Source organism: Neolamprologus brichardi, chromosome 8 (genome assembly GCF_056152115.1).
Source record: "Neolamprologus brichardi isolate AB-2024 chromosome 8, ASM5615211v1, whole genome shotgun sequence".
NCBI lineage: Eukaryota > Metazoa > Chordata > Actinopteri > Cichliformes > Cichlidae > Neolamprologus > Neolamprologus brichardi.
The window spans coordinates 10,607,438-10,715,353 of NC_142111.1; the positions used below are offsets into that span (position 1 = coordinate 10,607,438).

Consider the following 107,916-nt stretch of genomic DNA (forward strand, 5'->3'; position numbering starts at 1 on the left):
GAAATGTCAAGGTTACATTGTAATGAGGGAAAAGGAGAAGGAAGAAGTGGAGAGCAGCTAAAAAAAAAGTGGGGTCATGGTAGCCAAAGAGTACAAGAATCAATTTATAATAGAGCAAGCTAGTCCCACTCATATATTATAAGCACAGTATTGAAATAGATGCTATAGCACCAACCATCACAGAAATCACTCTTTTCACTGGTTGTGTCTCACTGAGGAACTCCTCCGCCATATTTGACACCAGCCCCACGGACAAGTCCAGGGCCAATCTCTTTTTTATCTGTCTATCTTCTCCATCCTGGTGCTCTGTGGTCTTCATGCTTGCGACACTTGTGTACATGTTCTGTGACTCTCTTCCATGACTGCCCACACCTCCCATCTTTATGCAGTGTGAGCAGGTGTGGAGATTTTCTTTGATTAAGGTGTGGGTAGGAAGCCAAAAAAAACCCCCAAAAAACAAATCTATGGAGCTTGAATGTCAATATTTGGTATGAACACCTTTACTTTTCTTTACAGCCTCAATTTGCTTCTTTTCTTGTAGTTCTACAGTCTTTTTGAAGGACATTTAAAACTCTTCTTAGGATGTTTGCTGCCTTTTGATCTGCTTTCTGTCAAGATGATCCCACACAGTTCTGGAATCTGGGGATGCCAATCCATGACTGATAGTGCTCCACTGTGTGTTTTTCTATCCATCACTGTCATGCTGAAAAATGAAGCCGTTACCAATCAAACACAAAATCTGACCGAACGTTTCTGCAATGATGTTTCTATCAGGACGTGACATGACTTTCAGACACTGTTCATCTGATGCAGATAGCTTTTCAGGCCTGTCTTTTCTACTTTAGTCCTTCATTTGTTAATAACTGTGTTATCTTTGGTGTTTTTCATCATTTCAGCTAAAGAAATGAGAATAAATGATGGCTGCTAGTAATAAAGTGCCTAAAGATTTGTTAAGTTGTCTGGCGTGTGTAGCCGCAACACATAACATGTGGGTTTGCTGCTTACACGGTATCTAAGCATTCATATTAGGAATACAGGCTGTACAATGAATGCACAAACATCTGTGATGCCTCTAATAATAAAAAATTCCCACATTTTGTTAAAATCCTTTAAAAAAAATGTTAAAACACTTTTTTTTTAAACAAATGATAACACATCTGTTATCTGAAATCAACCCTGCATCAGGACATACAGCAAAAGCATCTTTCTGAGCCACTGCAACAACTCAGTGAGAGGACTCATTATAGTGGCGTTTCCCCACCTCTCTCTGCAGGTGACGGGCTCCTGTTCTGGAGTCAGAGTCGAATTGCGGCCCGAGGCTGTGAGAAAAGCCGTCGCTCGGAGCTCGGAAAAAACTCGTGCTGATTTTTTTAACCGTCCGGGACCTCATGAGAACCGCATGTGAAAACTGACACCTGCTCTCTCATTGCACTTTCTCAGGGTCCTGATTGTGTGTGTGTTTGTTTGTATGACAGTAAATTTCTCATTGTGCCTCTCATGTTGGTTGCATAGTGTGTGTGCGTGCTTGTGTGTTAGTGTAAAGCCCAGTGGGGAACAGAATACAAGAGGGTCCTACACCACATAAACAAAGTCAGGCAGGGCTGATAGCAAACGCAGCTGGAAACGCACAGAGGCGCCCTGAGAACGCTCTCTAATGCTTCCCTAAACATGTAATAGATCACTTAGCTCCACTGTCACAATCCTCTCATACTCTGTGTGCTTTAACGTTCTCTGTTGGGATCTCACATAACGTTTACATTAAGATAAGTATTGATATCATTTAATACCGAAACACGTCATGATTCAGAAATATGATTTTCTCTCTCCGCAGAAAGCTCTCACCTAAGAACTCCTTTTGATTCCTTCTTTGTTTGTGAGCAACGCACCCGACCCCCGTGCTTTTATTTTAGCTTAAATACGCTTTAAAAAAAAATCAGATGTATCACTGTCATCCATGTTTGTGTCTCTTTGAGGCACTTTCTGCAAATTAATTTTTTTAAGTGCTTTTAAGATGTTTCCTTTTTTTCAGCAACCCCAAATATAACCTAATTATAGTGTCTGAGGTCAAAGGTCACAGCTGGGGCCCCTGGGGGACATTTCATTAGCAAAATGGAGGGAAGAAGCTGCTGCTGTCTAAAAGGGACGTCTCCCTCTATTGTGCCGAAATTTGAATTTTAGGTTTTGTTTCCTTTTTTTCAAATGAATATTTTTTTTCAGCAATGAGTAAACACTTACAAATAAATGCATTTAAATGGGTTCTTTGCTATAATTTTTATAGTACTTGAATTACATGTTACCATTTTTTGCTACTTAATCCTTCTAATCTCTTACATTTCTTGATGAAATATTCTTCTTTGTGCTACACCGGACATCTAAAGTTACTACTGTTGCGACCTGTGGGCTTTAAATTGTGTGAGATGGTCATTATGGGAATTTTTCCACCTCCACCTGTATTTCCATGTTCTTAAATGGATCCAGATACTGGTCTGGAGTGCTGATTAAAGCAGTAAAGGCCTCATAATGATACCAGTACCATCCTGCGTTATCTAATAATAACTTTGTTTTCCATAACCATCATAAATGTCTCCAGACATTCGGTTTCACTTTGCTATTAGATAGCCTTTGTGCACCGCTGGGACAAAACCACCAGCCTATCATTAATTTATTTTATTCATTTAAATGAAATGACACGTGTAGTGGCTCCATGGTGTAGTGGTTTACAGATTTGCCTGGTTTCATTTCAAGGGAATAGAAACAACATATGCCAGCTATAAATATGTGGACCTGCTGTGGTGAGCTATTGTGAATGAGGGAATAGCTGAAAGTGGTTTTTAGTGTCTTGTCCCTCCCAGCTCCTTCAAAGTGTTAACCTGTAAAAGTGTCAGCGTGATAAAGAGTGATTATCCTTAAAGCCTGATAAAGATTCCACCTCTATCCTTCCAAGCAGGTCAGATCCAGCTGCTTATCTTAGTGTAAATACATGATGTGTCATTGGACTGAGAGTGATTTAAACAGGCAGAGCGTCACTGCTGCGGCCAGCCTCGATGGCCTTTGTGTAGATTCTCACATTCTTTAGTGCTCAAATGAACACGAGGGAATAGCTGAGCTCGGGGGTAAACAGATTCCTCTTTAAAGTGGTTTTTAACACAACGTCGCCGCTGTTAACTCTTTTCTTCTCTTTCTTTTTACTCTTTTGATTGTAAGCAGCAGGGAGGAAAGAAAAGGGGCCAAATAAAAACACATCGTAGCCACCGAGGAATCCAACAGGAAGTTTCCTGTGGTACGTGAGGTTTGGTGGTAATTTTAGACTACAAAGCTTTTGGAGACAGCGCCACAGCTTTTGATTGTAGCCAGATTAAAGCAAACTCCTTTACAAATACTACATGCCTTCATTAGATCGCAGTGTGTGGGCGGGTGAGCTCATCTTGATTGTTTGGCATTTATTGGCCAAATCAGGTCTGCAAATGGTTTGCTTTGCCTGTTTTTTGGAGGGAAACCCACGTTAGTTGTTAGCTTTTAGAGCACAGCATCTTCAGCCTCTTTCACTTTACGTTTATGACTCTCATTAGCTGCAATTACCAGTGCATCTCCCAATCCCACTCTTTGTAGTCCAGATGAGAGTATTGTTATCAGCGGCCCAGTGGCGCTATAATAGCGCATCAGGCCAGGATGTGTTTGATGGGCAGTGTGTTTGCTGGAGCCCAGCTGGGGGTCAGACAGGGCAACCCCGCTGTCGGTGTTAGTGTGCCGATTCTCTACCCCCCACACTTCTTCTAATTGGCCGAATAAGTTTGGAGGGAAAACTTGGGAAGAAGCAGGATCCCTCCAAAATTCACAATAGGTGTAGTGTTTTACATATGTCCACGGGAAAGACAGATGTTGTCCCACTCGACCACATCCACATTTGAATACCTTTATTTGGATACAATGGGGGAATATACAAAGGGGCTATGTTTTGGCGGTCAAGGCAGATGCATAATTTTAGCAGTCGAGAAGAGTCCACGCTCCGAGTGGTGGGGATTGCTTTCACGGGAAATATGCACTTTTAGATTTTCAGATTTTTCACCACCAGATATTACATAGATACAACATTGTCAGTAGATCGCAGGACAAGTTCCTAATTTTGAAAATGGGCTATATTCCAACATAAGACATGTATTTTTGTGTCCTTACATTAAGGAAAGTCATGGAAATAATATATGTTTTAAGAGAATATACACTTTATAAACTACTTTAATATTAATATTATATTTAATATTAAGGAAATAATATGTTTTAAAGTTTCTATAAGTAGTTAGCTTAGTAGTTAAGTAGTTAGTTAGCTTAGCTTAGTTAGCCTAGCATAAATTCCAGAAAAAAAAGTAAAGTCTGCTCTTTTTAAAGACATGAAACTAACACTCAGTACCTCTGAATCTTTTTAAACCTACCATAATCTGTATAAAGATCAAAGTATAAAAAAATTATTAATTCAGCAGGAGTTTCTAGACTGAAGGCTAAGCTAAGCTAATTGGCTGCTGGCTCCAGTATAATTAGGGGAGGGTCATTCTTCTTTTCAAACTCTTGCCACTGAAGCAATTAAGCATAGTCGAACTGTTCCTTTAATGGAACCCACAGACTATATGTGCGTCACCAACAAAGAAATGGCAACAAATATTGTCTGTACACCCCAGAATATCTCACTCTGCTTCAGTTTTATGCGATATTACGCATCAAAAGTCCCCGCTGTATCACTCTCAGCTCACTTTTACACAATCACAAGGTCTCAGGATGTTTGAGCAGATCAGAAACACGTGTAAAAGGCTTAAAACTTCCAAACAAAAGAACTGAATGGTCAGGGTTTTTTTTCTTTCTGCTGCTTGGCTGTACTTCAGCACCTCCTCCTCCTCTTCCTCCTCCCCTGCACTCCGTCCACTTCTGAATTGAGTTCGGTCAGCCCGGGTCATCCTTGGCTGGGCAGATTATAATTAGTCTGCCTGCACGCATACAGAGACACATACAGACTTTAAACTTTAAACCCCCTCTTACAATGGCCCTCTCAGACAATAGACACATGCCAGTACCACGACCCCCTCGGCTATCTCTCCGTGCACAAAAACGCCACGGTTACCCTAAAAAACCCTCCACCATCAGTCCTCGGCAGAAAAAGGCAAAGAGATGTGACAAGATTACATTTTCGTCTATCACATTTGACCTTGTAGCACTAAAAATAATGAAGAATTTAACAGGTGCTAAATCTCAGCTGTGAAATGTTGCCGTCACCTCGATGTCTTAAGTTTCAAGTGATAAAGTTGATTAGGTGTCACGGTTTCAAAGCTGGGATGCTGTGAAGTTTGCACCCAAAGATGGTTTATTGAGCTTTACATTCAATCAGCACTGCTGTCTGCTTTTCCCCAGTGTTATTGAAATCCCGTGACATGCTGTGATTTTATTGTGCATTAAAATGTGATTATTCACGCTGAGAAAAACATCAGAGGATGGCAGGTGACAGTAAAAGTGACCGCATCAAGTAACAGTAATTTTAAAAGAATGAAATTAAGTGATTTACGGATCAGTCGTCCAGCCTTAGAAGTAACTTGAGAATCTTCGCATTTCAGCCCCCAGGTGACAATTAAAATCTCTGAAAAGAGCCTCAGTAAGGGCATAATTGTGCACCGAATCAGCATCCAGAGTTTCCTTTATCTCTCACCATCTTTCATCAACTCCATTCAGACTCCTTGGTGACCTGCAGCTCGTCCCCCGAGTCCCTTTTGATCTAATTTTTTAAAAATGGCATTGCACATGGCCCTGCCCTCCCCTTTGCTCTCTCAGCACCTGCGCTACAGTGTCCTCCAGCTCATCAATGAACCTGCCTTTCAACGATGTATACATCTGTTGCAAATGAGCTTGCCTTTGTTGAGGGGAGGAAGCCCTTGAGGGAACCGCCAAAAACAAAGTTTGGTGTCTCCCCGGCTCCAGTAAACCCCGACATCCCCCCTCCACGTCTCTCTCACATACACGTACACCTCTTACTTCAGGGGTATCATATCACCAGCCCCTCGGGGTATAGCTGTGCGCAGGCCTCGGATGTTCTTGTGGTAACAGGTGTATTTGAATGTATACAACAGGTGGCAGAAGGGTTCGGTTTTTTAGCTTTAACACAGTTTTTTCTTGGTTTTATTTTTAGAAAAAGTCTATTTTTATGTCAAATATTGGACATAATGAACAATATGTTTACACTTCGTACAAGAAGATGGGATCTTTGCAGGATATTAGGAATTCCACAAAGTATAGCTAAGGCGATAAATATTTATCTCACAGCTCCAAGTGGTTATTTGCCTGACCCGCCACTGATGAACAGTGGAAGCTGACGGAGGGGAGGGGAATGACCGGAGACAAAACTGAGTCTGTCCTCTCACTGAGTGACTCCTCAATAGACATGGTTTCTTTCTGCAGTCAACTGTGCAGGGCAGATAAATGAGAAAGCAAAGAAGGGATCGAGAAGAGGAAGCGGGAACTTGCTGAATAATTAGAAGCGTGAAGTATGGTCCTGAACTGCCTGACACATTCATGCGTGCACGCATATGCATGAGCTCACACACTCACTCATACTATTCCTCTTTATGCCACGAACGCACACACACACACAAACACGCACACTTATATACGCACTACAACACGCATTCATACTTGGTCCCAACTGAAGGATTTGGGCCCTATCTGCACATGTATGCGGGTTAATCAGGGCCTCTTAACAGACAGAAAGTAAAGGGTCACTCGGGGTGAGGTGTTTGTGATGGAAATTTGGACGGCAGGCGTAGGAAAACAAAGCTAGAGACAAGACGCCCCAGAGACGACATACTTTACACATGAGATAACACACAGTGAGAAGTTACAAAAAAACCCCCCAAATCTTCCCTTAAAATAGGATCACAAAGGCTTTTTCATTCATTCTACTGATAAGCATCGCTGCAGTGGCGCTTATCAGTCAATCATTGAATCGGGTGTGGAAAAGCATCTTATCAGGTTATAAATATCTTACATTGGAATCCACACGGACAATTTTGGTGTGGCCTCCACGGCTCAATATATGACTATGAAACCAGGTTAGTTGTTGCCCAGGTTGCCACGGTAATTGCCACAAACTTTGCTGACTCCAGGATCTGTGCCGAAGCTACGATGTTGGCCTGCTCATTCCTTCACATACAGGCCACGTCTCGCCTTCGCTGGGTATAGATGGTGCATTGATTGGGGACGACCAGTCCAAGGCTGAGAAATTTCACAAAGATGGGATTTAATGGCCCTTCGATTGAGCAGTTCTGAAAAGGTAACCTCTGACCCTACCCAGCCTTAACCCCCAGCATCTCCGCCCATCCTCCAGGGTCCAGTGCTTGTCATCGGTCATTTGTCAAACTCCTCGCACTGATCTGATTACCGTCCAATTTAGGATCTGCCGACTACACACTTCTAGGATCAAGACAAGCTGCTTTTCAGCAACTTTACATGACAACAAATAGCTGGATTGTTATGGGAAGACTAAAGAGACGAGTATTTGTTCTATTCACACAGAAAACTTTAGATAGAGGCCAAACTCGATGTCTGCTAATGGCCATGCATTCTTCATCTAATGAAGAACTGATAGGCAGTTTGTATTAACCTGGTTAAGAATGGAAAGTATTGTTACCACAGGTTAACAGAGAAAAGATGGATTATGTAAAAGATAGAGGGGGAAAAACAAATCAGTCACTTAAAGAATAATCCAGAGTTTCTCACACTGATTCCATCCAAATCTAATGATTAACAGCTGACACAGGAACATGTTGTGTGTTCATCATTCAGCTATGCTGGTGTTTATATTAGTCCACACCAGCACAGTTAATTTTACACTCGAGCAGTTCTGAAATGACTCCCAGCATTTCCTGAGTGTCTGAAATGTATTTATTTTATAGTGTCATCCAAACGTTCCACTATCACATCAACATTCCTTTCTTTGTGATATCCACTTTCGGCTAAAAGCTGGCTAATTATTGTTGAATTCTTTTTTACTCAATCTTTATTTAAGTATGTAACTCTCATGGTGGTTGGTTATTTTGCAAGGGAGACTTGGTACGACTGTGGTACGTTTTTGGGCAGGAAAACAAATCATCAGGTGCATGAAAAAAAACAATAATGAAAGCCTGGGGACAATGTGTAGTGGCTGAAAGAATACATCATTAAACGTGTGTTTTTAAGATGTGTCACTGAGGCTAAAGCCAATCACTGTAAACCATACTTTGGCTTCAAAATTTTTCTCTGTGACTCATTGTGGTTACAATCCTAAACTCTGAGCTTCCTCCCAAGTGTGTTGGTGTTCATTTTGGACATCATTTCTCTAACAATCAGATATGTTGGCTTGGGTTGCTGCATTGTCTGGCTTCTCAACCACTTTGTCTCAGATGTCCATTTAAAGAAACAGATTTTTTTTTCAGGCCTCTTATTCTAATGTGCAAGTCTCTCACAGGATACCAACACTAAATAGTTTCATTTTTGTACCCAGTAAGCATTATGTAGTTTGCCAGTAATAAGCTGATAGGCTTCAGTCTAAAGATGTGTTTTTTTCTGTAGTGGTGAAGATGCACAATGAAAAACACAGCATGATCATAAGCTGCATTTCTGAGGTTCAAATGGGCAGCAATGCAAACCAGTAAGTAATGCGAGTAATGCTCCGTTTTACCATTTTTAGTTATAGTGTGTGACTTCAGCGTGTTCATATGATTTAAATCAAAAACATTAAAATATACTTATATACTTTCCAATTTTTTTTCAACATGTATATATCAGTTTTCCATAGGAGAAACTAATTTATCCATCTTAATGCCTACAAGAGCATAAAAGCAATCGTGTATACTTTCAGGGTGAGCTAATGTTATGTTGCTAACAAGCTAATAACTAACATGCTAGCTAAAAAGAAATACTAGTCAGTCAAGCTTTTGTTCTTGGCTCTGGCTGTTTATGGCTGTTTATATCATTTAATTTCAGGAACAGTTTCATTACATGAGAAAGAAATATTCAGTCTAATTTTGTCCTTTCTTTATTTTATTTAATCTAGTAAAAGTTATTGAAGAGTAATCTTAGCTAACAACATTAGCTGTTAGCTCCTAACTATTCTCTCACATTCACTCACTGTAGTTTTGCAGAGGTCAGTGGGTTTAATCTAGTTTGTGAAATTTCTTAATCAAATCCACAGAAAAGAAAAAATGAAACTGGAGCTTTTTAACAGCTGCTTAAGAGCTATGTATAAATAAACAAATATGATTCTCTGTGCATGTACTTGTCTTTGTATATAGTTCTAGAATACACAAATGGAAAGCAATGGTTTCCATTTCCGTGTCTGAATTTCTGTGTCTGACTCCTCTGAAAGGCATCTCCATTTCTATCTTTATTGTCACTTTACGTATATACAATGCGTTTCCCAGCACCCTATCATAAGACTATCATAACTAAATCTATAACCCTGATTTTAACATAATTCTAACCCCAGTGAGTGCCTAGTTTGGGACCCCACTCATATACTAAAACAAGCCCAAACACACACATGCAGCACATGCATAGCCCCTGGCTCATTATGGCTGCTTTAGCTCCTTTGGATTGTTTTGGATAGGGCTGTGGGGGTGGGGACAGGGTGGAGACCAGTGACCCTGGAGTGCCTGACCTGAGGGGACATTTGAAAAGTTAAGGGAGAAGCTGCACAAAGGCAGACACAACCACCACACAGGGAGGGAAAGTCACTTTTTGGGTACCCCTGCTGGGTCCTTCTCTCCTGTGGAGATCCCCATTGGTTTTCAAAGTTAAAAAATACAGTGATTAGTCATCACTGGTAAACTGCACAAGCTTTACCAGAACAACTGCTTTTCAGTTGATAATGTAATGAATTAGCCTACAACTGAGAAAAGTTCATTATAATTAAAACAAAGTCAGTCTGTCCCTGTACAGCCTGTAATCAGAAAAGAGAAAATAAAATGTTATTCCTAATTAGATGCCAGCAATGCTGATAGTTAACGCGGTGCTAAATTAAGAGTGGATGAATTTCCCAGTGCATCCCCGCAGTAGTCTGAGACAGCAGGTTTGATTTCCCTCCAAAATCTCGGTCCTATTATACAGACCACTAAGCAGCTGCCTCCATCCCCAGCCATCACACATCAATCCACAGTAGTGTGTGTGTGTGTGTGTGTGTGTGTGTGTGTGTGTGTGTGTGTGTGTGTGTGTGTGTGTGTGTGTGTGTTTTTGTTGTTTTTTTAAGTGAGGGTATTTCAGCTAGTCAGCTGTTAACCCCCCAGGGTGTGAAAGATTGTTGGACTAACACTGCAGATTTCCAAAACAAACTCATTGATTTCAGCGTAGTTGAGTAAAATGATGAGAAAGATGTTGAATATATGGAGATAGTTGCAACTAGTCTGACAACATGAAAAACATGTACTATTTAGAGTTTTAGTATTTGGTTTATTAAGAGTTTAAAAGAGTTTTTTGGTTATTTTTTTTAAACTTTGCAATGATTGATCCAATGCTCGTTAATAACGCACATTCTGTTCCCTGTTTGTGTTTGTGCAGGACCCGGATCCAGACACAGGATCCATCTTTTTAGGAGGTAAAGTTGATGAGCTGTTTCACCCCCCCCTCCCTTTGTCAGAAAGTTTAATCAGGGCTGCAGAGGTGTGTGGATGACCTTTGACTCCTCTGGTATCTCTGGCTTTTCTCTTACTTGCCTGTGGGGCAGCAGTAGGATATCCCTCATTTAACTCTTAACCTGAGGAGGCAAATTTAGTAACTTTAGCACGTTTAGAGTTAAGATGCATTAAAGGCACGTTTACAAAGCCAGCAATGATTACAAAACTATTGACAAGGCCAGAGGAAAATACCAGAGGAAACCCAATGCAACCCACATTTAATCCTATTCACATAACATAAAAAATATGGTGCTTCACTGGTATCAAAAATAATTTTAGTGGCAAGCGCTAATGCAGTTCATTTTATTTTGTATTTTGTTATTAAGATCACACTTAACAATGACCCTATTTTATAAGTTATTGGCACATATAACAAATCTATATTTTTTAGTTGTTACAGTATCAATAACACTAAAGATACCGCCTAAATTACTTTTCACTAAAATACGTGTGGGACTATGCAAGAATTATGATGATCAGGATTAACTGAGCTGAAGGCCATAGACCATATGGGAGTATATGCACGCTGTATATCCAACACATGCAGGTGGAAGACCATTTAAGGCTTTAAACACAAACAGTGCACTTGGATTCTGTAATCCACAGGGAGCCGGTGCAAGCCTGCTAACAGTGGAGTAATGTGATCTCTCTTTTTTTTTGTCCCAGTCTAAGGAAGAATCTGATCTTAACCACTGCATTTATTTGTTTGTCAAATGAAGATACGTCCTGCACACAGACGGCCGCTCGTACCAAATTTGTGAAAAAAGGCAAAAAATAAAAATCATCTGTGTTATTGTGGGAATATAAACTTCTTACAAATTGATCAAATGTGTCTCAGGTCAGAAAGATCCAGCTGGGTGAAACAGGAAGTGACGTTAAATACCTGATGGATCTTCAAGTTTATGCATTTGACCAAAGGAGCAGGTTAATTCAATGGACATGAAGAGGAAAATTCTAACAGAGAGCTTGATGTGTGTTCATTTATGCATGAATAAGCAGTCAGATTGCAGTGTGTTTGCAAACATTTTTAGACATATATCTGAGAACATGAATAATTTACTCTTTTCCTGTGTTGATCTTTTTACAGAAAACAAAGTAGAACTACTTTTTGTGCATTTATTTCTCTACTGTTTTGTACACGTTGCATTCAGACCCACTTGAAGAAACTGCCATAAGTCTATAAAACGTTTGTCTGTTCAAAATGAGCAAATCCACCTAAGAGCCACCACTGTGGATAAATGCTGCTTTTGTGTCTCCCGTTTTGAACCTGGGGTTTCGCTCAGTCCTAAGGAGAGTGTGTTCACCCCCCTTTTTTTTCTTCTTTTTGTCTTTTCAGGCTTTTTGGCGCTAAATAGTGGAGACCACTGCCAAATGGGAAAACGACTACACACAGAGAAAGAAAGACCAGACTCAATCAGGAAGTGGCAGCTTTTCAGCTGTGCCAGAGGAGCCGGGCAACTTCCTGGTCTCGTTGCCAAGGTGACTGGAAGCGCGGCCAGCTGGTGCAGTGGGCAGCCGTTGGGTTTGATGGGGGGTTGACGACGGTTGGTATATTGGACGGGAGGAGTTGGTGAAAAGCTGTGATGGAGGGAGTTTAAATGTAAGCAATGAATGCTTTAAACACAGGACCATTTTAATTGATAAGCACCGAATCTATTCACTTTCTCCCACCTTTTTAGCATGCAACTTTGTTTACATAGATTTTTACACCTGGGAAATGCATAGAAAACTGATTGAGTACTTTCGTACGGCCAATCCCTTTCAAATTTGCTTAATAAAATTGTCTGAAGAGGGTGTGTTTATGTTTATTCTTGCAAAAACTCAACAATGACCAAAGCATTTGCAAATCAAATGCACTTACATTTCTGGGAATGCAGTCCCAGAAATGATTTATTTGCAGTGTAGGCCTAATTTTAATTGTTTTACCAAGTTAGTCTTATTAATAAATCAGTTAATTTAAATTATGGGCCTTCTAATGTTTATTTTTGCTTATTTGATATAATTAATAAAAAGACAACTGAACAATAAAACATCCATCATGCACATCAACACAATGAATATAAAAATAGAGATGCAAAAAGGGAACATTAATCCACTTCCTATATGGCCTGTGCCATATTGGGCTCTAATATGGGCCGTATTAGAAAGTGTTACTGTCCCTCATCATTGTGCTCCAGGGTAAAGTAACAGGCCATCCCTGCTGTAGAGACAAACACTACAAATATATTATAAGAGTATAATTATCATGTTTTCTGGACTGGGTGCAAATAAAGAAGGAATCTAAGTAAATAAGAAAATACATGTGAAAGAAGGTAATACTGATTCCTCACAAAACTTGTAACAGTGCATACAACAGATTTTCTTACATAAAATTATTGCTGACATGTAACACTTCATTTTATTGTGGAAAAATCACACAGTTAAGATGTAAGTGCAATTCATTAACATTTTAAATAGACTCTCACTTGTTAAAAAAACAAACAAACAAAAAAACTATTACGTTGAGTTTATTAAAGTTTTTTTCCCGCAGTAAACTGTGAAGGTTTTTCTGATATTGTGTCCATTCAATTAAAATCAGGAGGGAAGACTTTTGTGTTCTTGTGACCTACAGATTAGTTAGATAGGTGGGTGTTCTGGAGGATCGGGGGACCAGGCCGGTGGAGATAGGTAAACACAGCTGGGGGACACACAGGGCTCGGTGGTTCTGTGTTGTAGAGGCCCCCTTCGCACATTTATCAGCGTGTTTGCTCAGGAGATGTGGCTTAATCTTCACACACTGATCTCTGTGTGGAGTCTTTACAGAGGCCCAGCAGGCTGGGATGAAAGTGACCCTGTCCTCAATCCCATCTTGCTAATTCCTCCACTGCTAAACTTGAATGTTGTGCATATGATAAAGGCCCATAAAGGTCATCTATAGCCCTCTCTGTGGGTGGGATGTCAACTCGCATATATGCCGAATTTATTTCCCTAATCGGACCCCTCCTTGAGCATATTAAACTACAACTGTGATGAAAGGTTTTCAATATTTTTGCACATCACGTATTACTTTAATGTTAGTACAATTTTACTTCGTTCACTTTTATTTTAATTTTCTCCAGTACCAAAGAAACTTTTTTAACCATTAAAAAGAAAATATGTTTGGAAGAAGTTTTATCATCCAGCGCCTCCTGCTGGTGATTTGAGGTTGTGCTTCTCTTCTTCAGCCACATGATGCATGTAGGCTGTACAGTCGGCAGAGAAGAGTAGTGCAGTAAAGAGTGCAAAAATAATAGGGGGGGGGGGGGAAATAAGGGATCATTGAGGAATTAAATTATATATATTTTAATAATAACCAGAAAAAAATGAGTGGAAAGTACATCTGAGATTGAGATGATATTTTGATGCACTAATATCTCATTAGCCAATCACATGACAGCATCTCAATGCATTTAGGGATGTAGACGTGGTCAAGACGCCCTGCTGAAGTTCAAACTGAGCGTCTGAATGGGGAGGAAAAGTGACTGCTTTGAGTCTAATTTAACCAGTTGTTACAGCAGATGAATGCAGAAGAGCATCTCTGAATGTATAACATGTCAAACCTCTAAGCAGATGATCTACAGCAACAGAAGACCACACCAGGTCAACAGAAGATTGGAGAAATGTTGCCTGGTCTGATGAGTCTCAGGTTCTGTGGCAACATCCAGATGGTTGGGTCACAGTTTGGCATAAAGAAGATGGAAACATGGATCCAGATCTCAAACCCACACAGCACCTTTGGGATGTTGTGGAACAGGAGATTGCCATCATGGATGTGCAGTTGACAAATCTGCATGAAATGTGCGATGCGTTCATCTCAGTATGCACTAAAATATACCAGGAATGTTTCCAGCACCTTGTTGAATCTGTGCCATGAAGAATTAAGGCAGTTCTGAAGGCAAAATAGGTCTAATACAGTACTAGTAAGGTAAAGTAGTCCGTGAGTGTAGGTGCCTTCCTGAAGTTTATGGAAAAACATAATCTTAACAGTTCTCTGTTGAATTGATATGATATGCTTGCAGGATTTCTTCAGGATAATGATCTAACTCTTACAGAGGCTGGAGCAGCTGACTAGGAAATAATAGACTTCCTTCTTCTGTGTCTGTTTCTTGCTGGCTCACTGATTCACAACATGTTCAGTTTATATGAACCAAACAGGATGTACACTGTATCTGTATGTGCATCCCAGGGAGAACACACCTAAAGATGAGGAGAACTCAACTCCAAGTACAAACACTCACAGGTGGAGGTGCGGTGAGGAGTTTTTTTTGAGAGAGAGGTGAAGAAACAGCACAGGAATAACAGAAGAAAGAGTAGGGGGGTAAAAGCGTGAAAGAAGGAGGAAAGAGAAAGAAAGAGGAATAACATAATGTGAAAGAAGTGGGTAGGAAGATAGGGCAAGGGGGTGATAGAAAGAGAAAAGGTAGACCGGCAATAAAGACAGATAGAAAGTGACGAGGTAATGGAGCGAGAGTAGAGAGGAGGTGGAGGAAGGATCTGGAAAAGGCTGGACACAGAGGAAGCTGCTGATGTCCAGGCTGAGCCACACAGACAGCATCCTTCTCCACCCTCCAGTCCCCGGAGCACTTCTTATTCCTGTGCCAGCACCATAAGTCTTTCATTTTTTCTGTTTCTTTCATAAACACACACAGATCTTATGTATTTGCCTGCTGAGGTGCATGCACACAGTTTGACTCTATAGGGAGACAGAAACTGTGCAGCAGGTTGTATCTCCAGCTTTCAGGTCTGCAAAGCCTCTACACTGCAGATTTGAAAGAATATATATTTTATTGAGGATGGGTTAGTCTTCATCAGCCCTCCTCTCAGTGTCAGCTGACTCTGAGAAGCGCTTTTATTCTTGTATTTGAAGTTGAACTAAACCAATTTCTTTGGCATTTAAGTGCAAAATGTTTTATGGTTTTGTTTTCTGGAAAAGAACTTGTGACCTCATCACTGTGGCAGCGTTGATTTTTATGTATGAACTTTATGAAAAAGCAGCCATTCTTCTCTTCTCAGTTATTAGCTTTCTTTATTTTTCCCACAGTGGACGTTCAGAAGGCTGTAGCAGTCATTTAAGAGCACGCTGGAGACATAATAGGTGGATATATTACCTCTTTCATATCATCACAGATGCAATTTTGAGATGCTCAAAGGTTTAGTCCCTTTTTGTTAACTGTAGATTTTGATGATTAATTTTCACATATGATATTTTTTAAAAGGAAATGTATTCAAATGAATGTAGATTGTTAAAATTAAGCGTGTCTCCTCTGAAGTAGGCTAGTTAAGAAGTGAAAGAGACAGGAACCGACAATAGGAACTAGAATAGCACAAGAGGAGCTGAAGATGGTCAGATTTCCATTAGGAGCTTAAAGGGAGCAAGCGGAAGAAGAATGCACACCTTAGAAGACCGACTGCATGTATGCAGCTCGTAATTATGCTTATAGAAACTGTTTATACAGTTAGATGGTCGTATTTAATTGTCTATTTAATCGGAAGTTCATATTGATGCGGTGGGAACTGGGTGAACTTAAGGGTATGCGCTGTATAGACATGAAGCTGGACTGGTCATACTCCCGGCTTCCGTCGAGTTCGCGTCAAAGCGCTTGACGTCAGCATAACAACAACCTGTCATGACAGCTCGTATGGGGGAAAAATTAATCGATTAAAGATTTGATCTTGAGTTACATAAAACTGGTTTCTCTTGGATGTGGGATTCCTGCTGAAAGGTAAGAGTTGAAAACCGTATAACCGCGAAACAAACCCTGTACGGGACAGAAGCTAAACTAAACCTCAGTGAGCTGTGTGGAAAATAAGCTAACGTAGCGTTAGCTGGTTTTTCTTTTCTGTGGTTAACAAATGTCGAGGCGACTCTTTCAGTCCCACAATTGTTACAGAACTAACCTACAAACTAGCTGCTGGTTATATCGAGTGAGTGAGCTTTACTGTCTTCAAACTAGCCAGCCACCCGGCATTAAGCGACAACATCGCTTACTGAGCTAGCTTAGCCATGCTAGCATAGCAGCGATCTCTTGTCTGCTGGTGACCAGAGTTAGCAGCATTGTCCGTGTGTGTGCTTGTGTAACGGCTGTATTTAAGTTTTAGTGAGTAAAACAATAGCAATATAGTTTGTTAATACTGTTCGTCTACAGCTTTCAATGTAACACTGCGCTTAAATGCAATGCTAAGGACCGCGGCTGTGTGATGTTTGGTGATAGCCAGCTGTGCTGCTCATTGACTCGCCTCTGATGTCCGTCACATGAATAGTTAACTCGCCGGCGGTGCAGCCACCTCGCTGTAGTTTTCAGCTGTGAGCGCAGTCAGCAAATTAAACGGATGCCTTTTGGGTGGCATCAACCCACTGCACCTAATTCGCTCAAGACGCGCATTGCAGGTGCATTGCAGTGATTGTTCACTGAAACTGTGTCTCTGTTCTTGTTGTTGTGTGTGTGTGTGTGTGACCCCAGGACGGACGGGGCATTCTTAAACCTGTCGTTTAGCCAGCCGAAGAGACGGGGAACAGGATAGGGAAGCAGGGCGAGGCGGGCCCCGCGGAGCCGGTGGAGAAGATGGCCGGCAGCCCGGAGAAGAGTTCCACCGCGCAGGAGCTGAAGGAGCAGGGAAACCGGCTGTTCCTCTGCCGCAAGTACCAGGAGGCTGCTACGTGTTACAGTAAAGCTATTGTGAGTAATTTCTGACACAAATGCTGCAGTGATGTCGTTGTTTTCTTCTTCTTTTATTAAATCTAAGTGAAACGAAGTGGATGCAGATTCCCTCTGGATGAAAAATGAGGTTACAATGCCCTGAGGTTACAATGCACGTTTATTGTCCGCTGATTCTCTACAGAACCGTAATCCATCCGTGGCAGTATACTACACCAACCGAGCTCTCTGCTATGTGAAGCTGCAGCAGCATGACAAAGCCCTGGCAGATTGTAAGCATGCGCTGGAGCTGGACAGTCAATCAGTTAAGGCACACTTCTTCTTGGGTCAGTGTCACCTGGAGCTGGAGAACTATGATGAGGCCATCGGGAACCTACAGAAAGGTCAGAAAAAACTCCCTGGTGAAATTCATGGTGAAAATGCTGCTGGTGCATTGCACAAATTTACTCGTGCAGTTCCTCATTTATGTGAAAGTTAATTTGTTAAGATCAGTGAGGCCTCAGAGGGTTGGGAGCACTTCTCTGAGGCACAGCATATGTTTGCATGAGCTGTTGTCAGTGTAATGATATGTTAGAAGGAAAGAAAGCTGGAATTTTGTCTCCACTCAGTGTTATGGTTGCTTCTCTTGGATGAAGCTTCACTATATAAAATGATGTATGAATGTACGGTTATGAGACTTTACAGAAAGTAATTCAGTGATAATTTAAACGCCAATCTAATGCTAACCATGATTTGTGACTACTAGTTTCGCTTAGTTTATAAAAAACTGGAAGCCCACCTATTACTCAGTCGTGAAAAATGGACCAAAGTAATTCCACAACTGAATGAGAAATAAATCACTTTTCAAAAGTGGAATAACTCACAGTATAGGAGAGCCTTTCACCAGTTTAGCAAACTTGTTTTGGGATGTTCCTCCCTGCATAATGCATAAGTCATAAAAAAAAAAAAAAAAAGTGCACATAAACTTAAATATGCCAGCCTGTATCTTTGGCAAGTTTGGCTTGCAGATATTTCTGCAGGTCGAACTCTCTGCAGACTCCCTGAGCGCTTTATCGCAGTGCTTCGTGCAGCTGCTGACTTCCAAGTCAGCCCATGGCTTTGTTGTGGGCTGCAGCTGATCGATTAAGAAGAAAAGTACACAAAATATGTTAGATAAGTGCAGGTCATGGTTAGTCACTGTTAATGCAAACACTGATAGTGAATCTTAGGTGGCTACAGTTTAATCATGAACAGAAGAGAAACTCAGTTTGTTCTTTGGAGGAACTTTTTTTTTAATATCAGCTTTTAGCAAACTGGCATTCTTTAATGGTTACACATGGCTAATTACATTATTATTACACATGGCTATTGCCAGTGCTATTTCCCATATGTATTTACATACCTGCTCTTTACAATAACATGATACCTCTGGCCTGTCTATAACATCAGTACGCTGATTAGTAATAGAGCTGCAAATCAGAGGGTTAGTGGGAACACTGCTGGATGTTTGTATTGTGGATTCAGATCTGTCGCACTCCTAATGAACATCTTTGAACCTACCTTGTGCAGATATTTTGAAGGCAGCATTTTAACTGTAAAGCCACGTTGCTGTAGCGGTGTTTTTCTTTTACAGCTTATAACCTGGCAAAAGAACAAAGGCTGAATTTCGGAGATGACATCCCCAGTGCTTTGCGCATTGCCAAGAAAAAACGCTGGAACAGTATTGAGGAGAAGCGCATCAACCAGGAGAACGAGTTACACGCCTATCTGACCAAACTTATACTGGCTGAGAAGGAAAGGTGAGGCTTTGAAGCACCACATTCTAATGTTTATTTTGGTAATTTGGCAGGTAGGTGTCATTTTGTCTTGCATGGATAAATTTAAATTAGCTTCTTATTTTCGCAGAGAATTAGAAGAATACAAAGAAAAACAAGATGACAATCAAAATGGAGGCGACGCTGCCAAGATCTCCTCAAAACATGTATGTTTTTACATTTTGTTTACTCTTTGTAATTAGTGTCACCCTAATGAACAAATATTAAACTGGTGTGTTTTTTAAAATGAAATTGAATATTCATTCATATGTCCGGTTGTTCTGAAACCCTGACGTGGAAAGGACAAGTATCTAATGGATATGGATGAGCTCTTCTCTCAAGTGGACGAGAAAAGAAAAGTGAGTACGATGTTTAACTAATGCTTTGTACTCGTGCAACGCTGACAAATCCATGATTAGCCTACAGCTTGGCTAACACAGACAGATGCTAACAGTACACGCATACCTACATCACACTGTAAATACACACATTTGTTTCTGTCTGCAGTCAGGCTACATGCTAACATAAGGCTTGTGATCTCTTTAAAAATCCACTTAGACTTCAGATAAACAGCTACTTTTTGTTTTCGACTGCTGCTGTTCCTACGGTAACGGTCACTGCGTGTGTGCCAAGGCTCTTGCTATAGATAGTTGTCGGCTGTGGCAATTGTCATGTAATTGAAACGACACTGGCGTGTCTGCCGAGTGTTTCTCTCCCGTCTGGCTCTGCTTAGATAAAAGTTGATTCAAAAAAGAGTTTCAACTTCAGTAGCTTCGGGTTTGTGGCACTTCTGTCGACATAATATATAATTGGTATAGAAAAAAGAAAGAAAAGGGTGAGAAAGGAAAACAGATTGCTGTGGCTATAATTTGTTACCATTTTATAGCAAGAAAAAATGAACAGTTTTAAGCTGTGACTCTAGGCTCTGAGAGTTTACACCATGGGCCACATAAACCCACTTTCATGTTAAGTGGGCCCAACCATACGAACTCTCTCTCCATCAGTCTAAGAAGTTAAACTGAAAATTACAAAAAAAATCCCAGAAATTTCTATTGTAGAAAGTGAAAAAACTGGAACTTTTTTCTCATCTAATTGTTTATTTCTTACTCAGTTACTTTAGTGTAATATGAATGGCCATGTTGGAGGTCTTTTTCAGTAGGAAATGTTATAAAACTTGTGATAATACAGTTAAAAGTTCAATATTTACATTTTCTGATGCCATCCAGTGGGCCGGCTCAGAGTCTTTGCCGGGCCAATTCTGGCCCCCGGGGCTTGTGTTTGACACCCCTGATTTTAGGGGATCGAGCCATGAACAGGATCTCTCAGTGTTAGGTCAGAGTGACGCTTTGTATTTTGTTTGTTCCCGTCAGAAGCGAGAGATTCCTGATTATCTTTGTGGGAAGATCAGTTTTGAGCTGATGAGGGAGCCCTGCATCACACCCAGTGGGATCACCTATGATCGCAAGGACATTGAAGAGCACCTACAGGTGAAATGATTGTTGCTTACAGTGCTGTGCAAAAGTCTTGAGCCCCGCTTCTTGACTTTTTTTTTTTTAACGGTCTTAAGCAATAGTTCTTTAGGCTTCCTGAAGCTCTTTCAACTTCTTTCTATGGGCACCTGCTGCTTCTTCACTCAGTATTCATATGAATGCCTTTTTGTTTTGTTTTGTTTAAGCAACATAAAGCATAAAAAAGCACCTAACTCAAAGGACAAACCAGTGCTGTGTCTACACATAACAGACAACTGAGCAAAAACACTATTTAAATTGTATCTTTAAGCTCTTTTTCACTAGCAGCCTGTCTCATAAACGCATCATTTGTTCCAATTCTTGTGATTGAACCTATGAAACATGGTGAATGAATCCAAATCTTTCTGGTTCAGATTGTCATCAGTCGTCTTGACGACTACTTAAAGAAACGACAAAAGCTGAGACTGTGTTCAGTCTGTGCTGTAAAATAAAGATGGTCATGCCAAATATTGAAGTTCGAGCTCCCTAGAATTGTACAAACTCTCTTTTGCCTTCTGTCCTGTATTTCAACGTATGCTGCACATTTATAATTAATGTATAATTAAAATAAGGGTAAAGGAGGACCTGTAATGTCCAGCAGCACGTTTTCATTCTGCCAGAGTAGCATTTCATAGCGCAGGTGTGCTGCTTTTTTTTTCTTATTTTCATATAATCATCCATTGATGCTAACACTGTGTCTTAACGTGTTCCCTGTGCAGCGAGTTGGTCATTTTGACCCAGTCACCAGGAGTCCCCTGACCCAGGATCAGCTGATCCCCAACCTGGCTATGAAGGAAGTGATAGACGCCTTTATCCAGGAGAACGGCTGGGTGGAGGACTACTGAGGAGAGAGCTCCCATTTCTCCTTCATGCCCCCAAACCCAACTCAAAGCCTGGATAACACAAGACTATAGAGAACAGATCACCCCTTGCCTGGATATGTGCTTTACACAAGCAGGAAAAGCCACACTAAGGACTACCAAACGGGAGCCACGTATCTTGGTCTGCCTCCTCTCCCTCCCATTTGCTCCTCCCTTATCTTCACCGTCTGAGGCATCCATGGCCTGCCGCTCCCTTTAAAACCCCCTTTCATTCTGCTCCTTCTAGTCTTTCTCTCTGACTTCCTCTCTGTCACGATGTTTCTGGTCTTTTCAAACCCGACTCCTTTCTCTACTCAAATATGGGCCTCTCTCTCAGGTCCTCCCTCTTCTTCTCTCTTTCTCTGAGTGCCACAGTCGTCGGAAAGCATCACCATTGCACTCCAGTGTTTCACACAAACCATCAATTATTTTAAAAAAAGAAGAAAAAAAAAATCCACACTTTTGGTGGCAGAATTGATGAAAACATTGGCTTATTTGATGTTTACTCTAGTATTTTCTAGTCACCTTTTTTCATTAAGTAATTTAGCATTCATCCACTTCTTAATGTACATTTATCGAAGTGGTAACTAAAATGCCAAAAACCTGTCGCGAACGAGGGTTGTTTGTATGCAAGTTTTAAAATAATCGATAATCGGAAAGGGAAACGAGTCCCTTTCTCATACGGCCACCTCACCACAGTGTAAGTTTTTATTAGTTTGTTTAGTTTTATTCACATATCAATCACACCCCATTACAGACAATTGAGATGAACTGAATGTATTCATTATATATTCCTTAGGTTTGGACTTAACCTTCAGTAATTCAAGATGCTTTTTTTTAAGTATCAGGACAATGTTAAGGTTTTTATGGCGAGCCTTGAACTGAAAGGCCTTTAAACTGGAAGCAGAAAACAAAATGCTGTATTACAAAAAAACCCAATAAATAATGTGTTCTTTCTGCTGGATAATAATTTAAAACCTTTAAATGTTTGAATTGGACCGATTACATCAGCTGCTTTGAGGACTGGTCCGTGATGTCTGTGTCTCGTGCTGTTTACCTGGTATGACAGTGGACGCTCGCATCAAGCATGAAGTGAATTTTGTTCTCCTTTGTATCAAAATGCAAAGATAAGCTGTGTTTCTGGGGTTTTTTGTTTTTCCACCTTCTCGCTGTTGATTTTTATGCACCTTCTCCTCACAGTTTCGAAGAAATCGGCTGCAGAAGCTTGCGGAAACCAATCGCCTGTGTGAACCTAACTTTAAAGTTTAAGAAAGTTAAAGTTCCCCAGCATCGTGGCCCCCCCCAACCCGTTTCACAGAAATGCTGGAAGAGTTACAAAACCGTATCTCATCTGTACCTCAGTCTCTCTCTGTAAACCGCATTTTTAGTCGAGTGCTGTTAGTTTACAGGCTTTTTCAGCTGAATGTGTCTGTGTTGAATTAGGCCTGCTAGTGGATTGTATTGGGCTGCAGGTGGTGTACATAATTTGCTGGTGTATTTCAGGTTTTATTTCTTGACAAAATATTCATTTTTTTTTGTCATGTTCTTTTTTTTTTTTTTTTTTTTTTTCTTGAACTCTTAGAGCTTGAGAAACTGTATTAAATGTAGATATGTTGATAACATAAACACCTGATTCAGTTTTTGTTTGTCCCCATTAAACCGTGAACTACGAGGTCGTTTGTTCTGGTGTTTCTGTTTATTTAAACAAACAAAAATTCATTAAAGAACACCACACAAAATTCCAGCTTTACAGCTCGTGATTTTAATCCTGCAATAAATGCTGATTTGGTGAATCTTATATTTGGTTTTTATTCTTTAAGGCATCACTGTGCGTTTGCGTCTGTAGTAGGCTGTAGTTTGATTCGATAGTGGTGTTTTTTTGGTTTTTTTTTACATGAGAATGAAAGATGTTTAGATTTTCTTCCTGCTGCATTGCGCAATTTCCCTATTTTTGAATTTCAGATAGCAACTTTCAGTGTCTCTTTAAAATTGTGAAATCTGCATTAAAACCTACATAGTTTTAAAGCTGAGGCTGATAATTTATCCATTTTCTACTGCTTATCTTGGTCCAGGTCAGATGGGTAAAGTGTTTATTTAAAGTACTTTGTTGGTTACTTTTGGAAACTTGTGTGTGCTACTGAAAACTTTTTTAACTCAAGTCTACTCAGCCATTTACTTGTGGATTTTATGGTGCATAAAGGGACAAAGTGTCATACGCATTAACATCTATCTAGACCTGCTAATTATGTGCTGTTGACTTGTACTTCCAGCAGGTTTGTGCCACGCAAAGAGTATACTGCCAGGAGGCTGAGGGGCAGTAACTAACATCCACTGTTCTGTCACAGTTCTTGAAAAACCTGTTTATCCATATTTTTTCTTCCAGTCAAAGGGAAAACTATTCTAGCCGTCGTAAGAGGAGAGGTGGGGTGCATCCTGGAAGAAACTAAATTGCAGTGTTGCAACACACCGGCAACCTATCCAGGGGTGCCCAACTGCAACCCCGACCTGGTGAGGGAGGAAAGGAAGGAGTTACAAATTGTTATGAAAAATCAACAAATAACCAAGTATTTCACAGTCTAAAGCACGTGTAACGACGAATGGACCACCAGCTGAAAACCTTTAAGGTTTGTCTGATGCAAGAGCTGCTGTAATTTTCATGCGTTCATGCTAGAGACTCTGATGTAAACACTCCATGCTAGTTGATGGTGATGCAGACAGAAATAGATGAAACAATGTGAGCGTGGCTCAGTCACATGTACAGACGGTGTCACTCAGCCCTCACACACCAGGCCTATTGTCAGAGCATCTTTGAAAGAGCTGACGTCAGGGCCTGTGCAAGGAGGGAAGAGGACCAGGCACGGGTCACTGTTGAGTGGGAAAGAGTTGGCAGCAGAGAACATCAACAACACAACATTAAAATGGTAAGAAAAGCAGTTTTTCTCTGTAATTTTGCACATGCTTACATTTTTCTTTAATATAATTCAATAGTTCAGTAATTGATATCAGTCCGGAGCTGCTGTCAGATGCTTGTTCGTGTGTTGCAGAGCGTCAACGCTGTGAAGTTTGGTGAGGCTCTGCTGGGTGTTTTATTGCTTGTGACTTTCTCCTCATCCACACAAGGTATGGATTTAAAAACTACGTTTTATAGGCAAAAAAAAGTCTTTTTACCAAAGTTTGTGAACAAAACCCATCGCTAGAGATTGATCAAGCTATTTATTCCTTTTAATCATACCTAAATTTTCCATATACAAAGTCAGTTTTGAATAAAATAAATAAATAAAGGTTTTTGGTAGTTTCTCATAAGCTTCCCAGCTCGTTTCTTATACTTCAAACTGAAGGAATAAGAACAGGATTACTGATTTGCTGGAAAGCGTAGTGATGACCGAGCTTTGGTGTGCAGGCCTTAACATAAGAAATGCTGTGAGTCCAGACAGTCACAGACTGGTTTTGTCTTTCCATACAACTGACTGCCAGATGTCCACAGACATATCTCGTTTCACGTTGCATGTTTATATTAATGTCTGTGCTCTAAAATTAAAGTGAGTTTTTTCTTCCTTCAAATCTCCAATAGTCGAACATTTTGTTTCAGTCGTTTTCAGCCTTTAATGATCAAATTTGTTTGAATCTGGTACGCCTGCTATCTTTTAAAAACTATTGCTCATTTAGTCCAGGTTTTAAAAATTTTTTTTTGATGAACTCACTTGCCACTTTATTAGGTACATCCTGTTAGTTCCAGGTTGGACTCACTTTCATCCTTACTGCCTTAAGCTGAAAACGTTTTGGTCCTTACAGACATGACAGCATCATGTTGCAGATCCATGATGCTAATCTTCAGTTCCACCACATCCCAAAGGCACACTTTTGGACTGAGATCTGACTGTATTTAGTGAACTTGTGGTCATGTTCAAAAAACCAGTTGCAGATGATTTGCGCTTTGTGACATAGAGCGACATCTTGCTGGAAGCAGCCATCAGAAGACGCGTACACTGTGGACATAAAGGGATGGATTTAGTCAGGAACAGTACTTAGGTAGGCTGTGGCATTTAAATGATGCTTAGTCGATACTAAGAGGCCCAAAATGTGCCAAGAAAATACGCCGTCTGCTTTAAGATTCAACATGTTGGTCATTAAGATGCTCTTCTGCATACCTTAGCTATGACAAGTGGTTATTTGACTCTCTTCTTATCAGCTCTAAGCTGTTTGGACATTCTGATCTGATGCCTGACGACAACAAGGCATTGTCACCCAGAGAATCGCCGCTTGCTGCATATTTTCTCTCACTCTCACTCTCGGGCATAAAATCAGACCACTCTCTATAAACCCTGGAGATGGTTTTGTGGGAAAATCCCAGCAGCTCAGCAGTTTGTATAAACACTTAGACCAACAAACACGTTCAAAGTCACCTAAGTCACCTTTCTTATCCTTTCCGATGCTCAGTTTGAAATTCACCATGACCATGTGCACATGCCTAAATGAAATGAGTTGGTTGATGTATTTGCATTAAGTAGCAGGTAACAGGTGAACCTAATGAAGAGGCCGATGAGTGTATATGTTGCATTTATTTGAACTAATTCGCGGTTATTTTAAAGCTTGAGAATCTGGTAGCCTTGTGTACTGATAGGCAGTTTAAAAACAGCTTTAAAAAAATTACTTTTATTATCTCACCTTTATTGGAACGATTAGAAAAGCTTTGCATGATCGTACCTGTATGTCATAAACTCACAGATTTATCGTCTTGTTAACCGCAGTGGGTCTGAGCGACAAAGTCCTGGTCTTCCCCTATGAGACGGACTTCAGCTACGTGGCCTTGATCCCTCAGAAGGAGATGGGGCTGAAGGCCTTCACCCTCTGCATGCGTGTGGCCACCGAGCTGCCGGAGGAGCGACAGATCATCCTGTTCGCCTACCGCACAGCAGACTACGATGAACTCAACGTGTGGCGCGAGAAGGACGGGCGCATCTCCTTTTACCTGAGCGGCGATGGCGTCTTCTTTCACCTGCCCCCACTCACCACCTTCCGCACCAGCCTCTGCCTCACCTGGGAGTCGCGCACCGGCCTCGCCGCCTTTTGGGTGGACGGGAAGCGTAGCACCTACCAGGTCTACAAACCCGGCCACACCATCCGTCCGAAGGGCACCGTCCTCCTGGGGCAAGATCCAGACAAACACCTGGGAGGCTTGGAGGCCACGCAGAGCTTTGTGGGGGAAATGACGGATCTGAATATGTGGGACTACGTGCTCTCCAGGAGCATGATCCAGGGCTGGCACTACGGACACAAAGTCCCCAAAGGGAATATCTTCGACTGGGCCACCATGGAGTACGAGGTAACCGGGAATGTGATGGTGGTGGATGATGACTGACTCAATTTGAAGTCCAGAGCAGAGACGGATGAGGCTTTGGAGGCCGGTGTGGGACTTGCGTGTCTTCTTTTCTTTCTTAGATTCAGTGTTTTATTTTGTGACCATTTAACTGTTCTGACGTGAAGTTCTTCACATTAACGTTACATTAAAAACAAGGTAAATCTCAAACTCAAGAGTTGATGTTGCCAGATATGTCCATAAGGGGGCACTCTATGCCAGTTCACACCATTACAGCAAGCGGTCTAAAATTAAGCATCAGCTATATATCATCTTTTTTTTTTATTAATAAAATCCAGATTTATTTAAATGTGTCAATTTTAGTTTTGTTTGCATATTTCAAAGAGAAGTGGCAAATGACTAAGACAACGCCTTACACCATAATGCTTTCAGCAGCTGTTAATAATATAGAATTTAAACTCAAAGCTGCAATGCAACTTCAAGTTAAGACAATTATTTACAAATAAAGATATGTATCTGCAGAATTAAACACGCTGTAAGAAAAACACATTTGTCAGTCTGTAACGTTGAGGTAAAACCGTGGAGGAGATACTGGAACAGCGAGCAGAGGCAGGTATTATTTCTGCAGGAGACCAAATGATTTAAAGCACACCGAGAGACAAATAGCAATCACTGTGTTTGAAATCCATTGCCGTTACCTTGCCTTTGGTTAGCGCGCTCACTCATGAATTTTCCATGTTTCAGCTGATGTAAGAGCGCTTTTGGGTCTGAAATAAAAGCCGTGTGCATAACTAATAATGTTTGTTATTAAAGAGAGTGCTCCATCTTTGAACTCTGGCAGCTTCCTCTTCATAATCGTCTGCTTCTTTTTCCACACAAATTAAAGAGTTTTTGCTCAGCTCATATATGGCGATATGGTTCAGCTCCTGATAGTAGGGCAAAAAAAAATCACATTTTTATAGAAATGACATATGTGCCTCTCAAATCAGTGTGTTACCATTCTCCTGTACCCCAGGAGTAAAATCTCACTTTTAAGCTTAAGTGACAGCTTCTCATGTGGAGTTTAAAGTTGACATTTTTACCGATGGAAATTTACAGCACGGCGAACAAACCTAAGTGTTACTTGCAGAAATCGAGTCGTATGGAGTTGCTTCACTCACAAAGACGCCTCAGAATGAGCTCAGGGTCAGATCTCCTCCATCCAACTGTAACACAGTAACCCTGAGTTCCAGCGCGTGCTGGCCCTGCCTGCCTGCACCACCGCCGTGACCTCCTTGCAGAGACGGCGGAGAAGTTTCCAGCACTCAAGCCCATGCAGGCTTCCTTGAGGGTGGGAAAGTGCTGCGTTCTTGTGTGTGTGTGTGTGTGTGTGTGTGTGTTTATTCTGACCAAACCAGCCGTCGGCTCTCTCGCAGCAGCTAAATAAGGAGAAGGCAGGGCCAATGAGTTCTGACTGCGGGTCAGCAGCCAAATGTTCCACCTTCTTGGATGTTGCAATGCATCAATCGCAGTGCCCACTCACTGTGTGGTAACACCTTTGTAGACCATCTGCCCATGCCTGGCTTCTTAGCCCTCTGGTACACACACACACACACACACACATATAAAAAGAGCCTGATTTTTCCTTCTTTTTGCATCTCTCCCCAAGAGGGATACTTCTTCTTTTATAGATTCTTATAAATTTCTACCAATATAGTTTATATTGATAGAAATTCCAGTTTCAAAACTTATAAGATGTTACATAGTGACAGTGATATGACCCCTAACAAAGACAGACAAACACGTCTTCAGCTAGTAAGTGTTCATTTCTCCTAATTTATCTCCAATTCAGTACATTTGTTTGCTTTGCAGATGAGATGACACGTAGGGACCACACCCTCGCATTTCTGCAGCAAAGGAGGACTTGACATGAGGACAAAATCAGTGGCCTCCCCACAGAGAGGATAATTATTCCCTGTGTCCCCGTGCGTTGCATGTATAATCCAACTGTACAAACAGTTGAGGGGCCCCTCGTCCCGCTTGCGGACAGTGCTGCCAGCTCGGGCCCATGAGATCTGCATATTGGCCCACGGTGCTGGGGAAGCTGTCGGAGGCGAGGCGGTGCCACTGAGCGCATGTTTGTGCGCACGGAGCTGGTGAAGATGTTTTCCACGTGAGAGGAGATAGACGGCAAGAGGGAGCCCCGTGCGAGCCGGCGAGGGGGAGACAGAAGGAGGGCCGTTCTGGCTTCCTTCAAGCAACTCCAAATAGATTTCCAGGCAAAACATATCTGCATACGCAAGACAGTGCTACGAGCTATCCGAGTGAGCCGTGGCATGTGTGCACTGAACAGATGGGTAATTTTTTTAGAGCTTTCTTGCAGAAATTTCAGCCCATTAAATTGAGGATCTTGGGCATTATTCAGCCTGCTTTTTTTCCCTCTTCCTTTTCATAAGGCGCAGAAAGAATTATCCCGCTTTGTTTGACAGATTTAGTGCATGACGTATGAATCAAAAATATGAGATGAAATCTACAGATTCTCAACATAAGCTTGGGAATTCAATCACCGACAAAAGCATATGACATATATGAAAGTCTAGCAGAGGGCGGAGAAGACTGTCACTTCTGCAAAGACGTCTGTCACTACAAACTTTACAAAACTGAAAAAAAAGCTTGGGGAAAAAAGTGCACTTGGCCACAATAAACCAAATAAGCATGTGCACAACCGGGTTTTTATACAATCGTATGATTTTCAAATCTATGACCAAAATCCTGATGTGGGGGCTGAAGATGTGACCTGATTGTCAGGTCGCTCTTTCTTTCTCTCTCCCTCTCTCTCTTAGAGGTTGTGATCTGCCAGAATGGGCGTTAAGTCCTCACCCTCTGGGCTGTATGAAAAATTCACCAGGCCTTCCCATTAGAGTCAGTCTGAATCAGGGAGCAGGCGTTACAGCGGCCACTCGCATGACACTTTTATCACTCGGCATTTAGAGACGCAGATGTTACGTTTATAAAAACACAAAACCACAGCAGAGGTCGTTTCTTCAGTTGAGCCGAGCGTCTTCTGTGTGATCAGCGGTGGAGTGATGCATTAGAGTCCCGGTGCAGGATTTTCACACTGATGGTGCGAGACCTGACCTTTTCCAGGAGTGAGTGTGTGAGAGCAGTTGGCTGTGTCCGCTGTGATACCTCCAGGCGGGACACCTAACACCGTACTGTCTACCTCTGAGTGCACTTCGTGTCCTATGTCGCTGTGTTTAAGGTGGAGGTGGGGGCGAATAGGGGTGGGGGCGTACCTGACAATAGCCCTATAATAAATAATATGTTCCGGCACTGTTTCAGAGGGGTCGGTCCCCTGCAAAGGCCACAAGTATCAGTGTCACTGCGTTACATTTAGGGGTAAACCTTTTAGAATTAAAGGGAAATTGCACTAAATTTAAATGTAAAGTCTGTTTTACACACTAATGGGGACTAGAGTATGTGATATATTCTGGAGGGTTTTTTTTAAGTCTTTCTCCTATAAACAAAAATTAACTGTCAAATGCAGAAAAAGAAGAACATTCATGCTCATTATAGTTTGAATATATACACAGTTTTGATCTGAAAGAGGCTCAGATCAGCTGCTCCTCTGGGCTCAGCTTACCTCTGTATTATGTGACGCATTTGGGAATGTTTGGAGGGTCACTTATAGCCAGAGATGGGCAGTAACGCGTTACTTGTAACTGTAATCCGATTACTTTTTAAAGTAACGAGTAAAGTAAGGGATTACTATTGCAAAAAAGGTAATTAGATTACCGTTACTTTCTCATAGGAACACTGCGTTACTGCGTTACTAAAACCATGATTTTTTTGCGAGAACGTCTCATGACAGTGACGTAAGTGAGTGCGACGTTGGTGACAACAGCTGTGTGCAGATCAACAATGGATAATATATGGAGTGCGGGAGAGAGTATGAGCGTGCAGCGTTTAAAGCGTGGAAGTACTGACCTTACTTTAAGTTTGATTCCATAAAAAGTGACAAAAACATTAGCGTCCATTAGCATTGTGCATGGGAAGAAAACTTATTTTTACAGCGAAAAAACCCCCCCTAAACTTCCGAGCAAGAACGGAGTGCGCAACGACGTAATGGGAAATTCACAGAGAAACTCACGGATTCTTCCACTGACCGCTGCGGCACACCTGCACCAGGGTAAACCTCCGCCTACCCTACTCCTGCTTTACAGGTGAAAATAGAGCAAAAGGACCGCTGAGTCTTTGATTTTATTTATTTTCTGCTGTGTTTTACTTGCATCTATTTGAAAGAGTGAGTGTAAACACACAAAAAAAATATTTTATGTGCTGGAATGTGCAGAAAATAGGTTCAAATATTAAACAAATTTCTTCCAGTCAGAGAATGTTGCATATAATTTAATTTTTACTTGATGCATGAAGTTAAAAGATTAAAACTAATAAAACAAGTTTTAAAAAGAGACTTTTCCATTTGATTACATTTTGTATGATGGATTATGCAGAAAAAGTAGAATTGGGCTGAAAGATCTATCGCTTTATCACCTATTCAGGTTGTAAATCGTGTTTTTAAAAAGTAACTAAGTAATTAATTACTTTTGAAAATAAGTAATCAGTAAAGTAACAGGATTACTTTTTTGGGGAAGTAATCAGTAATTAGTTACTGATTACTTTTTTCAAGTAACTTGACCAACACTGCTCATAGCCACAGCTTATGTATTTGAACATTAGCCGGTTGTTAAATATGCTTTTATTAGAAGCCAATTCAGTGAAGTCCCCCTTAAATTTTGTTTAAAAAACTATTTATTGGATTTATTGCAAAAATAGCCAAATAGTCACTGATTTCAGTTTCTGAAATGTGAAAATTTGTCTACCTGTATTAAATTCATATGAGAGCAGCACAGTTATCAGTCATGTGACAGGGATATTACTGTTCTCAATGCCACTAAATAGCCCACTGTATCAATATATTTAACAAAACCAGCAATATTCGGCCAGACATTTAAAGCATTCCCCTGCATCCGTCCACCACAACATATTTAACTGTTCCTGTCTGCTCCACCCCAAAGGAAAGCAGCATCAGAGGAGGAGAGGAGCGCGAGAGGCTCTGCGGTTGAATGCGTTGCGGCTTTTAGCTGTGAATTCCCCTCCGTCGCCTCTGGGCTGGCCTCTGCTGTGAACATATGAGCCATGCCACAGCGTGTGGTGCTGGGAGATGGTCCAGAGCCTCCTGATTAAATATTACAGCCGTCTAAATGGATGGAGATTAGCCTCTGTGGGAATGTTAGGGCTTAATTTACCCCCGGGCCAGATGTGTGTGTGTGCCTTTGTAGATGTAAAAGGCAGAGAGCTGTTGTTCGTGTGCCCCAGTGTAACGAGTCGGTAGGTCACTAGAGGATGTTCTGTGGTTTCACAGTGAGCAGCTTAACAAGATAAACAAGTTTAATCAACTTTAAGGTTTTATGTAATTTGCAGTTCTGCTTTTTAAGCTATGAAAATATATATTTTTTCCTCCCTTCTAGTCATGAGAGAAACGTACCACCACACAGGATCTGGTTAAATGGGACAGTTCTCATATAGTGTTATACTCATCCACTTAAAGTGCCACATACAGAACGTCTCATTCACACAAGCACTTTTTTCTACAGCCAAGCCCTTGAAGAAACTTGGGGTTCAGTATCTTCCCTGAGACTTGAGCAGCCAGGGACCAAACCACCAAACTATTAGTGGACAACGTGCTCGACAACTTCCTGAGTCACAACCACACAGCAGCCAAAGGCAGAAATTATTGTTTGTTTGTTTTTTAAAATTAATTTTAAAAAAAACAACAAAAAACTAAATTTTGTCTCATGAGGCTGAGGCTGCACAACTATACAACAAGATAATAAACCTGGGCAAAAAACATTACATTAAGAAAAATATTGTGTTTGTTACTCTAATTTGTTTAGCTGATAATTTGAATAAGCTTCCAATAGCTTTATGTCCAAAATGTATGAAACTTGGTGAGAAACAGATTCATAGATAAAAGAAAGAAAAAAAACATCATATGTTTGTCTGATTCTTTCTGGTTTTCACAACAAATGCAGCCGATGCTAAAGATATGACACCCCTAATCTGGCCTTAGAGGGCCTTTTATGACGAGTCTTCTACCCTGCATGTTTTTACTTATTTATTCCATGTACTGACACATTTTACAGCCTGACTTCACATTAGGACATGTAGTGTAAAAAACACGCTTTCAGTACGATAGTCCATTTCTAACAGGATAGCCAACACGGGTTCAGGGTTTTGGCAGTCGTGTCCTCCCTCCACAGAAGAGTTCACACCCCGGCATCCACAGTCACTTTGTTTGAGTGCAGATATCAGTCAGAGCAATTTATTCACACGTATGGAATAAATTACTGTCATCTTAATTGCGGTCTGTTCTCTGTGATCTGTTATGCCATCTCAACATTTGCTGTGAATTATTGATCACTTGGTTTTGTAGTTCACTGTGTTCAAAGTGCTTTTAAGGATGTGAGTACATGTTTTGAGGTCTTTGCATGTAAACCCGGAATTTTATTATTTATAAACGCGCATGTATGCTTTATGGAAAAAGCCGTCCGCCCGGTCTTGTCACCTTTATTGTGCGTGCTCTCACAAACACTGTCAGATAAACATATGTTCTTCCCAGTTTTCTTCTGCAGAAGTGTGCATCAGATGTATCACTCCAAGGCCTTAATTCTCTCTTAATTTTCCTCTCGTATTGGGCAAACACATTCATCAGACTCCACATATGTGTACAGCATCCACAGACAATGACTGTTGGATGTAAACACTCCACATGTGCACACGCACACAGAAACACCATGTCACACGCGCACAAACCCACACACACATGCGCGAGCACCCTGCGCCACTGGGCAGGGACTAGCCTGAAAGATTGAAAGCAATTAAAACTATCATCTGCAGTGGCTCTGGGCAGGCCTGTGGCTGCGAGGGGGGAGCTGCCACTGTGCATCAGCCTCTCAGTCTCAGCAACGCACAGCGACATGAGAGGAAGAGTCGCAGCCCTCTTCCAAACACACTGCCACAGCTCCTCTGGTAACATACGTGCATGCATGCTCACACGGGGCTTTGTCAAACTGCCACAAACACCTGATCGAGCTGCTGATCTTCCGCCTGCTCCCTACTCTTGCTGTCCTCTTCTGAAGGCATCCTATATAACACAGTCAAGTTGGATATCCGAGATGGATACCTCCACGTTTAGTGGCTGGACTGAGTTGTTTTGTAACACTCTGACATTTTGAGGATTTAGTGCAGGTACACTGTGCCCGGCTTCGTAATGGCCTGGCCTGAAGCAGGAGGAATCGACGTGTCTCTAGAGGTGAAGTCACACACAGTGGAGAGACGAAAAAGTTTAAGCGATATGAAACGATGGTGCAACGTGCCTTTGGTACCCAGATAAATGCTAGGGTTTTTTTTTTCATGTGCATACCAGCAGGAAAAGTCAGCAGAGCCTTGGGTACACGAGTTAGCAAACAGAGGAAATATCTATTGTTGCAGTAAGTACTGTTGTGCTTTGGGATTGTTGCATACAAGCGCACACACCTGCGCACACCTGAACACGGGGCTCATCAGTCTGATCTCATTAAGTGGGAGTACTGTAACTCCCAGCTGTTTAGGTCAAACTTGGAGCGGTTTACCTGCGTTCACACAGGAGCGGTGGCTGTCTGGTTCAGTCTGGACTGGCCCTTAACAAGTCTCCTCAGGACAACCAAACCGCCATTATCAACTACCGCTACTGCTTCTCTCCCTCTTCTTCTCCCTCTCCATTCTTTCTCTCCGATCGGCTCGCAACCTGTCACTCTCACTTAGCGTCGACATTAGCACCGGTGCTTTCCTCATCCTTCACCCCTCCCCGCCACCATCTCCCCTTGGTGCGTTTGAATACATATCTCCGATACTCAGCCCCTACTTAATTTGACAGGCCCCTGTTTTGTCAGTCTGACAGGCCCATAGCAAGACACTAATAGGCCACAGAGACCACCAGCAAAGGCACCAGCCAGGGCGGCCCCTGCGGTGCCAGTCCCCATCACCCTCTATGTCTCTCGGGGCGATCCAGGCAGGAGGGAGGAAGGGGACGAGGGGGTCATGGCTGGGATGGTCAAGCAGCGGTGCTGTCACACAAGTCCACAGCAGACTGGTCTAGGCACGAGTACTGACACCCATCACTGCTCCTCTGTAGCCCCCACCACCGTGCACACACATAAGAGGGTAAAAAGAGCAGCCAGTGGGGGTATCCAGGGATCTAATGATTGCACCTGCCACTCACAGCCATGGCTGCAGTCGTCACAGAGATGGTTGCTCTGCTTGTTTTAGTGATGGACCCACTGAGGAGCAGCTGCGACAGAGATGTTTGTGTGTGTTTCCCTTTAGGCCACCTGTCTGACTGATTGTAACCCGCTGAACTCTGATCACAGTTAATTGGTGGCCAGTAGTGCTGAGAGGTAGTACCCTAAATTTGAGACCATGGCTATTGTTTGTCTTTTGTTCTCTTCCCATACAGGTGCCACTGAAGGTATGACTTGATACTGACCTAATTCTCTTTAGTCGTCAGATATGCTCAAAATGGATTTTTTTTTTAGCCAAACTAATCTCGAAGTGGAATTATCAGAATTCCATCACAGAGATTTTTGGCCTGTTTTTGTATCAGTCTGCTCTGTTTATGGAACAGCTGCGTATACAGCCATACGTTTGTATACAGCAGATATGTTTCCACAAAAAAGAGGAAGAATTTCTTGATGATGCTATCACTTGGTAATTCCCTGACTTTTCTCCTGTAAAAATTTTAGATGAACTCAATAATTAATGCCTTTTGGTTTGATAGTGACAGCTTCAAATGTTCACACCTAGTTTTATGGCTCAGTACTTGTTTTGTCCATAGACTGTATACAAAAGATGGACATGTTACCCACAATGCCCTCCACGACATTGTTTCGTTAAGACCCATTTTGCCGTCTCAGATTCTTAAAGCCAGAAATGATACGGACGAGGAGGTTGAGCGCTAAGTAATCAGCTAATTATCACCTCGATTGCTAAAGTGGAAACATGAACACGAATAGAAACTTTTTGACAGTCTATTAGTTCAGCCAACCAGCCGAGCATATTAATTACCAAGTAATATCAACAGAGAAATCCAGTTCTGTGAGCCTACGATTCAAACTGACCACGCTAATTTTAAACTCTTTTGGAGCCAGTGGCATTCAACATTAAAATAACTGCAGTGTTTTGCTTTTCCATGTTGGCTTCATATTTCAGTCCCTGAAGCTGATGCTTTGTTTAGCCCTCATTTGTAAATATCTCCATGCTAACTCTAAGACATGGATCATTTTCATCGTTGTGCTCGTTTAACATTAGTATGTGAGTGTTGTTATAGTAAATGTGACATCTAAGCACCTACAATTATAGTAAAAAAGAAGTTACAGTGGCTTACCAGGACATAATCAAAATAATTTAGTTCGTAGTAGGTCTTAAAATGAGGTAAGTACAAGTACCTCAATCAAATCAACAACAACGTATGACATATCACAGCATGTCACTATTTATCTAACCAAAATTAAGCCAAAATGCAGAAGCAGTGTGTGAAAAACTAAGTACATCCTTACTGCTTTCATAGGAATTAAAAGAGGAAGTATTAAGAAGGTGTGAGCATCTCTATAAAGGCAGAAGTTTTGGCAGGTCTGGAGCATTCAGGCGAGGAGGTAAGACATCAGTAATGATCTTACAGAAGCAATCGCTACTGCTCATCAATCTGGGAAGAGTTATTTCACATTTACGCGTTCGAGACAGTTGTCAGTCTTACCAAGAGTGGACATCCCAGCAAATTCACCCCAAGGTCAGACCTTACAACGCTCAGATAAACTGCAAAAAAACCCAAAAAACAGAAAACAAAACAAGAGCTACAGGCCTCAGTTAGCAGTGTGGCTCATTTGGAACGAATGCCAGGAAAACATTACAACACAGAAAGGGTGTAGCGTCTATTTCACACATCTGTATGCACCTCTGTATTCATCTACTTATGAGCAAATGGATTCTTTTAGTATGGCATGTTGATAATATAATCTTTACTTATATAACAGAATGATATGGTTGATCATGTGATTTCAGAATCACTTGTGTAGTGTTTAATATTTTAAAGGTTTGTCATTGGTGTCAACATTTTTAAAAAATAAATAAAATGATTTCTTCAGTCACTTCAGTCAGATCTCTTTGAATTCTCCTTGTCCTTGATTTTATCTGGTAACATCCTGTGATAGAGAGAGAGATCCAGAGGATGTCATGGCTGGGATGAGAGCCAGAGTCATGGGGTCGGTTGGGGGGGGACTCCTGGGGTCTTTCGTTTAGTGAATTATTAAGGTTTACTAATACTTCATAAATCCCCTCTTTGTCCTGTCCATTACCGGCCTGTCACATCCTCTCGCCGCTGCTAGACTGACTCACTTGCTTCATCTAAATGACAGAAGTTAAACTGTGTTCCAGAGGAGATGGGGGTGAGGGTGGTGATGGGGGGGGGGGGGGGGGGGGGGTTGGAGCTGGGGAAGCAAGGAGGGGGCAACAGTACTCTGCAAGGAAGCCCCAGGGCTGGATGGCTTGGTGAGGGTGCACGTGGGCTCGGATTGTGTGCTTGTGTGTGCTGCTGCTTGTATATTTAGTGTTGCTTTGTGCGTCTCTCCTCTTAAAATGTGGGTAAATGTGTGAAAGTGGACCTAAGGACAGCCGAGCGACCGGGTGGATCAATAGAACGAGTCGGTGTGTATCATTTCTCAGGACCACGCATCCTCATTAACTCTCCACGCATCTACACCACCAGTTCATTCCCTCCCCTCCTCCATCTCTTCCTCCTCCTCCTCCTCCTCCCAAAACAGCAAACCTTGCCTCAGTGCGTGCCTGGCGGACTCTCTCCGCAGTCTCGACAGCCGAGCTGGTCGTTGCCCCGAGCGCTGAGGAGCTGTCGCCTCTCGTTAGTGTCACTGTGCCGACCCAGAGTCCTGCCTGCCTGCTCCTTGATTAGAGAGTGAGGTGGATGGAGTGAGTTTGTGTGTGTGTGTATTCAGTGCTACTCGACCCCCTCCTTCCTACCCACAGAGCTGCTTTTAAAGATCAGTGATTTTGGTCAATTGGCCTGGCAACTCCAATCCCACGTAAGGTCAGTGATGACTCAATGGACCGGTCAGTGAAGCAGGCTGTCATGTCACTAACAGTGTATCCATATTTGTGTGTGTGTGTGTGTATACACATGTGTATTTGTGTGTTTACAAGGGTTGTCAAGGCCCTCGACAAAATCAATGGCCAAAAAGAAAAATGGAAATCTATAACGCCGTGATCACAGTGCTGAAAATCCCTCAGGGTTCTTCTAACACAAAATCACACACTTGAAATCCTGCATTAGATCAGGTGGGATCAGAGATTATGTGTAGCTTCACATAGAAAGATCACAGCGCTGTGACCAACATTAAACTGTACTCATTTTTTGCTGCTTTTATTTCTGGTCACTTTTTTCTCCCATCTGTCATCTTTCCCACTGCTGTACACTCGTCTGTTTTAATGTTTTATGACCCTGTAAAGCACTCTGAGCTACATTTGAATGAAATTTTGCTATACGTATATCTCATGTTGACCCGAGAGCCTCAAATCTCTTTTTAAAGCAAACTCTCCAAAAATAAAAATAAACAATTAACCTCAACTATTACAGGTATCAACATGAATTAACAGAAAATGAGAAAAGAGAAGTAAAGTTCGGACAAACTCATCCTTTAACCTCACTGAACTAACTGTGATGGATGGTGGCTGACCTTGTGAAAAACTTTGGACTGCCAACTGTCTGCCTGTCTGCTGCTGGATACCCAGGTCAGTGAGTCCCCAGACCCTGGGGGGGCCATAAATACTGTGTGTGATTTCACTTCCTGTATGCCCTGCCCTGGGCACAGCTGTCCATCTCTGGACAATTTCTCTGCCCAAAGGGGCAGTCGACTGGCTCAGTGGACCTTGTATACACATGCTGCCCGTCTGTTTGGGGCTTTCAGAGTCAGACAACTTTGGTTGATTTTGAATTATACATGCTGATTTAGTCTGTGAAGTTTTATTGAATGGAGAGAGTAATGATACACTTCTTAAATCAGCAGAATTTTTTTTAACTGGAAGTTTAAAAAAGGGGTAATGTAGTATAGCGGCATATGTACAGAGGTTACATTACATTAGTTATATTTATTAGTACATATATTCCAGTGCAGAGAGGATAAGTGCAAATTACTTTAATTAGTACGTTAAAGGCGGTGGAGACGAGAACTCGTAGGCATTCACGTGCTGCACCTTCAGACTCAAAATAAAGAAGAACTGTATCAAAGATTTAAAGAGAAAACATGACCAGTATCTGTATAAAACCTCCCCCTTTCTGTCTCACCTCAACTCTCATATCCTGAACTCAAGTCTAGGACACAAAAAGAACACGAAATGCTTCCTTTTCCCTCATATTGTCATTGTTACCTTTTGTCAACAGATGCCTCTCCAGACAGCTGACAACAGCTGGTTATGAGCTAATGTTATGCTAGCTAATGTTGGGCTCAAGTGTCCTAAAGATCACAATCCTGATAACTTTTTCGATAAACATTGAATGAGAGTTTATTTGCTGATTGTCCAAATCCAACAATGTTAGATCCACTTTAAAGAAGGTTTCACTAACTCTGGCTAACAACAGCTAACAGAAGCTAGCAGCAGCTAACAGCAGCAAAACTTACTGACAGAAACGTTCAGAACATCCTCAACAAGTCACCTCAGTATTGCGGTCATCAGAAAGAAGTGAGCTTCACTGACTCATCGACATGTATCCTAATCTTTTCACAGAGTTTTACAGCCTCTTCCAGAGCAAACAGACGTGGATGTTTCTCACCTAGCATCGACAGCTGAGATAAACAACAGGGTGGATCTGGTCTAAAGTCACAGAAGGAAATGGCTGCACAGAAACTAACACCATGGTACCTGAGTTTGACAAAAAGCCATACATCGTATAGCAGGTATACCATTGCCTCTACATCAGCCCTTCTTGTGTTGTGTTTGTGCCGCATACAAATGATGTGCCGTGTTGCTCTAATAACCCCATGCACTTTAGGTGGTCCTCAATTATAATGGAAAATGAGCAAAACGAAACTGCGCTGAGTCGAGCTGAGATTGGTACTAGTCGAAAAGAGCTAATACTGTCATGATTATTATATTGAACTCAAACTACTGTAAGTGTTGCTTGACTGAATTTTACAGACCAACCTTTGGATGATTTTGCACAATTTCAAATGAAGTTCATGGCAATGTTTAGTTTGAATCTGCAGTAAATGAACATGCACTTAAGGTGTGAGAAAGATAAGTTAGTTAAAAGTCAGTGTTACTGTTAATAACTCAAAATAAACTCAAAACTCAGAACCTCCACCCTCTCCTCAGCACCTTCTTGTTAAATAAAGGGGGTGCTAATTCATCTATCGGCAACAGATGTAAACCCTGAGATGCAGACGTGTGCTGACTACATTAGTGCTTTTATTTTTATACCAAACTCACTCGCATTTTACTTAGGCAAGCATTCAAAAATGAAAAGAAAATAAGAGACTTCATGTATAAAACACTTCATAAAAACACGAGAAGAGTCTATCGTCCATGCACCGTGCATCGCAACTCTGACACCATTGGATGTGAGAGGACTGAGCCTGGAAGCTGCAGTGAGACTATGCAGGAACCAAAGCCAGTGAGAGGGAAACAAGACTTCCCTCTAGCTATGGCTTCCTGACTTGTTTATTTGCTAACTGGGTGGGTGGGTGGGGGTTTGGGGGAGAGGGTGAACATATGGTTTGCTAAAACATGGACTTGTAGTCGGGAGGCCAAGGCACCCTAAGGGATGGAGCTGACGGGCTTTGGTCCTTGTCTCCCTCAATTTCTCCCGCTTGGACAGCCAGAGCTGAACAGCCGTCCTCCAGGAGTCAGCAGCACTCTCTCTCTCTCTGCTGCCGCTGCTGCTCACACCCCTACACCCACCCTCAGTCAAACCCAGTCAAAGATGGTGAAGTGGGGGAAGTGAGGGGCCACTGGCTTTGGGGCCCTGGTTACAGCTGAGAAACTGCCTGACACCATCCTCTTGTCTCTGGTCCCCGAGTGTGGTGCTGATCTGAGGCCTGTTGCTGAGGGACTACAAGCGCTGGTCCTTGCATGAGGACACACTGGTGGTTTTGGGGTCCTCAGCATATAATGATGTTCACTGTGCATCAGGTAACGGACGCCCTGGGAATTTGTCTGAAGTCGAAGGAGAGCGAGCCGACTGAGCGTGCTCAGGAGCTTCGGTATTGGGAGTCAAGGGTTGTCAGTGACCTACCAGCTACTGCAGCTTCTTATACAGATCACTGCACTGATATAGACAGTCACACACACTCATACACACACCCTCGAGGTCTATGTGTTTACAGACACACTCACTTGCCGGGATAAAGGCGCTAATATACACACATGGTCTCACACACCCTGCATTGATGATCGAGCATATGCACACACATACACTCCCTGTGGGTCAGTGACTTAATATGCACATTCTTGCACACACTCGAACCCACTGCTGTTTGATAGACACGCACGCACACTCGCGCACACACCCCCGGAGGTCGGCGCAGTGATGGACAGCAGTCCTGATGTGCTCTGACAGAATCGGCTGCTTCCTTTCATTTCCACTTGCTTTTCCCCCGTCAGGTGACACCCACAGGTGCCTTGGCGAGAGAGACCCGGCCTCCTGCGGGCGTGTTCGCTGGGGTGGGGGGGATGACAGAGACGACGAGTGAGGAGTGAGGCACCAGCTGCTTCCCGGCAGTGTGAACTCCACCTCTCGTCACACTCAGAGATATATGAATGATAAACAGAGAATATCAGGCGTCAGCTGCATCTCGTTCCAAATGAATGCCCCCCAACACGCCCGTCGCGCTCGCTGATTCCGAGATGTCTCCGTCTGACGTTAAGGCTCAGAGAAGGGCACAGATATCTGCAGAGGAAAAAATCCAGAGAGTCATGACTGAACCTTGACATCTGCACTTTTCAGATATTAACCCAGCTCACATTCAAGGCTCCGTTTGTAATTTGGAAAGTGGCCAGCGTTCGTCTAGCGCCCCTCTGTATAATCAAGCTGAAAATGTCTCATTGTGTGCTCCCAGCACCGATCCCTGACCTACTGCGGGGGCGATTCACCTCTGAAAAGGACACTTGTCTGTCATGTTGTCAACACTTTGGATCTGGACTGTGGTTAATAAACAGCAGCCATCTAAAGGAGAATTAAAAAAAATGATACTGCAATACTTCTATCAGCAGTCGCATCATCATTAAACACAAGGCTCTGGTGTTAGCCATACATGCCCACACACAGATGATGTGATATCCTTTGGATCATGAGCTGTCTTCCCATTATTCTGGTTCAAGTTCGTCATCCAAAACACTGTTTTCAGAGCTGTGCAGGCTCTTTTAGATGTTTTCTGCCCTTCGTGTTCTTCAGTAGTTTCCAATGTTTTGCAACCGCCTCCCCATCCATGAAAGCATCTGATGATACAGCTACCACCCAGTAAATGTTTTTGACTTGGTTAGATGTGGAAACTGCTTTTGAGCCTATGAAAATTGGGGACTCTATAACTTAATGGCTGAAATTGCTAAATAGTTATTGTAATGCTTTTGTTAAACCACTGGACTAAAGCTGAAAAATGTCATGGCTTTAATCACATCTTCACTGTTTGACTTTAAATCCGCTGGGATTGTGTAGAGACAAATGGAGCTTTGCCTCTCTGTTGTTTTGTTCATGTACTTTTTATTTATAGGTTGCTAAGAAACACTCGTCTTATTAGGCACACTACAAGTGAGCCACATGCTCAGGTTGGCACGTTTTAGTTTTAGATTGACCTTGAAATATTTTAAGGGTTTAATTCATTTGTTACATTTCTCAAAATCTGTCAAAAACACGTTTAGACCAAAAACTGATATTGCTTTGTATTTGGCAAATAGTAAACTGAGTTCACATACTCGATTTTAAAGCCGGCACACTGAACTTCTCTGACAAGTCAGGAACGAATCAAGCGTAACATTCGACCACTAATATTTTCAGCTTTTTTGTAAAACAGTAAATTTGAAATTTCATGCTTAGAGACATTAGTTTTATTTTAGCATTAAAAATATGATTTGGATTAAACAGAGTGAGCTTAACATTAATTATTAACAATTACAAAAACATAAAAAATTACAAATACTGTTAATTTACAGCAGTTGTGGCACAAACCTTGCATGGATGGTGGTCTAATAAATTTGTTAAGTGTTGTATATGGAATAATAATTTTGTCTAATTTTTCTACAGACTGTAGAGATCATTTTAATTTGAGGTTTTTAATGAAAAAGTCCTTCTATGATTGGTAATATAACCAGCTGAATGGGTGTGGTCTTTCTCAGTTTGCCAGGTTTCTGGTTTGGTGATGGTGCACATCATCCCACAGTCAGGCTGCAATTCAAATATCCCGATATTTACAACTTCTCCAACTTCTCCCTTTGATAGCTTAAGCTCAGTTTTAAAGAAGTATATTATTGCAACAATGATGTAAGATCATTATTAGCATGTTAAAGAAAATCATAATGAGGATTTTAAAATCAAAACATCCAAGATAAAGTAAGGCACCAAAGGCAGGGGGTTGTTTTGTCACTGTGGCTGTGTGTCAGTGCAGCTGGAAGTGGCTCTTGGAGTGTTTCTCCTTTGAAAATGAGGGGAAAGAGGGGAGGGGTTGGTGAATAATTGATAGTGGCTGAGAGCGATATGAGTTTAGTTAATGTGCCCAGCAGCGCAGGCTAAGAGAGGAGCTGTTAGCGATTTCACCTCAGGCCTAAAAACCCAGGCAGTGGAAAAAGCTTCAGCTTTATCCTGGGTAAGCGGTCGCTTTTTCATCTTTCATCTTTCCATCTTTATATATTTCTTTTTAGAGCACACAGTCCATCATGTGGGACGGCGGGCGTATGTGCGTTCTGTATGTTTCTCTTAATTTGCATGGGTCTAAGTGTGCGTACGTTTGGAGGCATCTGCACAGCTGGATCTGGCTGGTAGCGGTGTTGTTGCAGCCCTCTGGTTCCTTTCTCTGAGTGGTAATAGAGTGCTGCTGTCAGCCTCCCCAGATGCTGCTCCATAAGGACCCTCAACTCGCCAGGAGAGTTTTGTGTTCACACTGCGAGTATTGGCTTCTGCACGTTTCTATTTTCTCTGAAGATAAAACGCTGCAGTTTACAGTCAGACTTGAAGGAAGTTTGTAAATGAGCTGTACATATGTCGACTTTTCTGGTAATTTAGGAGCACGTGCAGCAAGTTTAATTAAAAAAACAGAGTCTACAATATAAATACTTACACTTAAAAAAACAAAAAGCAAGAACAAAACGACTAAAAGAATTAATTTCAGACGTTACAGCCTCTGAATCATTTGCGATCTTCAGATTAACAATCAAATGCAGTGCCATACTCAGTACTATATTACTGAGCAGCACAAGACAAGGCCACGAGCCATTTTAAATTCATATCAAACTGTGGCTCAGTAAGTTCAAAATGCAGTAATTTATTATTGTAAGTCTAATACTTGGAAATAACAGACGACAGAGTGCAGTGACAAAATGTCCCCATTGATTGGTGATTCTGCTGCTGCAAGTTTAGATTGCTAACTGAGTTATCCACAGCTTTACGTGGGAACATTTATACTTGTAACATCTCTTCAGATGAGTGATACTTCTCTGTGAACTGTTAACCTGCAACCAATCTAACACTTTGAAACATGATCTTCTGGGAAAACATGTAAACTCAACCCTGGTGCACTTACTGTGGTGCCAAACAGGATAACGGTGGTTTTGTTTTTGATATTTGGTCTCGTGTTAACTGCAGTTTTGTCACTGTAGTCCAAAAAAAGTTGTTGTTTCCATCTGTTATGATTTATATTTAGCTGTGTGGTTCTGTAATGGGGCCTTCACTCTCTTCCACAAGCATGCATGGGCATCACAAGAGGGCAGAGCAGCAGTGATGACACAGACACTACACTCCCAAAAGTGCTCACCTGTCTGCTTTTACACACATATAAACTTGAGTGACATCTGATTCTTAATCCACAAGGTTTAATATGATGTCCAATAACTGCTTCAACTCTTCTAGGAAGGATTTTCACAAGTTTAGGAGTGTTTATGGGAAATTCTGACCACTCTACTGCACAAGTATTGATGAATTTATTAACAATAGAGTATTACAATCGCCTCAATTCAAGAATAAAACATATATTCTTCGATTATTCTTACTCTTATATCACACTAGTAAAACACTGACAGCCAAAAATAAAGTTTAGACCCTTTGGTAAATAAAAAAAAACAACCTTTTCTGTCCTGTTACCTTTATTCTGAGTAATTTTGCATGCAACATTTATTATACGCTCATGCAAAGGTGAAGCATTTAAACCTCTTTTTTAAAAAAGAAAGTCAGTGAGACGCTAATAAGACACTGAATGAAATGAAGAGGAAGGAGACAATTCTCGTTCTGCACATTTGAACTTAACAGGAGAAACTGACACTTTATCCGAAGTGTTCCTGCAGTTGGAGTGAAATGCTTCCTTACTCTCTGGGAAAAAACAAGAAAAAACCCTGACATCTGCTCCCACGTGGCCACACTAAGAAGTGAGGGATCTTTGTTTCTCCAGCTTCTCTTCCTTCTCTAGTTCCTCCTCGTGTCACAGTGCACTCCTGTCGTTCCTCCTGATTTACCAGACATCCTCTTTCCCCTGCTGTCACATTTGGTACAGATGGTTAGGCTCTATGGAGTGGCCTGTCAGTCTCCATTTGGCCGCCTCTGTGTGACAGCAGGCCCGATGGCTCGTGAAGGGCCCCCGACTTTCCCGGCACACGGACACTGACATTTCTCAAAGGGGCTCGCGTGCGTGCTTCCCACCCAGCCCGAAGAGAGAAACGAAGAACCTGAAGTCGACCCAAAGCCCGCCACAGGCTACGAGAATCAGGGATGGATGGAGGAGGGAGAATGAAAAAGGGGTGAAGAGAGGAGAATGAGAAGCTGGGATTAGATTTAGGAGAGGAGTGAGAATGTCCGCGTTTACATGCACAGACATGAATTCGAAGCTGTAAAAGCTCTTGAAAAGGTTTGAGCCGGCAGTATTTTTGCATATCCAAAAACCTGTTGATAACCAGCTCCTGTAGAAGTGGAGACTTTTGAGATGAGAATGCAAACTGGTGGACAAACCTGACCCAAAACAGCCAAATCTAAATGTACTGTATACATGCCCAGAGGCTGCTCTGAAAACCCAAATCATGTCAGCATATCTCTCACCTGGAAAATACTGCAAACATCCTACTCTGGAATACATAAAAGGAGTACACTGCTTACACGGCTTTTATTAAACTGGGAATATGTGCACGCAAGCGTCATGTCTAAGTCACTGTTTGTGGATGAGATGCTGTAGCTCACACCACCCGTTCCCCGACACGCTGCACTGATCATCCTCAGCACAGGTTCCTTAAACGAAGCTGGTGATGGAGGTAAAGACGGGTGATGCGGAAACAGCCACTAACCACTCCACAATACACACCTCTACCTCCACTGTGGACTTTAACGCTTAGTATACACAAGATAAGATGAAAAGAAGGAATATTTTCTGGTGGCTTTTGATTTTTAAAAATTAAAGGCTTATAATTAAAACCACAGATATTAGAATCAAGGAAGTTTAAACAATGTTTAAGTTAAAAGCCTAAAAATATTTCATTCATAAGAGCTTTTTCTCATAATCCAATATAATAAAATACTGAATATCCAGAGTCAGCCTTAGAAGTCAGTTCTTAGTATTACGTATCAGTTATGGAGGATTTAACCCCCTCTGTCCTCTGTTACGTTGTAACAAGAAGCCATCACTAACCTAACCTTTGCCAGCATTGTGTAAATTATTATATTGCATTCTGACTGCAAGGTGGAGACCACACTTGACAATCCAGAGAGGTGGAGAGGGGGGGAGCAAACAGGGTGGAGAGGGGGGGGAGCTGCTGTATTGTAGCGCCTCGGGGTAATGCTCCCAGTCAATATATATCTCCACACTCGCTCCTGCGCTCCCATTTGAGCGGGACGCGCTGCCCTGCCGCTGCAGAGGAGTGACAGACAGCCACACCGGGACCTCACTTTAGGTATGAATGAATACGTTTCCTCCTTTCCTTTAAGAAGCAAGGTTTGTTTGTGAAGGCTGAGCGATATTTTAGAGGGAAGTTAAGCAGAGGCCTGTTTAAATGCTGCTTTTGTTTGCAGGGCAGAAATGTTTGATGCTGTTTTATGTCCTGCTTTATGCTTTTGTTTTTTTAATTTTGAAAAAAGTGAGCTTTGATGTCATTATTTATAGATTTAATTAAACTACATTACTATTTTGATTTAAAATGAGAATCTTTTATATATATGTATATTTTAATATTACTGGATAAATACATTTCTGTGGTGTTAAAATTAATTATTGTCAGCTTACTTTAATTCATTTTAATTTCTATTAAATTTGTTTAAAAAAATTAAATGCAAATATATCAATATTACTTGATTTGTAAATTTATAGAAATTCATGTTTTTTTTTTTTAATCATAGAAGAAAGTCAACATAAAAATCTTCTTGTCTTCTTTTTTTTAGAACTTTTTCTCAGAGGGAGTGACAGCTCACCCGGGCTATCATCTTAGGTAAAGTATTAAACTTAATGAATTTATTAAACACGAGAGCTTAAAAATAATTTCCCCTGCAGTCTTTGCGCGCATCGACTTCCTGTGCATTAAAAAAATAACCAAGTCCCTTTCTGCTGTCAGCGGTGTGGTTGCTGTAGCATGTAACTTGTCAAAGCTTTTAGTGTGGTGAGCCTCCTTAATTGCAACAATAGATGTTCAAGCTGTTAAGCTTGTTTGATCATAGTCCCTAAAAGCTTAAAACAAGACCACAGGGTTCAGATATGGGCAGCGGGGGGGCAAAGAGCGCAGTCAGTGGAGAGGAGAGCGGATAGCGGTGGCCAGAAGAGGGGAAAAAAATCTACTGTAAAAATGATTTTTATTGATTGGCTCGCAGCAGCAGCTGTTAGACTCCATTATGAGCCCAAAGCTCAGGTCAGAGCCTCGGGGCGGACAAGTGAGCCAGTCAAATGGTCATCCACTAACGGGCCAGTTCTGGGGGTCCAGTTGGGAAAGTGGTGAGCAGCAGCCATCCTTTGTTAGCTTTCGTCTCATGGACTCACAGATGATGATCCACGCCGTCACCTTTGTTTGCTTGGCTCTCCTTTGTTTCTAGTCTTGGAAGAGATCCGTGCATTAAAGAAAAAGGAGTTGGTGAAGTTTCTTTTTTACCTCAGCATGGACCCTGAACTTTACGTAGACTTTCATCTTTGAGAGACCCGAGGAAAAATGGCAAAATAAAAGCCCCCAAAGCAGAGTGTTTTAAACTGAGCACTAGCCTGCTTGCATCTTCTTTTTCACTGCAGGCTTCACCCAATGGCTTCGCTCGCAGTACAAAGAGATCACAAAGTTTCTGCAATTTCACAGATGGGGAAAAAATGTTTTTGAATTTATCTGAAAGGATTGGAATGAAGTGGTGTTAATTAAACTAAATTCTGAACTAATGAAAAAACAAAAGATGAAGAGGAGCAAAAAAAAGAGAGAGTGGAATAAGGGAAAAAAATCCTACAGGGACTATTTGTTCTTAAATCCAAAAGACAAGCCTGCGTAACACATGCAGAAGAAAATTAAAAATCAAATTAATCAATAAATCTGCCTGTTTATTCATAAAACGAAGCATGTTTAAAAGTAGTGTAAAAGCTCAGTAATAATATCTAAAGGTGCTCAGGTTTTAAAGGTTTTGTTGGCCTCTTTTGTAAGACATGAACATATTTTGATATTTTCCAATCAGAAGGAAATTAAATTCAATTAAATCTACTCTTAAAAAATGCTACCTATTATAATCCCTGCTAATATTGCCTAACAAGTATGACCCCAGTCTAAATGTAGAGCTAGTAAGTCGAGGCAGTGGAACCTATGCACCGTGTCCTGACCCAGATCCCAGTCCTGGCACTAATGACGCCCTATAGGCATGATGCCAGGCTCTCATTAGGAATCGGGCCTCAGACCCCCAACTTCTCTCCTTCGCGTACCAGCGCTGTGCAATCCCAGGCATGGCCGTGCGGTGCCTGTAGCTGGCCTTCGAGGGCCTGGCCCCAAAACTCAAGCAGGGCTGTGAATGCTGTGAGACCCCACTGCACAGGTGCAGAGCCCTCTTTGCCCCCAGCCCTGCTAGTGCCTGGTACTGCACTGGAACTAATGAGTAGTGGCAGGTACAGTGAGAACAGAGCAGCGTGGGCCTCCCTGCAGTTAGGTTAGTGGCAACCCTCGGCTTAGGCAGAAAACAAATGTTCTCTCATAATACACATATGTGCATAATGGCATAAATCACCCTTCAGTGCACGCAGAACTTTACCTCTCATAGTTTGTTTTCTTACAGAAATGAAAACCGCATCCCTCCTTCTGACTCGCAGAGAACAAAACATCATATATACAGTCTGCGCTTTCATTCACGATCCACTCTCTTGTTTATTTCACAGGTACAGCTGCAATTTGACCAAGAAGATGCTCTTCTTCATCGCCACCTACCCGCAAAATTAAGGAAAACCTCACAACAAATGAAATGTACTCTGAAGAAATATCTCAAAGTCTAGCTTGAATTGTCAAAATTTAAATCACACGCTCTTTAGAAATATCAAGACTCAACCATGTCCAAGGATGACACCTGCAAAGTCACGTCAGCCAGCAAACACAAGGAGCGCAAGCCGAAGAAGCCTCACTACATCCCCCGGCCGTGGGGCAAACCCTACAACTACAAGTGCTTCCAGTGCCCCTTCACCTGCATGGAGAAGTCTCACCTGTACAACCATATGAAGTACAGCCTGTGCAAGAACTCTCTGTCCCTGCTTATAGAGTCAGATTGGCCGTATAAAAAGGGCAACATCCTGCACCCAGAGCAGCTCCGGCCCTTTCAGCAGGCCCATGGCCTGCACGCTCCCGGAAAGGATGAGCTAGAGCAGGTGATTCGCACTGAGGAAAGGCAGGGCCAGAGGAGGTCTGCAGAGGAGGATGGCGAGGGCAGAGACAGCCAGGGACCAGAAGATGAAGAGGGACAAGGAGAGGGGGTAGAGATCACTGGGCTGATCAAAGAAAGCTCCGGTGATAGCGACAGAGGTGAAGCAGCAGAAAGCACTAGGAAGAAAACCAAACAGCCAGATTCAGAGCTCGACGACATGCTCTCTCTCGAAGATCAGTTTTTACGAGCCCGCTCTGTGGAGGTAGAGGCCCAACTGAGACATTATAAGCTATCAAAGACATGCCTAACAGCTCCCGGGTTGCTGTCGGAGCAGTGGCGGCTGCTGGCATCCAGCCACACTAAAGCCAAAGCTGAAGGTCCTCAGCCTCGAGTGAATAATTCAATCCCCTGTTACCCCCCACCACCAAACCTGGTGGATTACCAGGACCCCACTGGGCTTAACCTTTCAGTGCTTGGGGTAGGTTATCCTATCAGCCCTGGCCTTTTCTCCTACATGAACTCAGCTATTCCCACCGCAGCCTCCGGTGTCACGGCCCAGACCCACGCACAGCTCGCCCAGCTCCCCTTCCTGGCCTCGGCCGCTCAGCTGATACACCCAGCCTCCAGCGCACACGCAGATCGAGCTCTCATCCCCCCTCGACTATACTACCCCTTCCTGTGCGAGCACACATTCGGACAGGCATCCAGTCAGAGCGACACCAGCAAGCCTCTCAAGACATCAACAAACACTCTAGAAGCAAGTCCTCTGTCCAGTTTCCAGCCCAAAGTCAATCTGTGGAAAGTGCCTGCTGTGAGGCCGGGATCTACCATCACTCCCGCTGGCTGGGCGTCACCTCAGAGAGACTCCCCTGATCAGGGCTACAGGCTGGGGGATAAACTGCAGGCTGCAGCCAAGGAAGGCAGAGCAAGCTGGGGTCTGAAGAGGGCAGGAGCTCCTTTAAGAAACCAAGAGGCCCCTGCGGAGAAGAAGCCGAACTTGGGCTTGACTTTAGACCTTCTGAAAAATATTCAAACTGCATCGACTCTTAATGTGGGGACAGACAAACTTCTCTTCTCTTCAGACAGGTAAACAACTCAGAACTGTTTTCGTAATAAAATTGGTAGTAGTTGTGGTGTAGATTAAACCTCTTAGGAGTATTTATTTAACTCTTTTCTTTCACTCTTTCTTAGTTTGCAGGATGCTCATGTTCAAGGTCGGCCCACTGAGCTGTGGTACAACGATCCTCTCACCAGCCCCACCAGCGAAACATCTTCTCTCTCAACCTGTGGAAGACCCAACAGCCAGGACTCAGCTGCCGCCAGGACAATCGGGGCGTCTGAGTCTGTCGCTGCTCTGCTTGGTGACCTCTCCAAGGCGCTGCAGGAGTACCACGAGGCCGAGCGCAAAATCTCCCACCTAGAGAAGGAAGACCTTCCTGCCCAGAGACATCTCTGGGAGCACCTTAACAAAATCCGCAGCGAGCTTTCTCACATTCACCAGGCTTTGGAGCGAACAGCTCGCCAGAGCGATGGGCCTCTCGACCTGTCAGTAAAGAGGGACTCGACGGAGTCGATTGGCGATCAGAGCAGGAGGGAAGATGGGGGTCTTAAGGAAAACGCAACTGAGACAGAGGACGAGGACGAGGAGCTGATAGAGAGAAGAGAGGACGAGGAGGACGAGAGCGCGAGGAAGGTGATAAGGGCTTCACTTGAGAGTCGTAAACAGTCGCTGGACATGCTGATCAAGATGAGTCAGGCGTCAGTGGTGAACACAGAGGTCCTGTCTCCTGGTGGCCTTGGCCTGAGGCCCAGTCCTGCTGAGGCTCTGTGGGCAAGCAGAACCACCAAGTGTGAGGCAGACTCCAGCGTCCTGCTCTGCCCCGACGGCCGATCAGTAGTGTTCACCGACATCTCCTCCTCTGCCAAACCCCCAAAGAGACCCCCATCCATACAGCGACTCGAAGCCCACTGTCCTCCAAGCCCTTTAACAGCTACTGACAACTGAAACTCTGCTTGTTCCTCTGGCTGTAATATAACAGAACCCATCCAGCGTGTAGTTTTGTTTTTGGTTACTGGCATGTCTCAGACTTTCATCAGCTGTGTTTCTCAGTTGTTCACAGAAACATTTTGCACCGTATAAAGTAACCAGAGACTAAAAAATCTGGAGGATTGTTTTTCTGATACACTAAAGGACGTTTAGACATTTTAAAAATGTTACATCAGCATTTTTTTTACAGGTGAATTTAAACAATCGTGCACATTAATGATCATGACAAGAGATAATCCTCTGAGCTGATTTGTAAATATTGTACTGAAAATAAATGTAATTAATGTAAAATGTTTTAAAGGCTAATGTTTTTATATGGATGATGTCGTGTTGGGCTGAAAATAAAATGGATTACACACACAAACACATCCATTCTTTTCAAAAACAGAGCAAAATAGGGGTTAAGACACATAAAATAATGAAAAATGGGAAGATTTTAATCAATATTTGCAAAGAAAAGGTACTAATTTGAACATTTTGCTGCACGGTGAGCAATCTCAAAGCCAAATACTATCATTGTAGTCTTTATCGATAGAAAGAAAAACAGGGGAGAAAAAAAAAGACAAATAGATCCAAAGAGGCACCGTGACCTGAATTTGCCTACGTTGTCCTAAAGGTGAAGCAGCTCCTAAAGCCAAAGCCCATCAGCTGGGTTACCTGTGCGACTACTAAGGTTGGCTGCGGGGCCGACCTCCACATAAACTAAACTTGAGACCTGTCTCCCCCGAGGACTGACGCAGAGAGCAGGGCTGCCCCACGTCTTTTAGCCCCGTCACCACCATCACACTCCAGATGCAGCAGCAAAGGTCAGCTGCCACGACCAGAAGAGCCACCGCTGGATGTTCGACCTCAAGAGGTCAGGCCAAAAATGACTGTCTGCTCATTTTAACAGCAAATTCAACATTTAGTCCCTGCAATATCACACGTTTTTTTTTCCTGCTAAAGAAAGAACAATAAGCTTTGAATTTATGTTTTCGTTTTCTGCAACAGACAGCCGACCTGTCCGGCCTTCACCCTATGGCAGCTGGGAAAGGTGGCTGAAGTGGATAAGCAGAAGGCGATGGGTGCATGGAAACTGTATGATTTGTCATTGCACTAACTAACAAGATGAAAAACAACAGTCCTCTTCTTCTATCTATTTTAGGTCTTATTCTTATAATTAGAATAGAATAGTTTTTTTTATTGTTGTTATACATATAAAGAAATTTAGACTAGATTTAGATCTCTCCAATGAACATCAGAAAAAAACAAATAGTTAAAGAAATCCCCATAAATACATAATAATAATAATAATAATAATAATAATAATAATAATAATAATAATAATAATGATGAATAGATTATTAAACCAGAGGCAATGATTATATAGGGTGGAATGAAGGTGCTGAAAGTCTTTATCAGTGCAAGGTAGTTTGTATTACTAAGAGTAGAAGGAGAAAATGAAAGAATAATATAAATCTTTGATTTGTAGATTTTCTCCTTGGCTGGAAAAAAAATCTGCCTTTAATTTACAGAAAAATTCTGCAAAAGCATCCAGAAAAAACCCCACCTCGATAATGATTGTGAAATTAAATAATCTGAATGCTTCTTAGAAAAACATGCGTCTGTGGCCTGTTTGGGTGTTTTTTCTTTCTTGTTTCGGGAACAGTAAGAGCCAAGATGATAGCGCCCTCAAGTGGACAAAACCAGATGAGCATCCCTGGGGTTAGTGCTGACAATACAAAGGAAAACAACACGAATGACAGAAACGGGAGAAACTCACCGGGGTGATCTTTTGCACGACGTTGGTTATATTTTCTCAGACATCAGCCACAAGATAAAAATTGCGTTACCATCATCACAGATCAGCCACTGACTACATCACTGACTAGTTTGTACGTGACAACAAGAATGCAAAGAAAAGCTCTCTCATAGTGATGAACATCCCTTTGTGTTTAGCTGTTGGAGCCAATAAAGCTTGCTGCACTTTCAGATTTCTCAGGCCTGACCTCACTGCAGTCTTGAAGGAGCTGTGATGTCAAGATGCTGTGAGCTGTTGTGCTTCTGCTCAGCACCTCAGCCTGCTGTACTCTTGGCTTTAAATGCTGCTCCCAGACAGAAGTCCTGTGGTGGCCAAACCGTGACTCTGTCAACCTCTGTGATCTTGTTAGCATCCTCCCTGATAACAAACTACAATCAACTTGTAGAAGAACAAGATCAGAGATCCCAGGTGGATCGCTTAGGCTGAAACACCTGGAGCGGAGCTAGAACCAGTTAGTTTCTCTAAAAGGTGGAGAATTCAGAGACCTGGACATCCTGGATGTTCTAAACCAACAACATCTCACACATCCACCACAATGCAAGTGCTCACCTATGAACCCTCCTTCTGATCCTTCCTGCGGTTCAGAAACTTGATTTGTCTCTCAACATGCTCAAGTCATTCAGCTGTGAAGAGGTTGGAGATTCTTCAACTCTTAGGTATCTCAATCTCTTAGTAAATAACATCCAGAAGTTCTCCTGGGGCTTTTTTCCTCTGTTTATGAAGAAATCTCAAAACCCTGAATCGAAATAATCTCACCGCTCATCAGGACACATTCAAAGGCCTCATAACCTCTTGGTTTTATTTAGCTTTGATAAGAACAAAATCCACAACATTGACCATAAGTGGTTCATGCCTCTGAAGAGACTGGTGCCAGTTTATTTTTCAACAAGTTGCAGATGAGTCAAAAGCATTCAGTGCCCTCACCCAGCTCCACCCACAGCTCAGCCTGCTGATCCAAGCAACCAAGAAGTCTCTCAGTAAACTGTAGAAGATAACAGAGCTCAGCCTCCGATTAAACATCCTCGACTTTATTGAACAAGGCTCCTTCCAGGACCTAGAAAATCTAAGGTAGTCAATATTCTCTGCTTTTCTGTTCACCTTTGCTCACTACTCATTCAACAAATAAATCAGTTTACCCACTACATACCTAGACTGAAGTGGGTCTGAGTTTAGACATCTGACCAGCTTTGTTCTTTGTTTCTTCAGATTTCTCAGAGACAGTTAATCTTTTACATTTCTCTGTTTTTTCAATTATAACCATTATAATATCCAGCAATGGATTCTGGAGTTCAAGGTACTGGTAGCACCGAACATCCTGACTGTTGTGATACTGACTGTGCATTTAGGCACGTGGACATGGTCGAGAAAACCTTGTGAGCATCAGAGTGGGAAAAAGAAGTGATTTAAGTGACTCTGAATGTGGCATGGCTGTTGGTGGCAGACAGGCTGAGGTTCCCAACAAACATCTCTTCAGAGACTGAAAAAGAAACTATCAGTGAGCTCTGAGTAAAAATACCTTCTTGATACCAAATATCAGAGAATGGTAATACTGAAGATTGGAAAGCAATATTTTCTCAGGAAATGTGGGACTCCTTAGAACCAACTGAGCATCATTTAAGCAACACAGCTTACCTGAGTACCGTTACTGACCATGTCCATCCCTTTATGACCACCATGTACCTGAGTAACGCACTATGGCACAAAGCTCAAAGTGTTCTGTACTCAAAAGGCCTCCAGTCAGCAGATGTCAATCTAATAGAGCACCTTTGGGATGTCACCATGGAAACTGTGTGAAGCCTTCATGTTAATATGGACCAAAATCTCAGAGGAACATTTCCAGCACCTTGTTGAATCTACAAAAGAATTAAACGCAGCTCTGAATGCAATCAGTGAGTCCAACCTGGTACTGGAAAGGTGGACTTATTCAAGCGTCCAGTGAGTAGGTTCATCCACCACAGACTCACACCTTACAGCTAAATAATAAATTAATGAAGAATTGTGTAAGGAATGGGTGCACAAGTCTGTAAAAAGAAAAATACAAGCCACAGATTTTTTTAAACACTTCATTTATTTGACGTTATACATTCAAATGAAAATAAAAAATATTCATATATATTTCTTATAGAGCTAGAGAGCAAGGTACAAGTTTAAAACAAAACACAGAAGTCTTCCGTGTGGCATATATTTATATACACAAGGCGTGGTTTGAATACTATACAGTGTGTATCCATAGCTGCACAGGTTTCATGGATGTCTATATTCTTCACTCAGTTGAGGCACGACTAGATTTCAGTAAGAGGTCAGGGACTGGGCCAAGTGCTTCAAGACTGCCGCTTACAGTAAAACATCTCAATCTCAGCATCTCAACAGTAGGACTTGCAAAGCAAAGCTTATAATTGTCTCGAGCGCCACACTAAAGCAAAGAGTAGGAAAAGGAGGCAACGTGATCATGCAAATCCAAAAAACAGGTTCAGGTTTAAGGAGATGATAATTCTCACACTGAAGCAAACACAAAGTTGGAATTTGAAATAAATTCCAGTATCGCTAACAAATCATGGCTGGTCACCTAATGTGACGCGAGTCAGCATGTTTGGTTGCACTGCAATAAATCGACTGGAAGTCACTACACCGATTCTGAGACGAATAAAAACAAGCCTCCTCAAGTAGTCAAAAGGTAAGTGCAATCTCACCTCCCCCCCACTTCCACACACAGACACACCGTTTTATAAAACACGCATACATCATACCAAGGTAAGCATCACATTGTTTTCCAATATCAATCAAATAGTACAGCAGATGCCCCAACAATAATAGCAAACCATAGTCTACATGTGTCCAGTAGTTATGTACAGGAGAACTGGTGCAACATTAAGCACATTAAAAATTATTAGATATAGACACTATTACAATAATAAAATACAGCAGATACTTAATTCAATATTGGGATATATTTATATTTATATATTATTCATATCATGTATTGCTGTCAGTTTTGGCATTTTGGAGGATCAACAGAAAAGCTGTAATCGAATCTCTCTCACAGCGCGTTTGACACGACTCCAACTTGGCCTGATCGTAAGTGTATGTACTTTAAGAATTAAAACAAGAGACAAGATCGAGCTAAAACGTGAAAGAGGTTTAGAACAGATAGATTAAAGTCCTTGATCTCAGATGTCACCCCAACATCTTCAGCCCATGATGGCACGGCAGGCGTAAAAAAACAAAGAAAAACAGAAGGCAGGTAAGAGAAAAAAAACAAAAAAGCAAAAAACTTTTCAGGTTAAATCTTTCTGGAATCTTTTGCCTCAAAAAGCTTCATGCGCTCCTGCACGGTGAGTCCCTCTTTCAGGCTCTGTTAAAGACAAACACAGTCATTTACTGTTATGAGGCAATAATGCGCATGTGGGCAGAAAAGAGCGAACACACAAACACACACAGACGCAAAGGAAAAAACCCACAAAGTCAGAAACAACAAAACAGTCACAGCTTCTAATCCCAGATGTGTTCTGCTCGACACACTTTAATTTAAAAGGTTAAAACACACGACGTACAGGAAAAATAGAAATGGATATGGTCATGCCACATAAATGCAGTACAGAGAAAAAGCCTTGAGCCAGCCCTTATTTATTTATATTCTGCTTGGAAAAATGATATCACCGCCTTTACTTTGCAACACAGCTCAATCTTTTAGCCAAGCTTTCCTCTGCTTTCTTTAAGTAGTCTTCAGGTAAAGTTCTCAGTTAACAATGGCTTCCTGAAAGCCAAGTTCTTATGAACCTTCAAATATATCTCTCATCTGTGTCAGGTCTCGGCTGGATTTTGTCCTTTTTTTTTGTTCTCTATCCATGTCAATCACATTTAAGGACTCGCTGCACACCAAGCTGAGACAGTTTCTCTTATTGACGTAAGAATATTTGTTATGCCTGTCCAACTATGTTGTCTTGGCATTTGTTGGGGTTTTAACTAAAGAAATAGCAAAAACACATTTTTTTTTTCAAGTTATGTGTAAACCAAACTGGTTAAATCCTTGAGTTAGGTGCCTTCTTTTGTACTTTAATGATTCAAGACAGTGTTGAGTGGCTTAAAAACAGGAAAACACTCATCTGAAAATAGTCAGGAACTGGGGACAAGGACCCAGAAAGCCTGAAAAAATATTTGTCAAGACCACAATATAATTAAACAACTGAACATCTGGCTCCTCGGAAGCAAAATGAAGAAATGAGGAGGAGACTCAAGACTTTTGCACAGTACCGTAAGAGTATGCACAACACCAAAACAGAGGATTCAAACAGCCACAAACAAAAAAAACTGTTAATGTAAAAAACATTTTTAAATAAAGAAAAACGACACAGAACAAAAACAAAAGACAGTTGAGAGTCCTCACAGTGAGTATCTAGCACAATTCAGTACTTCATTGATGTGAAAGTGCTACAGTTTATTTTCATCTTTTAACCGTTTCTGCAGTCGCAGGAGGAGAGGACTCTAACTAAAGATCTTTTGATGAGTAACACCCTCACACCTCTGATATTCAGCTGAAATATCATATTTCGATTGCTCACGGTGGAGCCAAAAGAAAGAGTTTGGGGTCAGAGGGGAGATGAAATCATGCATAGGAGGTAGGCATGGAGGGCATGCTGTTTGTCTATCACATTATACCTACAGCATATGTTGGGGCAGGGGTTGGGAGGGGATCACCCCACAATGGGAGTGTCAGCTATCCCATGAGACCTGCTCGGTGACAGACTGACGGATAAAACAGACAGATGAAACACTTGAAGCACTTTCAGTAAAACATGACCTCTGACCGACTCTGAACACGTTTCTACCACAGAAGCAACAAATGACACGGCAAACACTCACCTTTGACCTTAAACCTCGTGAATGCCTGGAGCTCGCCGACTGTTCTTTTTTCATGAAATCTGGGTTACTTTTGGACTTCATGATATCTAAAAACACAATAAAGACCCTATTATTAACATTACCTTCAGGTGGTGAAGCGGTAATCTTAAAACAATTTTTCCTAACTTTACCAAGAGGAAGACACATCTTTCTCAGGAAGGATAAAGATAGCAACACAATGTTAAAAACATTTCGAGGATTGAAGGCTTTTTTTTCCCAGTTCAAACCAACAGCAATCCAAAAAGAGACAATCCCCGGGCGGCACTAATGGTGGTTGGTTGGATAGTTGTAACATATTTATAATAAACACAGTTTTGCTCAGCCTTTGGTTGTTGTCATGTTAGTAGACTTCACGGATATCTGGATATAAATGGGAACTAAAAAGAACAAAGATTAAAGTCAAATTGAGCATTTTCTACTCACCATATCCAGATGTAACTGTTCCATCGACAGTCCTCTCACCTAAAGCTTCTGTGGCAATGAGCAACTTCTCCTTCAGTTTGCTGATGTCGCAGTCTGCTTTTGCTTTTACAATGCTGAGTTCTGTGTAGATGTCCTTATATTTGTCTGTGGCATATTTCTTGTCCTGGTAAAATGATCGGGGATGAATATACGGCCTCAGATTTTTAAATCACTCTCAGGGAGATGTGCTTACCCTTAAAGCAGACTGTAGCTCGTCTTTCAGAGAGTGGATTTCTTGTTTGAGATACTGGATCTCTGACTCCTTTATTCGTAACAATACCTACAAGACAGGGAGAGGCACTTAGGGTGTAGAGCAACATAAGTTGAGCGTCTGTGTGTGTGTGTGCTCATTTAAACATACCTCCAGTTCATACACATCTTTGCCCTGGGAAAGTGATGAGTGAGCAGTTTCCCCACTAAAACAGGAGCGCATCCGAGTGATCTCTACAGTCAGCCGGTTATTTAATTCCTGTTAGAAAAATGGAGACGTATTCAAACTTGTGGACAAAAACAGGTTTGTATTCACAGTACGTGTGCAGGATTGCGGAGTCTGACCTGGTTGTGTGCATTTAGCTCCTGGTTCTCTCTCTGACACTGCCTGAGGGCCTGCCTCTCGGCCTCCAGCGCCTGAGCCAGGTGAGCGTTCTCTAGACATTTTTGAGAGTACTGCTCTGACAGCACCTCCAGTTCTCTCTGGATGGACTGCAGCTCCTCCCTACACAGACAGATAATCAGTGTCAACATGCATTTGTGTTTTTCACAGCGCAGAACTTCTTTCATCATATAATAAAACTGTTTTTTTCCCCCAAAAGCAACTGCAAGGCATCAGTACAGTTTTTAGGCCCCAGTCAAGATTACAGTAAATGATACAGTAAATACACTGGATGCAAAGTTTAGGTTTCCCCTTGTAAAACATACTCGTATTGTAAGCGTAGTTCATCAATGTCAGAGTTCAGTCCGCTTATTTGGGAGCGCTGGGTTTTTTCCAGTTCCTCCTTGTGCGCATTCTTCATAGCTTCAATAGCTACATTAAAAAACAGAGCACATATATCAAGTCACTGTATGACAGTCATCAAAGCACAGCAGCTACGAGCGATGAGACCCTTTCTTTACCAGCAATCGTGGCAGCCGTCTCCTCAGCCAATAGCCTCTCTCGCTCTTCCATGAGCTTGGAAATCTCCCTCTGATGCTGCCTCTGGAGGTCTTCGATCACCTTCTGGTGTGTCTCCTCCATTGCAGCAAAGCCACGCTCACATGTGGCCTAGTGGAAGAAAAAGTCAACAATCTGTTGTTGCGAAAAGAATTATGCATTCACTGCAGCTACATTTTTATTTTTGACTACAGATTTAGTAAATTATCTATAACTCACTCAACTACATGCAAAAATCCGTGATAGAGGCCATGCAAGACTTTTAGAAGTAGAAATTGTCTATGTTAGTAACAGAGCAAGTAAAGCATAGAGATTCTAGGCCAGCCAAGCTGCAGTTTATACTGATAGACTCTTATTCTGATAGGCTACTTTATTCTGAAAGTGGGAAATGGTATGATTACTGATGCCCAAATGAGTATTAAAAGGTAAACTGAAATACAATTTGTGTCAGAAAGGACTCAAGACAACCTGCTATTGGTTGCTTTGCTTCTTTGTTTGAAACAAAAAAAGGATGTCCCCAGCTGATCAGCAGGATTTGAAGAATACCCACTCACTGAAAGATCAGAACCTTCCTGAGACACCAAACCCATAGTTTATATCTATATGTCTGTATAGATTGATATAGATATAAAAACATTTTAGAAACATAATTCTAAAACTTTTATCAATTTAATAGTCTTGTATAGGCTATTAGTCTAATTAACAGACTAGTCTATTAATTAGCATCACTTTCATTAGCAGAGACTGTATATAAAAGATGGACGACCTACTGATGTCGTTCATCGAGCAAGCTTTTGAAGCTCCGATGGCCAAGATTTTTAACTTGCATAAAAAATACAATAAGGTCCTGTTGTATTCAATATGCTGAGGCCATTAACTCATTACGAACGTGTTTCCTGACTTCTATATGTAAACCAAAGTTGTGGAAATATTGCACATTTAAGACACTTCATCAGTTTTAAAAACCTAAAGCAACAGCGTCAAACATATAAGGCCAGAATTGGCCCAGCAATCTCCCTCACTGGATGGCTTTGGAAAATATGAACGAGTACATACATTTTGGACTTTTAGCTGCATATTCATAAGTGTCACAGCTCATCAGTGATAAAAGCCTGCCTTTGGCCATTCATACCATACCAAAGTAATTAAGTAATAGCCAAAGAATTAAATGACAGAAAAAATCCTCCCTTCTCCATCTACTATAGACATTTATGTTTGTTTTTTGTTTTGTTTGTTGTATTTTTTTTTTTTTTACACTGAAGCAACTATTTTATAAAGACGCAATTTTCCGTACCATTAAAAACTTTCTGCTTTGCAATTACAGGGGAGTCTGGGCAATGAGCTACCAGAACTGTGTGTCATTTTACACATTTATTTCTTACAACTTCAGCCCAAAGAGTTGTGCTGAAAGATTTTTCTTTTAACACAGCAGCTTTTCTATATGATGTAAAAGAACAGACATATTGTGGAAAATATGCTTATTTTACTTATATAAAGATATCTCAGGGATATTAAATGTGTAGTTAAACTTCTTTACACTGACATAAAAGGGAAGTTTCATTGGTCCAGTTCGTTAGGGATCTAAGGGGTTTGCCCTAGAGCCTATTTCCATACTTTATATACAGTCTACAGTTACCACAGTGGTTATGATTTATCACCTAGGAGTTCAGGACATCCTTTAAAGCTCCAGTTACAATCATGCTACAGCCCACAGATGATGTAACTGTTCAATTTAAACATGTTTCACTCATCTTAAATCACACCATTTCCCAATTCCTAATCCTCAGTTACTCGAATCACCAGTTACTGAGGATTAGAAATCAAAGAATCAAAGTTAACTTTTTTCTTTGGCTATAATAACTACTGATCTCTCTCCCTTAAAAAGGGTTTATTCACTAAAATGGTAAAATGAAAGAGCAAAAACCTTGAGGCTTTCAAAGTCTCTCTGGTATTTCTCTCTCAGGCTGGCCACATCTCCTTCAAGGTGTTTGTTCTCCAGTTCGTCCCTCATATTATTCATCTGAGTCTCCAGTTCTTGAATGCGGTCTTTCAGAACCACCATGGAGTCGACCTCTGATATGTGCTGTACATCATCCCCTTTTCCCTGCTCTTCCTCTTCCATTGGCGTAGCGACCTCCTCGGGTGGCTGTGAGACCTCAGGGTTTTGATCGTAAGGTCGGTGATCTTTGAGACTCTGAATGTTCTCCACATACTCTGAACGTAACTTTTCGATGTTGTCCTTGTGGATATGCTGGAGCTCGCAAACCCTCATTTCAAACTGCTCCTCAAGCTTCCTCAAATGACTCTCGTGCCTCTCCTCCATTGTGTCCATGTCTGCTAGCAGAACCTCTAACTTTTGTTGACTGTCAGCTGCTGCTTCCATGAGGGCCAGCTCTGTTGAGGCACAGCCTTGTTCTGCTCGGCTCAGCTCCCTTTGATGCTTCTGCTTCAGGTCTTCCGTCTCTTTCTGAAACTCTTTCTCTAAGAAGACCACTTGCTGCTGCTGCTGTGAGAGCTGATTCACACGTTTGCTAATCTCACTCTTAAGAGTCTGATTTTCCTTCTGGAGAGATTCCACCATTTGCTTGAAGTTCCGGCGCTCCTCTTGTAAAGACTCTTCATATTTTTCTTGGATTGCTGTGACACTGCGTGCATGCTGCTGCACGAGATCATCCATAGTTTGACTGGTCTGTTTACAATAGCTCAAATCTTGTTCATGCATGGCCCGTAACCTACATGCCACATATGCCACTTGAGCCTGGGTAAGGGCTTCACGCATACAAAGAGAGGTACTTGTGAAAATATGTGAGGTTTGGTGTCCTAGAAGAGGTCGGATCATTTTAGACAGTCCGGGATTGCTTTCGCCACTTTCTAGTTCTTGGGCATACTTGTGGAGGATCGCTGCTTGTCTTTGAAGTTCATTAGCCAGGCTTTCATGAGCATTTTGCAGTGATTCAACAGAGTCAATGCCACAAGAGGGCATTTCACCAGCCAAGTGTCTGTCTACGATTTCCTCAGCCAAGTCTCTAGCTTCTTCTATTTCGATCTGCTCCATGTACGGAGCAAGCTCAGGAGGGTGAATGTCCGCCAGCTTTTGTTTGTTGAATCCAAAGTTGTTTTTGACTTCTTTTATGACAGTTTTCAAATCAGGCCTTTTAGAGGCTTCAATAATTGCTTTCAAAGCCATTTCCCTTTCATAGAGGTTTTTATGAGCTACAGCTAGCTCCCTTTTAAGTATTTTGAATTTCTCCTCATAGCAAAGCTTAAGATTTTGAATTGAGTAGGCTAATTCTGCTTTAATGAAGTTGCTGAAGGCAACTTTGGCATCAACATCTACATCATCTAATACACCACCCTCTTTGGATTTAGCAACATCCGTCTCTGCTTTCTCAAGTTCTTTCCAGAACCCACTTTCTAAAATCAGCTTCCTGGTCAAGACATCGGCATAAACTACAGCCAAGCAGTCTTTGTCACTCCTTTTAATGTGCTCAATGTCCTCCCAGATCTCAGTAAGAGCCTGCAGGAGGTCAGACTTTGACGTTTGTATTAACAAAGCCATCTTGTTCAAAACCATCGCCTCCAAGGACAAAGTTTTGGCAAAAAGGTGCATTGCCTCTTTATCTACAGTCTCTGGGGTTTGATTTGGATGGAAAGCTGGTGATTGCTCTTCCAACATCTTTTGTCCCCGTTGAAGGTACAGCGATGCATTGAACAAATCCTTCTCTATCTCACACAATGAGTGCAGCTGTGTATCGGTTTCATGTGAGCCACTGAGAATAGCCCTAACTTTCTCTCGACCATTTTCCACACATACAAGGGCATTGGTACAATGCTTAATGCCAGCACTACTCTGTATACCACTTGCATCACTAGTCTCTTTCTCTGGGCAAGAATCCTTTCCGCTGATCTTTAAATCTATATCGGACAAGTCCTCTGCTTGGGTGGATCGTTGCCTATCCAGATTTTGTGTTAGGTTTCTTAGCTTATCTTCTGTGGCGAGCAGTTTCGTTTCAAGAGCATGTATGATAGAGATAAACTTCTCTGGGTCATTAGCATGTGGGGCTGTGAAGTCAGGAGTAGCTGTTCCTTCAGTTAACTCAATGTCTTCAGCTACATCCTGATTCATTTTTTGACTAGTGTCCAGGACCTCGAAATTGACATATTTTTGACACTGAATACTAGAAAAACGTATCCTTGGTCTCTTAGCTTGAGACTCCTTATCGTCTGGGGAGCTCTCTGTTGTGCATGTATTGTCTAAAGAAAGCTCTGCGTTTGATAACGAGGAGGGTGATGTTCTTTCCTCCTCACTCTGTTCTGGGATTTGCTGCCTTTCCATGTGTAGATTAGCATACCCCAGCTGTAGGGCATTGAGGTGCTGCTCCAGCTCTGCAATGCGGTCCTCTGCAACCACAAGCTTGGCTTGCAGATCCTTCTCAGCATTACAAGGCTCAACTTTGTCCAAGAGGCTTTGAGTCATTTGACAGAGAAGCTCCTCCTTGGCTTGCAGCTTCAGCTCAGTTTCCTCTAAGCTGTTGCCAAGTGCAGTCATTTTAATAAGTGCTTCTTTTAGGTCCTCCTCCTTGCGTTCCATCAGTCTCTCGTACATCTCCTTAGTCTGCCGGATCTCCTCCTCTTTTTCTCTAAGGAACTGGCTCATTTTCTGAAACTCTTGGGTAGCCCTCTTATATGAATGCTCCAAGGTGTAGTAATCTGCTTCTTCTGTTTCCAGTCGAGTGTGAAGCTTGTTCACTTCACGGTCTGCTTCAGCAATCTGGTTGATGAGTTCCTGACAACGACACGTAAGATGTCCTTTTTCTTCTTCTAGTCTACGGACACTTTCCTTCAGTGACTCAACCATGTCAGCCTTTTGAGCCAGCTCTTCTTGCAACTTCAGCATTTCCTGCTTGCATTCTGTACCTCCTGAGGCCCGCCTACCCCTTAACAAGGCCTCTACCTGCTGCTCAGCCTCGAACAGCCTGCCCTCTACTTCCTTGTGTGCAGTTTCAGCTTCAGCTAATCTTTTGCACAGATTCTGTCTCTCTCTTTCATGACTCTCTTGCATGCTATGCTGTTCCTGCTTAAGGCGCTCTTCTTTCAGCGCCTGACCCTCTTCTGTAGCAGTTAGTCGAGCAGTCACTTCTTGCAGCTTCTCCTGCAACCTCTGTATCTCCCTCACGTGGTCTCGCTGCAGTGCCTGCTGGCGCTCCAGCTGCCTGAGGGCCTGGTTTCTCTCCAGGAGGTTAGCTTCTACTTCACGGAGTCTGTCTTCACTGTCCTTCAGCTGGGCTCGTAGGGTAGCCTCACTATGACTGTATTCTTCTTCGTGTTCTTTTGAGCGCTCCTGCTCTAGCCTGAGCTCATTCCGCATCCGGGCCACAGCCTGTTCACTTGCTAAAATTTCCGCCATTGCAGATGCAAGTTTAGACTGCAAAGCCTGAATATCAGACTCGTGGCGCTCTACGGCATCCTGGGTTTCGGTGTAGCTTCTCTTCAATGTCCGGATCTGTTGCTGTGCAAGGTCCTGCTTGCGCTTCTGGGACTCCAGTTCACCCTGTAAATCTTGATTAAGCCTGTGCAAGTGTTGCCATGGCACTCTGTGCGGTGAAGACGTAGGAGGTGTTGCGCTCTTTAAAAGATTGATGAGATAGTTTCATTAATATCATCACGTTACTTTCCCCTCTACTAAATACAGAGAGCCACATCTCGGGGATAACCAGGAAGAAAATAACTTCTCTTATTTTTTTAGGAAAGCAAATTTTCCCTCAAGCTTCTACTGTGCTTTTTCAGAGGTCACTTGAAAACAGAAAGGTTTAGATGAAGTCACCTTCAAACACCTCCCCCCCCCCAAAAAACAATTAACCAAAAACTTAAATGGGTGATCAATATGGTGATTTAAAAGAATACAACATGACCAAACATAATGTGATTTCATGGTATGACCTAAAAGTGTTTAATGTAAAAAAAGAAAAAAGAAAGGCATTAATCACACACTTATTCAGAAACACAAAGCATGCAGAAATCAAGCTGCGAAAGGACACATGCAGAGAGAAAAAGCACAGCGTGAGGCTTATTGATCCTCTTTCTTACCTTAAGCACATCAGATCAAATCAGTTACTTTCCCATGAGATGTGAAACTCCATCAAAAAACAGTTAGTGAAAATCTCATGCTAAGAAAACCACAACCACGCATAGCAATATCAGAGAATAAGCACCCACACACCTGTTAGTACAGTACATACTTTTACTTTGCAATTCTTAACGCTGCTCTACCACAACATTTCTTTAAGTTAATTCATGTTGTGGCATCAATTTAAAAGAAAATAAGGTTGCGGGATATGTAAAGAGTGCAGTTACCTGCAGTACATAGCCCTCCCTGGCACTTTGCTCTCTCACTAGCGCATTTTCCAGTTGCTCCTTTAAGAGGTTGTTCTGCTTCTGCAGTTGGTCCAGCTCCTTCTGCTTCTGTCCCAACTGTCAAGAGAGGCAAAGAGGTAATGAACAAATAGCACAGGGTGTTGTTATAAAATAAATATAACCAAAAAATATATATAACTGAAAACATTTGGACAGTTCAGCATTTTTTACCTTTTTAGGTTGACAATTTAAAAAAAAAAAAAAAAAAAAGCATTATATTACTTTTTTAATTGAATAAAGGAGATCATATACAGTATAGCATTTCTCATCACCAGGTGGCTTACCAAGTGCAACACGTAAAACAACATGCAAGGCTTGTTCCTTCAATTAGCCTGATCACACCAAACAAATTTGCTTATGATAAAAAACACACACAGTAGGAACACCTTAACAAATGGATGGAGGCAGGAAAAAACTTCTTGTTTTGATGTAGCTGCTCATAATTGAGCCATTTGGGGTTTTCTGTGACAGCAAACCATAAAATGTTGCACAACAGCAACTGCAGCATGATCCATTTCAAGACATGAAATGATACTACCAAGTTAAAACATGCAGAGACTCAGCAAATAATCAAATCCACTCCTAAAAAGTAATTCCTACCCCATGAACAAACAGGCAAGTAGCCAAATATTTAAATATTATTTCCTGATCGATCATCTTTGATGGTCTACGAGTGCAAAGATCTCAAAAAAGATAGAAAAATATTAAAAATGTCATTTCTGAAGCCTTCTAAAACTGTGGATACATTTCAAGTGTAGGGTAAGATAGTACTACATAGTACTGATGTCAAATTAAAGCTGAGACTTTAATGTTGTGTCCAGTATGAAACTTCCTATTGAATCTGAAAATGAAAAAAAATCTCAAGAACTAGACATGTCTAATTGTCCAAAAATAAACTATTTAATTTTATTTATATGGCATCAAATCACAACTGTCACCTTGAGGCACTTTAAATTGACCCTGCAATAATACAGAGAAAACCCCAACAATGAGACAACCCCGACATGAGCAAGCACCAGTCGACAGTGTGAAGGAAAAAACAGGTTCAGGGTGAGGAGAATCTTAATGATATAACCCACGCTGGTTACGCTCACCTCTTTGTCTAGCAGAGCAGCAAGCTCATGCGCTGGCAGTCTCTCAGAGTTTCCTAAGGCAGTGGTGATCGGTACTTGCTTCTCTTCCCTTAATGGTGTTGTCTCCACTTGATGCCATCGCTGCTCAATCTCATCCTGAACATCTGAGCTTCTGCTGTCTTTGTCTTCACTGGCTGGACTAATGGCAGCAGGGTGATCCACTTCCATCTTTCCTTGCTCTTGGATTCCAGGTGTTGGTTGCTGTACTGGTGATGTAGCATTTAGTGTTGAAATCACAGTTACAGTAACAGTATTTGGTGTGCGAGCTGTACTGCTAGTTCCCCCATTAACGTTCTCCTTTTCTGCTTCTTCTGTAATTGAAGGTGGGTGAGCAGCTGATGCAGATGAGGTTTGGAGGGAGGAAGAAGAGACCGGAGATGACGCCAAGGAGGGGGGAGAAGAGGAGGCAGAACAGTAGGAGGAGGTTGTGGAGAACGATGAGCTGAGGTCAACTGTGTCTGCTCGTTCTTTTACAGGCTTTTCCTTCTGTTCCATTTTGAACTCAGTCCAGTCGAAGGTTTTTGAGCGGCCCTCTCGTCTGCGCTCACGAACTCTGCTTTTGCGTGGCTCGGAGGCAGGGGCAGAGGCATTGTTACCAGGTGGCTGCCTCTGCCCATCAGACTTGGGGATTTCTGGACTATGGCTTGGATCAGGGGTGACCTGTAGGCATGGGTCCAACATCACCTGAGATTTTATCTTCTCATCAGGGAGTGATCTGAACAAACCAAAGCACAAAAAAACAAAACATATATAAGTCAATTCAAAGATAACTGGATGAACTTCTGCATTCAAATTTTCTCAAGCTGCTGTTACATAAAGCTTTGCTGGACGAAACGACAACATAAGATTTCAGGTTTTCTAGCTTCGATTAACTGTGCATTCCAGGGTTTCTGCAGGGCCCAATGAGATAAACAGTGACATTTAACAACCCGATTCACAAACAAACCACCAAAAATATAAAAAAACATGTTTAAAAATTTGATCTAAATCCAAGTCTGACGGCGTTTTCCCACCTATGGTTCTTTTACTGTGATCTGAATTTGTAAACGTGTAGCTTTTCCACATGAAACACTGGGTTTGTTTTAACGCAGAAAAAAAATCTTAGTGAACTCTAATCAAACCAAAATGTGTCACTACAAACGTCGTGAGAATGTTCAGTCTGCTCACTGGCCAAATGTATCTGGGGCAGGAACAACAAAACTAAATACACAAAGGAGGTCCTGTGTCAGAAAACTGAGAATTTACGTTAGCCCGTACAGACCTTTGCACATCTACAGTACCTTCCTGCATTAGCATACGTTGGTACGGGACGTTGTTTTGTTAGCTCAAACTTGTAACGTACACCTTGTAGTTGGCTCGGATCGGGGTGGGAACATGTTCACACCATAAATGAACTGATCTGGCGGTCGTTTGGAACTGTACCGAGGCCACCTCCTCCAACTGGGTCTTTTTGTAGTTGTTTTTGTCCGCACCCGAGACTACTGTATTCAACCCTCAACGCTCAAGAGTTCAATTTAAATGGACACAGCAGGTGTTAAAACACCCTAAACCCAATTACATTTTTAGATTGAGCTCTTTAGTTACTGCCCCTGACCCCATTTCTGCTGTAGGTTTCTTCCTGTTAAAAGTGAGTTTTTCCTTCCTGCTGTTGCCAAGTGCTTGCTCATAGGGGTTTGTCTAGTTGTGGGGCTTTCTCTGTATTATTGTAGTGTCTTTACCCTAAAATATAAAGCACCTTGAGGCAACTGTTGTGTTTTGGTGCTATATAACCACAACTGAAATGAGTTGTGGACTAAAAGCCACAACAATCCAGTTTCTGTTAAACTAACCTCAATTGTAAATTCATTGTGTCATAAATAATTTTAACAGGAAAAAAACTAAACCAGAAAGTCAGCGATGTAGTAGCACCAAAGTTTATTGACTACAGTTTGTAAAATGACAAAAATAATCCTGACTTTGAGCAAAGTTTGGGTAAATCTCAGCAGGTGATCATGTGCGTGATTTAGACTAAAATCTGACCAATATTTTAAAAGTAGCAGCTATTCTTGTGAATTCTGGATAGAAGGATAACTGACACCTTGTCATGGCATAAGCCAATCAGTCCATCGGCTAGATAAGTGAATAAAATAAAGAGTAACAGAAGAGGGAACGCAGTAAATACTGAGTCTGTTGGTTTGCAACATTTACTGACATCCCATTAGCAAAAATGAAAGCAGAAATGCCAACTAACAATAGTCTGGTTTTCTTTGTGAAAAATTATTAGGTCTTGTTAGTGACAAAGAGGAAGTTGCTTTAACTTTAAAGACCAGCAGATACCCCATTTTAAACAATAAAATGCATGTCAAAGCATTAAACACCAAAAACATTTATAAAGACACACAGTGGGGCTAAAAGCAACCTGATCTGATGTAAGCCTGATGACGGGTTCCTGCCTTTAGCTGTTTAACAGTGGCTTAATGTGAATATGTGCAGTAAACTGCTCACTAATGTGCACTGCAGGGCAGGGTGACCTGATGGAACAATCCTTTTTAAGCGTGTTGTGTGGCGTTCTCAAGGAGGGAAAGAGCTCAAGAACATATAACATGTCATATGTGCAACTTCAGCATTTGATATGTGAAAGATAATCTCCAGCTTTGCTATGAAAAGTACAAAAATAAATGCTTACATTGTTACTGAGCTCGTTTTGAGGTGGACATTTATACTCAGCCCAAAGCTTAGTTATTTTGAGCTTTTGGTGTTGTTGTGGCACCATTTCCAACAGTTAGTGGACCGTCACATTACAGGCATGACTGACACTGGCCTGTGGTGTTGGGCAGATTATTCAAGTATGTAGATGTGATTGCAGTGTGGGTCTCTACAGTGGCACAACTAACTGGGAGACATTACTCAATAATCACATGACACATGGTTGGATGACAAAAACGGTGGGGCTGACATTGCTGAGCAAGAACATCAACATTGGGGGGGTGGGGGAGATATTTTACACACAAGCACTCCAACCTGGGCTTCAGAACCGATAGTTTCAGAGGGATGTTTTTCCTGGAAAGCAGGTTGAAAATACAGGTTGAAGAGGAAGAAAAAGAAGGAAACAAAAGGTGAGGAGGAAATAGGAATTCAGATAAATAAAACAAAAAAAGCAGCTGTTATATCTGCCAGTGGTGAGGGTTAATCCTCAGTGGGTATTACCGGGTGACATCGGGGGCGATAGTGGGTCGCACGTTCTTCATGATCGCCTGAATCCAGTTACGACGGATTCCAGAGGTCATCGCTGACAGGGTGCACGCTCCTTCTTTACACTGAAAACAGAGGCAGAGCCTTTAACTGACTCACTCAGAAGCCACACATTTCAAAGAATTATGCTGTAAAAGTACTTTTAATAAAAGTTAACTGCTGTTAACCACTTTTTATTTCATTACTCATTTTTTCAATTTAACAGATGCTTATGTCCACTTCAAAAGTGTCAGAGAAACGCTTTTGACAGGAGTAGATTCTCAGCCTCACTTCTGTTTTTCTTGACAGGAAAGTTACTTAAAACAAAACTAACACCTCATGCTGTCAAACTACGACATTGTCCTGGCTTTAGTCATTTAGCCATAGTTTTTAACACCATCTGCACTGATAAAACAAGTAACAGAGGTGCTTTGTGCTGAATGTGCAACACATTCGACTTAACGTATAGTTAGAACTCTACAGTAATGACAGCTGCCCCTTTTTGCCACAAATGCAAAAGCTGTTCTCTGGCTGTTGTTTTGTAATAAATGTGAGTTCATTGTGAGTTACTTTTATGAACTATGGAAACTGGTGGCTGGGGATGTTGCGCATTTTTTCTGAAGTAACAAAGACAAAACTGCAGATGAACTGAAGGTAGGATACACATAGGACATACAATCCACATAAAGAAATTATGATTGATCATAAAAATTTAACTAATTACTCATTATATTAAATCTTATACCAAACAAGACATCAATCTAGGTGCTACCTAGATCTAAACCTCTATAATTACACACTGTGATGAGACTTGCCTCCTTCACCTAACAACAGAAACAGCAGCACTCTATAAGCACTAACCCCATTTACAGAGACCTCTAGTGGAAGCTAAGAAACTTCTACAAAACATTATGAATAAAACTCCTGATGATGTGAAGTAGTGAGATTTGAAATCAAAAACACTACTGACAATAGCTCCATCTACCTTAACCTGTGGTGCACACAACACCAGATCAATGATGTTTTCAGCCAAAGAATGCACAATCCTCTTGAGCAATCCATTTCCGACTTCCTCCAGAAAATTACTGTGGAAGCTACTTCAAGCAAATGCAAACAAAAGAAATGACCTTGTAGCTGCTGTTCAGATACAGCTTTAGAGCGGCGAGCTTAAATCATGTAGCAGGAACAAAAGCCCCACTGGCACCACTCTACCCCAAGCAACTATACACCTCCACTAAGCATTTCGCCAACAACAACAAGCAACAAGCGCTACAAATGTTTAACGCCCAAAAGATTATATGAATAAAGCACTGCGCCATTTAAAGGAGGGTCCACGCTACTGCACACAGACTCGTGTTTTGTAGTTTTCCTCCGTCAGTGCTAATGAGACATTATTCACAAGGACGGAGCTTTTAATTGTGCAGATGAAAGCCACATTGGTTCAGGAGCACCAGCAGGGCTGGCAACGCCTGTGGCAGATTTAGACCTCTATGATGTCAGCCTTTCACAGAGAGATGACAAGTCAAGTGACATCCTTCATGACAAACAAAGAATTGTTTCAGGAAGAGAAATGACAAAACCTGATACCCAAAAGTTGCACCACATGGTGTCTACAGCTGTTTATAGACTGGCAGGAGACACCGGATCTAAACCGTGTGGACAATAAGCTTCTTCTTTACTGATGATTAATGACGTGGGATAAACACTGACACGAAAATTCGACACTCACCAGGATTTGGAAACCGTAATTCCTTTGAACGGGAAACTCTTTGACATCGTAGCACGTAGAAAGGTCAATCTCGCCGTCCATTTCTGAAGCCTGAGAGGGGGAAGAAAACAAAAACAAAAACCCAACGATAAGTACAAATGTGTAATTTTTCATCAAGTTTAAAACTATTTTTTTAATTAAATGAATAACAAGCCTTACCTCCTCAGCTATTGAATCCTTATAGTACCTCAAAATCTGATCTGTCAGGACAAACCAGTGCTTCTTCCACTGAAATGCAAAAAAAAAAAAAAAAGCCCATTAACTGGATATTCACCAGTTTTATGTACAAGTTATTTATTCAGTATTGCAGAGAAGTAGATAATACTGAAAGCAAATTACCACTCCATCTTCATATAGCTTTGTCATCCATCCTTTTTTAAAGTTCAGCAGATCGGGCTGCAATTAAGACAGATCATAGAAATGGATCATTAAGTAATGAATATCATTTAATCATTGAAAAGAAATTAAAAATGAATAAACATGACGACACCTTTAACTTGATATCACATGGCAATTACAATATAATTATGTTTATTTACATTCATATCCACACCTCAGCTCAAAAAAGAATAAGTGGCTCCAGCTACAGAGACTGACTGGCGGGAGCAAGACTTTCCCGTGAAACACAAACTCAAGGCTGTTTATAGACCCTAAAGTAAGTCGTTCCTCCAAAACCTGGCCACCGCTAACTCAACAATACCTTGTTTTTGTTGAGCTTCATCAGGTGTGGTGTCACAGTCTGGCACAGAGTCATTATGATGGCTAACTGCCTTCAGTTCATATGTTGACAATCTCCTTCTTTCCCTCTGTCTCAGGGACACACACGCAACTGCGGCTGCTTCTGTGGAGGCTATTTATAATTGCCAGTAGCAGTGGCGGCAGTGCTGTGTACGTGAGTGTGTGTTTGAGTGAGTGGAGGGGGGTGGGTTTGGGCAGCTGCAGCTTGGCTAGAAAGACAAGTCACACCGAGTGGATCACCCCTGCTACCCTCCCTGAAGTGACCGCAGATCAGACTGGTAGGAGTCAGAGCTCAAGATGATACCACTGCAACTTTAAGTAACTTGAACGCTTTAATTTAGCTGAAAACTGAAGAGATCAAGTCTAACAACTGCACGTGTGGCAATTTGTGCAACTTGTGTGCAAAAATAGAAAGAAAACAAAAAAAGTCAAGCTTGATGCTCTGCTGAACAGAGACACCTTTAAGAGTGGGAAAATATTTTCTCTGACAAATCTCCTAAAAATATACATTTCTATTTTTTTTTTTTCCACATATCGTGCTTTACAGTTTGGCAGTACTCTCAACACTCACAGTCATCGAGGACTCAGTTACTCTGCGGTCCAATGATTTGGCCCTTCTTAAGTTGGCCAAAGTGGAGCTGGATACATCAGGAACTGAACGGTCCTTTGCTGAATCTAGTGACATCTCCTACAAATACAAAATGTATAAAAAATTACAAGAAGTTCATTTTAATTCTAGAGTATGTACGGTTGCCCTGAGAGAATAAATGCATTGCAAGTTAAGAAAACACCAACAAACAGAAAAAACACAGCAAAAGCACACAAATCAATCCGTGACTCCCAAAGTGTGGGCTGGGGCTCCAGATGAGCCATGACGATACTGCAGATGAGCTGCTGTAATTACAGAAATTCAGTTTGAAATTACTCACAGTTTAAAATTATAACAAATATGTATAGTTACATATTTATTTAGTTATATGCACAAGTGACACAAGCTGGTAATAGGAGGTGGTTAGTTTGTGATATTACTCAGACCTAAATTTACTGCTCTTACTGTGGTTTGTGTCCCAGTGCCAGGTGGGTCATACATTAGCCTTTGCATATGACTGAGTAACATTAGCAATTTGGGTTCTGTTTTTTTTTTTTTTTTTTTTTTTTTTTTTTTAATAAGAGTTTTGATGAAATGCATCACTTTTTCTCAAGATTAAGGATTGGGTCGGCTGGAAGGTTAGCTTGTCACTTCCGCAGCTATTCTGTCACGCTATTGTCTCCCAAAACACTTTTATGGTTTTTTTTAGGTTTTGTGTGTGTGTGTGTTTGTGAGAGAGAGAGCTTTTGTGGTCTTTTTTATCATTTCTTTTGTTTTGGGTTTTTGGGAGGCTTTTCCAGTGTTTTTCTACTTGTGTTTTCTAAAGCTGGAGTGTGTTTGACCTCTCAGGGCCACCGTAAGTATTGTATGACCTTTCTGGTTTGATTTACTCAGGATTAATCAGAGGAGAGCGTACATGTTTATTAGCCAAATAACGTCTCTCGCTGCGTCCCTGTCTCTGGATCAGCACGGAGTTAGCAGAAGGATCAGAGCCGTTTGTCTCCATGCGCTCAACATGCTGACCATCCTCGAACCGCTCAATGATTTGAGATCGCCTAGGAGACAGAAAAATCACATTCAAAAATTCAAGTTTGAAAAAAAGAAAAAAACAACAAAAACAATTTTTTGTTTTTTTTAACCATACAGAAAAAAAACAACAATATGGCACATCATGGTCGTGTCATTAAATGGTCACAGAGAGCATAAAAAAGACACCAAACATGAGCAAATCAAAGTCAAAATCCATGATTTAAAGGAAAGAAGAGGCTTTGATTTACAGTAAGCACAAATAAAACATCATTTTAGAAACACACAAAGTCTTCTCCACAGAAAATACAACATAAATATATGCAAAATAACAAATACTACCAAAGAGAACCACCCAGAGACATTTCTAGGAAAAAAAAATGGTGTTATATAATTAGATCAAATTTAGGAGAGATGGAAAATGAATGGAATGGAGGATTAAACAAATTGCAAAGAGAAGCAGCAACAGTCAGCATTACCTTAAGGCACTGCACTTGTTAATGTATTTGAAAAATAAGTAGTGATTGAAGTTGGAGAAAACAAAACCGTATCTATAACCCAACCTGTCAGTATGTTGTATGCATGGTATGTACAGGAGATTAAGTATTTATTATGCATGTGTGTGCTCCGAGGCAGTGCAGGGATGAAATGATAGAAAGCAGGAGTCAGCGGTGACCAGCAGGGAACAGCATTGGGGCAGGGTGGAAGGGTTGGTTGAGCATTAGCTCTGAGAAGCTCTGTTCAGAAGCCCCTGGAAAAGATTGAAACAACAAAAACTAGCAAGGTAGCCGAGAGCAAAAAAGGTAGAGAGCAGTACAAAACCAAAACATCACACGCATTTAAATCCCTCTAATCATTAATGGCAAACCACTGATAAGCTAGGGTAGGCAGCAACAGCAACAGATGCTTGGAGAGAGCAGCCACAGGGTGGTGCTATAATACTGTGTGGGGTATCCTCAGCAATGGATGAACTTCACATAAACGCTGAGCATGCTCTATTCTAGCTATCAATCAGTGGCTCATTAATGACTATTAATCATGTTGCCATCATTATTACAAGTTCATCTGCCTTATTTGTTATGGTGTTTGTTTAGCACTGATGGGGTCTATCACGGGGAAGAGCGGGAAACTTAAAACGGCTCTGAACTGTCATCCTCACCTGCGCTCCTCCCCAAACAGCCGAGCCACCTCCTCTCTCCCGGGGCTCCGTGTCCGCGCCCTCAGGTCTTGGCGCTTCTTCTCTGAGCGGAAAGCTTCTCGGTAGCTCAGTCTGCGGGCCCGGGGCACATCTGCCAGTGCAGCGTACTCCCTGCCGGAACGGCCAACTCGGCCGCCCCCGCCACCATTGTGCCCCTCCCAAGTGGATGTAGCTCCACTGGGATCAGAGTCCAGAGAGCTCTGAGAAGAGCTGATGGTGGAGTAGCTTGGGGAGACAAGTGAACCTGGAGAGGGGAGAGGGTCTTGGGAGGGTTGATGAGGGGAAGTCTGGGGTTCTGATTCAGAGTTGTACCTGGAACTGGGAGCTCCTATAGAGGAGGAAGATGCTGAAGAGGAGAGGGGCAGATGCTGGGGTGGCTGTGAGTGATGTGCAGACTGTGGAGAAGGCTCCGACTTGGTCTTCTCCAGGGAGAAGTACCCACTCTCAACTCGTACCTTACGTCCACTGCTCACAGTGCCACCATCTGGGGGAGAGAAAAAAAGCCCAGCTCACTGCAGACTTTATGAAACAAACAAAAAAAAGCATTCCTGTCATTTTACTGCTGGGAAAGTTGGGTTTTTTTCCCCAGCTGCACATGAAATTCAGTTTGTTTATTGAAAAATGTGATTAAATGCACAAATTTTTATGCTCAATCGTGTCATATTCAATTTAGATTATTTTTCTGTCCTTGTAAATACAGTTGCTGTGAGTTTCATAGTTTTTTTTTAAAGTTCTCACCATCTTGAGTAGTGATACTGGAGTCTGGCTGACTGTGGCCCAGCTGGCTGAGACAGGAGGCACTGCGGCTGCAGGGGATGGTGGCCCTGCTCCAGCGGGGCTCTTCCTGCCACAGAGTGGCGCGGCTCATTGGCACCCGCTCGGCGCTGGCGATACTGCTGGGCAGGCATGGGATGCTGCCCCTGCTGCTGCTGCTGGTCACTGTTACCTTAGCCGGGCCGGGCTCCTGCGTAATGGTTGGGGTTGGAAGGAGTGGGTGGGGAGAGGAAAGGATATATTGGCAGGTAAGGTCACAGAAAGACTACAGGAAAAAGGAATATGAGGAGGAAAGAGATTAAAGAACATTTACAATGTAAATGTAATGAGAAATCAAATATTGGAATATGTATGTTACTCAAATCTGCTGATCACATTAGTAAGCATTTGTAGAGATAAATCATTGTCCTCTTTAAGATGTTTTGCTTTGGTTTTTTATATGAATCAAACATTTAGGCAATAAAAAAAGTTTTATTTCTAGTAAAATACTAGAAGAGTGAAGGTGGAACAGTAAAAGGGAGAAAGGGACTGACAGCTAGACAAACACACGTACTTATGAGGAATAGCGAGAGCAAACTAAAACACCCCACGAGGACAGTGTGCAGAGGTGGATGATGTCGGAACAGATTTCCTTGGCTAAAAGTGCCCGAGAACGTCTTGATTTGATTAACAAATGCAAACAAAATTAAAGCTGTTCAAAGACCTGATTTCACCAAATCACAAAAATCCCTTCAGTGATCAGAAGATGCACAAAATCACTGAGATAACAAGAAAGAGGAAGATTTTTAAAGAAAGCGACCCTCAAACAGCCCACTTTCATCCAGCCCATTCAAATCACCACAAACATGCTGATGCTGTGCAAAGAATTGCTCTTTAGGCATCGCAAAGGTAGGCTAAAAGCATGTCCGTTTCATTTCCCCTTCACCTGGAGTGATTGAAAATATGCTGAAATTAATTTACAGGGACGAGAGTTTTAAAATTTAGGGGTTTTTTTTAAGGTGAAGCAGGATAAGAAGTTTGGCCAAGCTGAACTCACTGGGTGCCCATTCATGTCCTCAGTGGAAAAACACTGTCTTGGAGTTAGTCCACCCTGCCAATCACAGAATACCCTTGATGTTAAATGCTTACCATTTAGTGCTCATTATGATCAATACATAACATTTTCATGGACCGCTCTTTTTATTGCGACTTCTATTTAAAGTCAAAAAACAAAACAAAAAAATAAATACGAAACAAAACATGACTACGAGATGTCAAGGGCTTTAATGGAGAAGAACTAAAAATGCAGACTACTTTCAGTTACAATGACACACGCGTCACACGACATCATTTTTTTTGTACTCAATGTACTTGTCTTAAAGGGCGCTACCCACAAGACAAATACGACTGTGCACAGGTATGTCTCCAGTAAAGTATGCACAAGTGGGAGGGGAGCTTTCAGGTGGAAGTATGGAGCTGACACAGTGAGGTGTGGAAAATTCAAGCCTCGACACAACGCTGGGTATTTATCCACTCGAATAACCTAAGAGATACTGATAGGACCTGCCAGCAAACAAGCAGCGAAAGCATGACCATCCTCACATATTACCGAGCCTAATTATGCGGTGGCCTTGACCACTACAGCGGTATTTAAAAGTGAAGCCCACAGGCACACATCAGATATGTTTGGACCCAATGAAATATGACTGCAGATGTTTGTGCCATCTTAAAGAGTTATCACGGCTATTTAAAACCATAAACATGCGCATTGTGCTTGTGAAATGACCATGAAGCAAACTGCTCTTTGTTAATGGCAAACTGCCAAAAATAAATAAATAAAGGACTGAATCAATAACCATAAGGTCAATGATGTAGAAGCTGATTAGCCCATCAAAATTACTGTACAAAACATCCCCTGTATTGTTATTGAATTAAAATCTAATTAAAACAACAAACGTGACCTTGAGCAATAAGACCTTGGATTCAGACCAATTAAATTCTCACTAACATTGTAAGAGGAGTAGAGAGTCTTGTGAATGGATGGTAAGAGCTCATCAGTCCTTTGGCTGGATGAACTAACCAGATCAGTCACTTAGTAGCTCATCGGCTCCATCACAATTCACAGTTTATTGTAATGTGTGAAGTACAGAAAGAGTGGTAGGTTTGTTTTGCTGTACTGCAGTTCACAACAGTCAAACGTACAGACAAATAAATTTTGTTTCGCTAAAAAGTGACCAATAGTCGAGGAGGAGTGATTCCTTTTACACTGGACGGATTGACAGATGCATACCTCCCCACCACATTAGCTCATTGGTTGGTTACATACCATTAAACACACCAGAACTATTATAAATTGCTGTAGGAGTGACTGGCTTTAAAATATTACATGAATTGACTTTTCTTGCCTTTTCTTCTTTATTTACATTACTTTGCATTAATCCCCCAATTTACTTTCTTATTTGATTATATTTATTGGTTTTATTCATTTTCCCACATATATTTAATACAAATATAGAACAAGAAGTTCTTCATGATTCACAATAGAATAATAGAATATGGCATGACAACTGAGGGTCTGCTTTAGGCAACAGTAACGATTCATTTTTAAAAATTAAAATTCTGGCATTCTCCATATTTCTTATTTTTCCTTGAATGTTGGCTGACATGCATTTCACCATTGAGTCACTAGAACTGCTGTAGCCCAATTATTTGTCACATTGGCACAATATAAATTTGATCACATTTGCCAGTGAAGTGTTTACAATGTAGATTTAGAGCTGTAGGCTTGACTCCCATGCCTCCCTATAGTGTTTAATTCTATAGGTACCATACTATTAAATAACCAATTAATTGTGGATTTTACCAACAAAATGAACAAGTAAAGAACAAAAATGAATAGCAATCCAAGAGTAACCTTTCAGAGGAAATATTATGTGAACAGAAGAGAAGAGGAGCTTCAGGTTCATTCAGTTACTGTACGCAGCAAAGAAAAGAAACAAGAACAATGAAAACAGACGTAACTGGTGGTCACAGCGAGACACAGTCAAGGTCATGTCTGTGTCGCCGCTCTCTCTGTAAATGAGCCAGTCTGCATAAGCCAAGCAAGGTCACAGTCTGATTCGGGGCGCCGTCATTAGAGGAACCAGACAATGAAGTTCAGTTTGTACGTTTGTTTGTATGCACCACAAACTTGGCCTGGCCTCACACAGGAGGGGGGCGGGGGACACAAACTAGTATGCCATGGTGGGTGGTCTGTGCAATTTTATTATATCATATTCTTATATTTCATCTTCACTCTGGACCATTATTCTTTTATTCCTACCTGCCAGGGAATACAAAACTTGCTTTGACGCAAAAACTGCTTTTTGCTCCCATTGTGCTTCTGAAAGGCGTTACAAGACGGGCTTGAAAGACACATTACTGACCTTGACCCTTTTTAGACCGTTAAATGTACTCTGCAAAGATCGTTTAATAGGCAGGACTACTGGAGTTCAAAACCCAAAGTGCACCTTTTCCAGCTCACAGACTTAAACATGCATCTTGTTAAGAGTTCAGGAGCTCAGTGTGAAATGACAAAAATATTTGTGGCGACCCAATAAAAGTTAAGGATTTAAATCCTCGATAAGTCCTGAATGGGAATGCTATGATAAGCACCAAATGCTTAATCACCACACGGACTGAAAAAGCCTGACAGGTGTGATGGCAGCTGCTGGACATGACAATGAAACTGAGCGCACCAGCAAATTCATGTGCAAGAGGATCAAAGTTGCTGCTGCATGTTGTTACAGCACACATGCAGTTGTCAACATTTCCCTTCACTGTTTGTTCAGGAATATTTTGATAGCTGACTAATGTTTGCTGCCTGCCAACCTTGTGATACTGTTCCATATCTATGCAATTATGCACTGCTGGAAGCATAAAGCAGGTATTCATTGTGGAAAACAGTACCACATGCGATTTACAACACCGAAGAAACAATATGTAACACGATGTGTGCTTCACTGATAGCTGGAGTTAAATTAGACGAGTATGAGGCGTGTTGTCTATCGAAACTGACATATCATGTGACACAGGAATGTAAATATAGGCGGTTTAAACTGTTGAGCATGTCACTGGCGGAAAAACTACATCTGTCTCCCTCTCAAAGGGGGGAAAAAGCTGTTGTAGTTGGAGAGGTATGAGAAGCATCCGTTCTGCATATTTCCATGGCAGAGGTCATCCTTAAATATATGCTCTCTTTGTTGTTGACAAGGAATGAAGCAACTGCCACATGTGGATAATTTATAATGTTCACAATATCTAAAACATAAGGGTCAAGCTGCAGCTCTATGTTGACACAGACAAACCTCCTGAATACAGCCTGTGATCCCGTCATCATTTAATCCTATTACTGCACATATTTGGGTAAAACTGTGTCATAATCATTGCGCTACAGTCAAAAACCACCTCTGAGCTTTAAATAATCAGCTCATTTGTGAGTTCATATTTTCCCCCAGACATCTAAGAGAAAGCCCATTCATGAATGTGGGGTTGACTGGGGCTGTGGACAGCCACATGAACTCAAGCACATAAATCCTGTTGTCAGAGCTGTCATAAGCACAGAAACATAAAGATGCTTCATTATGAGTTATTAAACATATTTCTCCCTCATACAAAACACGTTGAAAGAATATAACATAAATGTTCTTTGACATTTATACATGCAAGTCCCAAGCTTTGGATTTTTTTAAATAATGTTGCAAGAAACCACCGATATTAAACTGAAAAAAAAAGAAAAGAAAACTATACACTTCATGACATATAATATCACAATTTATATTTGGCTGTTGTTCACTGGGCAAAGAAAGAATAAGTTCATTACCTGGTGAGTGGGTGGATCGACCTTGCGTTTTTTCTTCTGGTTCTGTTTGTTTGTCCTGGGGTACACAGTCAGAGCCTCCTGCCACCTGCAAATAATGAAACAGTGTAAGTGCTCTTCTAGTCTTAAATTCTGACTGCATAAACTCTGCATGCTTAATGGATTCATATACAAAGGGACAAAGTTTTCTGCAGCAAAGAATAAACTACGAAGCATGCCCGGACATATGTTATAGTTACAAAGCGATACGTTAATAACACATTTACAACACTAAACTAAAGGCTAAGGCAGCAAAGTCAGCACTGTTTCATTTCTTAAAAGGTAGCCTATTCCAGCTCCATATTTGTAGTCTTGGACTCTAGTAAAGTAGCTTTTACAAATTCACAGTTCAAAATACATCTCATTGAATTCTAATATGCATCATACTGAGCGTTTGTATAGCCTCTTATTTCATCCTCTGCCTGAAACAAGCTGCTTCCCTTTTAGGCCTCCCTCTCTTTGAAACTACTTTGTTCAGTTTGGCTGCCTCTCACAAACAGAAGGTTTACACAGCAGGTGAGTGGGGCGTCTGAGCTCATAGCCTGAGCTGTGTCCGAGATGACCACATTAGCAAGATCTACTCTCTGACAGTAAATACAGGTAAAAGCAGAAAGAAACCCTGGCTGTGTCAAAGCATTTAGGAGTATCTGAAGTCTGAGCTTTTGGGATGACACGTACATATGCTTACTTCATTTTGTGATTCTGTGTCCATTTTTAATCTGAGAATCCACCAAAAACTAAGAGCATATTTATGATAGAAAATAAGAAAATGGTAGAGAACAAAAATCATAGAACATAACAGATCTTAATTTGTGTTTGCATATTAATTCTTTTGAAGTTATGCTTTAGTTAAAAAGATGGGGATAATGCATTTTGTTGGATATGGTAAACCACGGTGCTTTAACACCACAAATATTTATACAGGTAACAGAGAATCTAGATCCTTACATCATCTGAATGAAGTGCTGACACGGACAGGGTTAGCAAATCTAGTGATCAACATTTTTAGGACAGAACACCAACATCTTAGACCAAGACATCTTAGAGGAGAATAACATAGTGAAAAATAAATTCCACTGTCAGGAAATGACAAACTTGAAAAGCTAATATGGTTCTGTGATGGCCTAGAACAAACACATGCATGCCAGATGATGATAGGAGAGTGGGAGGTGAATAGCGATACAGCAGGTAGCATGATGAGGAGTGGGTGCTGTGAGTCACAGTTCCCTAAGAATAGCTATAATGTGTATCAGCCGGCCAGGGAGAGCGCAGTGCAGAAACACGCTTTAAACTGCAGGCTCAAATGAAGCCTGAAGTATGAAGATTACATTTTAGTACTGTAATCTAGGTCCAGTTGTAGAGGACTTTGTTAAGACAGGGAGAGGGTTAGAAAAGCAGGCAGAGCCAACAGTTCAAGAATGTGCACTGTCACTGCAGCGTAAATTACAACTATCTGAAGAGCACAGCACAAAGGAGACAGCAGGGGGCAGAGCAGTTTGGCTGCCACACCAGCTACACACAGCCATGCCATACCACTTTATTTCTGTCACCACTGTCCATGCAACCCAGAAGACAGAGCAACACAAACCACACTGCCCACCTAAAGTCATTTCTTTCTATATATGTATCCAAATAATGGCAGGATGTGCATTTGCGAATCCTAATATAGTAGATGATTATGAGTACTATGATCGTTTTTACGTCTTACCCATTGATGATTTCTTTACACTCGGCCCGTATGAAGGACTCCTTCTCAGGGGTCAGGATGCACAGCGAGTTCTTCTGACCTGTCCTGGACTCGCCGTCGATGACGTCAGAACACTGGTTCATATTGATTGTACCCTGGGGAAGCGTGCTGGGCTGAAGAGGCACAGGGAGAAAGTGGTAAGTGGGAAAGTTAACAGACGTGCTCGCAAATCCCTCCACATGGTCTGCCTTCTCACACAATCCGCCCCAGCATGAAATTTCATGCCAAGCTTGGCATGCCGCACACTGATATAACAGTCTGTGCAAATGCAAATGTTCTTGTCACGGCTCACTTTCAGTATTTTGTGATTTGAGATATGCGTCAAAGCATTTAAACTGCGTTAATTCCATAATTGCCTTACATATGCAGCACTGCTCTAGGAAAAACATGATTTTAGAAGAGGAAAAGCTGCTGTTCTTTGCAGCTTTGATGTTATCAGCATGAAACTGTTATGAAGTCAATAATCAAGCCTGTATTACATTTTTAGTGAAGGTGCAATTTTATTTGTAGGATCAGTTAAATAAGCACATGTACCCAAAAATAAGATAAAAATGAATGACAAATTTCTCAAATGAACTCAACTGACGGCACTAAAACCGCACGAATGGCCCTGTGAAAGAAGTGCCTGTTACAGTACAAGTTCATAGGTTCATTACGTGGTTCGCTGTCTGATGCCTCGCCGCGATCTGCAAACACAGCTATGCAGACTGACACGGATGCCATCTGTCAGCAATAAATACCATGACCACAGGACTTTCTGAATAATACCACTTTGTGTACAATGACTTAGGGTTTCAATGGAAGTTTGTGTAAGTACACAACAGCTTTTTAAATGCACCACGGCTTATTTACAATGAACTAAGACTAAGCTCATATAATCTAGTTATACCAGTCAATGGCACTGCATTACTCATCTACAGTGTTATAAAATCATGGCTTTCTAAGAGCACCAAGGAGTAAAAAGACTTGTGCAGTTGCTTTCTTATGAAGACAGTAAAGAAAGCAAACAACTGCACAAAAGCAACCAGAAATATTACAAAGCTCTGACACCTGACTTCAATTCAGTCTGACCTCCAAATGACTTCCACGAGCCCTGAAAAAAGAAAAAAAAAAAAAAAAAGCTTGAATGTTGACTGAGGGATTTAAATTTTTTCTATCAAGTAAGTGAGCACTGCGTATCTAATCTGTTCTACTAGCTTAGGACAAAAATATCTACGATTTTCTTTTCTGGAAAAAACTGAGATCACGATTATTAAATAGTTTTGCTTGCTGGCTTTAGAAATATCATACATTTATTGAGCTTAAATGGTCTTGGTGGAGCCCCATGAACTTTAATTTCAAGTCAACTGAACAACAAATGCAAAAATTCTCTTTAATCCCTTATTTAAAAAAAAAAAAAAAAAGACAGACAAAGCATACTAATGTAAAGGGATTTATAATACAATAAAACAACAGCATTCTAGCAAAACAAAATACAGCAAACTGACAAAGTTTACACCAAAATTCTATCAACTGCTCTACCTTCACTAAAACAACCCCACGTGCAGGGATCAACAAGCTTTAACATAGCAGACCAAAGATGATAAATTACAGCCCTCAGCAAATCTGCACTCATTACGAGAGTAATGAGAGCTGGAAAGGGAAAGAAAATTAAAAGGTCACGTAGTGATCCAATAGATCTGAATCAAGGACCCAAATAGTCCAGCTTAACTGTAACCTATCAGTAACAGAGCAATTGAGGCCCATTTATGGCCTCTAATGTGGACAGAGAAAGCCACAGTTGTGGTAACGCCACCCTGAGGGAAGATGAGAGGCCACATGTTTACTTTGTTGCTATTAAGTGTCACTTTTTTACTCATCTATTTTACCACTTTCTATTTTGTAACAGTCAAAATTTTGGCACTGCAAAATAGGAGCAGGAGGACAGTGGGTTAGTCTAACAAGACTAACATCTATGCGGTGTATGCATGCAATAAAAATTTCGATTGGCCATTGTTTTGGTTCAACAACTTTAAAATGGCCTGTAACCGAAGGGCTTTTGACACTAGAGAGGCCAGGGCAACAGCCGGACTTGACACAGAGCCATGTAAACAACCCTTGGGACAGCTGGGCAAGGACTGAGTCCTGGTCAATAGTGGCTAGCCAGAGAGGCTGGAGTCAGCTTGACCTGAAAGCCCCGGTCTCACCCTCACAGAGACGTTGAAGATTTAAAAGACAGAGAGGAGGACCAGTAGAGAGTGAGAGGAGGGAGGTTAAGGTCTTGAGCTAGTGGTCAAGCAGAACAGCAGTGCAGCAGGAAAAAAATAAAATAAAAAGGGCTTTTGTGGACTTTGACTTTGGACTGCTCGGCCATCTGTCTGTGTAAACAAATCTAGAGTACACCACACATGTGGGCTTGTCCTTGAGCTGGAGTCAGAAGAGGATAAACGGCAAAAAATGTCTGATTCTGGGAACAGTTGTACAAGCAGCTTAAGGCCCTGGTTTAATAAGCACTGCATTGGATTCTCATGAACACAGAAAATAAATCAGACTGACAGCAGCTTCGATTAGGAACCTATTTTCATAGAGCAGCTCACCTCTGAGAGGGATTTCAGTGCTTTGACTGTAGTAGGAGGCAGCGCAGTGGGAGTACAGTAAATGTTTGCTGGAGCTGTGTGGCGACCAGCACGGGGTTCCTCTCACACATGTACCCCCTCCCAGCTCCAGCACTGTGTCAGCTGAGCACCATACACGCCCCCACTTTTGGCCAGCCATAGTGCCTCTAGCCCCTAGCCCCAGGCCCCTGAACCCACACCTCTCTGTCACCTAACCTAGACCCATTCCACTCTCCCAGGGCCACCGCTCTTCACAATGAATCCTTTGTGAATCAGCACTAGTTCACATAATGTAGGATTGTCAGTCGCAACAGTCCACAGAGCCACTCCTCCCGTTAACCCTCAATAAGGAAATGACCGGGAGACAAGAGGCCCAAACAAATGTCCTTTTGTGGTCACAGCATGAAAATTATGAAGCCAGCATAAACTTATTCTTGTCTCTGAGGTTTCCTAGACAATAGTGGAAATACTCCATGGGAGTCGTTGAACAGAGTCCCACAGGGAAGCTGGACAAATCAGGGAGCGATCCAATTTCTCCAGTCTAGCGTGTGAATACTGAATCAGCAGCTGCAGGTAAAAATTTTAAGCTGTCATAACAACCTTTACATGAAAACTATGCAGTCGCATCATTTATAAACACTGTAAATTGTGGGATTAGATACATGCAAGGCTACTGTACTGGAAAATGTATGATTCATTTAATTCAGTTAATTTCCCAATTTTAGGATTTTGTTTTATTCACAGGCAATTCAGGTTTGGCTCAATTTTTAAAATTAACAGGTTATGAAAATAGACTCATTTCTTAAACTGCTCATGCCATGCAAAAGCAAGAGACCGAAGCATTTTCTTACTTTGGATACTTCAGGTAGTACATTTTCATGTAGTATAATATGTGCATGTGTTAGGTTGAATACTAGAATTTCAAACTCGATACAGATACCCAGGAAAATACTGGAAAATACCATTGAAGATATCATGGGGGCAAAAAATTACAACTATACCATCAGACAATACTATTTCAAGATTTTGGATGTAGCACAGAAAAAAAAAAAAGAGGTAAAGAAATACCTACAAGGTGTAACTGTAAGGCGATATACACTTTACATATATGTTTTCAGCTGCTCCCTCATATCCCAAGGGGTCACCACAGCCGGATGCCTTACACAGGATGTAATTCCTTATGCAACCTTCCTATTTATGCAGGCTTTGGACTAGCACTAGCTCACAAGCTAGCACATAAGCTTGTGAGCCCCTGAGGCTGGGTTTGTGCCTATTGGATAATCACTAATAGTTAAAAGGCTAACATGTTTGTTGGCCAGGTTATCAAAGCGGTTTAGCACTTTCAAGGAATGGTCTACTGAAATCTTGAAATTCCTCAAAATATTCTGATCAGTTCTCTTATTGTTCAAACACTGCTCATGTGTTCAGCTGCTAGTGGCTGGAGGGGCTGTGTGAAGACAGCTCTGTTCATATCAGTAGTGATGATAATTAATATTCAATACAACAGTAATGTTGAGTACTGATTAGTATCCAAGGAACAATTTGTTCTGATAACCCTAACATTTAGGCTTATTTATGCAGGATGTGAACTTGTCCACTTATTGGAAATGACTGCACCATTTGTGTGAACATTTGAAACTTGCCAAGCCTCCAAGCAAAGATAATATGAAACTTCTTCCACCGTTATATGCATGAGCACTAAATAATTCTACAACACAACCAATACCTAAAAATAATCGTCTGTTAGCTGGCACTGAAAAAAAGTGCCAATGACACATCCTCCTACTAATGGCTGAAAATTGGTTGGTGGTCCTCCCTTTGTGCCCAGTTAATTTGGGAGTGTGAGATATGTGCAGATTTCCATAACTGACTTTGTGAGCAATACTAGTACACCATCCAGGTAACTGTAGATAACTTCATCAGCGTGAAAGTGCTTACGCAGTCAAAAACCGCAAGTGAGGTTATTGAGGAAAACAATTAAAGACAACAGCAACTATTTCAAGTTGTACAGTCGGAGAGAACAGGGGGTGCTAATGATTAAAACCACTGACAATATCGCAGCCAGGATGCACTATTCTGCTCAGATGCTGTGTGGCAATATGGTGGTATTCATTAGAAACCACATCTGTTTATATAATGGTAATCAGTGAGTTCCATACATATCTTTGTGCCTCGGCTTCCTTTGCTCACTGCAATTCTGCAGCTAAGCAAAACAGCCCATTCTCCCTTATGACACAGTGGGAGAAATATTTGCTTCTTTTGGCAGCTCGCTGATGGTCCGCTTTCTTTTTTTCATTGCGAAGAAAATTCTCGTCCTCTGCCATCAACATTTTTGGGTTCGATTGACTCGTTTCTGTTCGTGGAAAGCGAGAGACAGTTTGAAAATGACTCACGAAGATTATGAGGTAAATTAAATTGCATTATACTGTGTGAGTCACAAGTTGCAATACATTTTCCAATACATTCAGTCAAGTTCTCACAATCAGCATAATTGCAACTAAATATGCTGCCAAGGTTAGCTACGAACACCTGTCCGTTAATTAGACACATCTGTTATTGGTTACTAGGTGCCACTCTGTCTGCCATCCTGTGTGGTGACAAATTCAAATGCTATGACTTCACTTCTTGAGTTACATTACTCGTCTTTAGACATGTACCAGCAGGCTTCTTTATTCTGCATCCAAAGCTATTCTAGTTTGATCATTTCAGACACTGGAGCCAAAAGAAAAGCCGATGAACTGGCACCGCTTCATCCTGATTCACGTGCAAAAGCTTGAAATCAGGTCTCTTCAGGGTCCATCCTCTGCTCGCTACAAATAACAGCAATTATGCGATAAATTTTTCCATAGCAACTGAGAACAACAGGGGCAAACACATTTTTTGATACCAGTAATCGAGCCAACAACCAGCTGCAGGGAAATATCCTCAGGTGCCATATGGATGGGAGTCACCTTTAGCTGTGCTGCAGAGGACCATCAAACCACCTCCTTCCCAAGCACATAATCATCATACAACAACAGATATACATTGTGATCAGACTAGGAAATAGAGTTGAGAGATGTGTCACAGGCAACACTACAATCATCAAGTCCAACAGCCTCTCGGTTCGATAATTTTACCTCAGTATTAAGACTGCTTCAGCAGGCACAGTAACAGCCCTCTCTGTAACGCTACTATATCTACTATAGGTCTGTACTCCAGCTAAACATATAAATGGATTAAAACAATAACAATAATCAAAATAAACCATGTGTTCTAAAGTGCAGTCCTGTCAGGCATTCTGAGATACACCTCATCCCACTGGTATGCATTCTGGACTTTCAGACGGTAACGAAGCAACAGAGCTACAGCGGAGGCTGGAAGAACACAGCGCTAACACACAATATTGTGTGAAAAAAAATGAACAAGAGCAAAGGAAAAACCACAGCACACATTTCACACATATTTGTAGAAGATATTTCAGAGAGGGTTGTGGGTGGCAGCAGCGCTTCTCTTCTTATGGAGAGTGGTGAGAGAATGTGGGTGGTTTAATGCTGTGTTAGGAGGCAAGCAGCCGACGAATGCAGAGGAGGAGGAAGATGAGGGTGAGTAAGTGATGATGAAGACCTTTCTTTTTTTGCCGCTGCTTAGTACAGCAGGATTCTCTTCAAATGCAGGCTATGATTGCAATCGGTCAATCAAGTGCAGTAAACTACAACTATGTGAACCTGATCTCCGGCTGCCCGTTATGGTGGCAAGCCAACAATAGAATAATAAAAACACATGTAGTCACACAAAAGTCAAACAAGGCATTTACGGTAACGCAGTGTCACTCAGCCAGGAGCTGTTGGTGTGACGCCTGTAATAATGACTGCATAATAAAAAGCAGCAAAAGGCAGACAGAGTGTGAGAAATCTGTCAGCCTATGTTGAAGTGGTGACAGAGTTGATGGGCTGGCAGCAGAAACAGGTGCTACAGTCAAGTTGTGTCATGTTGCCTTGGCTGTAAGATCTAAAAAGTTGTTGTTAGGGTGTGTGTGTGTGTTTACCCACAGATAACACCCTTTTTCTTTCTTTTCTCCCAATAATATTTGTGAAAGCTGCCCCTTTCTTCTCCGAATCATCTCAGTGTCAAAAATCATTATTTAATAATTTCTCATCTGCTCCTTGCCGTCTTCACTCCTTCTCCTGACTTATGAATGGAGCCTGTTATGTCTACTCACTGCTTATCTGTTCAGTTTATACCCTTCACTTGAAGTTGTAGAGACGGTGCCAAATAATTACCCTATGTGTGAAGGGACTGCATTGGTTTCTACGATACCAATCTCTAACCGAGAAGGGCTTTCTCTGCCAAGTCCACTGTCTCATGTCATACCTTCAATGAAAGTGATCCAGCTTTATAACAAAATCTCCACCAAATTTTATTAAATCTGACTTTGCACCTTTTGCATACTCCCACTGGCATTGAGACAAAATCATCTAAAATATACCTCTGTTTGTCTGAGTAATAAGGTGACAAACAAAGAATGCAAAGACTGTAAAGAAGCTTTTTTTGTTGTGCCACATGCTCCTGTCAGCAAAGTGGATCACAGAGACAGGAAACTGACCTTATGTAAAATCTTGGGTGGCTGGGAGCTGAATGCACAAATGCATGTCACATCAGTGCCGCAGTTAGATCCTAAAACACATTCATCGAGCAGTCCACCAGCCTAAATTCATTCCAACAGCTACTCTCCCAAATGAATGCTGGAAGCCCAGCGCATTAAGACTGTTTTGCAACACTGCTATTATCCATTGTTAGTCTTAAATGTTAATGATCTTAATCACTAACTTCTAGCACAGTAAACCCTAAAGCCACAGTTCTGTGGTCAGCTTTTGGCTCCAATGCAAAAACACAGCACTTGTTATAAGATTACAAGGTGCCTCCAAACACAACTGTCTGAAATGCTGCTGCACGCCATTCAGTGCACTGACACAGCACTTTGGAAAGTAGGCCAAAGTGAAAAGGTACCCGTTCTATGCTTGGTCTTCTGATGCTGTTGCAGTCTATAATAAAAACTTCTATAGTCACAGAAAAGGTACATAAATACAAATAACTAGTTTCTGCACCTTAGTCAGCTCTATGAGGAAATTACAGAAGACATGCAGGGAGATACCAAATAATTCTTCAGTCCATTCGAGGCAGAATTTGCCCATCAAGCCAAAAGGAAAGGAGGGGAAAATGGAGGAGGCACAGGAAAATGTTTCTTCACTTAATTAAGTTAATACATCAACTGTGGAGCTAGTTTTTTTTCCCTACAAGGATGAAAAGCAGCGTAATCAAAACAGAAGTGACAACAATTTCAAGCAAAGAAGTGAGGATTCATCAGGTAACAAAACTTTCCAGATTTCTTTATGCATTCTAGGACCAGACACCATTAAAACTAAAGCACCATCTGGTCATTGTGACAGGCAGGTAGATGCCAAAACAGTCAGCCATAAAAAAAAAACAAAAGAAAACTGCTCACTGATGAAGGCAACATGTTTTTTCACAAAGCTATAAGTACTGTATTACAAGAACTTTTTAAAAATTGCATCCATGAGTCATTTTGATAGCTAAAGTTACAAAGAAGGTGTGTGCTTGTTGCCTTAAAGCTGAGAGAAAGCACAGAAGAGAGAGGACCACACTGAGGGTGCAATCGCTGGAAGCAAGCCAGAACACGGCTGTTGGAAAAGGGAATTTTGGGCCAGCTCCTGAGGAAGCTGGAGCAGGTTATTAAAGAGAGAGTCGCTCACCCAACAACAATTAGCAGCAAGCCAAAATCTTCAACTCCACGTAATGTAGGTTTTATAAGCTTGAGCTACTCATTAAAAGAGGCCCACATAAGTAAAAACTTCTACTGGGAGACATTTTCACCTGTATATCAAACATACTTGAAGCTGAAAGTGTGCACCATCACATATGAATCCTATTCTTATCCTGTAATTGTAAGTAGTGACCAGACGCAGCTCTGAGGCTGCACTTTTTAAAGATATCTTTGCTGCAAAGCCCTGACATTAACAGGTGACAGGATTGCTGGGTCACCATGTTGAGGCAAAAGGTCAAAGGTCACCTAATACAGCTGCACCTGTCATGTCTCTGAAAGACATTCAACTGCAGCTGTGGCCACTACAGGCTATCCCCAGGCAATGGCTTCAAATCTAAGGCTAGCCTACAACTGAACTTCCAACTGAGGTGCTAACCAAATCAAAAATTACACAGTTACAGGAATGCTTCTAAATATATTGAGAAGCATTTTTTGGTTTGGTTTTAAATGTATGTTTTTTACTTTCACTTTGCCTGCCAGTGTCCCTGCGCCACAACCACTGAACATGTAGACCTTTCCACTGTTTTATTAGCGACCGTCTTGGAGCTAGCTAACCTCTCTCCCTGATACTTTAAATGAAATCTTTTGTCAGTGTCCTGGTCTGGTGTTTAGAACAAACTGAGCAAGCAGTCTGCCAGGCCCCGTTTGGCTTTATAGAGCAGGGAGGGGTTTAGGGGGGGGAAAAGAAGTTACACAATACTGATGGTTGCTCTCCCCCAGCACAAACGGTTTATTGGCCAGACAGAGCTGGAATGGAAGAGAGAGATACAAGACAGTGGAAGGATAAATGAGCGGTAAAAGGACGGGAAAGTAAATTGGACTGAGTAATGTATAAGTGAAGTTCTTGTTTAGCCAAATCCTCCAGGAATAAGCCTTTTTCTGGTTAATGAATGGCTGGAAATCATTAAAAAGTACAAGAGAGTGACTGAGGGAGGGTCAAAACGAAGGATGGTAAAAGGATATTCTGAAAACTTTTCACCACGGCACAGTACTCGTCCACAGTCAACCAGAATTCAACTAAACCTCCTTCACATTCGCTAAGAGAAATATGACACAAGAAAGAAAGTGCAAGGTCACAGTCAGCTAAAGTCCCACATAAACACAAAATGGAGACCTGGCACACTTTTAATGATTCTGTCAACAGTCTCACTCACACACGTAACACTGAACGCCAATATAATCACTATGGTATCATGCCCTGAACTCGAAGTTCAGGTCGCTGCCATGGTAAGCGAGGTTCTAAATCAGTATTCGAACACCATCATTGCTGTTGATGCCCAAAATCCCACACAGTCCATGAAATAACAAACAGTAGTCCAACACCCTGCATAACCTTAATTATTATAATCTATTCTCACACAAAGGCATTTAACCGTGAATACCATGCGATGCACTAAGGTTACCAGTACCAATATGGACACAGTGGCACAAAATATGTTCACAACTACAACAGCAAAATGTCTTTAAAAAAAAAACAAAAAGTGTTTCACTTCAGAATTTGCAAAGATAAAAGTATGTGTTTGCTACTTTACATAATAGCTTACACATAACCTACCCATTTAGCAATTGTGACTGGGATATGAGTTGACATATATTTTGGCATAATTGTAAGTCCGTCTTTTGTCACTACAGTAATTTCAGCGCCATTATTTTCAGGCATATTAAACCATCTGGCTGTGGAACACACAATCACAATGAACAAAGGGAAGCTAGTGAGAAGATATGAAAATATAAAACTTTAAATCACATTTTATATTTAAGAGAAAACAACTAATATTAGTCAATGAAACAACTAAACAATAAAAGTAACTGATAGCAGCTCACAGCTAGGCTAAGCCCACGAGTTTAATATTTAGAGGACAGACTTGGTCCTGAGCCAGTTACAGGATACTGCTGACTGAAGAAAAGGAAATGTCTCAGAGTATTTATATCCGCCATATGCAGGACAATGTGGTCACTAAGACAGAGACAAAAACTAAGGAGCAAATATAAGAATACAGATGGAGAAATTCTGGCCAAAAGCATAACACAGAGCAAGACTGGTAATATATTAACTGAATATGCAACCTAGCCCATCTTTCCTAAGACCCTTCACCGTGTTTAGTTGAGTCATACTCTCTTGGTAATAGCAAACTTGCATGTCAGCACTGAGTTGGAGAGTGCTCATGCATCTTTTCGTATCTTTACTGAACACACACACACACACACACACACACACACACACACACACACACACACACACACGTGCTACTCGGGGTCAGGTGTTCTACGAGGTTGGAAGACTGGGTCGTAGATTAAAGCCTCCCTAAAGAAACCACAGTGTGGTTACTGACAGTCTTCTGTTGTGAGTCATGCCTTAATCACCACTGTTTTCACTTGATGTTCATAGAAGCATTTCAGAGTTGTGAAGTGAAGAAGTGACAAAAAGATTTTAAACAATAGGACCCATTGTCTTCAAATGACAAAAACATATTTTCACGCACAACACTTCTGCGATCATCTCCCATGGACAGAGAAACAAAGGTGGAGAGAACGAGTGAGCTACAAACATATATCAAAGCCAGCACATTGCTGAATCTATGCTGTGAGGTATGAAGGCATTTCTGAAGGCCCAAAAAAGATGGTTCAGCCTGATCGAGGCAAGGTGGACCTACTGAAGTGGCCAATAGGTATATAGAGATATTCAAGAAAGAAATACTCTATCCACATCAACTAGATATGGTACTCGAGTGTGTGTGTTGACTTGGATTAACTGCCTTTAATGAGCTGAAACTAGCTGGATCTAAGAGAGCGAGAGAGAGAGAGAGAGGCTGACATGCATCACGCTTGTTTAGTCAATAAGAGACATCAACAGAAAAAAAAAAGTTGTGACTTAGGTCATAAAGCTACAAATCACTGTTGTCTTAGGATGATGATGCTTCTACAGAACAATGTTTTCATGGCAAAACAGTTCTTTGAACCAGAGCACAGGAGTGGTGTGTTATTTAAAAACCCCATGCTCTCATTAACACACTTATTCACATAGCACTTTGTGCTTGTGAGCTGGCCTGAAGCATGACCTTACTTCATCAGGCGAAATCATTCACAAAGACAGTGCTGCACTAAAAACTTCTTCGTCTCCCAGCATTTGCATGGAAGTTTGCAAACACTCACCACTTCCCAGTTGTACTGAAACCTAGCATCACTTACAGGACTCCAAGCCTGTGTGTCTGGGGCCTTAGGAATCAGTTTCACGCCCAGCCAACCAGTTGGCAACCAGTCGCGAGAACAAAAATTGTACCTTAATGACTGGTGGTTGCTATGCGACCACCAACCAGCCTTCAGACCTGTGTGACTGTTTTTATTGTAAGCTAGCTGTTGAGCCTGCTGTTTGTGTTTTAATGACTTTAGCATATACTCATCCAATTCCATCATCAAGCTATGAAATTTCAAATCAGGCAGGCCTGTGTTGTCATTTTTGGTTGGTTGTGCCAGAGGAACAATGCTTACCGAAGTTGGGCCCTCTCACTGTAGTGAAACTTTATCAGCCAACAAGTCAGAGCAATGATAAGATCTTCAGTGCAAAATTGGGAATTTAACTAGGACACAACAGGGACAAAAAAGAAAAAAAATCCCCACAAAGTCCCCATTTCTGCACACAGAAACAAAAACAAGGGAATTCTTGTTATAAATGTACCACACTGGGTGAAAGCTTTATGACTGGGGGTTGCTATTCAGCTGAATGTCAGTTACAGCGCTGCAGATCCTGATTATTACAAGCTGTATGAATTGCTCTTCCCATGGTTTTGTGGCTTTGTGCACTGGGTATAGTGACCCAACTGTAATCCATTACTGTTTACATTCCAGCAAATCAGTTCCTACTGGAACCACGGGGAAGGAAGGGCAGGGGTTAAATAAGACTCTCACACACCATATCTCTACAAAACCAACATATGCCTAACCCAGAATCCATATTTAGTGCTCTAATATGGAGAGATTATACCACTTCTATCCACCAGAGCTGCAAACAACATTTATTCTTGTCCCTTTGTGCTATAACGCAAACAAATGTACTTCATGTGGTTCACACTTCTTTCTCCACTCATTTTCTCATGGCTTGCTGTGAGTGGAAGACTAGAGCACCTCTAAGTATTCCTAATTTGATAGGGTGGGGTGGTAAAACTCTACTTATTCCCCACATAGAGTGGCCTGGAGGCAAGAAACACAGCTCAAAAGCCGTGCCCACTCATCCATCCCCTAGCTCTCACCCCAAACAGACACTCACCGCGAAACGTTTAGATTCATGTTTCTCAGGTGCAAAAAAGATAGAGAATTTACGCATGTGTCAGCATGTGAAAAGGTCTTACAAGGCTTGAAGGCAAATACAGGCCGGGGCTCTATGGGTTCATGTCAGAGATTAAGCAGAGATGCAGCAGGACCTGTGCGTATCTCAAGTTAAAAGAATGCACAAATGTGTGGGAAATGGAAGGAAGTTTGTCTAAAAGAAAAAAAAAAACCCTCTCAGTTCTTGGACAAAGCTATGGGGCAGAAGTCCACTATTTGAATTCCAGTAAACACAGCAAATTAATCGAGCCAAGATGAAATGTGAATGACTTAAACAGCTAAAACATCATGTTCTCGTTGAATACGGCTGCGATACAGACTGCAGTCAATACAGTCTAAAGGCAAACGCAATCCAAGTGTATCTGAAAGGGTCTTTTGTGTTCTGCAACTCAATAGGGAGCCTCACTTCATTCGCAGGTATACTGTGCTTGTTCAGCCTGGGATAAAATACATTAAGCAAACAGCGTGATAACACAACCTGCACTGTGTTCCCGCCTTGAAATACAATGAAGACATACTGCACACAAACCACCCTCAACGTTAATAAGAGATTAGCAATGCACAAGCCTGATGATTCAGTGTGACCTCAGACACCACAACACAAGAGTGATAAATTCCCAAAGAGGAAAGTGTAGATCACATAATGAAGAGCATGTTTCAGTTAGAATAGGTTATCTATCGGTCAAAGGACGTTCACTGGGTGTGAGGTGATGTGTAGGGCATTTGACTGCACAGTGAAGGTTATTAGAGTATGGGTGTTGATCTTTCTGACTCTCACTGATGTCATTAAAGCAGCTTTCCTGACAGTTTTTCTCACCTACATACCTGCCCTCACTCTGACGTGATCTGGTGTGAGAGGCTGTTTCTCTCACCACACTTGGACAACTTCAACACACAATTATGTAATTTGTCTTGTTTTTTTGTTTAACTCAAACTTATCATAAAACCCACATTCTGCATCTGTTCTCTGCAAACAAGGAAGACTTTAATAAAGAGCTTACTCAGAACTTGCAACACCTGTTCCAGACGTGTCCTCTGCTGTCTAGTACCCTCTTTCACAGGTGCACACACACACAAACACTTTGTCCAATTCAGCCTTGCACATGTGTTCTGATGCTGTATCTGATGTTTTTGTCCGCAGCCACAGCAGAAAGGCTTGCTCGCCACATGACAGAGCCTAGAGACAACTTCAGCGCACAAATCCGTGCTTTGCTTCCAGTCTGTTCTGTCCTATATCAGTCAGGTCAGAGACCTCTAGAGCTCTCAACAAAACTGAGAATCTGCCCCATGCATCAAATACCATGGTAAACTGCCGGTGGACAAAAGGGACACATCGTGTTGCCTCAGCAACGCTGCCTGGACAAAACTGTGTTATTCTGCTCTTAGAACAATCCAGCTGGTGCATTCAGCAAATACTGGGGACTGAACTGCAAGTGAGCTTTCTAAATAATTATGTCTTCTCTCCATATTTGCAAATACCAAATAAAACAACACGTATTCTGTGAACTAGTGGCACATTTTCAGCTATTCACACTCAAACAGCAACAGTAAACAGTTCTCTTTATCGTTTTTACTGCAGCTACATTTTCCCCCTCTCTTTACCACTTGTCTTGTGCACATAACAGCTCTTCAGAGCCACTGCTGCTCTTAGCAGAAAATCGTGGCAGTGGTGTGTCATGTTAGCTGTTCACTGTAGGTGGGCAACCCCAAATCAATGACTTCAAGTACTGTGCTCCCTCCCAGGTTTTTGCTAGTCCATTCCTTTCCCACAGAGCCATGCCACATCCTGCAGGTTGGAACCTCAACCCATCTGGGTTTGGTTAAGCAAAGACAGAAGAGCCATAAAAAACCAGGCCAAGAGCAAAACAGAGGGGCACCTCCTCATTTACAATCATAACGAGTGCTCCCAAAATTGGGTTTTGATGTGGTTTAGAGGAACGTTATACTGGCGAAAGCTGGCAAACTTTAAAAATCACAATTTAGTTCATTAGATCTTAATGTTGACCAATGTTTGCCATACAGACTACAATAAATCAAGAATATTTTGTGACATATTTTACCATTTTTCCCCCTCTTTAACATTTATGGACATCCTCTAGCTCTTATTTTGAAAATTCAGTCACTGTTAAACAGCTAGTCACGACTTGCCCTGTGTTTTGTTACCATACTAGCTTTCTGATCTGTTCAAGCAGTCCTGATATCATTCAGCTGCTCTGAGCACATGAATGAAGACCTGACTGGAAACAAAACAGAATACCAATTTGTTATCTGTTGTCATAAAGTATGTAAATTATTAATAAGTTTAAATGTACGTTCGCCTCCTATCACACATGCACATTTGCAAATGGATGGCTGCAACGCCCTTACTACTGCTATAAATACAATCTAATCTTTGGAAAGTAATGATTATTGTGGCTCCTTGATGTGTTCCATGCCGAATATTTAATTGTATGTAATCTCAGTACTAATCAAATTGAAAACAGCCTAATATTAATGTCAGATATGTACACCATTTAGCCAAGTTTGTGCAGCTCTTTATTCAACTGAAAACAATTATTCTAATTAGCCTCGTGTGACAAGCGAGGCTCTATATTTAGTGGCACTTGATATTTCAAGCTCCAGACCCTTATTGTCCCCTATACTTTTGATCCTCCACTCAGAAGAGGGATGAAAACACAAAGAGTGACATCCAGAGAGAACACTAAACGGAGGGAGGACATCCGCCACTTCACTTGTCTCTTCCTCATCATCTACGTTTCTTTCCATGTCATCCTCCTCCTCCATTGAGTGCCTCACAAACGAGCCTCAATATGAAGAGCACATTAGGGCCACTGCAAGATTTAAAAGCTATGTTCAGACAGATTTTGTTAGCCAGTGGTTTTATTTTATTCCAGTAAAAACAGTGGAAATAGACAGAATTTAAGGTTGCTCACGTGCTGTTGTGTGCATGTATCTCAAGAGTTGTCAACTATATTGTACATGATATATCGCTGTTTCTATGGGGGGAAAAATGTATTCCCTAACTGGATAGTATAGCAGTTCCTGAGGGTTGGTGGCTGTTGCTGGGTAAAAATGTATGCACAAATCTTCTAGTGATTCCTTTGGCTGCTAGCAGATTGCCAGCAGTTTTTCACGTTTGTCTGCAAATACTTGCTAACTACTAGCTGAGTGGTAGTTAAACTTGAAAAAGTGCGAGAAGAAGCTTCGCTTTAGCCAAATGTTTGTTTTTTTTAATTGGTGCAACTCTTACTTTGAAGGAAAACAAGTCCGTCAATGCCATTCAACCTACAACCCAGCATTAAGCTAGCAATTGTCATGTGTCTGCAAGACTTCAACTGTGAGAATGCAATAACTGTAAAAGGACTTAATATGAGGAGAAAAAAAAAAAAAAGAAAAAAAGAATGCCACACTGCACCCCAGCACCTGTTCCCTTTATTACATCAAACCTCACACTAGCTTTTCTACTAAAATACCACAATGTGAAAGGGTCAAAGTCAATAAAACAAATACCGTTTCATCTACTTCTGATTTCACCTCATTTCAAAACACATCCTACGCTTAAAAAAGGCTGTTGAACACTGCTAGGGTCAATCAATATTCAGCATGCCTACATCTTACAGTGCCAATAAAACCGACAAACTAAATTCCTGAACCAAGTCGACTACAAAACTCAAGCTCAGACAGAAAGTCTACAGACTAATTTTATAATTACTGCATAGATTTTAGTCTACTGACTAAATATAACTCGGTGATTTAATATGTCAGTCAATGAGTGGTTTTTCCAGTCTTTCCTTTAAGAACAGGAAGTAACCACGGGACACCTGCACATCAAGTGCACAGTGTAGTAACCACTTAAATAAACACACAAAGCTAGGTACATAACTTTGAATGTCAACACCACACATTCATTCCTTTTCACACTACTGTATAAGCAGGCTTAGTGTTTAGCACGTTCACTAAATGCGTGGTTGTATGGAACAAAGGACTGGTGCTAACCATGTGTAGGCTGCCTCATCAATCTCACATTTTCAGCACTTGCATCAAAGTTTTTCTTTGGTTTTAAAACAACTAATTTTGCACAGAAATCATGTAACTAGCGTTTCTTCTCAGATAAACTAAACTTGCAACTAACAATGAAAAAAATGATCACACTTTATTATCATCTTACAATAAACGCAACTTTATTACAGTAACAATAGCCACTGTAAATTATTAAATAGTAGCAAAAGCCTCTGGTTTAACTCAAGTGAAAAGAGAGCAGTCCTTTGATGTGAAGCAGGAAAAAGAAAGAAGTGAAAGTTTTAACGTCTGTTCCCCTTATGCGTCAAACTGCAGATGGTGTTGTTTGTTAGAAGTCAAAGAGAGGGGGAAAAAAACTTCCCTTTTATTTATATGCTGCAAATTTTCAATGTCATAGTAGCAGCAATGAGGTGAATAAGGCTGTGTAAATGAGCAGATCATGGTGCATTATAACACAGATACACTGTACAGTATGCTGCTGCTTGTTTGAACCATGCTGTGGTTGTTTAGACTGTGCCACCAGCTATTAACGGTCACAGACAAGCTTCAGAATATGAACAAAACGGGCAACAAAATAATCATCAGCTGACAGGAAGGAAGCTCACCATTTCATCCAGAGCATAGCGAAGTAAGCCGTGCTCGTAGAGGATAAAGAACCTCCTCTGCCATTTCTGTAACAAGAAAAAAAGAACAACAACAAACAAATCTGTCATTATGGACATGATCACACAAAAGATATCAACAGCAAACCATAGTCATTTTATATATAAAAAAAGTTTAAAAAAAAGAAGCCTCACAAGAAGATGTGCCAGTATTTATCATATCAATCATTACACATTTGATAACTCTGGGCATGAGAGTCAAACACAGACTTGCGGAAGGCCAATAGATTTCTAAAGCCTGAGATTATTTTGCTGGATCTAGAAACTCCAGTGAAAAGCTTGAACACACACCTTAGGGTATAAAGACCTCCAATACAACACACACACACACACACACACACACACACACACACACACACACACACTTAAAAGGAAGTGCAATCAAGTTTTTGGAAACAGTTGCTATACAGCAGTAAGCAAGTAATGCTGGCACACTTTCCTCTTACAGGACATCACAAGGCTTTCAAGCTGTGACAAGCTGGACAACATTTTTATCAGCATGCATCAGCTGCATTCGGTCATTAAGATTTCAGGTTGTTTTCCTTTTCTTTACAACTACTTGAGGAAAGAAGGCCTTCATATATAAAGTGTGGGTGTTATCACAACAAGAGCTAAGTGGATACAGACGTTCATAAGAGAAGACGAGATTACACTGCTGATTAAACTGTAGGATATATATGGAAAGGCATGCAACTGTGAAGCGCAGTATCATTATGTACCAGGTTAATGGGGGGGGGGGGGGGGGGGGGGGGGGTAAGTCTTGGTTTGAATGGGAATCCTGTCAGTTACAATAATGCAATTTCCACTGATATTCATCCTCATTGTCTTGATCAGTTCTCTTCCACTGCCCTCATATCTTAATGTACCACTTAGTCTCAGTGTTAAATTTCCTGGGCTCCTATTCTAACAGGGCCTGGTGCATGAAATATTGAGAGCTGCTCTCTAACCTAAAAGGCCACTGGAAGGTCTCAATAGGGGGGCCGAGAAGCCTCACAGGCAATGTTAAAGGGACACTGCAGTCCACAGATGCTTTTTAAAATAAACCAAACCAAACAAAAAAAACAAACACGATATATTACAGGCTACAGAGGCTGATTATACAATTCCAGACTCACTGTCACAAAACAGAGCCAGACCCCTCCACAACCTGTTAAACTAAAGTGACCCTAAAACGTGACTCACCTGAGACATCAGCGGTTTTCTGTTTCTCTGTTATTTGTTTCAGTGTAAACCTGACAAATGTGCTCACGTCAGCACTACGTACAAGCCAGCAATTATACCCCCGCAGTGAAACGCTGACTGGGAGAATAGGCAGAACGCATCACTGATGATGTCAAAGCAGCAGCAGACTGTTGATAGTAGATCCAGAGGTGCTTTTCCCAAAACTCATATGGAAGCCATCAGCGAGGCTGTGAGAACTGAGACCTTTCTTCTCCTCCCCCACATTCTCCGTAGTCCTCTTTTTGGGATGCACCACCACAGCATATATTCTGGCAGCTGATAAACGACGGCTCCGATTACACGATACTGCAGTGGTAAGAGTTATTAAATGAAGTCAATATTAGGCTCATTATTTCCTAACAATGAGGCTTCACTGACAGAGGACCGAGATTCCCATAAGAATTTGCTGATTTCATGAAGTAGCCACTGAAGCCACAACAACAAGAGCTCTTGTTTATCAAATGAGTGCCAGAATGGATAAAGGAAATTAAAGGGAGGAGTAGCCATGCTACTTACCTAGCACTGAGCTGGTAAAACAAACTTAGCTTAGAACTTTGGTGGTAAACAACATAGCTTTGCCTAGCTAAATGGGGTGGGGGGTCTACAACTGTAAGCTTATAACCAAAACAAAAATCATCACAGACAAGAAAAATGGATAATGGCTATGCTGGGATTTCCGCCAGTGGATGATGGTCGGGGTACACCCTGGTAACTAGACAGCCATCTGCACTCTCAATCCCTCCTCTGGGCAATTTAGAATCACCAATTACCCAACAATCATGTCTGGACTGTGGGAGGAAGGCAGCGTACCTGAATAGAAACCACGCAAGCACATCAAGACGCTCCAGAAAGGCTCCAATACAGTCTCACAGCAGTTTGTGAAAAAAGTTACAACCTTTAATCCATAGATACGTGTTACTGGACATAGATTTCACACTTTTTTTTTTTCTTGGTCCTCAACAAAACTTTTCATCAGTATCCATATTTGACTTGACCTTGAGCATAACTTGGGCAAAGACCTGTTAGATGATCACTGTGTGCAAGTGTCACTAAAATCAGTACACTAGGATGACAAGTTTCCCCTAAGCTTCTCACACCTTGGGTGAAAACCTATTAGGTGACCAACACTGTAAGAGGAGCAGCATTTCTTGCGAACAGTGGACAGACGGGCAGACAGCGGATGCCTCGCCATGCCATAGCGTCATCTGTCAGCTCAAAACCAAACTAGCTGCTCATTTTTCCTCAAAGCAGTTTAACATAAAATCAAAACCACTACACCAATCAACCATTCAGACGAGCAGAAGCTAAACACAGGGGGGGTTAAATGGACCTCTTCTCTTATAAAGAGCGCCAGTTTCTTGCCATGAATTTCTGCCAAAACTTCCAAAAGAAAGTCAAGAAGAGGTGAAGTCACAACATAATGCTCTCTTCTAAACACAAGCAATCTCACCACCAGCAAAGCTAAACACTTATGAAACCACTTACCCGAGATCTGTGTAAGGGATTGTCAAAATTTGTTCCCTCCGGTGCCAGGAGCAGCCATCCTGCATATATAGGTTTTGCCTGGTGAGTGGAAAACACAATGACAGTGTTGGAAGCAATCATTAGCATAATAAATAACTGTCTAATTATGGGACACAGAAGTTGATTCTGCAACTTGAGACCACATACTATGACCTATTTAAAAACACATGCACACACTCACAAACATGTGTTAAACTCCATGAAAGTGTTATAATAGACATTAGCTGCCTTGACTTTAGGCTACACTCGCCACTTGGCTTTATTCCAGAGCACCATGCTGCCCTGAAAAAAAAAGAAAAAGGAAAGGCTAACACACACACACAATTTTTCTTCTGATCCTCTAAGTGGGTGGACTGGTGGGTGGTGGGGGAAGCAAGAGGCAGAAGTTAGGAGGAAAAAAACAAACAAAAAAAAAAAGCAGTGGATGAGAAGCAGAAGAGAGAATTAGTGCCAAGCTTTTGTGGCTACAGATTTGCAATTCAAACATGTACTGAGAGACGCAAGTTGGCCTGGCAGTGTTTCTTAAGTTGTTCTGGTACATACTTGAACTGTAGCTACGCTAGTAGTCAGCACTTGTCTGCCGAGCCAAGAAGCCCTGCATAACCACTGCATGCATACTGCGCGCAGGAGACCTCACTGAACTTGATGTTTACATTAAGATCTTACCTGTGCCTAAAGAGCTTATCAAATTAAGCGTCTTACATAAATGCACGTGTGCTTCGCCCCCCAGACTATGAAACAGTAGCCAACAAATCTGAGTCAAAAGAGCTTGACATATCCAGCTGTCTGGCACTTCCATGTCTTTCAATCTGAGGTTTTGATTACAGTCATAACTTCACCCTATGTACGGCCGAGCATAATCCACCATAAAATCCTCTTTTGCTTTGATTACATGCAGCACAGCACATTTTCCAGCTGAGTGACTGTGTAAACAAAATGACATAACATTAATTTCCAAGCACAAGTCCAAATTATAACCTTGGACCGTCAAGAGTTTGAACAGACTTGCAAGAGAAACATTCAGACACTAAAAATGGAGGGGAAAACTGCAAGATGAAGGCAACTGAAAGAATAAGAGAGTGGGACACTGTTGTTGTGCATTGTTGTTTTAATGCCTGTAGAAAGAAAAAAAACAAACAAAAAACACAGTTTAGAAAAACATCTCATCTCTCCTTATAAGACTTGACAGCCATACCAATGGCAAGTCCCCCCTGAGACTGAGAAATAAGCGTGATGAATCTAGGTCACTTTTTAGCCTCTAATGGTTCAGCGGTTAAATGTACTCATCTGAGCGTGTTCCTGTGTCTTCATTTCGCAATGCCCCCCACCTCACAACCTCTTATTCCATGTCATCATAAAGGATATATTAATATTGCTTCAATAGCCTGGGCCTTTAAGGCAAGTGAAATTGGAGAGATGGGAGGTCAGAATGACAGCTCTGGTTGAAAATAGATGCTCCGCTTTTCCATATTTTTTCTGTGCGTGTGTCTGTATAAGGACTTAATATATGGACTACAGGACTTCAAACCTCCAGCAACAGACAATCTAATAATCTTTAATAGCCATGTGAGGCCAACAAACATAAGCCAATTTCTGTACCAACATCATGGAGGACAATGATAGTGGACAATGTGTCTCACAGACACTGAAAAAGCATCACTTGTACAATCTTCAGACCTGAGAATGAGCCTTGATCTATCCCATTAAACAAGACTCCCAAGAGGAATGATCACAATGTGGGTCAACAAAGTTCAGCATGACACCATACCACCTTCACAACATAAGACTCCCTGCTGGGGACAATGTAAACAGTGAAATATCTCCACTAAAATAATAATAATAATAATAATAATAATAATAATAATAATAAGTCAGCCTCGCCCAATATTAGTCAATGTTAAAGTAAACTTTACAGTTTCTTAATTTAAGCAATAGTATGGTTCAAACTACAGTTAAATGATCAAAGGAGACAACATAATCTGAAATAATTACAGCTCCTGTAAAAGCAGCTGATAGCGTCGCTCCTGTGCTGCAGGGCATGGAGCTGGGTGGAAGCCTGCGTGTGCATGAATTAGGGTCAATATGCGCCCTTGGGCTGGAAACTAATTATGTCCAATTAACCCAACCTTTGCACATCGTGGTCTATTAGCACACGACAAGTCGTTTGAAATGAGCACATTAAACAGAAAAGACAGCAACAGGATTTGCACTCCCATTAAACGGCACATAGTAAGAGTGAAACGCAATGGAAAGTTGCTGGAGCGTTTGTTTACCTGGTTTAAGTCTTCGTCGTTGAGCAGATGCGACTCTCTGGGCTTAAAGCAGTTCTGGCATTTACTTTTGTTGAAAATGTTGGCTTGAAATTTCCGACAGGGATTGTCTTTGAGTGACATGGTTGATTGAGGGAGCGACACTCGATGAGGAAAAAACAGAAAAGACTTATTTTAAAAGTCCGTGTTTGAGGGGGGAAAAATCAGTTCTCACAGTAAAGACTGACGCAAGTTGCTGATGTATGCTTTCTAGAACAAAGCCATTTAACAGTGCGCAGTTCACCTGTCCCGAGGTTACCTGAGGCAGTGCGTAACCCCTCGTTAAGTGATATCTATATTGGTCATCTTGTGCGCGGGGTCGCCTCCTGCAGCTAACGCCGAGCTGCTAACTTTAGTTTTAGCGTGCAGGCTTGGGCAGAACTTGTCAAATAAAGTCGTCGAAAGTGCGGACAGATGTTCGCGTGTCTCTCTTAATTACGTCCTCCGGCGAGGTGTCGACGTCTCACAGGTGACGCTCCGGGCCTCGAGCTCGCTGCAGAGGTCCCGTCACAGTCTCCATCGGGCGGAACGGCTCTTCACTGAGGGGGAGGGAGTCCACTTCGGCCCCCCCTCTCTGTCTTTCTATCAAACAAGTGATAGCGCGGTCATTGCCGTTAAATCTTTTTCGCGCTTCTAACGTCTCGCTTCAGGGCCACCGGAACGTTATCAAACTTCGGAAAAGCCATCGACGTGGTTGTCATGCCGCTGGATGAATAGCGTCAGGTCCTGTTCGTCGTAGAGCTGCTCCCCCTCTGGTACTGATACGCAGTCTGCGGTTGATGTTTTCGTGCAAATCCTCGTTCGGGCCGGACATTCAGTCGGTGGAGAGGTGAAGGGGAGAGAGTGGGGCTGAGAGACAACGGCTTCGTCCAATCGGAATAGGTGGACACGCCCAAAAGCCAGGCCGTTTCTTTCGTGGACCAATAGAAAATCTTCCGAAGTGCTAATATTTTCCCTCATGCTAGGTGGTGTTTAAAGGCCCACTTAACTTCCGTACAAAAACTCTGATGTTGTTGAAATTGCCTGTGCTAATACTTTAATTGCGAGTCAAAAGGCCAGAGTGTAGTGTGTATCCACGTCAATATTATTCCATTATTGCACTAATGAAAAAACATTATTTTTTTAAATTCAGCTTGTGGAATACGGTTTGGTTTTTACATATGAAAGAAAAGTCTAAAGGTATACACAGAAATGGCTTCCTAATGAATTACTAATAAAATAAATGGTAGCAGGCCAAAAAAGGACACAACACACATCATGCACTAATAGTTATGGAAACTGCACGTGAAAAGAATCTATAAAGGCTGTACAGGAGCAAAGCCTGAACTTAATGTGTATTACAATGTAATAAGATTGCATTATATACATTTTTTTAATAAGTGTGGCTTATATAGTGTAGTGGGCTGCACAGCAAGCGGTAATAATGCAACTTTCAGGCTGATGCTAATGCTACTTTATGGTGTTTTAAAACATACATCATCATCAAGGAAAAAAAAAATCTAAAATCTACAGCACAAATGCAAGTTAAAGTCTGTTCTCATAGAGGGCAATCTTAAGACTCCAGAGCACCATCTGTTGGTCTTGAATTTCAAATGGCCTGACTGGGATTTTTAGAAACGTATATATTTAAGGAAATGTAGAGAGTGTGGAAAAT

The 107,916-nt window shown here is 41.6% G+C and overlaps 4 protein-coding genes across 6 annotated transcripts; 3 read left to right on the forward strand and 1 right to left on the reverse strand.

The window, feature by feature from the left end:
• The first annotated feature begins 16,284 nt into the window (after positions 1-16,284).
• Positions 16,285-23,247, forward strand: stub1 (STIP1 homology and U-Box containing protein 1). Its single transcript, XM_006801076.3, has 8 exons — positions 16,285-16,420; positions 17,159-17,374; positions 17,538-17,736; positions 18,966-19,131; positions 19,238-19,313; positions 19,449-19,505; positions 20,517-20,633; positions 21,374-23,247. The coding sequence occupies exons 2-8, from the start codon at positions 17,261-17,263 to the stop codon at positions 21,497-21,499; spliced, it is 855 nt and encodes a 284-aa protein (XP_006801139.1). The 5' UTR covers positions 16,285-16,420; positions 17,159-17,260; the 3' UTR covers positions 21,500-23,247.
• Positions 23,248-24,267: 1,020 nt separating this feature from the next.
• On the forward strand, positions 24,268-27,663 carry crp1 (C-reactive protein 1). Its single transcript, XM_006801077.2, has 3 exons — positions 24,268-24,435; positions 24,559-24,634; positions 26,263-27,663. The coding sequence occupies exons 1-3, from the start codon at positions 24,268-24,270 to the stop codon at positions 26,871-26,873; spliced, it is 855 nt and encodes a 284-aa protein (XP_006801140.2). The 3' UTR covers positions 26,874-27,663.
• A 19,312-nt stretch (positions 27,664-46,975) lies between these two features.
• On the forward strand, positions 46,976-52,262 carry prr35 (proline rich 35). Its single transcript, XM_006801078.3, has 4 exons — positions 46,976-47,048; positions 47,533-47,579; positions 49,478-51,039; positions 51,145-52,262. Exons 3-4 carry the CDS (start codon positions 49,646-49,648, stop codon positions 51,956-51,958), a joined length of 2,208 nt encoding a protein of 735 aa, XP_006801141.1. The 5' UTR covers positions 46,976-47,048; positions 47,533-47,579; positions 49,478-49,645; the 3' UTR covers positions 51,959-52,262.
• A 3,588-nt stretch (positions 52,263-55,850) lies between these two features.
• On the reverse strand, positions 55,851-107,097 carry mpripa (myosin phosphatase Rho interacting protein a). Of its 3 annotated transcripts, XM_035912167.2 has the most exons (26): positions 106,227-107,097; positions 103,915-103,992; positions 101,152-101,217; positions 83,747-83,898; positions 82,003-82,087; positions 78,199-78,252; positions 77,127-77,352; positions 76,350-76,872; positions 75,081-75,219; positions 74,147-74,263; positions 73,177-73,233; positions 72,997-73,065; positions 72,799-72,888; positions 71,046-71,155; positions 70,860-70,898; positions 67,821-68,574; positions 66,667-66,783; positions 62,237-65,938; positions 60,276-60,423; positions 60,081-60,186; positions 59,718-59,877; positions 59,524-59,631; positions 59,356-59,442; positions 59,124-59,286; positions 58,662-58,747; positions 55,851-57,153 (listed from the first exon to the last, which is right to left on the reverse strand). In XM_035912167.2, exons 1-26 carry the CDS (start codon positions 106,344-106,346, stop codon positions 57,082-57,084), a joined length of 7,428 nt encoding a protein of 2,475 aa, XP_035768060.2. In that variant the 5' UTR covers positions 106,347-107,097; the 3' UTR covers positions 55,851-57,081. The 3 variants fall into 3 exon arrangements, with proteins under 3 accessions (XP_035768060.2, XP_006801142.2, XP_035768061.2); XM_006801079.3 differs by lacking the exon at positions 78,199-78,252; XM_035912168.2 differs by lacking the exon at positions 70,860-70,898.
• Between the last annotated feature and the right edge of the window lie 819 nt (positions 107,098-107,916).

Bases quoted from the DNA above. Each gene is read 5' to 3' on its own strand.
- stub1 (XM_006801076.3), top strand. From the start codon at position 17,261: ATGGCCGGCAGCCCGGAGAAGAGTTCCACCGCGCAGGAGCTGAAGGAG. The intron at 17,375-17,537 runs GTGAGTAATTTC...GATTCTCTACAG, and splicing joins CGTGTTACAGTAAAGCTATT to AACCGTAATCCATCCGTGGC. The intron at 19,132-19,237 runs GTGAGGCTTTGA...TTATTTTCGCAG, and splicing joins ATACTGGCTGAGAAGGAAAG to AGAATTAGAAGAATACAAAG.
- crp1 (XM_006801077.2), top strand. From the start codon at position 24,268: ATGTACAGACGGTGTCACTCAGCCCTCACACACCAGGCCTATTGTCAG. The intron at 24,436-24,558 runs GTAAGAAAAGCA...CGTGTGTTGCAG, and splicing joins AACAACACAACATTAAAATG to AGCGTCAACGCTGTGAAGTT. The intron at 24,635-26,262 runs GTATGGATTTAA...TGTTAACCGCAG, and splicing joins TTTCTCCTCATCCACACAAG to TGGGTCTGAGCGACAAAGTC.
- prr35 (XM_006801078.3), top strand. From the start codon at position 49,646: ATGTCCAAGGATGACACCTGCAAAGTCACGTCAGCCAGCAAACACAAG. The intron at 51,040-51,144 runs GTAAACAACTCA...ACTCTTTCTTAG, and splicing joins CTTCTCTTCTCTTCAGACAG to TTTGCAGGATGCTCATGTTC.
- mpripa (XM_035912167.2), bottom strand. From the start codon at position 106,346: ATGTCACTCAAAGACAATCCCTGTCGGAAATTTCAAGCCAACATTTTC. The intron at 73,234-74,146 runs GTGAGTGTTGAG...TCTTAATTGCAG, and splicing joins TAACTGAGTCCTCGATGACT to CCCGATCTGCTGAACTTTAA. The intron at 68,575-70,859 runs GTTGGAGTGCTT...TGGTTTGTTCAG, and splicing joins CTATCGGTTCTGAAGCCCAG to ATCACTCCCTGATGAGAAGA.